This window comes from Myotis nattereri, assembly GCF_964212035.1.
Source record: "Myotis nattereri genome assembly, chromosome: 19".
NCBI classification, from domain to species: domain Eukaryota; kingdom Metazoa; phylum Chordata; class Mammalia; order Chiroptera; family Vespertilionidae; genus Myotis; species Myotis nattereri.
In genome coordinates, this window is record NC_138095.1 from 14,303,707 (window position 1) to 14,443,096 (window position 139,390).

General features: G+C 44.8%; 6 protein-coding genes across 8 annotated transcripts; 4 read left to right on the forward strand and 2 right to left on the reverse strand.

Annotated features, from left to right (window-relative positions):
• Nucleotides 1-2,948: 2,948 nt before the first annotated feature.
• Nucleotides 2,949-3,890, reverse strand: OR8B12 (olfactory receptor family 8 subfamily B member 12; the record flags this gene model as incomplete). The annotated part of the gene is made up of 1 exon (XM_081113607.1): nt 2,949-3,890. The coding sequence occupies exon 1, from the start codon at nt 3,882-3,884 to the stop codon at nt 2,949-2,951; it is 936 nt and encodes a 311-aa protein (XP_080969733.1). The 5' UTR covers nt 3,885-3,890.
• A 14,733-nt stretch (nt 3,891-18,623) lies between these two features.
• Nucleotides 18,624-19,556, forward strand: OR8A1 (olfactory receptor family 8 subfamily A member 1; the record flags this gene model as incomplete). The annotated part of the gene is made up of 1 exon (XM_081113474.1): nt 18,624-19,556. One exon carries the CDS (start codon nt 18,624-18,626, stop codon nt 19,554-19,556), a length of 933 nt encoding a protein of 310 aa, XP_080969600.1.
• Nucleotides 19,557-33,305: 13,749 nt separating this feature from the next.
• On the forward strand, nt 33,306-40,231 carry PANX3 (pannexin 3; the record flags this gene model as incomplete). Its single annotated transcript, XM_081113954.1, has 4 exons — nt 33,306-33,486; nt 35,357-35,502; nt 37,347-37,561; nt 39,592-40,231. 4 exons carry the CDS (start codon nt 33,306-33,308, stop codon nt 40,229-40,231), a joined length of 1,182 nt encoding a protein of 393 aa, XP_080970080.1.
• A 2,360-nt stretch (nt 40,232-42,591) lies between these two features.
• Nucleotides 42,592-53,081, forward strand: TBRG1 (transforming growth factor beta regulator 1). 3 transcript variants are annotated; one of them, XR_013997224.1, is made up of 10 exons: nt 42,592-42,935; nt 44,849-44,919; nt 45,505-45,737; nt 46,563-46,699; nt 46,977-47,123; nt 47,688-47,785; nt 48,027-48,137; nt 48,704-49,840; nt 51,954-52,099; nt 52,738-53,081. XR_013997224.1 is itself a non-coding variant. In XM_081113609.1 (9 exons), exons 1-9 carry the CDS (start codon nt 42,789-42,791, stop codon nt 52,878-52,880), a joined length of 1,233 nt encoding a protein of 410 aa, XP_080969735.1. In that variant the 5' UTR covers nt 42,592-42,788; the 3' UTR covers nt 52,881-53,081. The 3 variants fall into 3 exon arrangements, 1 of the variants encoding a protein (XP_080969735.1); XR_013997225.1 differs by having other exon boundaries at nt 48,704-48,872; XM_081113609.1 differs by lacking the exon at nt 48,704-49,840.
• A 4,663-nt stretch (nt 53,082-57,744) lies between these two features.
• SIAE (sialic acid acetylesterase) lies at nt 57,745-98,298 on the reverse strand. The gene is given in 11 exon segments (XM_081113608.1): nt 57,745-57,900; nt 57,902-58,105; nt 59,627-59,822; nt 61,377-61,534; nt 68,847-68,980; nt 69,527-69,636; nt 71,262-71,439; nt 75,524-75,662; nt 86,199-86,374; nt 93,608-93,769; nt 98,216-98,298. Coding segments are annotated over 11 exon segments (1,575 nt in total). The 5' UTR covers nt 98,283-98,298; the 3' UTR covers nt 57,745-57,849.
• Nucleotides 98,299-98,454: 156 nt separating this feature from the next.
• Nucleotides 98,455-112,823, forward strand: SPA17 (sperm autoantigenic protein 17). The gene is made up of 5 exons (XM_081113636.1): nt 98,455-98,575; nt 100,066-100,246; nt 107,488-107,558; nt 109,333-109,401; nt 112,518-112,823. The coding sequence occupies exons 2-5, from the start codon at nt 100,093-100,095 to the stop codon at nt 112,656-112,658; spliced, it is 435 nt and encodes a 144-aa protein (XP_080969762.1). The 5' UTR covers nt 98,455-98,575; nt 100,066-100,092; the 3' UTR covers nt 112,659-112,823.
• Nucleotides 112,824-139,390: the final 26,567 nt, after the last annotated feature.

A 139,390-nucleotide genomic window follows, 5' to 3' on the forward strand; every position in this document is an offset into this window, starting at 1 on the left:
TTGTAAGGTCACTTCTGGGCGGTCTGAGTCCTATTCATTCCTGGTGCTTGGCTGGATTTACATAATAAAACCCACTCCCAGGCACCTGGGCAAAGATGAAAGTCAAGCTGAGAACACTCTGCCTTTTTGGGTAAGATGTGTATCCAGGACGTGGCTCTGCCTGTTGCCCCAGATTCAGCTGACAATTATTAGAGAAATGTCCATGTGCCTTCCCAGGGGCCCTCTACATCCTCCAACATCATATTTCAAATGAATCAATATTTTTCCTAATAGCCTCCCTCACTGTCTATGCTCACATCCATACATAGTAATTGGGAATACGAGGGTGTGGATGATCTTAGCTTTGGTCTCTAATCTCTCTAATCCCATTTAACCCTTATTTCTAGTCTCTAATTCCCATCTCATACCATATGTTAAAAAACTAATTCCAAGTGACTGAAGAACATGATAAAGATAAAACAAAGATAATTTTGAGAACAGCTAAAATCATTTAGAGAACAGAAAAAATGTTAGGACATTGGAATAAGCAAAAGTTTCTTAAATAGGGTACATAAAGCAGTAGCCTTAAGAGAAAATACTAGCTACATTGACTACCTGAAAACGATGAATTTCTGGCCATTAAGAGAATGAAAAGTCAAACAATGGAATGAGAAAAATATAAATAAAACATATCTGATCGTGGTCTTATATGCAAAATATAAAAAGAATTCCTGCAAATCAATAATAAAGAGATAGACAACCTAGCAGAAAAACAGGAAAAAGTTGAACATACACTTCACAACAGAAGACACTGAAATAGTCAAGGTGGCCAACTGCATTCATCATTAGAGAAATGCAAGTTCAAGCCTCAACCCAATGCTACTACTCACCTTGCAAAGTGGCTAAATTGATTTTTAATTACAAAAACGTAATAGTAAAGATGTGGAGCAATTAAGACTCTCGCAAACTGCTGATGAAATGGAAATACAACCTCTTTGAAAACTAATAAAGATGAACATATGCAAAGTAATCCCAATATACCAATTCTCACAGGTATGTAACCAAAAGAAATGCATGTATATATTCCCCATAAGATACAAATTAGAATGTTCACAGTAGCCAGAAACTAGAAACCCAATTGGCCATCAGTTGATGAAGATAAGCAAACTGCTGTATTTCTACACAATAAAAGAAATCAAAATTTGATATGCACAACAACATGGATGAATCTCAAAAATATGTTGAGCAGCCTAGCTGACATGGCTCAGTGGTTGAGCGTCAACCTATGAACCAGGAGGTCACCATTTGATTCCAGGTCAGAGCATATGCCCAAGTTATGGGCTGGATCCCCAGGGTGGGGCATGCAGGAGGCAACTGATGAATGATGCTCTCTCATCATTGCTGTTTCTATCTCTCTCTGCCTCTCCCTTCCTCTCTGAAATCAATAAAAATATACTTAAAAATATGTTGAACAGAGAATCCAGACACAAAAAATGTATACATGTAATTCCATTTATATTAAGTACAAAACAGTTGCAAATGGATGGTTCTCATAAATATGATGCAGAGCAAAAGAAGCCCAATGCAAAAGAGCACTCACATATGATTCCATTTTTGTAGAGTATAAGGCAAAACTAAACGATGCTATTAGAAGTCATGATAATGATTACTGTTTGGGAAATGGCAGTTATTACAAAAGAGCACACAGGTGGCTTCTGGGTGCTAGTAGCATTCAGTTCCCTGATCAGATGAGAGCTGACTGAACTGTACACTTAAGATATGTGCTTATGAATGTATGTTTTTTTATACTTCAGTAAAGATGTAAACCAGTTTTTTTGCCCTGGCTGGTGTGGCTCAGTTGGTTGGGCATAGTCCTCTGCACCTGATGGTTGCGAGTTTGATTCCTGGTCAGGGAACATACCTGGGTTGTGGGCTCGATCCCCGGTGGGGAGTGTGCAGGAGGTAGTAATCTGTGTTTGGCTCTCACATTGATGTTTCTCTCTCCCTCCCCCCACTTCTCCCTCCCCCCACTTCTCCCTCTAAAAATCAATAAAAATATTTTTTTTAAAGTCAACTATTTTTAAAACTCAAAAGCAAATTCATGGATACAAACCAACAACACACATTTGGCAAAAACACTACAAAATTCATCAGACACTGATCTTGTCATTTTGCCAAGACGAACTCAACAAAAGTTTTCACTTCCTACTCTCTTGCAAAAGGTGCTATATTAAAATTATTTTGTGGCCGAAACCGGTTTGGCTCAGTGGATAGAGCGTCAGCCTGTAGACTGAAGGGTCCCAGATTCGATTCCGGTCAAGGGCATGTACCTGGGTTGCTGGCACATCCCCAGTAGATGTGCAGGAGGCAGCTGATTGATGTTTCTCTCTCATCGATGTTTCTAACTCTCTATCTCTCTCTCTTCCTCTCTGTAAAAAATCAATAAAATATGTTTTAAAGAAAAATTATTTTGTGAAAGTAGCATGAGATTACTGTTAATACATTTGAAATTTGCACGTGCTACGTCAAATAACATGTGAAATGAAATCTTCCAAGAAAGAGGTGGGGCAAGAAAACATGACAAAGGGAAAACAAATTGGATTGGGATTCAAGCTGAGATTTCAGTTCAAGCTCTGCCACCAGAAAGCTTTATTTTCCCGGACAACCTTCCAATACTTCTGCCTCTCCAAAGTGTGATGTATTATAGAAAATTCTAGACTAAGTGATTCTGAAGCCCCATTCAATACTGGGTACTCCGTAATCGCAGAAACTATTTCATAAAATAAAGAAGGAAGATTTAGGGGATGAGAATGAGAGAGAATAAACCCATTTGAGACAGTTAAAATTTCCTTTATAGATAGAATAGAAAAGCATGAAGCTTGAATTCCTTATCAAAAATAAAAATAGTAATACTAACGCTCTAATTAAAAATAATCTCATCCGTTTTCTCAGTTCCCAGTGTTCCTTTTCTAAAGGAAAGTTATTTTCTCCAAGGATTTCTTCAGGGCTAATTTGACATCCTTATTCCTCAGGCTGTAGATTAAGGGGTTCAACATGGGCACCACAATGGTGTAGAACAGAGAAGACACTTTCCCCTGGTCCAGGGGCAAAACAGAAGGCGGTTTGAGATACATGAAAGCTCCTGAACCAAAGAAAAGAGAAACTGCAATTATGTGGGAGCTGCAGGTACTGAAGGCTTTGGACCTGCCTTCAATGGAGCTAATGTGGAAAATGCTGGAAAGAATGAAGCCGTAAGAGATAAAAATGGTAGTAATGGGCACCCCAATGCCAACGGCCACAACAACAAAGACCACCAGCAAATTGATGTAAGAGCTGTTGCAGGCCAGCTCCAGGAAAGGAAGGATGTCGCACATATAATGATTGACAAGGTTGTCAGCACAAAAGGTCAGAAACATTATATTTCCTATATGAGTGACAGCCCCCCAAATCCCCATCCCATAGACACCCAGCAAAAGAGATAGACACACCTGTGGAGACATGGTGACCGTGTACAACAGTGGCTTGCAGATGGCAACATAGCGGTCATATGCCATGGCTGACAGGATGAAGGATTCGGAAAACACAAAGAAACAGAAGAAAAAGAACTGAGTCACGCATCCCGCGTAGGAGATGATGTTCTTCTTGGAGACAAAACTCGTCAGCATTTTGGGGGTGACGGTAGTCGAGAAACTCAAATCTATGAAGGACAAGTTGAAGAGGAAAAAATACATGGGAATGTGAAGGTGAGAGTTCAGCCCAATCAACGTGATCATGCCCAGGTTCCCCGCCACAGTGACCACGTAGAAACCTAGAAACAGGAAGAAGAGGGGCAGCTGGAGTCCTGGCTGGTCTGTCAAGCCCGAGAGGATAAACTCTGTCACCAAGGAGGCGTTATCTTTAGCCATTCTCCTCTGGGAGAGCCTGGGAGGGAAAAGGAAAAGAATTGCTTAGAGAAAGAGAGGGGAGGAACCCCATTCTTGAGAACAGCATTCGAACACAGGTTTTGAACTTGAAAGAAGATGGCATTTTCTTGTACCTGCATCTCTGTCTTTAGGGTCCCAAAGTGGCTTGAACCATTCTAGTAACTGTGGGTGAGATTTGCCTCCCAGGTAAGGGCGAATCCAACTGAGGAGAAAGTCCACAAAGCCGGGCTGGGGTGGCCCTGCAGCCCGCCCTCTCTGGCGCTTCCTTCCCTCTAAAGCCCCCGCTCAAGTTCTGTAAAGACCTTCTCTTGGGTGCTCTTGAGAGGCTGAAGCCAGTTGGCCCTGCCTAGACCGTCCACCTTCGGTCAGTGCTCACCAGAACAGGAAGATGAGGCCTTGTAGCCTGGTCTTTAGCTGGGATGGCTGTAGAATAATGTGTGAAAATAATCCTGGAATAGTATGGTAAAGTGACTAATTCAACCTAAGGATCGTTGACCCCAGCACTAACTATGCCAGTGGCACTGTTTTAATGCTCTCGGGCACTCTGATTAAACCCCTTTAACAGATGAGGACACTGGGCATACCAGTAAGTTCCCTGCACAAGTCCCAGTCCTTCTAAGTGGCAGCAGAGGGCAACGCAGGCAAGTCTGGCTCCCGGGGTTGGCGGTTAACCTCTCTGCTCCAGGACCTCCCAGGCCAGGCAGGCACTCCCTTCCTTCTGCCTGGAGTCACAGTGCTGCACTGCGCTGGCTCCCACCCATCTCTCTCCTGGAGACTCAGATGGCCCTGGTGGAAAGGAGGTGACAACTCCGAGCTCAGACCCCTCTGCTTCTGCTTCTCTCCTTCAGAAATGAAAACCTCCCGGTGGCTTTGGTTCTCCTGTGATCCCGGCCTGGCTTTGTCCTGAGCCTCCTGTCCGGCTTCTAGGGGTGAGACAGCACCGTGGGTAACGCCGATGAGTTTTATTGTGGAGCAGAGCCCGCAGTGACCTAGTTACAGAGGCTCCCGCAGGATCACTGCTCCCTAAGGAAGAAGTGTTTCTTAGGCCCTTGATAATGCTTGATGGGGCTTTTAATGGCCTAACCTGTCATTCAGATTACATCTTTCCAAGTACAATTAAGAACAAAGCTCTGCGGTAAAAATAAGTCTTGTGCTTGTATTGAGCACTTCTCTGGTACTGTATACTGTGTATCTGACCAGGCACCCTTATCCAAAGAACCCAAAGCAAAATTATTTTACTGTGTTTATTCCTCACAACAACCATATAGGTTAGACCTATCAATCTCCACGTTAAAAGTGAGGCGCACACATAGCGTGTAGGTTCCAGAACCTTGAGTCAAATTCTGGTCTGTCCAACTCTAAACTGTATGGGGGCCAAGGATCTTGCAGGGTTTCTTAAGCAAACACAGGCACTGATGTATGTTACTGACAGCACCCAATTTTGACTCCAGGCAACAGTTCTGGCTACTGTGACCCGCACACATTGTCAAACTGTCTAAGAAGGAATTTCACTTATATAGGGACTAACACAGTTTAGTGGGGCAACTTGCAGTCTACACCCCTTACCGGGTTTTTTTGTTTTCACATATTCAGAATGAAAGATTTTTAAAAAAACATACGTATTTATTGAATGTAGAGAGAGAGGGAGGGAGAGAGAGAGAGAGAAGAAAGGAGAGAGAGAGAGAGTTGAAACACTGATGATAGAAACATCAATCAACTGCCTCTTGCACACCCCCTGCTGGGGATTGAGCCTGTAATGGGGTAAGTGTCCTGATGTGAATAGAACTGGTGACCTCTTGGTGCATGGGTCAATGCTCTACCACAGAGCCACACTGGCCCGGCAAGGATGGAAGATTTTATAGCCAGTGGATTATATAGGTTTCATCCTATATTAATGGCAGAAGTCCTTTTGGAGAAGATAGGAAATCAAACCACAAAGGCAGAATCCATCTTCCTCCAGGCAAGTCCAACTAAAACCACTGCACACAGGCCTGTGTGTGTTTCTGAGGATGGTAGGTGTAGCAGCAAGGCCTTGCTCACCCCCAGATAAGACTCAGCAATCATGGTGCCTCATCTGTCTATTGACTCTGCTTTCACTGAGAATTGTCCACTACCCAGAATAACTCTGATGGATCCCAAACCCTGCTGTTGATTCCACTGAACAAAAAGGAGGAAAATAATTCATGAAAATTAAAATGAAATTAAAATAAGCTCTTCTTGAGATCCAAGTGCAAAGACAAAACTGGGGGTTCTCTGAAAGCTGTAGGGGGATTTTGCGACATTACAGACAGTTTCCATGGCAACCTCATTTCCAAATGCATCTTTAGCAGGGCTTCTCTATAACCACGTTACCTGATGACTTGTTATAATACAGAAGAAAAACAGCTATTTTGTCTTTTTGCTTGTGTAGTACTGTCGCCTTTCCAAAACTTGAATCCAGGGAAAATGGCTTCCTTCTTTATTTCTAACATAAACTATATATTATACAGGGCACATCACGGGGCATGTGGTGATTTACATACAATGAAAGACTGTATATATGTCTCATATCTGTGCAAGAGGTCTTAGCCTTCTGGTAGGTAATCAAATGTATGAATATGGTACTAAACCCATCCCTACATACAGGATTCCCAGCTTCAAGAAGAAACAGACACCTGGCCAGAGAGAAGACACAGCAGCTGAGAGACCTTCATGTGAAACAGCTTCGATGAGCTCCTGATTTTGTTCACGTCCATGTCTTCAGTTATCTCCTGTTGATGACTTCTAAATCTGCATTTAGATCCACATCTGAACCCCCAATAGTCAACTAAAATTCTACACATTAAAAAACTATATCACTACTATTCTTCAAAAACGTTCGCTTCCTATATTCCCTACCTTAATCAATGATACAATTTCCCACTGCTCAGTCACAGTAATAAAGTCAAATTGATTCTAACTAAAGGAGTGAGGCCATTTCCCTGAAAAAATCAGTTCATGAAAGCGAATTCACCAACAGGCGATTTTACACTGGTCAATTTACAAGTTGTTTATAGATATGTATGTATTGCCATTGTATTATTCATATATTTGATCTTTTTTTTCTTCTCCTTTTTAAGAAGACCCTTTAACATTTCTTGTAATACTAGTTTGGTGGTGATAAACTCCTTTAGCATTTTCTTGTCTGGGCAGCTCTTTATCTGTCTTTTGAATCTAAATGGTAGTTTTGCTGGGTAGAATAATCTTGGTTGTATTACTGGAGGAAATAGGTTCTTCCATGGTGTCACAGGAAATGAATTTCAGGGACACAGATATAAGAGGATTTTAATCACAAGTGGTAAGATTTATTAGAGTGAAACAAAGGAAAGGCTTAGGATAGAAGAGGCAAGATCACAGCAGTGGGAGTATGCCCAGACTGGGCTGCCTACACTCAGGGAAGGAAATTATAGAGGCAAAAAGGAGAGTCCTTAAAGCCCACTGCCTCCCTAATTGTAAGTTTCATGGGGACCCTTTGAGTTTAGGAGAAAAGAAAACACAAGTATGGTCCAAGAGAAGGAAGGGTGCACAGAGCACAGATGTCCCCGCAAAGGCTGCCACACTCCACAAGGCACTTCCTGGCACTCAGCTGGTAGGCTGCGTTCACTACCACCAGGTACACCATGTCCAGTGCCTCAATCACGACCAAGTAGTTCAGCTCAGTCTCACTGTGGAAGAAGTCCAGCTTCCAAGGTGCCCACCAGGACCAGAAGGGCCAGTGCCCAGAGTTGCTATGCCATTACTCTGGCACCCAAGGCTTTAGCAGTCCAGCTCAGTCTCTGCTGCCAGCTGTTCTCTGGCCTGTGTGGCTGCCAAAAAGAGACCGGAGCCTTTGTTAAGCTTCCTTCTATTTCCCTGGGCCTGGGAGAGGAGTGTTGGCTTTCTTTCAAGCCATTCAATCTTTTTCCCAGATTTTCCCAGGTTTTTCTCATCCCCTTTATGGTCGCCATTTTGGCTTCTACTGCACATGCACCAGTGAAAAGACTTCCAATGCACCATCTTCTCCTCCCCCCTATTAGTGGGGTAAACTCACCGGGGACATTGTAAAGCTCCTCCCTTTTGGTTAATATCCAACTAACTGCCTACTATAACATTCATAAGTTCTTGCTTTTATCACTTTGAATATCTTGTGCCAATCCCTGCTGGCCTGAAATGTTTCTGCTGAGAAATCAGCTGACAGTCTTATGGGAGCTCTCTTGTAGGTAACTAACTGCTTTTCTCTTATTGCTTTTAAGATTCTCTCTTTGTCTTTGAATAACAGAGTGACATTAATTGATTCACCCAACAAATATTAATTGAGAAACTCTGTTTGGCACTGTTTTAGGGACTGCACTACACAAAACAAAGTTCCCTGCCTTTGTTGAGCTTTTACTCTAGTAGGGGGAAGACAGACAATTAATAACGTAAATAACTTATGTAATATTTTAGAAAGTAATAGGAGTTATAAGAAACAAAGAAAGAGCTGTGGGTTGTGAGTTGTAGTTTAAATAGGATAGCAAATGAGGCAATTTAAGGAAAGTCTTGAGAGACTCTGGTCAGAGCTGTGCTGTTAACATCAACTACTCTAATGGACCCACAAGTGAACATATCACTCCTCCCAGGCAATGCATTACTGTCCTGGGCCTCAGTGAATGGCTTCACCATAAGCACTGGCTCTACTGGAAGGATTCTGGTAGTAGTGACAAGTTAGGGGAAGCAAAGGACCTGTCTGAGCTTTCTTAGAAACTCAGAAGTCACACAATGAAGGTCACTACCCACACAGATTTCTGGTCTTCAAATAGCCAGTCCCAGCTGTTCTAAATTCCCGTAATTTCCAAATGAGCTCTCAGGATGGGATCTGATAAACTCCTTTTAACAGGAACTAACTGAGCTGCTGTGTAGCTACCTTTAATCCAAATATATTCACACCGCATTTATGATGTTTTTAGCCAAAGGCAGGAGGGATCTCTATTTGGAGAAACTCAAGCTTTAGTAAACAAGTGATTAAGCTATGATTTTGATCAGGGCATCTCAAGAGAAGTTTATGAAATCATAACCAAATGCAGAACCCAGCTTCTTGTCAAGTCCAACTATAATCACTATACCTATCACTGTGCTTATGTGTGTGCCCACATCAATCAATGTCTGCTGGCTTATCCACCTCTGTGAGACATGTTTAGACAATACTCCATAATAATGGTGCTTTATTTGTAAGATTTACACTTAGAACTTTGCTATGTCCTCCAGTGGCTCTAATCAATCCCCAAACCTAATCTTAATCCCACTACACATAAGTTAGAAATGGAGAAAAACAATGAACTATCATAAATTCTCTTAGGAATGCAACTGCAAAGACCTCAGGGGTTCATTAAAAGTTTAGTTTTCTCTAGGAACCTTGGAGGATTCTTGTCTGTATGATGCAATACCAGGTAAACTTCCACTGAGTTGATATCACTTCAGAGATCATTGCCGTGAAAACTGTATTTCAAATGCACTTTGTCTATGGCTTTCCAAGACCAAGTTCGCTGATGGCTTGCTTTAACAAGCAGGAAGCAGTATAGAAAGAAATATTTTTGACCATATTCCTTTTGGTACAAACCCTGAATCTCTGCCTCATAGTTTCTTTGCTTTAGTTATTTCTAGCTCAGGTCTAATGTATATTTTATTTTATCATATACAATGTAAATCCGATACTTAAACATGTATACAATGTCTTACATATATGTCTCAGAGTCGTCCATCAAAAGCACTAGGATAGACTTCAGTAAGTTGTTCATCACTCTCCACCAGAGAAACACAAAAACACACATTATTCCAAAATGAGGCTCTATGGTACCTAACTTTTCGCCTTGAGACACCATTTTACCTCTAAATTTTAAGAAACCAAGTTTCTGGAGGAAATGGTTATTTCCTGGTCTGAAGAATGAAACATATGAGATGAGCTTGGAACATCTTGTCATATCAGATAGCAAGGAAGCGATTAGAGACTAATAGCATTTTCAAAAAGACAGGAGGAAAACTGAAGAGAATTCTGCAGGCCAAAGAAAAAAGTTTGGCAACAAAACAAGAACGTAGAGTGAAACCATAAAATAGGTTTAAATTAGTGAGAGTATAAATATACTCAAGAAAAATAACTGGTCACTGGTCACCTTTGGAGGATAATAAAAAACTAAAACATTATTTGAAATATTAGAAAATGAAAGCAGTGTGTTTTTATTGGAGCTGTAGTGGATGCATGAACCTATGCACGCAATCAAATTGCATCAACTACACACATATACAGATGAGTACTGGCAAAACTGGGGAGATCTGAGTAAGATCAGTGGATTGTGTGTGGCAATTTGCACTCTCCTGAGTGTGAGGTTGTAGTGAATTTTGCAAAATGTTACCACTGGGGAAACTGTACAAAGGGTGCAGAGGATCTCTCTGTTATATCTTACAACTGCATGTGAATCTATAATTATTTCAAAATCTATAATAATAAAAGCATAATATGCTAATTAGACTGGAGGTCCTTCTGGACTGCAAGGGAAGCCCGGGTCCTGGGTACCAGAGGGAAGCCGGTGCCAGCAGCCCAGGGGGGGAAGGAAGGCCTACTCTTGCACGAATTTCCTGCATCAGGCCTCTAGTAGTTTAATAAAAATCTTCATTAGCAATATTTTCATGAATAATATGGTAATGAATGTATTCTTTTTTTTCTCTGAATGTATTTTTTTTAAAATATATTTTATTGATTTTTTACAGAGAGGAAGGGAGAGAGATAGAGAGTTAGAAACATCGATGAGAGAGAAACATCGATCAGCTGCCTCCTGCACATCTCCCACTGGGGATGTGCCCGCAACCCAGGTACATGCCCTTGACCGGAACTGAACCTGGGACCCTTCAGTCCGCAAGCCGACACTCCATCCACTGAGCCAAACCGGCTTCGGCTGAATGTATTTTTGAAAAGTACATTTTCTTATGAACATATTTCACTTATGAATGAGGATATATGTATGAAGAGTTCTTATAAGTCTGTTTTCTTGTGTCTCTCAACCTCCTGCCATTCTATACTGTCAGTGTGTAGGTATCACGCCACGGTGACAATTTAATGTTCCTTATGCATTCACATTGCTTGGCTAAAATTGGTTGGTTTTAGTAAAATATTTGAATTTGCTTAAAACCCCTTTAAGCCTAGTTAATAATGTGTAATGATAAGTAATCATAATCATAGTAAGTGGTGATGATGTTGATGGTAATGACTGAGGTGGTTTTGGTGGTGGTGGTGGTAGTGGTGGTGATGGTGGTGGTGGTGGTAGTGGTGGTGATGGTGGTGGTGGTGGTAGTGGTGGTGATGGTGGTGATGGTGGTAGTAGTGGTGGTGGTGGTAATGATGGTGATGATGGTGATCATGGTTGATGACTGAGTTGTTCATAAAATGTTTGAATATTAGCATTATAGTCTAAGTTTCCCAAGCTGCACGATATCTCTATCAAAGGAAAATTACCACACCTGGGAGACAAAATATGATTCACAGCAGAGATGTAAACCAAGACTTAATTGTTCCTTCAGCAAGGACTCCAGTCTCTGAAGTGACTGCATCCCATGAGGGGCTCTGCCCACAGACATATAAACATACGCCCAGGTCTCCCAATCTCAGGGACCCATTTTTTGTTTTACTCCTGCAACAGCCTCTTTGAGTAAATTTAAGACTAGAAATAAATCTGTATGGTTTTCTCATTTTTTCTGACATTTATTTCCTGATTGTTGAAACCAAGGCATCCTCTAAAATTTCCAGGAGACTTCCATTTTTCCTCAGCACAGGTATTTACAAACTTAAAGCAATTTTATGAAAATAATGTCTCTCATGAACTCGTTTTTAATGTGTGATATTTCCAACCACATGTTTTCCTTCATCTCTAAGTGTTTTCTCTTTGTGTGTTCTCATCAACAGCAATCCTGAGCCTCTGATGGTCTAGTAAAACTAGAGGTAATAATTGTAATAGCTCATATCAAATATGTGGGTCATATTTTTCTATTTATACCATTAGATGACCATGGGAGTAAAAATGAAAACAATTCTGTCTAGGATTTTCCCATCTGCCTTGCTTTGTAAAGCACTTTGAATTCTGGTAATGGCATATTTAAGGTGGATTTTCTATCTTTTGGATTGTTTTAAGAGGTAGGCAGGGATACATAAGAATTTTTAACCTATTGTTATCTAGAGGAAATGTATTTTTGTCTTTTTAATAAATAGAAATAATATTCAAATAATCTTAGCTACCTCTGGTAGTCGTTATCATGAAGTTAAATGCTTCTTAAATACCTCACCACCAATAATGTAACAAATAAAGTTCAAAATGTAATGCAGATTTTATTCTCTTTAACCACATCCTAAGGATTTAAAGACTCCTACACCTAGGAAAAAGAAATACAGTTAGTGCTGGCGTTGTTATTATAGGACTCAAATGAGACCGTGTATTTTAAAGTGCTACATTAAAAACCAGGCTAAAATGTTTTTAAAAATACATATATACCTATACACATGTAAATGCATATATGCACTGAAAAAATCGAGAAGGGTAGTCATTACCAGTGTTAGCCTCCATGGAGCAGGAAAGTGGTATTTTATTTTTGCTTATTTGAACTTCTACTTTTCTACCACGAACATATACTACCTGGGTAATTTTCTTACCTGAAATTGGCAATAAAATCTTTCCTCTACCTCCAAAAACTCAATAAATTGCGAAATGATAATAAATTTCTAAACGAAGTTAAGTTACAGCAGCCCTAACCGGTTTGGTTCAGTGGATAGAGCGTCCGCCTGCAGATTCAAGGGTCCCAGGTTCGATTCTGGTCAAAGGCATGTACCTTGGTTGTGGGCACATACCCAGTAGGGAGTGTTCAGGAGGCAGCCGATTGATGTTTCCCTCCCATCGATGTTTCTAACTCTCTATCCCTCTCCCTTCTTCTCTGTAAAAAAAAAAAAAAAATCAATAAAATATATATTTAAAAAAACAACAACCAACATAGCTTAGTAGGATGAAACAGACTGGTGGTGAGCAGTTCTGCGTGTTAGGCCTAGTTTGCCCTTGCAGAGCTTTATTCTCCTGGCGAATGGAAAAAATAACATAGCATTCCTCTTTTTTCTATGCTATGCACAGCCCAAGGCATCAAGTGTAAAACACGTTCAACTACAATATTTCTTAGAGCTGCAGGTGTGCAGATATAGAAGCCTACACACTTGGGCCAAGAAAAGAAGCTAATGACCAAGAGAGAGCAGCCTGAGCCCCAAGTTCCAGTAATGGAGGCCGGCACTCGGTCTGCTCAATACGAAAATCCTACTCTAAACACATTTCTCCTCATACCCCAACGTTTTAGGAGCAGCTAATAAGATGGACCTTTGAAGAGCATTATAGAAAAGTTAATAATTATATAAGGAAGCATTAAAATAGTGAGAGTTTGTGGTTTTCTTTCTTTTTTTAAAAAAAATATATTTTTATTGATTTCAAAGAAGGGAGATGGAGAGAGAGATAGAAACATCAATGATGATAGAGAATCATTGATTGACTGCTTCCTGCACACCCCACTTTAGGGATCAAGCCCATCACTCTGGCATATGCCCTGACTGGGAATCGAACCGTGACCTCCTGGTTCATAGGTTGATGCTCAACCACTGAGGCATACTGGCTGGACAGTTTATGGTTTTTAGCTTAAGAAATACATCTCAGAGATTGTTAGGTATCATATCCAGCAATGATGATCCATGCTTCTTAGGTTCATGTCTATAATTTCAGTCCTTTGCCAGTAGATAGGTAATGGGCCATGGTTTAATACTATGATCTGGAAATAATAATGGTAATGATGATGGTAATAATAATAATGATGGCTGTTGCGCACTTATTCTGGACTATCCTGTGTGCCAAGGCCCAGGCTGCATCACAGATCAATTAAACAGAGCCTCTGTTGGTGGAACCCAGACATCATTCCTTCCTTGTTAAATGCTTCAGGTAGTTATAATATACAGTCAGTGTAGACAACCGCAGTCTTATGGGCTAAAGTTTAGTAAAGAACAAATTCTAGACGCCTAATGACAACTCACGTTTCTATAGCAACTGAATACTTGCAAAAAAAAAAAAAATTCTAGCCCTAGCTGGTTTGGCTCAGTGGATAGAGCATCGGCCTGTGGACTGAAGGGTCCTGGGTTTGATTCCAGTCAAGGGCACAGACCTCAGTTGCAGGCTCCTCCCTGGCCAGGCCCTGGTTGGGGCTCGTGCAGGAGGCAACCAATCAATGTGTTTCTCTCACATTGATATTTCTCTCTGTCTTTCCTTCTCTTTTCCACTCTCTCGAAAAATCAATGGAAAAATATCCTTGAGTGAAAATTAAAAATATAAATTTCTAAATGTGCATTATCCAATGTTAGTTTTACACCCACTTTCAAAAATGCTATTACTAACTTCTTTATCTTTCAGATGCAAATGGATTTGTACTCAATGATACAGTTGCCCTGTCAGTGCCTCAATTTGAGATAGGCATCCATACATGCATATTCAGTAAATATTTAGGAACTACATAGATGACAGTGAAATTTCATTTTTTATCAGAATTTATCACGAACTATAAAATATGAAATACACTGCTTGTTACCTACAGGGCAGAGGTTCTTGAACTTTATCATGCACTGGCATCGCCTGGAGAGAACGTTAAACCCAGATTGCTGGGCCCCATCCCCAAAGTTCCTGACTTGGCAGGTATGTGGTGAGGCCTGAGAGTTTGCCTCTCTAACGTGCAGGTGATGCTGAGGAGCCTGGTCCGAGAACCACACTTAAGAAGCAATGCTCTAGGGCAGTGGTCGGCAAACTCATTAGTCAACAGAGCCAAATATCAACAGTACAATGATTGAAATTTCTTTTGAGAGCCAAATTTTTTAAACTTAAACTATATAGGTAGGTACATTGTTATTAACTTAATTAGGGTACTCCTAAGCTGGCCTTTGCTAAAAAACGTCCTCAATCTGATTGAGGTACGTTCGCTGAGGTCGACCCCTTCCAACTCTCCCATCCACACTCGTCTTGTATACTTGTTTTGTCTATCTCCTTTCGTTCATCCTCTCTATATGTCCAAACCATCTCAACATACCTTTCTCAGTCCTCGACACTACATCTTTTTTTAATATATTTTTTATTGATTAAGATATTACATATGTATCCTTATCCTCACGTTATCCCCTACTCTCCCTGCCCCCTCATGCCCTCACCACCCCCCTTTGTCCATGTCCATTGGTTAGGCCTATATGCTTGCATATAAGTCCTTTGGTTGATCTCTCCCCCTTACCCCCACCCTTCCCTCCAAGGCCTGACAGTCCAATCAATGTATCAGTCCTTGTTCATCAGTTTATGTTGTTCATTATATCCCACAAATGAGTGAGATCATGTGGTATTTATCCCTTAAAGAATATCCTTCAGCATTTCATATAATCCTGGTTTGGTGGTGATGAACTCCTTTAGCTTTTTTTTGTCTGTGAAGCTCTTTATCTGACCTTCAATTCTACATGAAAGCTTTGCTGGGTAGAGTAATCTTGGTTGTAGGTTCTTGCTATTCATCACTTTGAGTATTTCTTGCCACTCTCTTCTGGCCTGCATGGTTTCTGTTGAGAAATCATCTGACAGTCGTATGGGTACTCCCTTGTAGGGAACTGTTTTCCTCTTGCTGCTTTTAAGATTCTCTCTTTGTCTTTTGCTCTTGGCATTTTAATTATGATGTGTCTTGGTGTGGTCCTCTCTGGATTCCTTTTATTTGGGGTTCTCTGAGCTTCCTGGACTTGTAAGTCTATTTCTTTCATCAGGTAGGGGAAGTTTTCTGTCATTTCTTCAAATAGGCTTTAAGTATCTTCCTCTCTCTCTTTTCTGGCACCCCGATAATTCGGATGTTGGTATGTTTGAAGTTGTCCCAGAGGCTCCTTACACTATCTTCATATTTTTGGATTCTTTTTTCGTTTTGCTTTTCCGAATAGGTGTTTTTTGCTTCTTCGTATTTTCGATCTTTGACTTGATTCTTGGGATCCTCTCGTCTGCTGTTGGATCTCTGTATATTATTCTTTATTTCAGTCAGTGTGTGCTTAATTTCTGACTGGTCCTTTTCCATTTTTTTGGCATTCTCATTAAGATCCTTGAAGGTCTCACTAAGTTCCTCGGAGGTTCATAGAAGATTCTTGAGTAATCTTATAACTGTGGTTCTGAACTCTATGTCTTCCATTAGCTTGCTTTCCTCCATTTCTTTCATTTGTGACATGTTTCTTTGTCTTCGCATTTTTGGCTGACTGCGAGGACCCACTGTGTCTATAAGAAGAACTGCTGTGCTGGAGACACCCTTATGTGGTAGGACTTGCTTCAGTGGGGCTTTGGTGCTCACTGAGTCTGCTTCTTGAGTGTGTCCCTTATAGATGTGAGGAGTTGAAATCTAGTATCTGACCCGGAGTACCCTGGATCCTGGATCTCCAAGTCAACCACTGTGTGGGTCCACCCAGCAGGGGCTACAGCAATATCAACAGATTTCTCCTCTTTGTTTGGAGTTTGGAAGTTTTGGAGCTCTCTGATCCAGCTGCAGTTTGTTAGGTCGCAAAAGCGCAGGTGCCACCGAGCACAGCTTGGGAGGGGATGTAAATTTAGAGGGGCGGGGTCTCAGAGGGTCCCCAGGGCGGAGCAAACAGCAATGGTGTCGTCAGCGACTCTGAGACTCCCCGAGTGCCATGCACGCCCCCACAGCAACAATGGTCCCTGCGAGCAGCTCTGTGAGAAAGTCACCCTTGCTTTCCGACCCGCTGCAAGACAGTCCCGTTTCTCCCTATAGGAGCCTGGGACCCCAGCATCTCGCTGTAAATTGAGTTCAGTGTGTTAGAGAGCTTGTCCCCTTCCGATTGAAAAAAACCACGCACCCAGGTGCAGCTGCCTCTCGTGCGCGCCTCCGTACCTTTGTTCTTGGAGCCTCTACCTCCTACTTGGTCTCAATGCCCTTTTTCTTTCCTTCTAGTTGTAGAACTTCCACTCGGTCAGCTTTCCCGTGGTTCTGGATGATAGCTGTTTGTCTTATAGTTGTGGTTTTAATGTTGTTGTCGGGGGCAGCACGTACAGGTTTGTACCTTATGCCGCCATCTTGGTTCCGACACTACATCTTCTTTCACTCCACAACGTTCCTTAAAATCAACTTAATAAACTTTAAAGTTTTAAGTCTTAGTTAAGCAATAGGTACATTGAATAAAACTTGATATCATACTTAATAATATTCCTTAAAATTTACCTTACAATATCCATAAAATTAAATCATGACAATGACTGACAAACACTAACGTGAACAATGGCCTTGCATCTCCTTGGAGAGTTTGGGCAAGTCAGATTTGTATATTGTTGTTTTTAATTTTAGGCACGATTCCAGGTTCTCATCAATAAGACGACTTCTCAATTTACTCTTGATAAGGTTCATGCTTGAAAATGATTGTTCACATAAATATGTAGACCCGAATAAGGAAAGAACAGCGCACGCTAGTTTTTTCAGTTGATTGTATGAGTCAGGAATACTATTCCAGGTGTTAAAAATCAACATATCTTCGGTCTCCAGGGTCTTTCAAAGCAGACCACTAGTGCTGTGAACTAAGTTCACATTTGTTTTTTTCTCCAATATTTCTATATCAGCACATAGATGTTCAAATTTCAAGCTCCACAGTTCTTTGTTTTTTAAATCCAGCAATTGCATTTCAAAGTTGCCAATGTCAATATTAAAGGGAGAAAATTTTAATTCTGTTACAGTAGCATTGAGGGGTTTTTTAACAAAGGCTAACATCACTTTGCTGTTTCTGAATTCCTGAAACCTGTTGAGAAAAGCTTCCCTCATATTTAAAATACCGCACATGCCCCTAGCCAGTTTGGCTCAGTGGGTAGAGCATCGGCCTGCGGACTCAAGGGTCCCAGGTTCGATTCTGGTCAAGGGCATGTACCTTGGTTGCGGGCACATCTCCAGTGGGGAGTGTGTGGGAGGCGGCTGATCGATGTTTCTCTCTCATCGATGTTTCTAACTCTCTATCCCTCTCCCTTCCCCTATGTAAAAAATCAATAAAATATATTTAAAATAAAATACCGCACGTGGTATTTTGTGGAAGAGCCACACTCAAGGGGCCAAAGAGCCGCATGTGGCTCACGGACCGTGGTTTGCTGACCACTGCTCTAGGGTATTTGAGAAACATAAAAGTGTTAAATGACCCAGCTCTTGGCCCCTTTTTCCTCTCATTTCCTTGATCTTTGAAACGCCCAGGATCTGGTCTTCCTCCCAGCAAACAGCAGGATGAGGGAAGGATGCACCAAGAAAGAGCCCACGCCCAGGTGGCGTGGTTCAGTGGTTGAGCATTGACCTGTGAACCAGGAGGTCAGGGTGCGATTCCTGGTCAGGGCACATGACTGGGTTGTGGGCTCGATCCCCAAGGTGGGGCATGTAGGTGGCCAATCAGAAACATCATCATTGATGTTTCCCCCTCTCCCTCTCCCTTCCTATATGAAATCAATAAAAGTGTATTTTCAAAGAGAGAGAGAGAGAGAGAGAAAGAAAGTTAGAGAGAGAGGAAGGAAAGAAGGAAGGAAGAAAGGGCCCAGGATCATCAGCTGCTCCAAATGTGCAGCACTAGCTTCACCAGGCAGTCCCAGACGCAGCCTCTCACGGGTTCTCTCTTCTCCCCACAGGGCGCCCAAACAAGGGAAAATGGCCACAGAAAATCACTCCACGGTGGTGACAGAGTTCATTCTCCGGGGATTGACAAATCGACCCGAGCTCCAGCTCCCCCTCTTCCTCCTCTTCCTGGGGATCTACTCGCTCACCACGATGGGGAACCTGGGCATGATAGCGCTGATTCGCCTGAATGCTCAGCTTCACACCCCCATGTACTACTTCCTCAGCAACCTGTCGCTCGTGGACCTCTGCTACTCCTCCGTCATTACCCCCAAAATGCTGGTGCACTTCGTGTCAGAGAGGAACGCCATCTCCTACGCGGGGTGCATGTCACAGCTCTACTTCTTCCTGGTGTTCGTCATCGCCGAGTGCTACATGCTGACGGTGATGGCCTACGACCGCTATGTCGCCATCTGCAGGCCTTTGCTTTACAACATCATCATGTCTCATCACGTCTGCTCCCTGCTGGTGGCGGTGGTCTACGTCATGGGGCTCATTGGCTCAACAATAGAGACTGGCCTCATGTTAAAGCTGTCCTACTGTGAGGTCCTCATCAGCCATTACTTCTGTGACATCCTCCCCCTCATGAAGCTCTCCTGCTCGAGCACCTACGTGGTTGAGGTGGCCGTCTTCTTCTTAGCGGGATTCAACATCATAGTGACCAGCTTCACGGTCCTTTGTTCCTACGCCTTCATCTTCTCCAGCATCCTCCGCATCAGCACCACAGAGGGACGGTCCAGGGCCTTCAGCACCTGCAGCTCCCACCTTGCGGCTGTGGGGATGTTCTATGGGACCACTGCATTCATGTACTTAAAACCCTCCACCGCCAGTTCCCTGGCCCAGGAGAACGTGGCTTCTGTGTTCTACACCACAGTGATCCCCATGCTGAACCCCCTCATCTACAGTTTGAGGAATAAGGAGGTAAAGGCTGCCATACAGAGAACACTGCACAGAAAAATGTTTTGATGCGAAAGTTATGCTTCCTCAACTTGAAAAGTAAGTAGCTACAAACACCAGCAAGAAGCCCTCGGAATGAATGCCCAACCACAATGGGGAACAATTACATTTCTCTACTTTTTTATTTTTTGATTTTTAAATCCTCTACAGAGGATATGTTTATTGATTTTAGCGAGAGGGAAAGGGAGAAAGAGAGAAACATCGATGCAAGAAAGAACATCAGTTGGTGGCCTTCAGAACACGCTCCAACCAGGGACCGAACCCACAACCTGGCTATGTGCCTTGACTGGGAATTGAACCCAGAACCTTTTGGGGTAAGGAATGAGGCTCCAACCAATTAAGCCACACAGGCCAGGTTTTGAGAGCTTACTCTGAGTCATGCGACTCTTCTAAACGCTTTACATGCATTATTTTAATTAACCCTTACAATAGGTAGGCACTATTGTTATCCCCATTTTACAGATTTGGAAACTTGGTTTCGTCACTTGTCCAAGGTCACAGAGCTGGTAAACAAAGACACAGGGATTTAAACTCAAGCCGAAGTGACTCCAGAGCCCACACTCCTGGCTCTCAATCGTTATCCCCTTTGCTTTAGGCCAGTGGTTCTCAACCTTCTGGCCCTTTAAATGCAGTTCCTCATGTTGTGACCCAACCATAAAATTATTTTCATTGCTACTTCATAACTGTAATGTTGCTACTGTTAGGAATCGTAATGCAAATATCTGATATGCAGGATGGTCTTAGGCGACCCCTGTGAAAGGGTCGTTCGACCGCCAAAGGGGTCGCGACCCACAGGTTGAGAACCAGTGCTTTAGGCTGACACTCCCTTTGAACAGCCTATGACGCTTGCCTAATTATGCTCCTCCAAAATTCCAAGGGTCTCCTGAAAATAATTTCCCAGCCTCCCACTTTTATCATCCGCTCTAGCCTCTTCCCATTTATAAAAACTTCTTCAGGATGACTAGGGAAAGACTACATGAGAGTCACCAACTCAGCCTGGTTTTAGAACTGCAAGTCCCATGTCCTGGGAGACCACGCGATCCCACACAAACCAGAACGCTTGTCCGTCCACGGTTACATGCTGCAGAAGCTCTTCCTGATTAAACAACCGACAGACCTACTGCCAACCTCACTCAGTGAACCCAGTGGCCACGGGACAAAGTTCCTCCCTGCCCCCCTTGTTTATAACGACATCAAGGATATGGGATTTGTGGACATCCTCTTGTTATTTCTAGCTATTTTGGGTATAATAGCCTACCAATCAGTGGTTTACTATGGGAAACAAAAATAACTCTAGTTTTCTCAAGCAGAAAGAGATTTCATACAGGGAATGACTTGCTTACAGTGTTTTTGAACGACTGAAAAAGGGATGAGGGAGCCCCCAAACGGACCCTGAAATAGATGTGACCCAGAGGTCAGGAAGCTCACGTCTGTCACCGGGAGCAGTGCCTCTCACACTCACAAAATGGGTAACTACACAACTGGACCCTTGTTTGAAACGCAGATTTGGGGGCCTGCTCCACACCCAGAGAATTCCTGGGTGGGGCCAGCAGTCTGTGTTTTCATAAGCCTTTGGATAATTCTGATACGTACTGAAGTGTGAGAGCCACCTCACTCCCACCTTCCAGATCTCACACCGATTCGCAACCAGGGTTCCAGCTACCAGCGAAACTGGGATACGTAATTTTTATTTATTTTATTATTTTATTTTTTAAAATGTATTTTTATTGATTTCAGAGAGGAAGGGGGAGAGAGAAAGAGATAGAAGCATCATGATGAGAGAGAATCATTGATTGGCTGCCTCCTGCGCAGCCCTGACTGGGGATTGAGTCTGCAACCCAGGCATGTGCCCTGACTGGGAATCAAACCGTGACCTCCTGGTTCATAGGTCGACGCTCAGCCACTGAGCCACCCTGGCCGGGCGGATATGTAATTTTTAGCTCTCAGGCCTGACCACCAGGAGGGTGGGAGGATTGTTGAAGAGCTGTTACTGCCAAGTGGCCACTCCACCCTTTTCTTCCTGACTTTCCTCCAGCAGGAACTGAGAGCCCTACCACCACAGATCCCCTCCAATTAGAAGAAAATGTAGGAAAATATCTTTGTTATCTAAAGATGAGACACCACAAAGCCAAATAAACGGGTGAATTTGATAATAGGAACTGGTTGATTTTTGTTTAGTAAAGGACCCTGGGGATAGACTTAATAGAAAGATAACAAAAAGAAAGAAGTTATCAAACTGGCATCATTCAACATCAACAAAAGAAAAATGGGCACAGTATATAGAACCAACAGCTTACAGAACAGAAAACCCGAAGTGCCCCTCAGCATACGAGGAGATGCTGGAGCCTATTGGTAATCAGAGGAAGTGCAAAATAAAACAAGATATGTCTTCACACCCACCACAGGGCAAATCAACAGGTAAACTGTAGTGGAGACTTTGCAGCAGTTACAAGCAAAGGATTAGCTACAGGCTACATCGCTCAGAGCCATAGTGCTCGGTGAGAAAAGCGAGGAAGATGATGAGGCGTAAAACACACTGTTACTGGCAGTGCCCTCAGCGGTCCCCAGATCTAGCCCTTGCTTCAGTGGTGTTTCGACGGAACAGACCCAGGGACACCCCTTCTTCCAGCCTCTGACCACCCTCCAACCTCTTTTCCAGTCACCACTTTCAGAACCACCTCAGCCGTCCTCACCTCTGAGACCAGCCAGCACTTTTTACCTTAACTCCTATTGCCGAACCACCATGAGCTCCCAAATTCGTCAGAATTATTCCACCAAGGCTGAGGCTGCCGTCAACCGCTGGCCAACCTGCCTCTGCGGGCCGCCCACACCTACCTCTCTCTGGGCTTCTATTTCCACCACCACGCTGCGGCTCTGGAGGGTGAGTTGGTGAAGACGGTGGCGGGTGCCGAGCATCTCTTAGACATGCAAAACCAGCCAGGTGGCCGGGTTCTCTTCCAGGACGTGCTGAAGCCTCCCAAGGAGAGTGGGGTGACACGCAGGATGACGCCGTGGCCTCGGAGAGGAACCTGAACCAGGCCCTTGGGGAGCTGCGGGCCCTGGATCTGTCCGCACAACCCTCAGCTCTGTGACTTCCGGGAGAACCACTTCCTGGGTGAGCAGGTGAAGCTCAGCAAGAAGATGGGCAACACCTGGCTCACCTCCGCAGGCGGCCCCCAGGCTGGGCTGGGCGAGTGTCTCTTCGAAAGGCTCACCCCCAAGCACCACCAGGAGCCTGTGGAGCCCAGAGGCCTTTGAGGGGCCCCTCTGCATCCCCTGGTGTCTGGCTTTTGCCTGAGCCTCACCCTGAAAACCCCTAGCCGTTCTTTTAACCGCCCTGAAGCCCACTCCCATGCATTGGACCACATGGAAACTATACAGCTTTTTGCGGCAAACACAAAACCAAAGCAAACCAACCATGACGTTATTTGTGATATTAAAGTTACATGCACACAAACCAGAAAAAAAATATTTAGAAAGATAAAAATAACTAATACCCATTAGGCAGGTTAGAACGGTTACCTAGAGAGCTAAGATGCATGGAAGTAGGGAGTGAGAAAAAGAAACAGAAGCAACACTTCTTTTCCTAGAGTCCTAGACCCACCGCCAGGTGCATGCCAGTCAACACACCCAGGAGGCTCTGGCTCAGCGTTAGCCACTCCCGTTGAGGAGGGAGACAGGCAGGCCCCTACCCTTAATACTGTGGGCCCCAGGGAAAGACTCTCTAAATGTTTATTTTTATTTAAACATATTTATTAAGTTGATTAGGGTGACATTGGTCAACATGAACATAAAGGTTTCAGGTGTGGGTTTCTATGTTACAAGATCTGTATATTGCACTGTATCCATCGCCCAAAGTCAAATCTCCTGTCACCTTATATTATGACCCCTTTGTCCCCCCTCCCCCCTCTCTCTGGCAACCACCACACTGCTGATTGTGTTCACGAGTTTCAGTTTCATATCACACATATTCTAAATATTTAGAAGTTGAAAATCAAGCTAACAAAAGGCTAATAACTATTTTCTCCTTCTTACCTTGACAACTATACCTTCATAACTAGAGAAGACCCTGTTTAAATTTAGAAATATGAGAATTCTGAGTTCCGTGCCCAGAATGAAATACCAAAGTGTGGACATAAGAATGTCCAAACCAGTAGAGGATTTTTATGAGTTTATTTGCACCCAAACTGACCCAAGGTGGCAGAGCGGGTGGAAGCTGCACTCACCTCCTCCAATGACCACATCAAAATTATAACTAAACGACAGAAGGATTAACTTGGAGAATCATCTGAAGACTAGCTGAACAGAAGTCTTTTAACAAAGGATATACAGAAGAAGCCACATCAGGAGTGGTAGGAGGGGCCCAGCCAGTGTGGCTCAGTGGTTGAGCATCAACCCATGAACCAAGAGGCTGCCGGTTTGATTCCCTATTAGGACACATGCCCAGGTTGCAGGCTTGATCCCCAGTGTGAGGCGTGCAGGAAGCAGCCAATTGATGATGTTTCTTTCTCATCAATGTTTCTATTTCTCTCCCTCTCCTTCCTCTTGAAATCAATAAACATTTATTTAAAATAAATAAAATTTCCAAAGCGATTTATGTGCCTGAAGAAAATATAAGTAGTTAAGAAAAAAATGAGATACTAAAAACACCGTATTTCCTCTAGCTAGTGATTACCATTCTTAATTACTTAGCATCTATCCTTCCATATATTTTAGTATGGACACATATGCCTTTTTCTCTGAACTGAGACATATAAACACACATATGTGTGTAACTTGCTCTGGTGTGTTGCATTTTTAAATACATGGTTTCATATGATCCCCTCCCTTCCAAAAATACCTGCCCTAACCACTTTTCTGGGCTTCACATTGGCTTCAGATTGCAGCAGGAAAGAGAGAAATCCACGCTGCACAATCATCTTTATACCTTAAATTACGGTGCCAGGCACGGCACCATTTATTCATGACTACAACTCTTTGAGTTGTGTTTCTTACCCCCATTTTACGATAAAGGCTTTGAAGTTCACAGAGAGGTTAAAAAAAAAGTACCACTGTCATCCAGCTAGGAAGTGGCAGAGCCAGGGTTTGTACCGAGATCAGACCCGATTTCAAAGTTTATTCTCTGAATACTTAGTGAAACCGTATAATTTACCACCTACTGGGATATTTCTGAGAATGACAGGGGATGTCAGAAAAAATGGCAGAGGAGGAAATTCCCCAGTCCTTCTATCCAGAGAAGCAATGAGTAAACTGGCAAAAACATTCAAAATAAACTTTCTTGGAACTCTGGATACTAATTAAAAGCTTGCAACAACCGGGGAACACAAGGGAGAAAGTTAAATCTCAGTAAGGGAGCTCTGTGGCATGTTAACTTGTTCTGAATGTGTCTCCTGCTCCCAGCTGAGTGCTGGCCTTGGGAACAACAGCCTGCATTCCTGGTAACAGCTTACTCTCCAGGAATTGTGGTTGTATGTTCTGTCCTGTCTGGTGGCTCTCTGGAAGACCCGCTCAAAGGGATTGCCTCTGTTTTGCCTAACCTGGAACTCTCCTAGGGCAGAGGCGGCTGGGGGGGCGGGGGGGGGGGCGGTGTAGGAGGCCATTTGTGGAAAATGTTTAGCAGCGGTTCTCAACCTGTGGGTTGTGACTCCTTTGGGGGTCGAACGACCCTTTCACAGGGGTCGCCTAAATACATCCTGCATATCAGATATTTACATGACGATTCATAACAGTAGCAACATTACAGTTATGAAGTAGCAACGCAAATAATTTTATGGTTGGGGGTCACCACAACATGAGGAACTGTATGAAAGGGTCGCGGCATTAGGAAGGTTGAGAACCACTGATTTAAAGGCTGATGCATTAGTCACTGCCTCCTGGGGCAAGGGGTAACAGTTGGGGCAGTAATAGATGAACCAAAAAGTTTGGGAGGAAAAAAAAAAAAGTTTGGGAGGAGAGACTAGGGAATGAGATGCTGAGAGAAATAAGCTCACACATATTCCTGAGAGCCTAGGGCCGTCCGTGGTCGGCAAACTGCAGCTCACAAGCCACATGTGGCTCTTTGGCCCCTTGAGTGTGGCTCTTCCTAAGCCTTAGGAGTCCCCTAATTAAGTTAATAACAATGTACCTACCTATACAGTTTAAGTTTAAAACATCTGGCTCTCAAAAGAAATTTCAATCGTTGTACTGTTGATATTTGGCTCTGTTGACTGAGGAGTTTGCCGACCACTGGCCTAGAGGACCACACACAGACTGTGTGCACACGCTCAGAAAAGACCTGAGAGTGCCATAGGTTATCACCTCTGATTGACCTTCAGGCAACATTGTTTGTAATAGCTCCTAAGTGGGAGCAACCCAAATGTCCATCAACTGATGCATGGATGAATAAAATGTAATGCATCCATACAATCGAATACTATTCAGCCCGAAAAAGCAATGAAGTAACTGCCACAACCTGCCACACAACACGCCACAACACGGACAAACCTGGAAAATATTATGCCGCGTGAAGGAAGCCAGACACAAAAGGCCACATATCATACGATTCTGTTGGTAGGAAATGACAGAATAGGTAAGACAATAGAGACAGAAAACAGATTAGTGGGTCCCTGGGGCTGGGGGCAGGAGGAGATAGGGAGTGACTGCTTCTGGCATGGGCTTCCTTTTGAGATGGTGGAATGTTCTGGGTTTAGATAGCGCTGTGGGTTGCACAGCACTGCGAATGTATTAAAAGCCATAGCATCTACGCTTCAACATGCCTTAAATGGTGAATTTTAAAAATGTCATGTGACTTTTACCTCAATAAAAAGTAATAATAAAACTGAAAAACGGAGGGAGGGGGAGTGCTCTAATAGCTTTGAAATGCAGCCTCCCTGGCAATTGACATCAACTCAGAGCAACTTTCCTTGGTGTTACATCATCCAGACAAGAGCCCTCAGAGGTTCTTAGAGAAAAGCCCACTTTTAATGAACCCCTGAGGTCTTATTTGCTCTTCAGTCCCAAGGAGAGTCTGTCTTATGGGGCTTATTTGAAGTTTGTGATAATGAATTGTTTTACTCTATTTGTAAAATTTCGTCAGTGGAATTGAGGACAGGGATTGGGGTTTAGTGATGAGAGTGAGGATGTAGTAAAATTCTAAGTGAAAATCTCTCAAGACACTATCACTGCCAAGTCTTGGTTGAATGTGGGCTATAGAGAAAGACCAGCAATTATTGATAAGTGTATACGTGCATACACTCATAAACAGGCCTTTAAAAATGGATTTCAGTCTCTGTTATGATTTCATAACTTCTCCACAGGAACTCCAGCGTATAACTCTGACCCAAAATATATCTAACTCACCTGCTCACCGAGTCTTGAATTTCTCCTAATTGAGATTTGTTTGTTTGTTTTGCTTTGGCTGAACAGTCTGTCCTCCTTAAAATAAAAGTGTCCCTAATAAGGAATGTGGAGTACAGGTGATCACATACCAGCTCTAGTCATCTTTGAAGGACTGAATTTATTGAATCCCTTCCTGAAGCCAATCACAAAATGAATGGAACTTAGAGCAGACAGAGCTGGATGAATGAAGAACAGAATTGGGAATATATAGGTACCTTCATGATATGGCCTTTGGTTTTTAAAAAATGCTCACAAAAGCCTCTTGCTCTTCTAAACTCTCCGTGTATCTAAAATTTCCTTCCTTCCAAGCAGTGCTCTGGGTGAAGGTATGGTTACTAAAGCGCATGATAAAAGGTACTGCCTGAAAGCAATGTTTCATTGAACCATGTTTACCCAATAGGACATGAGAGTAACTGATATTACTGAACAAAACTCTGGCCATGTCTTTTTCAAGTAGTATTTGCAACTCCAAACCACAGGTCATAAAAAGCACTGTGGCTTCCTGTTTGCCCTCTGCCTTGGATCACCTGCTGGGAAAACCACCCGCCACGTTGCCAAGAAAGAGGCCCTCCTGATGCAGAACTAAGACCGCCTGTCAACTCCTGTCAACACCCAACAAGGCACTGAGACCGCCCGCCAACAATCACTGGATGAGCTTGGAAGCTGACCTCCAGTCCCAGTCAAGCCCTGGGATGTCCGCTGCTCCAGTCAACATCCTGATTGAACTTCACAAGAGACCCTGAGCCTAACAACCCAACTAAGATGCTTCTAAATTTCTGATCTACAGAATTTTTGAGATGTTTGTTGTTTTAAGCCCTCGGTTTCAGCGCAATTTTTATGCAGCATTAGAAACTACTGCATTTCAGCTAATACAGCGGCTCTCAACCTGTGGGTCGCGACCCCTTTGGGGGTCAAACGACCCTTTCGCAGGGGTTGCCTAAGACCATCGGAAAACACATATATAATTACATATTGTTTTTGTGATTAATCACTATGCTTTAATTATGTTCAATTTGTAACAATGAAAATACATCCTGCATGTCAGATATTTACATCACCATTCATAACAGTAACAAAATGAAAGTTACGAAGTAGCAACGAAAATAATTTTATGGTTGGGGGTCACCACAACATGAGGAACTGTATTAAAGGTTCGGGGCATTAGGAAGGTTGAGAACTACTGAGCTAATAGAAGAGAAGCTAGAAAGCCTGAATAGTCAAATATTTATTCAAGAACTTGAATCCACTAAACTAGATGCCTTCACCTGTAAATTCTTCCAAAAATTTAATAACTGACACGAATCTTGCACAAACTTTTCCGAGAATAGATAAAAAGGAAATACTTCCTCACTCTCTTAGTGAGGCCAGTATAACCTGCCAAAGTCCTTACAAGAAAGGAAAATAATATCCAGCTTGTTCTTTTTCATAAATATAAAACATTTTAGCAAACTGAAACCACCAAAAATGAAGAGAATATATCAGAATCAAATAAAGTTCATTCCAGGAAAGCAAGAATAGTATAACATTCAAAAACCAATCAGTACATTTCATCACAGTAACAACAATAAGGAGAAAAAAAATAATAATGAACATCTCAAATTATACAGAAAAGTATTTTGAAAAATTGAACATCCATTCAAAATAATCACACTTAGTAAAGTAGGAATATAGGAGAACTTAATGTAAAAAATAATATCCAAAGACAGAGAGAGAGAGAGAGAAGAAATAAGATAAGGATACCTACTATTACTACCTATATTCAGTATTGTACTGAAGGTCCTAACCAGTGCAATAAGGCAAGAAAAATAAATTTTCAAAAAGAATAAAGGTTAGAAAATAAATAATCATTTTTCACAGATGACATGGTTGGGTAGACAGAAAATCCGAAAGAATCTACAAACTATTAGAATCAATAAATGAATTTAAAAGGTTTGCTGGATAGAAGATCAATATGCAAAAATCAGTTGTAGTTCCTTATATTAGCAACAAGTAGAAAATAAAACTTTTTTAAAGTACTCTTAACAATGTTAACAAGAAAGATCAAATACCTAGGAATAAGTCATAACAAAAGATGTGTAAGACATCCACACTGAAAACTAAAAATCACTAGGAATAGAAATTAAAGAAGACCTAAATTGAGGGATATATTGTGTTCATAAATTTGAAACCTCAATACTGGAAGGATATCGATTTTCCTCAAATTAAGCTAGGGATTTAGCAGTCTCAATAAAAAATTCTGAAACTGATAAGCTGATTATAAAATTCATATAGAAATGCAAAATGTCAAGAATAGCAGAACAATCTTGAGGAGCAATAAAACTGGGACATTTACACTATAGGGGAAAAGACCTTAACAGCAGTTAAGATAGTCTTACTTTTGTTACAAATATAGACAAATTGTCACTTGATTTATGAAAACATCAAACTGTATTACAATGAGAAATGGGTGCTCTTTTCAATAAATTGTACTGAGTTGACTGAATAGCCGCATGAAAAATCATGTATCTTGAGCCCTTATGACATGTGTGTGTTACGTGCCATGGAGTCAGTTCCAATTTCTGGCAAGCGTGTGAATGAGTGATGTCCACAATGCCCTGTCCTCAGCAGGCCTGCTCAGCTCCTGTGGACTCGAGCCTATGGCTTCCTTTATGAAGTCAGTCCCTCTCACGTTTGGTCTTCCTCTGTCCCCAGTGCCTTCTATTTTCCCAGCATTATTGTCTTTCCCAAAGAACCCTGCTTTCTTACGATGTGCTTGAAGTAGGACAGTTTTAGTTTTATCATTTTTGCCTCCAATGATATTTCAGGCTTGATTTCTCTAGGGTCCACTTATTCATCTTTCTGGCAGTCCAGGGTATCCATACAGTTCTCCTCCAACATCATATTTCAAAAGAATCAATAATTTCCCTAGAAGCCTTCTTCACTGTCCTATGCTCACATCCATACATAGTAATTGGGAATATGAGGGTGTGGATGATCTTAGCTTTGGTCTCTAATCTCTCTAATCCCATTTAACCCTTATTTCTAGTCTCTAATTCCCATCTCATACCATATGTTAAAAAACTAATTCCAAATGACTGAAGAACATGATAAAGATAAAACAAAAAGTAATTTAGAGAACAGCTAAAATCATTTAGAGAACAGAAAAAATGTTAGGACATTGGGATAAGCAAAAGTTTCTTAAATAGGTTACATAAAGCACTATCCTTAAGAGAAAATACTAGATACATTGACTACCTGAGAATGATGAATTTCTGGCCCTTAAAAGACTCCATTAAGAGAATGAAAAGTCAAACAATGGAGTGAGAAAAATATAACCAAAACATATCTGATAGTGGTCTCATATGCAAAATATAAAAAGAATTCCTGCAAATCAATAATAAAAAGATAGACAACCTAGCAGGAAAAAGACTTGTACATACACTTTGGAACAGAAGACATTGAAATAGTCAAGATGGCCAACTGCATTCATCACTAGAGAAATTCAAGTTCAAACCTCAACCCAATGCTACTACACACTTTGCAAAATGGCTACATTGTTTTTTAATTTCAAAAACATAATAGTAAAGATGTGGAGCAATTAAGACTCTCGCAAACTGCTGATGAAATGTAAATTAATACAACCTCTTTGAAAACTAATAAAGATGAACATATGCAAAGTAATCCCAATATACCAATTCTCAAAGGTATATAACCAAAAGAAATGCATGTATACTGTATATTCCCCCATAAGATACAAATTAGAATGTTCACAGTAGCCAGAAACCCAATTGTCCATCAATTGATGAAGATAAGCAAATTGTTGTACTTCTACACAATAAAAGGAATCAAAATTTGATATGCACAACAACATGGATGAATCTCAAAAATATGTTGAGCAGCCTAGCTGACATGGCTCAGTGGTTGAGCGTCAACCTATGAACCAGGAGGTCACCATTTGAATCCCAGTCAGAGCATATGCCCAGGTTATGGGCTGGATCCCCAGGGTGGGGCATGCAGGAGGCAACTGATGAATGATGCTCTCTCATCATTGCTGTTTCTATCTCTCTCTCCCTCTCCCTTCCTCTCTGAAATCAATAAAAAAATATTTTTAAAAAATGTTGAGCAGAGAATCCAGACACAAAAAAATGTATACATGTAATTCCATTTATATTAAGTACAAAACAGTTGCAAATGGATGGTTCTCATAAATATGATGCAGAGCAAAAGAAGCCCAACGCAAAAGAGCACACACATATGATTCCATTTTTGTAAAGTATAAGGCAAAACTAAACGATGCTATTAGAAGTCATGATAATGATTACCCTTTGGGAAATGGCAGTTATTACAAAAGAGCACACAGGTGGCTTCTGGGTGCTAGTAGCATTCAGTTCCCTGATCAGATGAGAGCTGACTGAACTGTACACTTAAGATATGTGCTTATGAATGTAAGTTTATATACTTCAGTAAAGATGTAAACCAGTTTTTTTGCCCTGGCTGGTGCAGCTCAGTTGGTTGGGCATAGTTCTGTGCCCCTGAGGGTTGCCAGTTCGATTCCTGGTCAGGGAACATACCTGGGATGTGGGCTCGATCCCCGGTGGGGAGTGTGCAGGAGGTACTAATCTGTGTTCCGCTCTCACATTGATGTTTCTCTCTCTCTCCCTTCCCCGACCTCTCCCTCTAAAAATCAATAAAAATATTTTTTTAAAGTCATCTATTTTTAAAAACCAAAAGAAAATACATGGATACAGACCCAACAACACACATTTGTCAAAAACACACATAATGAAAAGATTCAGAAATGAGAGTATGGAGAGGCTAACGGGAAATGAAATAAAGGATCCCTTTTCTTGCTCCCATGCCCGGTCCACTCCAGTTTGCACACACTGAGCACCTCTGAATCACAGCTGGCCTCTGGCCTGGGGGTGGGGAGAGAGACAGGCCCAACCCAAACATTTGTGGGCCCAGGAAAAACAGTTCAAATAGAGGCCCACATATCATATATCTAAAAAATTAAATGTTATAAATAAAGCTAGCCAACTGTTAAATAAAATACACTCTATCTGCCTACCTTGACATATTTAGACACACACACCAATTCATAATGATCTGAATGTCAGATTTAAATTTAGATTCCTCCCAGGCCCCTTCTTCCCAACACGGCTAAGTCCCCACATTGCAAGAAGCCTCATAATTGCATGTACGGGCATCCCGGGCTTCTAAATTCCACCCAACTCCCTCAAGGCACCTTTCCTTAGTCCTAGCGGTGCACACCAGCAGCACGACCTGTCCACGAGAGGATGCACCCAAGAAAAAGGCCTGCATGGGCCCTGGGAACAGACTGGGGCCATCTGGGCACGGAATTACAGCGTCCCTGGTGCCAGAAGAGTGGTCTAGAGGAGACTCTGAATGGGTGCATCCCCTTGGCCCCACGGACTCTTTGCCTCGTGAGAAGGCCACAGCCGAAGGGGACCAGGGTGAAGGCCAAAGTCGGGGCCTCTGAGGGCAGATGCCTCACTCACCCAACCCCACCAAGTGGAAATAAGAGTTGCTATTTACCCTACACTTTACAAAATGCCTTCACATATAATACTCTCAGTCAAGCCTCTCTATCTTGTAAGAGTACAACATCATGCCATTTGATAGCTGAGACTCCCGGCCAAAGTCACACAATAAAAATGAGTCCTGCTTGATCTCCCGTGGAAGCCTTTGAAATTTTCAAATTTCAAAGGTCACTTCTTTACACTATTTAACACTGCCACCCATCCCTCGGTTTTCTAAAGAACTGATGAAGGCTAAAAAAAAAATTGTAAATATGTGGAAGGAAATTTAACACCACATGCAGAGTCCTTTCTGAGAAAGAGCCGGAGATCAAAGCACATCTCATCACTGGGACACAGAATACCATGTAGTAGGAGTCGTAATCCCAGCTGAGTCTTGGGGTCCCTATCTCCACCCCAAACCACAAAATGAGCACCTTCAACACAATTAAGCCCTCTCCACCCAAATTCCACACCAATTACATGGGAGGCCTGGCCTCACAGCCCGCCTTCCCTCCACCACCCACTAAAAATACTTTATTAATAAGAGGGCAGCATAAAGCCACAGACCTCCATCGGCTCCAGGGCAAGCCAGAGAGCAGCCTGACACCAGCAGCCCCCGCTGACACCCGACCCTCCTCTAGCGAGGACCCACGATGCTAGGTCTCCCTCTAATTACCAGGTGTCTGGCTCAGGGGCCGGCCAGTTATTTAGAGAACCAGCGCCTGCTCCTGGCACAGATGTCCGAGAGGCTGGGGTTGCAGGCTCTGTCTGCTCAAAGCCAGCTGCCCGAAGCTGCCATCTCCTCACTCTACCATCCTGGGACCCCTCCTGCTGCCTCTGCACCCCAAAGCTCAGCAGCATCATGTCGCTTGCACACGCAGCTGCAGAGTACATGCTATCAGACGCCCTGCTGCCCGACCGCAGGGGCCCCCGCCTCAAAGGACTGCGCCTGGAACTCCCCCTGGATCGCATAGTCAAATTCGTAGCCGTGGGCTTCCCCTTGTTGCTAATGTCCCTGGCCTTTGCCCAGGAGTTCTCCTCCGGTAAGTGGCTTCCCAGACCCAGTACATAGGAGGTCTCTCTCTCTCTCCCTCTCTCTCTCTCCCTCTCTCTCTCTCTCTCTCTCTCTCTCATTATATGTGCATACTATTGATTTCAGAGGAGAGGGAGAGATACAAGCATCAATGAGAGAATCATTGATTGGCTGCCTCCTGCACGCCCCCTACTGGGGACTGAGCCGGAAACCTGGGCTTGTGCCCTGACCAGGAATCAAACCGTGACCTCCTGGTTCATAGGTCGATGCTCAACCACTGAGCCACACCGGCTGGGTAGTTCACTCTTTACATGGGTTCTGATGCAAGACAGCTCCCACATTGTCTGGGTGGTATGACTGGCCTGGGCATTACCCAGCCGGCTGGGTAGCATGCATTTAGGGCACCAGCAAAGCAGGGGCACCAACATTTTCTGAAAGTAATTTCCAAAATTTTACAAAAAAGATTTTGTTTAGCCCTAGCTGGTTTTGCTCAGTGGATAGAGCGACTGAAGGGTCATGGTTCGATTCCTGATCAGGGCACGTGCCCAGTTTGTGGGCTCGGTCCCCAGTAGGGGATCTCTGAAATCAATAAAAAAATATTAAAAAAATTTTTGTTTAAATTTCAATATTCGTGTATTTTTTAAAATATATATTTTATTGATTTTTTTTACAGAGAGGAAGGGAGAAGGATATAAAGTTAGAAACATCGATGAGAGAGAAACATCGATCAGCTGCCTCCTGCACACCCCCTACTGGGGATGTGCCTGCAACCAAGGTACATGCCCTTGACCGGAATCGAACCTGGGACCCTTCAGTCCACAGGCCGATGCTCTATCCACTGAGCCAAACCGGTTAGGGCAGTATTCATGTATTTTATGTCATTGCAATAATTAAACCTTTATTTTATATGGATGAGGGAGATTGGGAGCCTTATAATCTCTTCAGGGCCTAGGATTTCATATATATATTTCTGAGAGGAAGGGAGAGGGAGAGAGATAGAAACATCAATGATGAGAGAGAATCATTGATCGGCTGCCTCCAGCATAACCTCCTACTGGAGATCGAGCCCACATATTGGGCATGTGCCCTGATCAGGAATCAAACTGTGACCTGGCTCATAGGTCAGTCCTCAACCACTGAGCCACACCAGCTGGGCAGGACCTAGGACTTCTAAAGGTCTTTGCCATCCATGCTTTCGACAAGTCTCTTACCTCCTTGGAGCCTTCTTCTTACTCCCTACCTCCAGGGTTACTGACTTAAGAACTTACGTTCGGTGCCTGACAGAGCTTGGAGCATCACAGGTGAATAAACCCGCTCATTCCTCTCCACACACACATGAACAAACACATGTATGTAGGGTTTTACATACATGTAGGTGATGGATGACCTCAGCAAGTCTGCCACCTCTCCTGAAAGGAAGGCGGATTTCCCATGAACTGGGGTTTCTGGCTTTCTTTCCGGCTGTGTGATTACCTGACTACATTTCCCAAGCAAGTGTGCCGACTCCCACTGCCTCCTCATTTACCCGCAGATGGGGAGAAGTACTGGGTCCCATTTCTGCCTCTGTCTAGAGCAGTGGTTCTCAACCTTCCTAAGGCCGCGACCCTTTCATACAGTTCCTCATGTTGTGGTGACCCCCAACCATAAGATTATTTTTGTTGCTACTTCATAACTATAATGTTGCTACTGTTATGAATCATCATGTAAATATCTGATATGCAGGATGTATGTAGGCGACCCCTGTGAAAGGGTCGTTCGACCCCCAAAGGGCTCGCGACCCACAGGTTGAGAACCGCTGGTCTAGAGAATGATGGGAAAACCCATCATTCCCGTTCCTCACTCCAACTCAGGGCTTCCTCAAAGCCGTGTTCCTGTTCCAGGGTCTCCCATCAGCTGCTTCTCGCCCAGTAACTTCAGCGCTCGGCAGGCCGCCTATGTGGACAGTTCCTGTTGGGACTCGCTGGTTCACCACCAACAGGATGATGAGCCTGGTCGGTACCAGCTGAAATCCCTCTGGCCTCACAAGGTAACCTGGGTCCGGCTCCATCAGGCCGGCCTCACGGCTGAGTGGGGTGGGCTGGGCTGCATCACTATATTCTCTCGTCTCTTCGCCACCCCTCCACTTTCATATGTTGGTCACGGACTCACGTTTCAGGCATTCGCCAAACGTCTGGTGATCTTGGGTTTCCCACTGTTGTCTGACTGGGAGTTTTGTGCTGATGGATGAGGCTTGTTGGCCAGCAGCCCTGAGTTGAAGGAGATCCCTTGGGCCATTTCATTGCGAAAACCTCGAATGTCAGCGTCTGTAATCCTTTCTCTTGGGCTGGTCCGTTTTCCAAAGAAGAATGATTCGATCCTAATTTTTGTGGCGGGGGCAGGGTGGGGCTGACATCCAGCTCAGCTGCCAACCCTCTGGGAACCAGATGTGGGTCCCAGCGTTCAGTATTCATGTAGCTTCCCCCCGTTCTCCGTGTGGTCCCCTGCAGAAGGGACCACAAGTGCTGAATCTCCCTGGCTCAGTTTCTGGGACGTAAACCAGAGGCTCCCGCAGGGGAGGGACAGGGTCCTCACTGAGCGCATCATGTTGCAGAAAGAATCTGCAGGGCCGGCTTTTCAGCATCCCTGTGCTCGGCCCCATCGGCAGCCCCTTTCAGATGGACCCGCATCCCTAACTCCCGGGCCTTCCTGGTTCTGTGGTGAAGACAGCTTGCTCGCTCGCTCCTGCCTCAGCTCCCATCCACCCACAGGCTGGTCTCTTTTGTCACGCAACTGTTTCTCAGTTCAACATTTTGTTGCTCTTTCCTCCTCTCCTGTTTTCTTCTCCTTCTCCTTAAATATTTTTAATGATTTCAGAGAGGAAAGAAGAGGGAGAGTGAGATAGAAACATCAATGATGGGAGAGAATCATTGATCCGCTGCCTCCTGCATATGCCCCCTACTGGGGATTGAGCCTGCAACCCGGGCACATGCTCTTGACCAGAATGGAACCTGGGACCCTTTCGTCTGCAGGCTGATGCTCTATCCACTGAGCCAAGCCGGCTAGAGCTCCTCTCCTGTTTTCTTTGTTCTTACAGGATTATGTCTTTTTGATCCCTTCACTGCTGTTCCCGAGTGGTTTTGTGAGGGAGCAGACGTCACATAAATGTCCAGTTCACGTTTAACCAGAAGTCACCCGTGACGTTTTGTAGTTATGACAGTTTACAAGACCTCAAAATACCCTAGTTCCAGGACCCAGACAAACCAGACTTAATGCAGATTCACGAGACCTCTGTCCTGGGAAATGTCAAAGCCAGAGGTAGACGGCAACAAGTTCAAGACGGTTCAGAGGGAATTCTATGTCAGGAAAGAGTAAAATCTCTAGGAGTGAAGATTGTTTACAAGGAATGTTATTTTTTTAAAACAGGTGTGAAAAGGTTCTAGTTCTCTCTCGTCGTTGTCCAATATAGCTTTCAGAAACTTATACATTCCCTTTCTCTTTCACACACACACACCCCTGGGGTGCCAGGACCACAGTTGGCCACGATTTCTGGTTAGCTCATAACATTATGTTGTTATGACAATTTACAAGGCTAACATGCATGGGGAATGGGGGGCCCTCCCTACCCACCCCATCCCTGATCCCTCTCTTACCTCCTTCCTTCCTCTCTTTCTGCCTCTTGCCTCTCTCCTTCCTGGGACCCTACACAGACCCCAGATCAGCAAAGAGGAGCTGGGGAGCCTGGATACTCGCTCTCCCTTCTTTCCTGGACCTCACTGTACTCGGCCTTAGGTCCTGGGCCTGTGGTAGCTCCTTCCCCTTTGAGGCAGGGGCCCTTCCCTCAGAACTCTCTGCACCCTGGGCCTCCCTGCTCAGCTGGTTCTCGTCCTGCAGGCCCTCCCCTACTCCCTGCTGGCCCTGGCCGTGGCCATGTACCTGCCAGTTCTGCTGTGGCAGTACGCAGCCGCGCCGGCCCTCAGCTCGGACCTGCTGTTCATCATCAGCGAACTGGACAAATCCTATAACCGCTCCATCCGCCTGGTGCAGCACATGGTGAAGATCCGGCACAAGAGCTCGGACCCCCATGTTTTCTGGGACGAGCTGGACAAGTGAGTCGCCTCTCCCACTCCTTTCTGAAGGGCTCCTCCCGGCATTAAAGTGATATCTGTGAGGTCATGTTTAAACTCGTCTCTACACCAGGGGTGGGGAACCTTTCTCCTGCCAAGAGGCCATTTGAATATTTATAACATCATGTCACGGGCCATTCAAAATTATCAACTTAAAAATTCACCTGCTGTATTTGGTCAAACATTTAATTAACTCACCCCTAATGCCTTGGCAGGGCCAGACCAAATGATTTCCTGGGCCTCATATGGCCCGCGGGCCAGACGTTCCCCACCCCTGCTCTGTACCACCCTTCTCAAGAGTGCACAGTGGTGAACACCTCCTCTCATTAACTCCCTACCACCTGTGTACCAGGAGAGGAGAACGGACTCTGCCCCCAGTTTGCAGATGAACACGGTCAGAAAGGGATTGGTCACTCAAAATACGACTTCCTATACCACTCCCCTGCTCGGAAACCCCCAACAGCTCCCCTCATGCATACAGAAAAATATCCACATTCCCCCAAACATTCTTCAAAGCCCTCTACATACACTGCCACCAACTACTTTTTCTTTCTTTTTTTAAATACATTTTTATTGATTTCAGAGAGGGAGAGGGAGAGGGAGAGAGAGATAGAAACTTCAATGATGAGAGAGAATCATTGATTGGCTGCCTCCTGCACGCCCCTACTGGGGATTGAGCCCGCAACCCGGGCATGTGCCCTGACCAGGAATCAAACCGTGACCTCCTGGTTCATAGGTCAATGCTCAACCATTGAGCCACGCCGGCCCGGCTGTTCTGGGCCCTTTAGGTGTGTGTCCATGTGTGTGTGCTGGGGGGCAGAGGTGGGGAGGAGACAAAGCTACACCTCCCCATCTGGGCTTATATTCGATCAAGGGAAGACAAGACAGCGAATAATCATAACACATAATTATATGGTAGAAAATAAGTGGTGTGAAGAAAAACAGTGAGCAGGGTAAGGGTGGGGGTGGTCAGAAAAGCTGGGAGGCTGTGGAGTGGCACGGTTTTAAATAGAATGGCCAGGGTGGGCCCCACCAAGAGGATGGTTGAGCTAAGATTTGAAACCACATTCTGTCTCCGGATTATGCACACTCTTTTCTGAAACCTATCTACCTCTTGAAGGCCAAGTCTAAGACAATGTTCTCCATAAAGTTTTCTGAACACTCCAGCCCCTACAGTTATCCTCTGTCCTAATTTACAACTAGCATGGTTTGCAGTCATCATTTTAACAACAAATCAAGTGCTATTTTTATTTCATGTATGCGTAGCTTATCTGCCTCTTCCCCACAAGCCAGACTATAAGCTCCTTCAGAACAGAGACTGGCTTACATGTGCCTGAATATCACAGCTCTCAACAAGTACTTGCTAGCACATTTATTTTTAAGGAATTTAAAAATATATATTTTATTGATTTCAGAGAGGAAGGGAAAGGGAGAGCTAGAAACATCAATGATGAGAGAGGATCATTGATTGGCTGCTTCCTGCACGTCCCCTACTAGGGATCGAGCCCGAAACCTCAGCATGTGCCCTTGATGGGAATCAAACCCAGGACCCCTCAGTCCACAGGCCGACGCTCTATCCACTGAGCCAAACCAGCGAGAGCACACATTTATTTTTATAAACTAAATGAATTGGTATAAAAAAATCACAGAGTACTCAGACCACGAACCAGAATAGGCTTATTTAGACTCCCAGTCCAGTGCTAATTTAATAAGCCTTACTGCTTCCTAAGAATCCCACTTCTGCTTAGAGGTTTATTCTGCCTTGCTGGGCAGAAATCCACTGTGGCGATTTATTCCTCATTGATCATTCACCGGGTTTACTGCATTACACTCAATGCTTGGGGAGTGAAGATGTACTTACTTATTCCCTCCTTTTGGGAGGAGGGTGGTTATGCTCGGAGAAGGCAGGTTTTCATGGTTGAGAATGCCATGTTGGATACACAGAGACTGTTACTTTGGATACCGTTCTCAACGGGCCCTCCTCACCTTGTCTCCTCTCTTCCCCTGCCCAGGGCCCGCACAGAACGATACTTCGAGTTCCCCTTGCTGGAGCGGTACCTGGCGTGCAAGCAGCGCTCACACTCACTAGTGGCTACCTACCTCCTGAGGAACTCCCTCTTGCTCCTCTTCACCTCAGCCACCTACCTGTACCTGGGCCACTTCCACCTGGATGTCTTCTTCCAAAAGGAGTTCAGTTGTTCCGTTAAGACAGAGCTGCTAAGCAATGAGACCTACATACCCGACCTCATCACCTGCCGACTGACCTCCCTGTCTGTTTTCCAGATTGTTAGTCTCTCCACTATAGCAACATACACCCTCCTGGTGCCAGTGATCATCTACAACCTCACACGGCTCTGTCGGTGGGACAAACGACTCCTGTCCATCTACGAGATGCTCCCAGCATTTGACCTCCTCAGCAGGAAGATGCTGGGGTGCCCCATCAATGACCTCAACGTGATTCTTCTTTTCCTCCGAGCCAACATCTCTGAGCTCATCTCTTTTAGCTGGTTGAGTGTCTTATGTGTGTTGAAGGACACGACCACCCAGAAGCACAACATTGACACGGTGGTCGATTTCATGACTTTATTAGCTGGCTTAGAACCCTCAAAACCTAAACACCTCACTCGCCAGGTGAGTGATGAAAACCCATAGTGAAGAAACCACAGAGCAAGAAATTTTACGGGTAAAAGTCTTTCTCCTTCCTCACAAGCCTTACACACTATCATAAAAAGAAATATATCTACTCTAGAATTGCTAAGCTCCGATTCCGCTGAATTATATATCCTGTAGCATGTTACCCTAAAGGTGAGAAGGTATAATCAACACATGGAAACAAATCTGAAAATTAGAGCTAAAGAGTCAGAGATCTAAAAAATTAGATCTAGAGCATAATATAAGGGGGGGAAAGTTACAACTAAAATTAAAGTGTAGACATTCTACAAGGAAAGAAGGTTCTAAAGCAGTGGTTCTCAACCTTCTGGCCCTTTAAATAGTTCCTCATGTTGTGACCCAACCATAAAATTATTTTCGTTGCTACTTCATAACTGTAATGTTGCTATTGTTATGAATCGTCATGTAAATATCTGATATGCAGGATGGTCTTAGGCAACCCCTGTGAAGGGGTCGTTCGACCGCCAAAGGGGTCACAACCCACAGGTTGAGAACCGCTGTTCTAGAGGCTATTAATGGAGGCAGGTTCTTCTCTCTAAATGTACTCCATAGCCCTTCAGGGATATGTACTCAGCAGTGGGGTAAGCTGGTAGGAGAATAAAGATATGAAATCCAAAGAAGAAAACAAAACAAAACAAAAAGATATGAAATCCCTGGGAACACTTTGGTGTGGCCTGAAACCCTAGGAGTATGCCCAGCTTGCTTTGTGAGTCATCAAACTTGGCCAGGCCCCCTGTGGCCTGCAAAGTGGGCAGGAGAAAATGATGGCAGGAACTTGCAACATGCTCTTGGGGCTTCAGGACAAGGTCTGGGCCATGCACCAGCCATGGCTGGAGCCATGAGGTGTGCAGATACACCTTTTCATCATTTAAATCAGGGACTCACTTAACCAGGGGCTGGAACTTTAGGCTGTGGACTCCTTCACAACTCTTAATGGGTACAGGTGTGCTTTTCATAGCCCAGGGAGACTATACATCCACTTGGAGCCAACCGCTGGCCAGCAACCACTTAAGTAAAATGCTGGTGATCCCCTTCTCTCTCTCCTCTGACTCATCACCCCATCTTATCTGATCACTCCCATCCCTGTGCCTGTATTTAATGGAACCTTACCTGACTGTAAAAGCCATACTCAGCCCACAATACCAACGATCTCTCATTTGATATTTATTTTTAAAGGTGCACATTATTATGCCCTTTTTCATATGGGTATGTAAAAAAATACGTTGTTCCTGACAAAGTTGGGTAAGTTTACCTAAAACAAGCAAAGGGGCTGACACATACGCTTTCATTAATGGCTTCCTATTGTCATTGGTAAAAGCCTAACTCTTCCGATTGGTACACAAGACCCTTTGCGATCCAAACACTGCCTACCCCTTCAGTCCTCTCGCTCCTCTCCACGTACTGGTACGTCTTTCACTCTAATCAACTACTTGCATTTTCTATGCTTCTCACGATGCTAAGCCTTAGAATATGCTGTCCCCAGTGCCCAAGATGCCCTCCTGTTCCTCTCTCTTCAGAGTCAGCCTGGGCACATTCAAGAAGCCTTCCTGCCCAACTGGGTGGCTCAGTGGTTGGGCATCGACCTATGAACCAGGAGTTCTCGGTTCAATTCCCAGTCAGGGCATAAGCCCGGATTGCGGGCTCCATTCCCAGTGTGGGGTGTGCGGGAGGCAGCCGCTCAGTGACTCTCTCTCATCATTGATGTTTCTGTCTCTCTCTCTCCCTCTCCCTTCCTCTCTAAAATCAATAAAAATACTTTTTTTTTTTTTTTTAAAGAAGCCTTCCCTACCACCTCCGCCTTCCCTAACTGGGTGCTGCCATATCATCCACTACCTGCCTGAGATAAAACTGACTCCACTGTATGAATATTGCCCCTTTATCTGGCTCTCCCCCTTAAATAAGTTCCCTAAACATTCTGCCCTAATAGGAACTACATATTCTTCTGAATAAATAAGTGCCCGATGAGTTGCTTGGTAACATTACAATGGTGGGAGCACACAGACCCAGCCTCTAACAATCCTGTATGGAAAAAGTTTGTGCACCAAGATGCTCTCTGCAGCCATTGATGACCCAAAAGTCAAACAACGCGGAAATAAATATGTAACATTCCTCTGCCATCACTGAAATATTGCGGGCACCAAGTGTAAAAGCTGGTGTTAACAGCCGTGGGCGGTGGGAGCCCGAGGTCCGCGCCGGGAGGGTTTCCGCCGGTTCCTGCCTCAGCCCAACCTTCACGGTCCATTGCTACGCACGCTGTCGCGAGCGACTGAGGTTTACGTCAGCCGGCGCCGTGCTTTACGTTAGTCGGCGCCGTGACGTAACTTCCGGGCAGGGTTACTTCCGAGGCAACTGCGGAGACAGGAGGCACCGCCTGCCTTTGCGGGTTCAGGCCTAGCGCGCGCCGAGGAGCGTTCTGGAGAAATCGGTTCCTCAGGGCCCGCTTCCGCCAGCGCAGACCCGCCGAGGCGGGCGCCCCGCCGCCCCTCGGCCGAACGCCGATGCCCGCCGAGCCCGGGAGGCCCCGCGGCGGGGCCGGGCCATGAGCCTGCTGGGCGGCCTCGCCCCCTCGCCGCGGGCCGCGCCGCCGTTCAAGGCCAGGATGAAAAAGCTCCCGAAGCGGAGCCAGAACGAGAAGTACCGGCTCAAGTACCTGCGGCTGCGCAAAGCCGCCAAAGCCACGGTGTTTGTGAGTCTCACGCCGCTCGGCCCGTCGCCCCGACGCCCGCATCCGCGAAAGCTTTCCCCCAACCGTCCCCTTCCCGGGGGAGGGCGGCGGTCACCTAGTGTTAGCCTTGGCAGTGCACGTCGCTTCTCGGTAGCCCCGTGTCCTGGGACAGGTCACGTCCTTCTGTAATCCTGGTTCTTGTCTGTGAGGTTGAATAACTACCCTGCGAGTTGCGAAGATTAAATGAGGCAAGGAAAGGCCTTGGCGTCTCGCTGTGCCCGCAAGTTCTAGCCAGTACCCTTATAACCGCAACACTCTGGGGAATGCGTCTGGTTTGCAAGAGAACCCCGAGGACGAGGCACCGTCTTTAACAACATCGAGGCCCAGAGAGGTGATGGGCGGAAGGGCGCTGTGTCCGAGCCCTGCCCGACTGGACACCGCGATTCTCGTTTCTTCATTACATTTCCCCCCCCCCCTTTCCCCAGCCTATTTCCTCTGCACCGCGGACCCCTTCCCGGAACAGATACATGCACGAAGCTTTCAGCAACGTAACCCTTCCGCCCTCCTTTGAGCCTCCCGTGTTCCTGTCCCGCTTTTGCCGTAGAGGCGCCGGGGGCACTGGGTGCAGCAAGGAGCTGTTTGCCGATGTCTGGCTCCGCCCAGGCTTGCTCGGGGTCGGGCAATGGGAGTGGAGTCCTCAAAGGTCCTCCCAGGTCGGGATCACCCACCACCTGACCTCTTCTTTCTACCCAAAACTTGGGAAATCCTCCAAGCTGTTTTTGGACGCGTAAGGGCAGGTTTGGAAATGAGCACATTCATTCCCCAAACATTTACTTAGCACTTGCTGTGTGCACTGGAGAGAAGTCAGAAAAGTCAGATTAAGAGGATCGGATACCTTATTCCCCCCCACCCCCGCCCCCCAAACTCCTTGTCAAAGGCACATAAAGCTTGGAGCCGCTGTTATTAGAAGGACTTTGGTTCCATTAAGTGTTACGTAAAGGTTTTGTGGAGAAAAGGGCTGTTGTTTTGAACATTCAGAGTTTGAGGTCCCACCCTGTGGAATGTCCGGACAGCTTGGAGCATCCCCTTCAGAATTGAACGAATGAGTGAATGAATGAATGATGCTTGGGAAATAGATTGAGTCGTCAGTACAGGCAGACAGTACTTGGATAAGGAAGTTTAAGCATTTTACATACTGGAGTTGATTTTGTTCATCCCATTTTTCTCTTTAGGATTCATATTGCACGGGATGCTTTTGGGTGAGGTTGGTTTTCTAAGCCGCTCGAAGTGGAAGTACTTGGGAATGGATATTCATATTTTTGTGGGTTGGATTTAAGCATCTGTGGATTTAAGCCATATTCCCTTTTCTCTGCCAAAGGCTGCCCTACTTAGGATGACTGTACATCTTGGTTTGCCTAGAACAGCCATAGTTTACCATATTGTTCTAGTGTTATCATTAATAGTGCCCCCTTTTTACTCAGATACCCCAGTTTTGATAAATTCTATAATTACCCTGACTCTACCAGGTTCTTTTATAGTTTGCACAGTAGACTAGTTCTTCTTATCTAGCAACAAAGACTTCTTTGGTTTGAAATAGAATTCTTCTTCCCAGCATAATACTTTGATCTTTTACTCATTTTATGTGATTACTAGAGGCCCACTGTATGAAATTCTTGCTCTTGGGGGGTGGCCCTCAGCCCAGCCTGAGCCCTCTCGCACTCCGGGCTCTCACCACCACTGTGCTCACCAGCTGTGAGCCCGGCTCGCCCTGAGCCGTGCTCCCCCTGTGGGAGTGCACTGACCACCAGGGGCATCTCCTGCATGAGCATCTGCCCCCTGGTGGTCTGTATGTCATAGTGACCCGTCATTCTGCCGTTTGGTCCATTTACGTATTAGCCTTTTATTATATAGGATATTTCTTTTTTTTTTTTAAGGAAAATGCTGCTATTTGTGATGAAATTGCTCGTCTTGAGGAAAAATTTCTTAAAGCAAAAGAAGAAAGACGGTGAGCAGACTTCATTTTGTGTTCAGAACCTCAGTTTTGGTGGTTGTTATGGTGTTATCGCTCTGGGGATTTTTCTCCAGTGGGAGTTCTGTGCATTGCACAGCCCGCTGGCCACTGATCAAGTAGAGAAACCTACAACCTGTGGTATTGGTTCCTGTTTACTCAGGTCGTGTTAGACCAATAGTGATGAGACAGCTCCTCTGTTCATCTCTCTGATAAAGCCCTCTTGCTCCAAGTAATAAGCAATCTAATTATGACTCCACAATTATAAAAGAAACTCTCTTATTCTGCAAATATTTACTCTGTGCAAAGCACAGTGAGTATATATACATCTGCAATTCATGGTATATGCCCTTCAGAACCCTAATACCTTCCAGATGCAGAGATACACACTGCAATTCTTTATCCTTGGCCCCTTGAGTATTCCCCTCTGGAACTTTATTATTCTCAGGGTCCAATAAGAATGTTATCTTTATGAGTACATTAATCCTTATATATAGTTCTGGCTTTCCCAGAACGTAAGTAAAGTACTGACCAGAGATGAGAGGAAGTTCATCCGTCTGCTTCCTCGCCCTCCCGCCTCAGGTACCTGCTGAAGAAGCTCCTGCAGCTGCAGGCTCTGACTGAAGGGGAGGTGCCGCCTGCCGCTCCTGCTCACAGCTCCGGTTTGCCCCTGGCTTACGGTGTGGCCAGCTCTGTGGGAGCTCTGCAGGGAGCTGGGGCCAGTTCCGGGCCCAGCACGGGGGCTGAGGAATCATTTGGGAAGAAATCCAAGAAGGAGAAAAAAGAAAAAGGCAAAGAGAATAACAAATTGGAAGGTACCTCAGAGGACATATCAGTTGTGCCAGTGGCTCAGCAATTATTGACAACGACCTGATACTAACTGGTAGACACACACAGCCACAGATATCCTTAAACTCTCATCTGGTCCTTAAGCAGCCCTCACAGCCTGTGAAAAGCAAGTGGATCAGAGCTACTTTGAGTGGAAGAGTTCCAGTTAGACCTGGTCAGATGTGAAGGGAGCAGCTAAGGCTTCCACCTTCTTCCCTATCCCCAACTCTCTGGGTTGCCTTCAGTCCTGTCTTTCCTAGATGCAGGGAAACAACCGATGTGGCCTTTAGAGCACACTGCTGGCTTGGGAAATTTCTGATCTTTAAAAGTGAAGTAAGAGGCCTTAAAATGTTCAAGGCTTGCCTGGCTGGTGTGGCTCAGAGGTTGAGCATCGACCTATGAACCAGGAGTTCACATTTAGATTCCCAGTCAGGGTACATGCTGGGGTTGTGGGCTTGATCCCCATTGCGGGCTTGATCCCCAGTAGGGAACGTGCAGGAGGCAGCCGATCAATGATTCTTTCTCCTCATTGATGTTTCTATATCTCCCTTCCTCTCTGAAATCAATAACAATATATGTATTTTTAAAAGTACAAGGCTTTTAGGTCCTAAGCAGTAATACTAAAAGTAGTTACTGCTAGGTGGGTGGGTTAGAAAGATACTCAGGGCTTTCGAGAAAAGTCCCATGTGCCCATTCATTGAGCATGTAGAACCAGGATTGGCTTATTACTCTTAGCACTTACATGTAAAGTTTTCCTTTCCCCTTAGCATTGGGAGGGGCCTAAAGTGGGTGACCCCAGATTTGCGTTTCAGTTCTGAAGAAAACATCCAAGAGAAAGAAAATGGAGGGAGGTGCTCGCAAGCTGGTTCAGCCCATTGCCCTGGATCCCTCAGGACGGCCTGTGTTCCCCATCGGACTGGGGGGTCTAACAGTATATAGCCTGGGGGAGGTGAGTGAGACCAGCGATGTATAGAGAGAATCAGAAATACGGGAATGGGGTTGAGCCTTCCCTCCCTCTTCCCACTAGTAGCAGCCCCTTGCTCTTCCAGACCAACCCCAGAAAATCTCCAGTCCCGAGGACCAGGTTGGTTTTGTCTGCGGCATAGCCTGCACTCTTTCTGTGTGATTTGAGTCACTCTTTGCAGCCCCAGAGTGGTTCCAAAGGCTACCTGTAGACCTCTGAATTCTCTGGTGACCTCACCTGCAGGTTTGGGAATCTTTTATAGATCATCACCGACCGACCTGGCTTCCATGATGAGAGTGCCATCTACCCTGTGGGCTACTGCAGTACTCGAATATATGCCAGCATGAAGTGCCCAGACGAAAAGTGTCTGTATACCTGTCAGATCAAGGATGGCGGTGCACAGCCGCAGGTATTTCTCTTCGTAAAAATTTATCGAACTTTCTAGAAAACTGGTCAAGGAATTAAGTTGAATAGCCCTGTTACAAAAATACTTCCTTGGCAAAAATTCATATTAATGTAATTTTGATCTAACAGTTTTTTAATAAATAGTCAAGGTATTTTGCAATTCAAAAAATACAGAAATTGAAATGGGGATTTGCAGTCAGATGGCCTATACTCCTCTTAGATGTTGTAAAATGATATGGAGAATGATTTCACTTGTTTTTAAGATACCAGTTGCATTTGTCCTTATAGGTGTAAGTAGATAGAAAGGGGTCTGGAAAGGCATGTAACCAATTAAGTGTTGACCTCTGGAGAGCAGTCAGGCCAGGAATGTAGAATTGAGACAGTCGAAGGACTTTCTGTTTTCTTTGTGTGAATTTTAAATGGCACTGTAAGAAATTGTACCCACCTCCTAGTATGGTATACATCAGCTTCAAGTTCCAGAGTAAAGAACAGTTACAGGAGTAGCATGACTTTCTCTCTACTACTTTTTCCTTGAAAAGTACTCTCATGGCTTCTTTATCTTTTTCAGTTTGAAATCGTTCCTGAAGATGACCCTCAGAATGCCATTGTCAGCTCTTCTGCAAACGCCTGTCATGCAGAACTGCTCAAGGCCATAAGGACTACTATGTAAGTTGACCAGCAGCTTGAAGACAAAAAAAGATCACTTTGGTACAGGGAGACTTTTTCTCTTGCTTTTAAAGCATTTTATCCGATGCTTCCTGTCATCCTTCAGATGTCTTCGCAGCTAGTCTCCAGAGTGTCCACGTCAAGAAAGCTTATTCTGGGTGTTCATGCCCACATTCCATCCCTAAACCCATTCTCATCTCCCTCTGAGCGCTCGGATTAAAGTTCTCCCTCTCCTATTTAGGGGGAAATTAATGCCTGACCTGCTTCCATCTGGAGCTGACTTCTTTGGGTTTTCTCATCCAACCATCCACAACCTGATCCAGAGTTGTCCAGGAGCTCGAAAATGTGTCAAGTAAGTGTGGTCAAATCCATTGCCTTGAGAGACGTTCCATGATCAGTGGCCAGGGACCTGAACTGTGTGGTTCATTTGTACATTTACTGAGCCTCTGCTGTGCACAGCATGCTTGTTCCTTGACTACCATGCCTCAGTATTGTCTTAGCCTCTGGACAGGGAAGCAGAAGCCAGTACCCCATGTATGTAATTGTCATTTTTTGTGTGTACCATGACAGCAAAGGAAATCTGCAGAATAATGTGTCACTAAAGAAGCCTTTCTATCTTTTTTTCTTTTTTAATGTAAGTATAAAATGAAATAACAAGTACTTTGATATGTCATCGTTTTTTATGGTACTACATTTATTGAAAGTGTGAAGATACAGAACCTTTATAAATATCTAGAATTAAAAATTACCTATGAAGATAAAAACAGATTGGTTTTAAAAAGTCAATTTAGTAAATATTCTGTGTGCTATGTTTCTATGACAATATTTGGTATAAACACTACAAAATAAGGCAAACTTCTGGAAAAAGTCATTAATAAAATTTTATGAAAAAGTGTTCAGTCCTAATTTAATTTGTAGAATCACTGGCAAAGTACACCAGGCGAGTCGAGCAGTTTCAGAAGTCCAGTTTCGGACAGAAGGAGCCTTCTCTATTTTGGTTCCAGAGGTGGTCGGATGCCCCGCAGCTTCATTTCGTCGAGTCCTTTCCAGTATTTAAAATTGTTGTCCAGATGCTGCAGTAACTCCGGTAGGTCTACAAAGTCGTCCCAAGCACGGTACATGTCTGTGATGAAGTAGTCGATGAAGGAGATCTGGGACTTGGGGATGCTGCAGGTGTTTCGGTCAAAAGCTGGCATCGTCACAGGTAAGTCCAGCTTCTTTTCTTCTTCGGTCTGAGAAAAATACTCCTCCGAGATGCGTGCAGCCCACTCAATGCACTGCTCCAAGGGCCGGCAGGGGTTGGACACGTCGGCGCACTTGATCATCATCCGCTTGATCAGAGTCCGGTTCTCTGGAGACCGGAGCATCGTGTCTACGTCACGAGGGTTTGGCTCACTCCCCTCGCTTTCCTCCAGCTCTGCCAAGGGCTTGACGACACTGTTGACAAACTTATTGATGTGCTCGAAGTGCCTGGTCATCTCTGTGGCCAAGACCATGTCGATGATGGCCTGACGCAGCATCCGGTAGTCATTCCTCTCCACATTCTTGAAGATGTTGCTCTTGTCCTCCTTGGCGGTCAGCTGGAAGGCCAGGGCCGCGTGGTGGCTCTCCAACACGTGTCGGTCGTTGTACAGCACGGCCAGTGGGCTGCCCGCGTTGCACAGGAAGAGGTTGGTCCTCCCCGGGTGGTCCAGGTCGTGGATGGCGGCTGCGATGAGGGCGGCAGCCTCGTCCACTGAGTCTAACGCTTGCTTGATCCTCTCCTGGCTGAGGAAGTAGGCGGTGGCGTGCAGCACGTCGGCAGCGTGGGTGGAGCTGTGGTAGGGGTTGGAGGAGTGGTAGTTGGCTTCCATAGTCTGCAGCCACAGCCGCAGCGTCGTCTCTGAGCACTTCAAGAATTCACAGACCGCAAAGCGAGCGAAGATTTTGAGACCAAGAAAAGTCAAAGGCCTTTTCTGAGTGGCAGTCTCCAGTTCAAAAACATTAAAGTCCCAGTCGTCATCGTTTTCCATGGCCTCAGTTATCAGCGGTGGGATATTGTGAAGGGATTCGGAGGTGAGTAAGCTGCCTGAAATTTGATGCAGGTTTTTTGTGGAGAGAGTACACTCATTCCCAGATAGTCTTCGATAACCGTCAGACATCAGGCCCCCAATGAGGTCCTTGGTGTGAGGATCCTCTTCGTTCCCCCCGAACGGTGGTGAATACAGCTCCGAGGTTCTCAGAATTTCCAGGGCGCGGTCTAAGGCTTCCGTCACAGGCACGGAACTGTTCTCCTGGGCAGCACTGATGATATTGATCACCTTGGTGATGGGCGGCTCGATGGTCATGGATTGGATCCGGGCCATGGAGGAGTGTCGCCTCTGGCTGACCACTTCGCTTGCTCGTGAGGCAACACTCCTGACGTCCAGGGAGCTTTTCCTCTTGTCTTTATGTTTACCTGATGGAGTATCTGAGGGAGTGTCAGAATGAACAGATTCCGTGATCTTCGCAGCCTTACTGTTGGCGTTGCTCACTCGGATGATGGACACATAGTGTCTAATTTTTCCTCCCTGTCCAATGACGGGTATTATCTTCACATTTTGTACATTATCTCCGTTTTCGGAGTGGTAAACGCCTTGCCACTCCTTGCCCATCTTCGTGCATGAATTTATAGCACTGAACAAGTCAGCCTTTTTCTCATTTAGAGGCATTTTTGCTAACTCCTTTCCTAATAATTCACCCGATGCATAGCCCACTGTTGTTTCAAATGCTGGATTTACATACTGTATGTAGCTGTCCTCACTCGTGATTTTAATGGCGTCTTGGCTGTTCTCTAGTGCCGTGAATACTGAATTACAAGCCCTGAGTTTCAGCTGTGACCGCACCTCTCCAAACTCCAGCTGCCGCAGCTCCGAGTAACAGGCCAGGAGGCTGGGGTTCTCCACGTACCTCCTTGTAAAGCCGGCACTAATGAGGGGCATCACAGACTCCTCTACATCCTGCCTGCGTACTACACCAACGATAACTGTGTTTTCTGAAACCTGTGTGGCTCGAATAGACTTGCACAGCGCCGGGGCGTCCAGCTGCTGGGGGTTTCTGTGGTCGATGATGATGATGTCATGCTTTGCAGCCAGGAAACAGGTCAGGACAGCCTGGACCTCCAGGGCCACCGTGCACTTGAACCCTGCTTTTTCACATGCCTTACGGAATCCTTTACACTGGCTATCGTCATTGATAAACACTAAAAGTACCTGGAGTTGATCTGCATGAAACCTCATGGGGCCAAAATGGACGTGAGATGTTGGTCTCTCCGAGTCGGGGTCCGCGGGGAGGGCGCCGCTGGTGGTGGCCAAGGCTCCGGGCTCCGGACGGGCGGGCAGCAGCGCCGCGGGGTCCTGCACGTCCTCGGCCTCCCGGGCGCCCAGGTACACGGTCTGGGTCTCAGTAATGTGGATGCTAGGGGCGCAGCCCATGCTGGCGGGGCGCCGCGGACACGCTGGGCGGCCGCTCTCCGGTCAGCAAACGGTCAGCAAACGGCCCGCCGGCGCCTCGTGGCCACCGTCAGCGCCGTGGCAGGCGGGCGCGCGGGTCTCACGTCAGGAAGCGCAGCCGCCGCTTTTATCACGGGGCGGCGGAGGGGGCGCTGGGGCAGGGGCGCTGCGGACGCCCCGCCGAACATGCCCTCCCTGGGCGCCCGGCCGCCCTCACATCGCCCACTCGGGCCGCGCTTCCCGGAAACGCCTGGGAGGAGATTCGCGCTCTCCCCAGCCGGAGCCCCGCGGCGTCCCACACCTCGCGGCTCCGACCCGACCCCCGAAAGAAGCACCCCGGCGGCCTCGCCACGCACGCCCTGAGGTCCCGGGCTGAGGAGAGCTGGTCGGGCGGCCGCCCGGCTGAGAGGCAGTGAGCGCGTAACCAGGCGGCCCGCCCGTGCCATCGAGAACGCAGACACCGCACGCCACCGGGACCTGCGGGCTCCGCGGGTTTGGAGGCAGCGCCACGCCCCGCGCCGAGCGGCAGCCTCTGGGGCAGGCCCCTTTCTATCTTTTGAAAGTTTATTTTTTTAGTTAATATGTTATTAGAAACATATTGGAGAGAGCTACAGGAAAAAGTGCCTGATCCCATTGGAGGAAAGAATGGGCTGTGGCTAACAGACAGCTCTTGCTAATGATCCCCTTTGATCCTGCAGTTACCAGTGGGTGAAATATGATGTGTGCAAACCTGGAGATGGGCCGCTGCCCCAAGGACCGCTGGAGAATGATGCAGCTATAAGCTTTGAAGCCTTTCAGAGACAGATCTTTGATGAAGAGCATAGTGATGATCCCATTCTGCAAGGTATCTTTAATATTATCTTTCTGGTTTGGAGGTTTTCCATATTTAGGCCCTCTTCATTCATAGCTGAGTTCCCCAAATGTCTGGGCAGTAAGTGATTCAGGCTTTCACTGCTCCAGTCTTGGAGAGTCCTGAGCCAGGAGGACCCACTGAAGCTCTCCAGCAGTCCCCACTGAAGTCACAGGGCACGGCTGTGATCACAGTAAGGCAGGGCCCACTGGGAAAGTAGGGTTTCTCATTTTCTACTGAGGTTACGGTTTACGATGCAGGACTAAGATTCCAAGTGGGATAAAGGGGATCAGGTCAAGGCCTTGGTCCTGCCTCTATACCATGGATTCCCTGTCATAAATGGAAGGAGCAATTGGGATTGGCACTGGGATCATAGGGAGAGCTTGAAGTGGAAATAAGAAAACAATTAAAATTCTCACTCTTTGCCTAATATACTACATAACCTTAGGCAAGTCACTTAAATCTGTTTCAGCCACAATAAAAGTAAATGTCCTATCTTACCCAACAAGGATGAAATTGGGCTGACAGATGCAAGGATGTTAACGATTTAAAGGAACATATATGTATCTGATCAGCCTCCTGAGATTTCTAGGCAACACTGAAACTTAAGGAATTTCCCCCCCCCCCCCTAGGATCCTTGGACCTCCCGGAGCTTCAGCCTACAGCCTTTGTGTCTTACCAGCCCATGTTCCTGACAGATGAACACTTGGTAGATGATCACCTACAGCACTTGAAGTCTCCACCGCCATGCAGCCCAACGCAGTCTTCAGATTGAACGAGAAGGGATCAGATACCACATCATTTTCATCATGATGATTTTAACTTCAACTAAAACTTAAAATATATGGAAAGAGGCAGCAATTTAAAAGTGAAGATTAAATTAACACATTTTGTCATGGAGGTTCCCATGGTGACAGTTTTCTCTGAGAAAAACTTCACCTGCTTTATTTTTAGTAATAAATTTCTCTTGACAATACTGCTTATTTTCATCTTGTCATTAGGGTATGATGTTTTGCTTAGCTCTGCCTCAGGTAGAGTAAAACTGAAGCCCTTTATTGACCAGAGTGAGTGATGGCTGCTGACTCATACAGGAGTAAGACCCTGACAGATTCTGATCCTAGTTCAAGGCATGTTAAGTCCCAGCCCCTGCACTGGAAATGGCTGTTTTATTTTTGTGTTGGTGTCATCAAAATCAAGTCCTGCTCATCCCCAAGCTGGAGAGACCAGCCCAAGGCACACTCCATCCCTTTCTTCACATGTACATACCCTTGGAGGGGACCAAAAGGTTATCTTTAACACTGTCTACATCCTCTTTGTGATTTCTTATTGGAGAATGTGCTTTTAACTAAGTACATTGAAACGGCATGATAACACAGATATAGAAAGGATTGGGGATTGGCTCCCAGCCTCCGTAACAGACTCACCCTGTCATTTCATTAGCCATGTAGTAACTCTGCACTCGGTGCGAATGAATTGTCTGGACGCTGCTTATGGCATTAAGGTGGAGGCTCACCACCTCACCTCATCCTGACCACAGCAGCTGGTTGGATGGGCAGCGAGGATCCCAGTGAGGATCCATCTTAGTACCAGGGCTGGCTGGAATGGAGGAACAAAAGGACCCCAGGAGTAGAAGATTGGGGAAGGAGTGGTGAGAACTGGATTGTCACTGCGCTACAATTCATAACTGCTAACCAGGGACGACGCAAATGGGATTCAAATTTTATAGGAATGCATCTGGCCAGCAGAGGGAAGGGCCCAGCAGCGTTGAGAGCACACCACACGTCACTATAAAGCATCAGAAGTAACATTAATTTTGTAACTCTTAATGATAGTCTTTATATTTTGTATAGCTTTTACAGTCCAAAAATTAAGTAGTATAATTGGGATTATGGAAAATCAAGGGTAGAGTTTTACTCAAAGCTGTTAATGTTTTAATATTTTTCTTCTGTAAGATGCCTGAACATATCTGTACTTACACAGAAATGACATAGGCTGCTTTTAACATATAGAAATTACCTTTCATTCCATTATAGCTTGAGTAAAACATATTAAAAGAAAGGCTCATTTTAAGAAAGACTTTTTTTAAAAAATATATTTTTATTGATTTCAGAGAGGAAGGAAGAGGGAGAGAGAGAGAGAAACATCCACGATGAGAGAGAATCATGGATCGGCTGCCTCCTGCACGTCCCCCACTGGGTATTGAGCCCACAACCCGGGCATGTGCCCTTGACCGGAATCAAACCTGGGACCTTTCGGTCCCCAGGCCGACGCTCTATCCACTGAGGCAAACCGGCTAGGGCGGAAAGACATTTTTGTAATAAGTGTGCAGTTTATGCTTATTAAAGAGTGTTCACTTTGTAGCTTTCCAAGAACAGAAAGAACCCATTTGCTGTTCTTAAACTTAGGGAGTCAAGCTGTGCATCTTTTAAAATAAAATAATTAGAATATATTGGAGTGCATTGCATGTCAAAAGATTGAAACTTTGGTATCAACTATGATGTGTATATATGTATTTATATATCTCACATGCATTCACATGTATGGGAATACATGGAATGTCAAATGTTTTTCCTATGGATCATTTTTAAAAACTTGAAAAATACTGCCTTATACTTAAAATATCTTTTCATCTACTGAATTATTAAGGATGTTTTGTATTTGACAACATGCAGTATCAATGAGAATGAGATAAAAAAAATGGGACTGTACCTTGTTGGGAATGTAAACTGTTGATCTCCTGGGAAGATAAAGCTGTTGGTATCAAAATTTTAAATATATTTATCCTAAACCTGTTATTCCACATTAAGGGCCCTAAGGAAATTAGTTTGCAAGTAACAATTATCACAGTATTAGTGATACTGTGGAAAATTACAAAAAAATTGGTTGTCCACTAATGGGGAATTAAAGAATGGGGCTCCCATCCCTGGCCACTGTGGCTCAGATGGTTGAGAGTCATCCTAGGCACCGAAAGGTCGCAGGTTTGATTCCCAGTCAGGGCACATACCCAGGTTGTGGGTTCAGTCCCCAGTTGGGGTGCATGCAGGAGGCAACCAATAGATGTTTCTTTCTCTCAAAAAAAATCAATAAAAAACAGTTTTTTAAATGGGGTTTCCACAAAATGTCACACTAAATCTATATTCAATTTACATAGGAAAATTATTTTGTTAGAACAAGTAAAAAACAGATTAAAAATAATATCCAATTAGTGTGTAAAATATGACCCAAACAAATCAAGTGACTGTTCACCAAAATATTAGTGTTTCTCTCCAAATGATGAATTTTGGGATAATTTTTACTTGCTTATACTTTTTATTAGCGTCCAAATCATCTACAGTGATTATAAATTTCATTTTTCAAACAGTAAAATGTTATTTCATTTGAGAAATAACCTGAGTTCCCACGGAATTTTTTCAATTTTCAACAATTAAAAATAAATTTTAGATGATTTCATTAACATATCCACTTCCTAATCCTCATTTTTCAAACTGTGTGCTGTAGGTTTTTAGGGATGAAAGTAACCTGAGCTTAACTATCTAGTTTATAAAGTAAAAAAGTTACAGTAAGCTAAGGTTCATTTTTTTTAATTTTATTTTTTAAAATATATTTTACTGATTTTTTAGAGAGAGGAAGGGAGAGGGATAGACAGAAACATTGATGAGAGAGAAACATCGATCAGCTGCCTCCTGCACACCGCCTATTGGGGATGTGCCTGCAGCCAAGGTACATGCCCTTGACTAGAATTGAACCTGGGACCCTTCAGTCCACAGGCCGATGCTCTATCCGCTGAGCCAAACCCATCAGGGCAAAGGTTAATTTATTATTGAAGAAGAATATTTTATGTTAATTTAGAGCAGCCTACGTGTGCAGTGTTCATAAAGTCTGCAGTAGTGGACATAATGTCCTAGGCCTTCACATTCACTCACCCCTTCCTTCACTGACGCCCGGAGCAGCTCCGGTCCTGCCAGCTCCTTTCATGGGAAATGCCCTGGACAGATGTACTATTTTTTATCCTTTATACCATTTTGTCACTGTGCCTCTCGTATGTTTAGATACACAAATACCACTGTGTTAAAACTGCCTACAGTGGTACAGTGACACGCTGTATGGGCTTGGAGCCCAGGAGCAGTAGGTTCACCATCTAGGTTTGTGTAAGTACACTCTCATGTTCACATGACAAAACTGCCTGATGAGGCATTTCTCACCCGGTATCCCTTCAAACAATGTGTGACTTACACTTTCATTTCTAACTTCTAATAGACAACACACAATCGTCAAGAGCCGTGAGCTGGTTTTAATCAACCAATAAACAGCACTGATTCTTAACAGTACACACAAGAGCCCTCCTTCACATTTGTCCCATGGGATTATTTTTCTAAATACTTATCAAGTAGCTTCACTTCCAGCCTCACTTTTTCTTCCATCTGGATTATCGTTTTTATAGTTAAAACTCGTACCTTTAAAGAGCTGACATGTATTTTTTTTTTTTTTTGTTACTCCTCACTGGAGGATATTTTTTCCATTGATTTTAGAGCGAGTGAAAGGGAGTGGGAGGGAGAGAGAGGAGAGAAACATCCGTGTGAGAGAGCCACATCAATTTGGCTGCCTCCCGCACAAGCCCCAATTGGGGCGGGGAACCTGTAACCCAGGTATGTGCCCTTGACCAGAATCGAACCCATGACCCTTGGGTTCGTGGGCAGACGCTCTGATCATTGAGCAATGCTGGCCAGGGCCTGAGATTTATAATGATCTCTAACAACCTGCTTGCTCCTCAGTGACCTCCAATGTCACATCTTTCTCAGCTGGTGATCCCCAGGACCTGTTACTGGCAGCCTGAGCACCTCCTTTACCATACTTCATTCACCTTTCTCTTCATTCGTAAGGCTGGCCTCAGTACCTCCCCAAGTGCCTACACATGGTTCTGCTTTGTTAGCTTTCACCAGCCACATTATCATCATTGGAACTGAAAGAGCAGAACTGTATTTGGCTTAGAGGGAAACATCTAACACGTCCTCTTACACCCAGAACTGAGGAAACGAGGGTTGGAAGAAACTTCAAGGCCATGTGGGCCAGCTAGATCAGGGGTGGGCAAACTTTTTGACTCGAGGGCCACAATGGGTTCTGAAACTGGACCGGAGGGCCGGAACAAAAGCATGGATGGAGTGTTTGTGTGAACTAATATAAATTCAAAGTAAACATCATTACATAAAAGGGTACGGTCTTTTTTTTTTTAGTTTTATTCATTTCAAACGGGCCGGATCCAGGCCGCGGGCCGTAGTTTGCCCACGGCTGAGCTAGATGTTCCACTCCCAGTTATGAGAAGTGAATGACATTGAGGTTCAATTTGCTTGTAGGTTGGCATGAGTCCAATACAGGCGCCAGCCCAACTAGAGGACAAAAGGCAGGCATTTCATTGTTCACCAGCCCTGGCTCCTCTCAGAATACAGAAACAGTCCCAGGCTGGCTGGGAACTCTCCAATGAAGTTTTTCTGCTAATTTCCTTTAAAAGCAACAGTTGTCATCATTTAAACTCCTAAATGCCCAAATCTAATTTTTAAAACATGCAATACCTGACTATTTAGTCATGGCACTGACCTCTTTTCCCTTAGATTGTCAAATTTAAAAAAAAAAACAAAAAAAAAAACACCCAACAGCCAACACAATAATAGCTATTGGTGTGAATGAATCAAAATTAAATCTAGTTTTTTGTTGTCATTTACTTATGTCTAAGATCTGATCCTACTGCACTAAATCATCGCAGCCTTGCTGTGACGTCCAGGCATCTGGTTTGCAATAAAAAGCAATGAAGGGCGGGGCTGGCAGGGAACTCTTGGGGTGGTATAGGGGACACCGTTTGTATTCGCAAGGCCAAGTGGCCCAGGCATAGCGGAGAGCAGCCACGGCGCCGGGACAAGAACTGATACTCAGGGCCAGGGTCTGGGTGGAGGAAGTGTTCATGGGAGCTGGAAGCCACTTGCACTGATGGTCACCACAACACGAGATCTAATGAGAGAGGCATAAATAGGAAGGGTCAGGTCAGGCAGAAGGATGCTCCTCGAGGCTGGGAACTGCTCTTTGAGACAGACCGTAGGGAGAGAAAGCCACTTTGGGCCAAGAACCCACTTTCTACAGCAACCAGAGCAAATCTGAGTCAGTCTGGTCACTACAGCCACCGGTTGACAACCAATATTCATGTGATGAAATAAATAACTCAACCAACAAAGCATAAACTACGGAGGGAGATGGGGAAGCACCATCACATCCAGCATTGGGGGAAGGTTCCCCGAACATCCTTGCGGTCACCCTCCTGACAAACGCTAAAGCTGCTGCTCCCTGTGGCCCTGCCACGGAGGTGAGGAACGAGGGAAGGGCACAAAGGAACTTTGCATAATGAGGCCTTAAGTCAGACAGCAATCCCGGGAAGGGAACATAAATGATCCAGTGCCCAAGCTTATATTCTGACCGCAACTGTGATTCTGGGTCCAGATGACGGACGGACTGCCAGATGCTGATGAAAGTGGAGACAGAATGCAGAAGCCCCCTGGGAGCTAGAATTCCCCTAACACCCAGGGCCCAGAAGCTAAGTGGCATGAGCACTGACCAAGCACCGGGTTCCAGAGGAGAAGCTGCCCTGGATAAACGCCTGTGGGACTAAAGTTGGTTTAAATACCCTTTCATCTCCTCCAGTGCCCTCTTCCCGGATGCCCCAGCCCCAGCAATAGCCTCTTGGTTCCCAGACACTCATGTAAATGTTCCATCTACAGAAGAACCTCTTCAATCAACAGCCCCAGTGTCACTGCGGGATGATCTTTAGAAGAAAGTACTTTCATTATGCAAATCACACCAAGCTCCACATCACCAGGCTTAAGCCTCTTATAGGAGACACTAAACTCAAAAGGATGTCAGAATTTAGGATGAAAGAGACATCTAAGGACGAGGGGAATATTCTGGAGGAAGGATCCTTTCAACAGGCAACCTGCCAATAAAGCTGCAGGCCCTGCCCAGGACAGAGACGGCTGCTTTGGAGGGAAGACACAAAAGGAGTATCATTTAAATATGGACTCGTTTCCCTTCCTTGATTGTCCTATCAAAACTGCCTGTAAGCCAGCGACTGTCTACCGGCGTGCCGCATGAATTCTTAAAGCATAAAATACCTGAATGTTAGTCAGGGGCACTGACCGCTTTTCGCTTAGACTGTCAAATGCAGAAATGACAACGGCCAACACAATAGCCATGTGATGTGAATGAATCAAAATCAGGCCTATTTTTGGGTCAGATTGGGAAGAAAATAAGGATTTTAGTAATTAGTTGAGGTGTGCCATCAGACGAAAGCGGCTGAAAATCGCCGCTCAAGGCAAATAATTAAGGGCTGTTTATTTGCCCCTCTTAGATAAGCTCAGCCCCCCACCAACCAAGCCCTGCCTCGCAGTTATGTTAAATTGAAGAGGTGGGCCTCACTGTGGAGGAAATCCTGATACTGAATCCCCATTCAGGAGGAACCCCCATTGTTTCTGCTATTCTCACCTCAAATATCTCGTGGTCCTGCCTCTGCACCTCAATTTGCTGGGAGTACGTGAGGCTGAGCAGCCCCTTGTCGGCCAAGAGCTCTATCTTCTCAGGCAGTGGTCCCTGGAAGGTCAGCGTCTTCTCCCCATAAGCCACAGCTCGGGCCCCCAGGTGCAGCCGGTAGGCCACGGTCTGCTTATCTCGAGGGTGGATGCTGCAGGACAAAACACAAGTACTGAACTTTGGGTTTGAGCTCAATAATAACCAGATTTTTTAAAAATGTACTTTTATTAATTTCAGAGAGGAAGGGAGAGGGAGAGAGAGAGAGAAACATCAATGATGAGAGAGAATCATCGATTGGCTGCCTCCTGCATGCCCCCTACTGGGGATCAAGCCCACAACCCAGGCATGTGCCCTTGACCGGGATTGAACCCGGGGCCCTGAAGGCTGACGCTCCATCCACTGAGCCAAACCAGCTAGGGCAATAACCAGATTTTTAAAAAAGGAAATAATATACAAACACCCCCAGAAGGTGAGAATAAAGTTGACTGAGTCTAATAGACAATGGCTGGTCAGCTTAAGAGAAATGGTGAGTGGTAATCACAGCTGGAGCTCTGGGCTGTCTATGGGCTGGAAACCTTGAATAACAGATGACTTGGAAGGAAGAAATAAAAGGAGGGAGAGAAAGAGGAAGGGAGGGAGGGAGAGAAGGTACTAGAACTAACCAAGGACAGCTAACTCATAGGACTATTCCAAACAACAGAACCTGTGTTTCATCTGAACCATCTATTCATTACTTGGTCCCCTCCAGGGTTGTCTGTTCATTCAATAACCATTCATTCATTAAAAAATAAACAAACACTAGTTCAAGCTCCTACGATAATCCAGACACTACGTTGGGCTGCACTGAAACCCCCTTGTACCCTGTGCTAGCTAGCATGTGGTGGTCGTCGGGGCCACTCCCAAACATCCACTGCTCCTCCTCTGAGGCCGTGGCAGAATCACGCTTCCCTCTCCCTGAAGCTGGGCATGGCCACACGACTGCGGGTGGACAATGCGACGTGGGCAGCAGGGTCTTGTGCTACTTCCAGGAAGAGCCTTAGTTGCCAGTGTGGGACTTTCAGGCGACCGTGGAGGGACAGATCGACGCGGGGCCTCGTTTCTCTGGATCTGTGGGCGGCCACGATGGCAAAGCCTCTCTGCTGGCCTTTGGACATGGAGCGTGAACAAGACATACATTGTTGTTGCATCACAGCACTGGGATGTTGAGGGTTCTTATTTTTTTTTTTTTATTACTACAGCACATCCCAGTGTAAATGACTCTAGAGCAGTGGTTCTCAACCTTCCTAATGCCGCGGCCCTTTAATACAGTTCCTCATATTGTGTTGACCCCCAACCATAAAATTATTTTCGTTGCTACTTCATAACTGTAATGTTGCTACTGTTATGAGTCGTCATGTAAATATCTGACATGCAGGATGTATTTTCATTGTTACAAATTGAATATAATGAAAGCATAGTGATTAATCACAAAAACAATATGTAATTATATATGTTTTCCGATGGTCTTAGGCGACCCCTGTGAAAGGGTCGTTCGACCCCCAAAGGGGTCGCAACCCACAGGTTGAGAACCGCTGCTCTAAAGAATGCTTCTAGGGTCCAATCCTTAGGCCATCTACTCTCTCTCCTCTCACAAGTGAACATCACAGTGAAGGCCACAGATAAGGAACATATGATTATTCAAACAAAGCCCAAGAGGCACCCATACCTGCCGAAAGGCGAGGTCCTGTCACCGAGGTCCATAGCTACAGCCATGAAAGTGTTGGGCATCCTTCGGTTGGGGACATAGCCAACGTCTGCTGTTTGATGCCAACGGATCTGGGGAAATCGATCATCTGAGTCTTCATCAGACAAAACTGCAGACAACTAGGAAGCAGAGAGATGGCGGCGTCAGAATTTTATTGCAGCAGAATCCTACACCGGAGTCTTTTCGCAAGCAAACCCTGGTTCTGCTTCATTCATTTGTTTAGAAGTTCACTCAACAAGTATCTCCTGAGCTTCTCACTGTTGTGGCAGAATCCCTCATCCCACCTGCCCCAGTGTAACTCTGCCACTGCCCTCACCACGATGTGGAGTCGATGTCTCCTCCCGTGGAATCTAGGCTACGTGTGTGATGTTCTCTGACCACAGAGATGATGTTGCTCAGAAATGATGTTGGGCAGCTTTCAAGTTTTTGCCTCAGGAGCCCCTGCCTTCTGATCTCATTCTCCTCGGACCCTGAGATGGCCGGTAAAAAAAAGTCTAGCTGCCCTGCTGGAGGAATGATGTAGAGAGAGGGGCAATGGACACTGGAAGATCATGAAGGAGATAGGCATTTTGCCCCAGCAATCCCAGCAGAGGGGCCAGTGATGCGGATTCTAGATCCTTACGTTCAAACTGCAGTCCCAGAGCTAGCCCACGATGTCACAGGGAGCAGAGGGGCGCCGTCCCACTGAGCCCGCCTGGCCAGCCCACGGAGGCATGAGCGAAACCAGTGGCTGATGTTTTCAGACACCGTGTTTTGGGGTCATTTGTTGCAAAGCAGTAGGTGATGGACACATCTGCGTACAACACAGGGCTAGGCAGTGTTTGTCAGAAAGCAAAGAGGACTCTGTCTTTGAGCATGTGGACAAATTGCATCAAAGGTCCCAATTATTTTTAAAAAATATCTTTTTAATTTTTTTAGAGAGAGTGAAAGGGAGGAGGAGAGACAGAGAGAAACATCAATGTGCGAGAGGTACACTGATTGGTGGCACAGCCCTGGCCCTTGTCAGGGTGTGCCTGCAACACTGGTACGTGCCCTTGACAGGAATCGAACCGCGGACCCTTCGGTCTGCAGGCTGATACTCTATCCACTGAGCCAAACCAGCTAGGGCTAAGGTCCCAATTCTTTACACCTTCCTATATCCACACCCTCTTGTCATATGGCTCTATGGCTTCTCCTATTAAGAGGAAAAGTGTATTTCCCCACCACCTGATTGTGAGCTCAGCCACGTCGTTTGCTCTGGCCAATCGATGAAACAGAAGTTACGGTGGGTCAAGTCCTAGCCTCGCCTCAAGAGACCTAGCATGGTTCCACTCACTCTTTTGCATCTCTGCCATCGCCATGAGAATGGCATACCCGGGCTAGCCCACTGCTCGCGAAAGGAGGCTGACGGCTGTGGGACAGAGCTGCCTCATCTCAGCCAACCAGCCAAGCCTGGCCTGCAGCAGAGCCCCCAGCGGACCCACGGAGACAGGAAAGTGCCCAGTGGGGCTCAGCCAACGTCAATCAACCCCCAGCCTCTCCAATACGTGAGCCATAATAATCAATGCTATTTTAAGTCATGGATTCTGTATGCATAGCTGAGTACACAGCATCTGCTTTCATCTAGAGTAAAAGTGGATAGATTCCTATTCTTGCAAAGGGCAGAAGCTCCAGAAAAGTTACTACAATGCACGTGGTCCCACTATTCCTTCCTTCTCTGATGTTTGTATCACCCTGTCCTTTGCTTTAGATAGCGCCTTATTCTTAGCCGTAGTTCCAGCCAACTCGAGGCATCAACCTCTTATCTCTCTTTATAAGCCATGACCTAACAGTAGGCCAAGCCGGACATTGGGAAACGGCCTGGGTGAGCAACCACATGGCCGTTGTAAAATGTCTGTCCCCATCAGAGGAGCTGCATTAGGAACAGACTGTTTCTCCCAGGTTCGTGACTCACATGGCCCAGGAAACAAACACCTGAGATCATCCCTATAAATGTGGCCGCACTTTGAATAGAGGGCATTTCCTGCCCCTGGAGTTGTTCCAGAAAGAGTAGAAAGTCACCAGGAAAACACTGGAGAGGCTGCAACCGTAGCAGAAGGGATATGGGATGAAGGGCAGGGGGACGAAAAGGGGCCACATACTAACCCCGGCCAGCTCAGGGAGGCCTGCAGGGCGGCCTTACAAACTCAGAGGCTTAGGGTAACCACACAGATGGTCTGACCAGAAAACTTCCTAACTAAAAGCACGTCATGGCGGGTAGTCCCGTCCCAGGCCTGTAGCTCCCTGGACAAAGGTCAGTCTTTACCTGAGGTCAGCCTGTCCATTGTCTTTTTGCATCTAAGATAACAGACCTTTGAAATGTCAGCGTCATCTCCTTGTCCAGACCTCTTACGGCACACTTACCGCACCAGACAGGACACCACGGACCCCTCACTGTCATCTTGTTCTCCGCATGCCACCTCTATGTACACGTTAGTTAACCATCCTGCACCCACCCATGTAAAAGAAGTGTCTGTCTGTTCTACCTTTTATCCAGTCCTAGAGCTTTCCCCGCTTTGCTTTCTCCCACCGCCTTATCCTGCCACTAATGCATTTCATGTAACTGCCTTCCATCTGCTTTGATTCCAATACAGTGGGGCCTTGACTTACGAGTTTAATTCGTTCCGTGATGGAGCTCGTAACTCAAATGACTCGTATGTCAAATCAAAAAGTGAACGAGTGAAACACGTGATGCTGGGCTGATGTTGTGGCGTTCACTGTGACGTTCGCTGGGCCAACTAGCGGTGGGGTATCTGAAGCTGGCTCGTCACCCGAATTTTAGCTCGCAACGCAAAGCAAAGAACTGGCTGAGAGACGGCTCGTATCTCGAAAAACTCGTTAGTCGGGACACTCGTAAGTCAAGGCCCCACTGTATATAAAACAACCTGCACAACTGCCATTCTCTGGAGGAAATCTCCATCCGTTGGGATTTTGCTTACTAGCAATTGTCTTCCATTTGGCTCAATAAACTCATAAAGCCCTGGCCAGTGTGCTCAATGGTTAGAGCATCGGCCCGTACACCAAAGGTCTCAGGTTTGATGCCTGGTCAAGGGCACACACCTGGGTTGCAGGTTTGTCCCCATTCATGGCATGTGCATGGGAGGCAACCAATTGAAGTGTCTCTCTCACATGGATGTTTCTTTCTCTCTCTTTCCCCCTCCTTCCCTGTTTCCCTTCCACTCTCTCTAAAAATCAATGGGGAAGAGATCCTCTGGTGAGGATTAACAAAAATAAAAAAATAAAAATAAAATAAAAAATTCCCTACAGGTTTGGACATTTTCTTTTTGTTTTTCTTAATCCTCACCCTAGGATATGTTTATTGACTTTAGAGAGAGAGGAAGGGAGAGAGAAAAAAACAACACCCAACACATCAATGTGAGAGAGAAACATTGACTGGTTGCCTCCTGTATGTACTCTGACCAGGGATTGAACCTGCAACCTTTTGGTATAGGGCAGTGGTCGGCAAACCGCAGCTTGTGAGCCACATGCGGCTCTTTGGCCCCTTGAATGTGGCTCTTCCACAAAATACCACGTGCAGGCGCGCACGTACAGTGCGATTGAAACTTCGGGCCCATGCGCAGAAGTCGGTTTTCGGCCTGGGCGAGTCTATTTTGAAGAAGTGGCGTTAGAAGTGGGGGGTCAGTCGCGCAGGCGGGCCGTGGGATACGCAGCACGGGGGAGGCGCTCGCGATTTATGCAGGAGTTGAGTGAGCCAGTCAGTCAGGAGTGCCCTAATTAAGTTAATAACAATGTACCTACCTATATAGTTTAAGTTTAAAAAATGTGGCTCTCAAAAGAAATTTCAATCGTTGTGCTGTTGATATTTGGCTCTGTTGACTGATGAGTCTGCCGACCCCTGGTCTAGGGGAACGATGACGCTCCAACCAACGGAGCCACCCGGCCATGGCTGAACATTTCTTATATGGACAGTATGATGTGGGATGTAGGCGATATTTCCGATTCTCTTATTAAAATCTCTTATGCAAATTGGCTTTAATTGATGAAATGATAAAAGGTAGTGAAGCTTCATAATGGGATGTCATGAAAACTAGAAAATTGGATTAAAAGATCCATGAGTCACCCCACTTCTTCCCACAAGACACCCAGAAGACTGAAGGTGGAACCATATTCACCCGTCAGTGCCGGGATGGGAATCGCGGTAACAAAGCTACCAGAAAGGTCTAAGGCAGCGGTTCTCAAGCTGTGGGTCGCGACCCCTTTGGCGGTTGAACGACCCTTTCACAGGGGTCGCCTAAGACCATCCTGCATATCAGATATTTACATGACGATTCATAACAGTAGCAACATTACAGTTATGGAGTAGGAACGAAAATAATTTTATGGTTGGGTCACAACATGAGGAACTGTATTTAAAGGGCCAGAAGGCTGAGCACCGCTGCTCTAGGGTAAGTACCTGCCTGCCGCACAACAGGGAGAAATGCCAACAACAGTCACTCTTGCCAAGGAAGTTTCTCAAAATGGCAGTTTTGCCGAGAATTCCTGCAATTCTCCACTCCCATTTCATTGATTGCACTAGCACACACTGGCCACATGGGGGCACCAGCACACTCCACAACCAAATTGTTTTTCCTAAGGCTACAGCCGGGGTGCTGTTCAGCCTCCCATGGTGATTAGTAGAATTGCTGCTGTTTCTGAAGGCATATAACAGCCAAAGAATAGGAAGGTGGCCACATCCGGAGGGCTTTACAAATAACATACTGCACTTTGCAGTTTGTTCCACTCCAAGCTCCTTTCAAGAAAGCGTCACAGGGACTCCTGCCCCCACCATGCTTCAGGTCACCTCTCCATGAATAATCTCTGACACATGCGTCTGGCCCTGGTCTATCTACTGAGCCTGAGTCCTGCATCGCTAACGGTGCTCCAGTTCCTGCAAGCATCACTTCAAACCCAACATTCATCTTTCCTTACAGACCACTGTCCCTCCAGATTTTCTGGCCTCTCTCATAAATAAAAACAAACACTGCCCAGCTGGCGTGGCTCAGTGGTCGAGGCATTGACCTATGAACCAGGAGGTCACGGTTCGATTCCTGGTCAGGGTATATGCCCCAGTTGCGGTCTCAATCCTCAGTGTGGGGTGTGCAGGAGGAAGCCAATCAATGATTCTCTCTCATCACTGATGTTTCTCTCTCTCTCTCTCTCCCTCTTCCTTCCCCTCTGAAATCAATAAAAATAATAAATAAACAAAAGCAAACACTAACTTTATCTGACATGTGCCAAGCTTTACATGGATTAACTAACACTTAAAATAACAAAGGCGTTTGATATCTTGTTCAAAATCGCATAGCTGAAGAAGTGCCGGGGCTGGGATCGGGATCCAGGCAGGCTGGCTTCGATCTGACGGCAGCTGTGATCCGCTATCTCCCTTTGAAGGTAGATGTTTATAGTCTCGGTATTCCACATGTGACCAACATATTTTTGTTGATGACATCAAGTTAAGCCCAGAGGCTAAGGGGAGTCTACTAAACTGGGAGGCCTCGGTGCCAGGACAAGGTCTCTGGTTCGTGCTGTTTCCAGCACCTCGCACAGTTCGGAGCACATTGCAAGCATTCAGCACATACTTCTGGGTTGAGCTGGCTGAAGTCACATTTAAATCAGCAAGTACACAGGCTAAGAGACAAAAAAGTACCTCAAAACCCAAATGTAGTTCCACCAACAGTAACTCAGAACTGTGACAGGAGTTGCTATTTTGATAATAATGAGCAGAATAATCTTGTTTCAAAGTCAAAATAAATGTAAGAAAGAAAATGATTGTAAAGTAGTTATAAGTGCAAAGAGTGTCTATAAAAATCTTTATCCAAAAAAAGTATGGTAAAGTAGGACGAGGTAGAGGAGATGGGTGGCGGGTGGGAAGGGAAACTGTGGACATCCAGAGGCAGCTGTCTGGGAGTGTTCTGTCCAACTCAGATGTTAAAGCCCGTTCCCTCACTACGTCGTGGGTTGGGTCTTGGTTTTATAACATTTTACTTGTTTAATTTCCTGTGTTCCAGCAGAGTCAGAACTACCGCCTTACTCAAACTTCGGTAAGTCACAGAGGGCTTCCTAAGTGATACCCAGGGCGAGAGCTGCAGGAGAAGTAAAAGTTAGCTGGGCAAGTGTGGGAGAGAGAGATTATTTCAGGCAAAGAGCATGTGCCCATGGGCTGGGAGTGAGAGAACGAGGTCCCTTCTAAGGAGTGGCAGGGATAACACCAAGTTAGGGAGGGTGTGGGGAAGGGAACATGCTCACACACTGTTGCTAAAGGCATACATTTATACCCACTCATAAACTTCTACAGGGAAATTCGGGAACAAGTTTAGAGCCTGAAAAAGTATTCAATTTAACCTAGCAATTTCATTCCTGGGCATTTATCTTTCGGAAAAAATTAAGCATGCATGTAAGGATTTAGCTGCAAGGAACAGAAACAAGCTGCTGCCTATAAAAGCAAAACATTTAAAGCAACCTCCGTGCCCATTTATCAAGGCCTAGTTAAATAAATTATAATATAACCATATTTCAGAGTACTCTGTAATCATTATAAATTGTGCCCAAGTCCTGACCGGTTTGGCTCAGTGGATAGAGCGTCGGCTTATGGACCGAAGGGGCCCAGGTTCGATTCCGGTCAAGGGCATGTACCTTGGTTGCGGGCACATCCCCACGGGGGGTGTGCAGGAGGCAGCTGATTGATGTCTTTCTCTCATCGATGTTTCAAACTCTCTATCCCTCTCCCTTCCTCTCTGTAACAAATCAATAAAATATATATTTTTTTAAAAATGTGTTCAAGATTAGTATTTATTGGCTCAGTTGTTGAGCATTGGCCTATGAACCAGGAGGTCATGGTTGGGACATATGCCCAGGTTGCGGGCTTGATCCCCAGGGTGGGGTATGCGGGAGGCAGCCGATCGATGATTCTCTCTCATCAATGTCTCTCTCTCTCTCTCTCTCTCTTTCCCTCTCCCTTCCTCTCTGAAATCAATAAAAATATTTTTAAAATAAATAAATAAGTATAATAAATAAAATCTATTTATTAGCATGAAAAATGTTCACAATATAACATTATGAGAAAGAAAAAGCAAGATATGGTACACTATTGTAGTATGGATCCTATTTCACAAATAATGAGCAGAAAAGTCTGCTTATTTCTGGATGGTGGAATTATAAATGTTTTTTAGCTTATCTTTTTCATATTTCTCTAACAAATATGCAGTACTTTTTTACTAGGAAGACATATTAGTTACTTCTTAACTTTTTAAAAGACTCACTTGTCCCCGCAGTGAACAGAGATGAATTAAGCCATACATTCAGCCCCTGACCAGCGGCTATGAGGGTGAAAGAAGAATATGGGTTCCAGGAAGAAGATCTCAGTGGCACATCCCCATGGCAAGGTCCGTAGACCCTCCTCCCCTCCACACGTACCTGCACAAACCCAAACGGGAAGAGGCGCTCCGTCTGCCCCTGAGAGCCGAGGTGGAAGGTCTGGCGCCAGTCCTCAATGAGCGCGGGGAATGTGCAGTTGTACAGGTCCCTGTTAAAGTCGATGTTGGCCTCCCCTGGAAACGGTCCAAGTGGTGAAAGAAGTTTGGGGTAGAAGCAAAAATGGCCACACAATACTCCCCAACCTCTAGCCCTGCCTTAGGAAGTGGGCCTCCCTGCAGTCTCTCTGGACTGGCCTTGCTCGGGCCGACAGGGGCATCGGCAAACATGATACAAGCAGGTTGAAAAGTGCTTCAGTTTAGGGGTCTGCTCTCTCGATACTCCTGGAACCCTGAAACTGCTATGTAAACAGTAAATAAGTCTGAGCTAGCTTGCTGAAGGGTGGGGGGGCACATGAGAACCCTGGGACCCCAGCCAACACACATGGTAGAGAGGCCATTCTAAGTCACCCGGCCATCAGACAACCTGCCAGATGGCCAAAGACACATAAAGATCCCAGCAGAAATTAGCCAAAGCAGCCCAGACAGAAAAACGACCCTGCTAGACCACAGAATAGGGAGCTAAATAAAATTGCTTTTGTTGTAAGTAGCTAAATTCTAGGATGGTTTGTTATGCAGCCAAGCTAACTGACACGGTGGAGAAATAGCAAATCGAACACTCACCCTGGTACCATATCACGCCTTTCAGAGTCATATTATGTAGTGGATGGATCATGGCATTCCAGAGAACAGAGTGTTTACTGGGGCCACTTATAGAAGCCAGTGAAGTGAACCTGAAATCGATAAGGCACACAAGTGTCAGGAGAGAGCTAGTGACCGATCACATTATGATCCCTCACCTGGGCGCCTCTCCAGCTTTTACTTGGGGCAAATTTCTGATGACAGCAACACAGGATTACATTGAACCGCTCTGCCTCACATGGACACGTGTGAACAGTCTCTGAATTTCACCTCCAGGTTCTTCCCAGGATAAGGGTATCAGTCAGTTTTCCACGAGTTCAGCGTGGGCCACCCCAGTTCCCAGATCAGGTCATTAAAGCCACGAAGAGGAGAAGTGTTTTATTACGAGTCCCACACACAAGGCAATAGCTTTGTTTGACTAGTCCTCCATGAATAGACACTTAGATCGTTTCAAGCTTTTTGCTTTTCTAAGCAACGCCATGATTCTCTTTCCTATAGCTTCATCATTGCGTGCAGACTTAAGTATTTCCTTAAGATCAACTCCCAGATCGGAAACGGCTGGGTGAAAGGACACATTTTTTTTAAAAGGCTTTCAACGTGTTCCTAAGTTTCTCTGTAGAATGCCTGTAGGAATTTACACCCCTTCCCGACGCCCTTGGAATTGTCCCTTCCATGTCCTCAGAGATCTGGGAGGCCTGGCTTCAGATGCCTCCTGCTTTACCGCAGGCAATTCCTTCTGCTCCAAAATGGAATGTCTTCACACAGGCACACCTTTACCCAAGCGAAACCAAAAGCTCAAGTCCACCCTCTCCCCAGAGGCCTTCCCAGGACTGACGAGACAATGTCTGTGAAGGCCGTCCACATATCATTCATCTCTACGCTAGCAGAACGATGGAGATTTTATTAAGGAGCCCGTCCTCCGACCCAAACCCCGCACCACGTGTCCTTCCTCATCTAGCTTTCCCTCAGTGTGCTTTCATAATCACGACACTATATATTTCTTTGATTACATGTCTACTTGTTCTTCCTGTTACAGTGTTTATTCTGCTAAGCATACAACACGGTGGTTAAGAGCAGACACTGAGGCCAGCCTTTGCCACTTACTCGTGTGTCCATAAGCAAGTTACTAAAGCTCTCTCCGACTTAGTATCTTTTTTAAAAAATATTTTTTTTTACTGATTTCAGAGAGGAAGGGAGAGGGAGAGAGAGATAGAAACATCAATGATGAGAATCATGGATTGGCTGCCTCCTGCACGCCCCACACTGGGGACGGAGCCCGCAACCCAGGCATATGCCCTGACCGGGAATCAAATGGTGACCTCCTGGTTCATAGCTCGACGCTCAACCACTGAGCCACGCTGGCTGGGCTCAGACTTGGTATCTTTTTCCAGGCTATGTTAACAATATCTACATTTCAAGAGATTATTGTATTAAATGAGTTACTATATATAAACTACTTACAACATTTTTCAGCATAAAGCTTTCAGTAAGTATTAGCTATAATTATTATTAAGAAAAAGACTCATAATTGCTTGTGCTGTTCTCAGATGGCTGTGGTGGTGGTGACAGTGAAAGTAATACCTTGCCTGTGCACGGAACAAGTTAATACATATTTGGACACTCAGCACGTACTTCACTCCCCGAAGGAGGCCACGATTCTCCTCTTTTATCTAATTTCCTGGCAGGCTTTCTCCCGGACTGCGGGGTGCTTTCTTACCCTTCCTTAGAGACCCCGCAGGCTTTCAGCGACCTTCCAGATGACCAGGCTTCAATGGGGGTGCCGCCCCACGAAGAGGAGACCAGCCCAACGGGATACCGCAGCGTGTCGTACAGGTTGCGCCCGAAGAGCCAGCACACGGCCGACATGTACTCGAAACTCCCATGGCCTAAGTTTTCTGTTCAGAAGAAGAGGGTCAGGTAAAGAGTAGAGGGATACAGATGGGTCTAGGTGAGAAGAAGGGTGTGGTCCATCCCTTGTGTTCCTTGCTAAGAATTTCCAAAAGTAGGAGAAGATTGAGAGGCCATGCTCTCATTTGCAGAGAACCAAAGCTCCCTGGCCAGGCGAGTGGACCCCCGCATCAACCCATGCTCCCCTCTCACCTACAGGTTCCTGAGAACCTTGGAATACGATTAGTCCTCCTCAACAGGTGAAGGCAGAAAGGCCATCGGGCCCCTCGACCACCTTCACCTCACCTCTACCTTTCCCTCGCCATTCGTCCCCACTTAGCTCCGTGGGAAGAAATGAGCAAGCAGGGAGCATGTTGGGAAGAAATCTGTCTTTTTTCTACCCCATTTTATAGCTAATGGTCATGAAGACATGGGCAGCAGGTAAGGGATGCAACGTCTGGCTAAAAGAGAAAGCAACAAAAACCAAAACTGGTGTTTAAATGTTCAGCATAGAAAGCTCACGTGTCCATACAGCCCAGTCACTAACGCACACGGGAGCGGGCGATCCCATGTGGGAAGAAAGTTGATGAAGAGGGGAACGGGCACACACACACTCACCTGACAGGATCATTCAACCCAGTATTTCCCCAGGAACTGCTATGTCTAAGGCACTGGCTTGGCACCACTCAAGATCCCAATTCAATCCAGTTCTGGCACTCAAACAGCCGCGAGTGTCATAGTGGGGATTCAAGTCAATTAAAATTGATGAAGCTCCTACTAGGTGCCAGGCATGTCTAGATGGTGGGAGTACAGTAAGTAACAAGAAAAGGAGAACCATGGGATCTCTCCTCATAGGTCTTATATTCTACAAAATAAGACATCTATTCAGCTGAGTAAAATATAGGGCAAAATATGGTTAAGTGCCTCCAGAGGTACTGACGTGTATTAAGGGGTTTTAAAAAGAATGAAAGACAGATCATAAAAATCTTAATAAAGACTGGCCTCCTCCGGCGCTTCCACAATATTCTACCAGTGGTTCTCAACCTTCCTAATGCCGCGACCCTTTCATACAGCTCCTCCTGTTGTGGTGACCCCCAACCATAACATTATTTTCGTTGCTACTTCATAACTGTTCATTTTGCTACTGTTATGGGTCGTCATGTAAATATCTGATATGCAGAATGTATTTTCATTGTTCGCGACCCACAGGTTGAGAACCGCTGCACACATAGTGTTTCCCTGACCCTACTGAACTATTCGCTTCGTTCACCCTATTCAGTGTCTGGACCTACCAGAGAGTCAGTAGATGTTTGTGGGCTGGTGTTGGGTGGTTGTGGGTGGCTGGTATGAAGCTGGTTTCACTGATGAGCAGGTAGAGAGAAAAGGTAATGAAGAGGAGCAGGGAGAGCCCTGGCCAGGGTGGTTCAGTTGGTTGAGTGGTATCCCATGAACCAAAAGGTCACTGGTTTGATTCCTGGTCAGGGCACATGCCCGGATTGCAGGTTCCACCTCCGATTAGGGTGTGTATGGAGGCGATCAATCGATATTTCTATCTCACAGATTATTCTCTCTCTCCCTTTCCCTTCCTTTCTCTCTAAAATCAATAAAAACATATTTTTTTAAAAAAGAGGGAGAGAGGTGGGAAGTCTTGAAGGATAGACAGAAGTTGAATAAGCAGAGCTGGCATTCTAGGCAGAAAAGACAATATACTAAAAGGCACAGGAAAATGTTGAAAGTGTTGGACTGGAGCATAGGTTACAAAAGGAAGCTAAGACTGGGGGGAGGGGAGTAAAGATGGAAAGCCCCTTGAGAATGAGATTGTGTGTAGGCAGAGCAGCCCCCCAAAAATGTCCACACCCTAATGGTTATAACCTGTGGCTATACCTTTCGTGGCTAAAGGGCTTTTGTGAATGTGATTCCATCCTGGAGATGGAAGAGCGTCCTGGATTATCCAAGTGGGTCCAAGCTAATTACGTGAGTCCTCAGCGTCAGGAAGCCTTCCCAGCGGCAAGCAGAGAGATGTGACCACAGCAGAGGCAGGAGAGACACGAAGTGTGAGAAGGACTTGGCCTACTGTGCTCCTCCCCAGATATCTCACTGCCTCACCTCCTTCAGGGTATCACTGAAATGCTGCTTTTCTCCCTAGGAATTCCACGGCTGCTCTAAACTGGAAACCGCTACCTATCACAGACCCCAAGAGTCTGTACTGACTGCCTTCCCTGATGTATTTATTTAGTGTCATTAGCACGCATCACCCTCTAACGGTTAGAGTCTAACCCCGTGGTCGGCAAACTGCGGCTCGCGAGCCACATGCGGCTCTTTGGCCCCTTGAGTGTGGCTCTTCCACAAAATACCATGTGCGGGCGCATGTACAGTGAGATTGAAACTTCGTGGCCCATGCGCAGAAGTCGGTTTTCGGCCTGGGCGAGTCTATTTTGAAGAAGTACTGTTGATATTTGGCTCTGTTGACTAGTGAGTTTGCCGACCACTGGTCTAACCTTTCCCTCGATATCCCAAATTTATCTGGTGTCTGAGTTCAGAGAGTGAAAGGGGGGTGATAGCAAGGTATGCACCCCTTATCCAAATCTAAGCGATTCCTGAGTTTTGGATAACATGTGGTGAGAGTTCACAGACCAAAACATTCCTCCCAAACTGACCAAAATCAATTTAGTTCCTAAGTTCTTACAGGGAGAGCTCAGATAGTGTGATACGGAATAACTTTCCTAGAAAGTTTACCGATTTTATTATTCATTTTCTACATCCCCCTGCTCTAGAATACAAGCTCCATGAGACCAGCTGTTTTTGCCTGTTTTATTCACTGCTATACCCCCAGCACCGAGGCCAGCGCCTAGCACATAGTGGGCACTCAAATAGTTGGTGAGTTAATTAATACTTGAAGATGTAGGAGCCATCGAGGTTACCGAGGTAAAGCATGGACAGACAAAACAGAACAGGGACTAGAGAGATCACCAGGGGCCACACTGGAGGAAGCAACTGGAGAAAGCAGAGACCTCGGGCGGGAAGACGAGGGAAAGGATGTACGACGCCAGCTAACGGGAATGTGCGGCTCCCAAAGGGGGCGGTCGGCAGGGTCGAAGGCTTAGAGGTATCCAGAAGGTATCATGAGAAGGACAGGAGTCACTTGAGGTGAATAAGTTGCTGAGATGGAAGCAGAAGACAGACAATAAAGGGCTAAAGGAAAGGCAGTGAGAAGAATGAGAAAAAGAAGATGTTCTAGAAAGTTTTAACAAAGCAGAGGGGGAGAGCGGAGACACTGTGTGAAGGGTGTCTGTTATGTTCCGTTTTCCTGTTTCGTTATAAAGGAAAGCTAACCTCTGAGAGTAGGGACTGCGTCTGCCTTGTTCACTGCTCTTCCCTTGGGGCTGCACAGAGAGCCACTGGGAGTGGGCAGGGAATGAAGATTTCCTGCTGGATGCACAAACCAGAGCCGGATGGGCGGGAGAAGGCCCCAGAGGAAGTGAGAGCCCGCTTCAGGGGCAGCCATGAGAGGACCCCAGTCAGCTGTGTTCTGACACGGAAACACAGGAAGAAAGAGGAGGACAGAGCATTGAGGCACGGAGGAGGGGTGCTCGAGGGGTCACGCTGAGCGGCCTTGGGGTGCTCAGTGAGGCTGAAGGTGGAGGCACTGCTCACAGCAAGGAAGACGACTCGGCAGTGGAGTCTTGGGAATAAACGTATGGAATGGCTACCATCAGGAAGAGGGTGAAGAGCCGATAAGGAATGAAAAAAGGCCTGGCTGGAGCGGCTCAGTGGTTGAGTGTCGGCCCATGAACCAGGAGGTCGCGGTTCAATTCCTGGTCAGGGCACATGCCTGGGTTGTGGGCTCCATCCCCAGTAGGGGGCCATGCAAGAGGCGACCAATCAATGATTCTTTCTCATCAGTGATGTTCCTCTCTCTCCCTCTCTCTCTCCCTTCCTCTCCGAAATCAATAAAAACATATTTTTTTAAAAAAAAATGAAAAAAGGATGGTTGCAACCTAATAAATAAAGAACCATTTTTCAGGGTCTCAGAGCCCACCCGGGGCGCTGACACTCCGTGTAGAGATGGCACCTGCTCCGGCAATCGCTCACCTGCGGTGGGCTTAGACCACTCCAAGTCAACCTCAGCGAGATCCTCAAGCTCCTGCTCTGCCTGATTGAGAGACACGGAGAGGATGCGGACAGACGTGTAGGCCGTGGTGTTGGCCAGCTCGCTTACAGCATTAAATATCTAGAAAAGAAACAGGCATGTCATTTCTTACACCAACCTATTTGGTGGGTGGTCAACTATCCAACTGCCTCTTAAACACCACGAACTGTGGACCAAAAAAAGGGGCCCATCCTAAACCTGACAAGCTCAGGGGAGGCCAGCCTGGTGGACCCTAAAACTCAGAACTGCAAGTAACCACACAGATGGTCTGAACATAAAACTTCCTAAGTAAAAGCGAGTCACGGCAGGTAGTCCAGTCCCAGGCTTGTAGCTCCCTGGACAAAGGTCAGTCTTTACCTGAAGTGAGCCTGTCCATTGTCTTTTTGCATCTAAGATAACAGACCTTTGAAATGTCAGCGTAATCTCCTTGTCCAGACCTCTTACGGCACACCTACCGCACCAGACAGGACACCACGGACCCCTCACTGTCATCTTGTTCTCCGCATGCCACCTCTATGTACACGTTAGTTAACTATCCTGCACCCACCCATGTAAAAGAAGTGTGTGTCTGTTCATTTTACTTTTGATCTGATTCCAGGTATTTCCTCGCGTTGCTTTCTCCCGCACCCTTCATTGACCACCAATGGATTTCATATAACCCTCCTTGCATCCCCTCCTTTGCCATTCTCTGGAGCATTTTCTCAATCCATTGAGATTTTGCTTCCTGACAATTGTTGCGAGTTTGGCTCAAATAAACCCATAAGAATTCTCTACCGGTTTGGATATTTCTTATGTCTGAGCTCCTTCTGAGCCTTCAATACACCAATATGAAACGAATAATTGAAACCGATGAAGGGGTTGTGTGAGTCACCTTGATCTACCTTGTCCAAAAGAGATCATGAAGAATCATGTCCCCAGAGAAGGTTGGAATGCAATTAACACCTGCGATCGCAGGGAGCAAGTCGGTGTTGGATGGGAGGAACAATGGCGTCATTTATGCTAAAGAAGAGCAACTGACCATTGGACCACTGTGATATCTTGAAATGAAAATACTTCTATTCAGAAAAAGTATCTGAGAGCATAAAATTCTTTTAAAAATGGAGCCCAAAAGGCCTGGGGGAGGCAGATTGGTGTCATCCATACCACATAAGAGAAGCATATTAAACACACACACACACACACATACGCGCCTGAGAAACGATTGTTGAACTGCTGAAACATACTGAAATCAGTCTCAACGTGCTTATGTTCTCATCTGGGTCTCAGCAAATCACCAAAGAAAAAATTGGGAGAAAATAGCAATTTGAAGAGTAGAGTCCAGGGCGCCTGCTGAGAACAGTCCCCAGAAACGAGACAAAGAAAAGTGTCCATCCCAAATCGCTCTGTGAACCCCCTGCTGAGAGTATCACAGGAAGGACGTGGAGTTTTTCCGGACAAGAACGTGTGTGGTCCTTCTGGGCATCATTCCTCTAGGAGCTCATGCATAAGGGCTATTTCCTTTAATATGATTTTTTAAAAGAAGATATTGTAAGGACATTATTTTGCTTTAGCTTTTGCTTTGTTCTTTCTTGTCTTCTCTCCATCCCCCTGGACTGGTCTGGTTTTCCCAAACAAAGGGCTAACGGAGCGTCAGGAAGCCCAGTCATCACTGGCCTCGGGCAACGCGCGCTCCAGCTGAGGCAGGCCTGCCCAGCGAGAGGCACAGGAGGCTGGATGCCTTCCATTGGCCGCTCGCCGCAGGAGCGCAGCTGGCTCGCCTTCCCTCCCGCCCACCACCGAGAATACAGCTGGCCCTCCAGCCCACATTGTAAGATAAATGATGGAGCTGCCAGATTGCCCCACAGAGCATTTCACTGAAATACGCTGCCCCCCGGCCCCCACCCCCGCATCGCCTCTGGACTTGCCGCTGAGCCTGCTGCAGCCACTGAGATGGCCAGACACAAATGGCTCTTTCGGTCACGATGGAAGCCACAGCCAGAATTGCTCCCTGGGAGCCGCAGCTCTCGCCTGTCAGGGTTACGGGTCTTCCCACAGCCGGGACACACGGTACATACAGTCTCGGGAAAATTCCACAGGAAACCCAGACACCTGTGTTCAGGACCCTGCCTGGCAAGCTGAACGTAAAATAAACATCAAGGCGTGAGGACAGGCCAATGCACTCACAGTGTATTCTGGCAGGGAAATTATTTCTCAGCAGCCAGTACCTGTAAAGAATCATCTCCCTTGAAATTCAGTTCCTCGCTAAGTGCGAAGGCTCGTCTGTTGCTTCCATGGAAACCGTGGATGGAGCTGCTTCCATTCTCTCCACCCACACCAGCTTCCGCAGCCACGGGCAACTCAAGTGCCTCATCGCCTGAGCCACCAGCCCGGGAGGCAGCGTGGTGAACATGCTACTTGTCTTTTACACCCGCCGCTAACACTTGAGATACTGCAAGGCCAACGAAGTCGGGGTGGCTGGCGTTCTCCTATATTGCTACCGGCACACAGAACTGGATCTAAAACACTGGCTGGAAAACTTCTATTTTCAAACTCACATTTGTGTATTGTTTCAAGTCAAAACTTGAAAGCCAACAGGAAGTGGTAACAAAAATGGGGGTGGGGACCCTAGCCGGATTGGCTTGGTGGGTACAGCACTGGCCTGCAGACCGAAGGGTCTCAGGTTCGATTCTGGTCAAGGTCAAGGGCACGCACCTGAGTGGCAGGCTCCATCCCTGGCCCTGGTGAGGGTGTGGTGCAGGAGGCAACCAATCGATGTGTGTCTCTCACATCGATATTTCTCTCTGTCTCTGTAAAAATCAATGGAAAAATATCCTCAGGTGAGGATTAGCAAAAAAAAAAAAAAAAGAGGGGGTGGGGGGAGAGGGGAGGAAATTCTTGCTGCACCCGATGACAATTCCTTCTGAACCTGGCATCCTCCCCCTGTATCAGCAAGCCTTTTTGATGGCTGCATCTCCTCAGGGATATTGGCAACAAACTTAGGAATAAAGAGATTTCAGGAAGATTTTCATTTAAATGACACTTGGCTTCCCTGCTGATGAAAGGGGAAGCCTTACTCCATCTGCTGAGATCAAATTTCATCTCATCAAACACCTCAGTGTAATTATTTTTCCACCAAGTATTTAAATGAGGATGGAAATGAATACCAAGGTATTTGAAGTCATTAGGGCTGCTGGGCTGAGAGGGAGCAACGCGGCCTCTCCAGGGACGCGGCCTCTCCAGGGACCCGCAGTCCAGCATCAAAGCAGCTGCTCACCAGTGTTCCATTTGTAACCTTTACACCACAGTCTTGAATTAATGAAGAAGCGTCAAGACTCTATTTCCTCGGAGATTCTTGGCATGGGGTCCGCACGAGGAGCAAGGCCTGTGGTGTGTGTGTGTGAGAGAGAGAGAGAGAGAGAGAGAGAGAGAGAGAGAGCGAGAGAGAGAGAGAAAGAGAGAGAGAGAGAACGCGTGTGCGTTCTATATTGCACCTTCTATAGTTATTGGGGAAACTGGGGTCTCCTCTTGCCCACTGGGTGGAGGGGGTGGGGTCCTTACATTATCTCCAGAAAAAGAATTTTCTGAGACTCACACGGGAGGATGTGGTTTTCATTTGTGTGGAGTTATATCCCTGGTTTTCCAAAGTCCCATTCCGGTCATGGAAGTAGCAGCTGGGGTTTCAGTAAAGCTGGAAGCAAAGCCAGTGTCCAGTTTTGTGTGTGTTTTTTCCATGTTGGAACCAGCTCCAGTTCAGCATCAGGCGAGCAGCAGTCCATTAGTCCACGGTGCTGGCGTCCCCATGGCTGTGGGCCATGTGGCTGAACACAGGAGAGCCAAGCCTGAGCCATGAGCCAAGTGTGCCAAGAGGAGCCAAGAGAGGGAATTTCTTTGTTTAGGGATTAAATATCCCACGTTTCTCATCCTTGCAGTGGCCATGCCCATTCTGGTCAATGACCTGTTCCCAAGTGTGACTGACAGACCAGTACCTTACAGACGTCACCCCAACGTTACTGGACGTGCATCTAGCCTCCTCCCTGGGGTGTGTGTAAAGCGTTTGCTTCCTGGTGAAGTTGCCCAAATGACATGCCTATAATATTTGGCCTTCCCTTTGCTCCTGTCCTATTATTAATAACTAATTAACGGCAATGGTATCACTACTACAGTATCATACGGCAGTTTTAAAGTTGAGGAAATGACTATAAATAAGCCATCCATCATTACTTCTGTGGATCTTTCATTGTAATGTGCTAATAACCCTTCTCTTCTGGATTGTAATTTCTCTACTTGGAGAGTAGGAATATGGGGATTGCCAAGGTATGGAAAACGGGTTTCCTGTCTAACATTGGCCATCTTCTTCGGAGCCTGCCTAGAAATACCCAAGTCTTAAGACCTACCCTGTCTTAGGAGGCGACAGATGAACATTTAGACTTTTCTCCATTTATAAACATCTCACTCGGTGTTATAAATAACACGCGATTTAAAAATTCCATTTCACCCTAACAACAAGATAGGCATGCAATCTGCCATGTCCTTCATTTGAATGTGAAGAGTGGTATGTTATAGTGGGAACTTTACCTCCTCAGAAGAGTCACATGGAGGGAGAAAAGGGGAAAAAAAGAGACAGACACCCCCTGTGTTGCAGTGCCAAGGGGGGGAGGGGGGGGGAGGGCGGGGGGGGGCGGGGGGAGTCTTTGGGAGAAAAGGAGCAAAAGGAATATGGAGGAGTCACATACGGTATCCTTTTGATAAAAAAAAGTAAGTTCTACAGAATGTTAAGAGGCTAGAAACCCTGGCTTTTGGTACTGTCAGCACCTAAAATGCTGTCATGCAAACTAAGTGCATGATTTAAAACCAAAAAAATAAAGAATTAACACTTGGCTGTGTCAGGTGGACTCTTTGTACCCCCCACCCTCCCTCCCCTATATCTCAGAGCTGTAGCCTTCCTTTAATACAGAAGATGAAAAAGAGTAAATGCTAGGCAGAAAGAATGTGTTCACTCTTATCAAAATCTTGTTACCAGGGTGGGCTGGGAACCGGGTGGAGGAGGGCAATGGGGAAAGATAGGGGGGACATCTGCACTGTTCTCAACAATAAAGATAAAATTTGTAAAACATATTTTTATTGATTTCAGAGAGGAAAGGAGAGGGAGAGGGAGAGAGAGATGGAAACATCAATGATGAGAGAGAATCATTGATCGGCTGCCTCCTGCACCAGCCCATACTGGGGATCGAGCCCACAACTCAGGCATGCGCCCTAACCGGGAATCGAACCGTGACCTCCTGATTCATGGGTTAACAATCACTGAGCAACACCGACTGGGCAAGATAAATTTTTTAAAAATCTTGTTACCATAGGCAACTAGATATTAAGGAAGGAAGCAAAGGGAATGGGGCATGAGCCTATTTGCTTCACCAGAAAGGTACAGCATCACACCCCCCACCACCCAGGGGATCTCAGCATTGCTCTGCCAAGGTAACATCCCTCCCTTTCCCCTCTGGTACCAGATAGGGGGGTTGGGGGGGGGGAGGCGGGGGCAGTAAACACATGAGCAAAAGAAGTCAAAACGGTGCAGGGGTATATGCTTGACCATAGAGGCCTGTCAGTCTAACCCAGGGGTGGGCAAACTTTTTGACTCGAGGGCCACAATGGGTTCTTAAACTGGACCGGAGGGCCGGAACAAAAGCATGGATGGAGTGTTTGTGTGAACTAATATAAATTCAAAGTAAACATCATTACAGAAAAGGGTACGGTCTTTTTTTTTTTTTAGTTTTATTCATTTCAAAAGGGCCGAATCCGGCCCGCGGGCCGTAGTTTGCCCATGGCTGGACCTGTGAGAGGCATCACTGGTCAGGGGGTGGACCCATCAGAAGCCCAGAAAGCTTGGTAAGTTGATTGGTTATTTTGAAAAAGCTCCTGATCATAATAAGTCCAGGGAACAAAAAGGAGCTCTCTTGCTTGGTGACCTATGCTAGCTCCATTCGTTTGCATTCTCTCTCTCTCTCTCTCTCTCTCTCTCTCTCTCTCTCTCCCCCGCCCCCCCCCCCCCGGCACCCACAGACAAACATGACCACGCAGGTCTAACAGCCAGGCCATGGCAGACTGTGTGGGCTCCGAAGGACTAAGCTTTCCTATGAAACAGAAAGTGTCGACACTGGCCTTGGTTTTGGACTTTCCCATGGCGGATGGAGGGCGATGGGGCGCTGGGAACCCAGGGGCAGCTTTCTGGAAGAAATTTTGCCACACCACAGTCTCCCGTGCATGGGTCCCTGTAATGCTTTCCTCACGATCCCGTGGAAGAACCCGATTTCCACCGGCAACGACCTGATTTAGCTCAACAAAAAGTGAGATGAGATCCCCTGGCATCGAGTGCTACTGAGAACCTGACTGTACAAATAAAAATAGATCTGGCCCGTGCCTTTCTTTGCAAACAGAGAACTGCAATTAAAGCATTAGGAAAGCACTGTTTTCCTTAACGCGTTCACAGCAACTCTACTTCTATCCAAAACCATGCTTTCTATCAAGAGCTAAAATTTCACTTTTGCTGCCATTCACTTAAGTTAAAAAAAAATCCAGTTAAAGTTCATTTTAAATATATTTTTATTGATTTCAGAGAGGAAGGGAGAGGGAGAGAGAGAAGCATCAATGACGAGAGAGAATCATTGATAGGCTACCCCGTGGACGCCCCCACTGGGGGATCGAGCCCAGAACCCAGGCATGTGCCCTGATTGGAAATCGAACCTGGGACCTTCAGTCCGCAGGCCGACGCTCTATCCACTGAGGCAAACCAGCTAGGGCTAAAATTCATTTTAATAAACATTTACATTCAATAGGTTCCCATATATTTAAGTAGGGCAGGAAGCAAGAGCAAATAAAATATTGGTTAGGAAGACATAAATGCAAGAATTTAGATTTTGAATTAGAAAACTAATAATGAAATGAAGTATATAGGCCCAGAGTAGAATCTTTTTACTAGCATTATTTAGTAATTAGTTAAAAAAAAGAAACTATAAGTGATAGAAGCAAAATAAGAAATCCTAAAGTATGTTAAGGGATTTAATTTTATAATAAAAAAAGAAATTCATTGAGATTATGGTCTAGGTGTAGATTTTAAAATCTCAAATTAGCCGAAACCGGTTTGGCTCAGTGGATAGAGTGTCGGCCTGCGGACTGAGGGGTCCCAGGTTCGATTCCGGTCAAGGGCATGTACCTTGGTTGCGGGCACATCCCCAGTGGGGAGTGTGCAGGAGGCAGCTGGTCGATGTTTCTCTCTCATCGATGTTTCTAACTCTCTATCTCTCTCCTTTCCTCTCTGTAAAAACTCAATAAAATATATTTAAAAAAATAAATAAATAAATAAAAATAAAAAATAAAATCTCAAATTAAATATTCTCAAAGAAAGAGAAATAGATAACAAAAGAAAGGTAGGAAAATAAAAGTAAACTTGAGAAGAAACTGAGTTTTAGAGAAAGAACTAAGGAAAATAATAATCTTTCCAAATTCTTAATCTATTATAGTGATACCATTGTAATTAGCTAATTAGTAATAATAAATCTAGTCAAGAAGGTAGAAGATACCAAAAACTATAAAACATTGCTGGAAAAAGTAAAGACATTAATGGAAAGACATCCCATGTTCACAATAGAAGTTAAAATGCCAATGCTACCCAAAGAAATCTACAGATTCAAACACAATACCTATCAAAAATCCCAGTAGCCTTTTTTCCCCCCAGAAATGGAAAAGCATATTCTCATATTCATATGGAATTGCAAGAACCCTGACTAACCAGAATAATTTTGAAAAAGAAGGACACAGTTGGAGGAATCACACTTCTCAACTTTGAAACTTACTACAAAGCTACCGTAATTAAAACAGTGTGGTCCTGGTATAAGGAGAGACCTGTAGATCAATGGAATAGATAGCCAAGAAATAAACCTTTATATATATAGTTAATTATTGACAAGAGTACCAAGATGACTCAGTGGGGGAAAGGACAGTCTTTTCAACAAATGGCAGTGGGAGAACTGGCTATCCAACTTCAAAAGAATGAAGTTAGACCCTCGTCTTACACCATATACCAAAATTGACTCATAAAGAATCGAAGACCTAAACTTAAGAGCTAAAACTATAAAACTCTTAGAAGACAACATTGGGGAAAATGTCCATGACATTGGATTTGGCAACATTTCATGAATATGACACCAAAAGGATAGACAACAAAAGAAATAAAAATATAAACTGAACTTTATCAAAAGAAAAAACTTTTGTGTATCAGAGAACACCCTCAGGAAAATGAAATAACAATCTAAAGAATGACATAAAACATTTTCAAATCATATACCTGACAAGTGATTATTATCTAGAATATTTAAAGAATTCCTACAATGCAACAACAAATAACCCAGTTCAAAAATGGGCAAAGGACTCGAATAGACATCTATCCAAAGAAGTCTTACAAACGGTACTCAATATCAGTAGTCATTAGGGAAATGCAAATCAAAACCACAATGAGATACCTCTTCACACCTATTAACATGGCTATAATAAAAAAAAAAAAAAAAAAGGAAAGTAGCACATGTTACTGAGGACATACAGAAACTGGAACATTTGCATACTGCTGATAGGAATGTAAGATGGTACAGCCAGTGTGGAAAATGGTTTGGTGGTTTCTCAAAAGTTAGACACAGAACTAACAGGTGACCCAGCAATTCCATTCACAGGTATTTTTCTAAAAGAATGGAAAGCAGGGACTGGACCAGATATCTGCACACCAATGCTCATAGCAGCATTATTCACAATAGCCAAGAGGGGGAAGCAGCCTCGGTGTCCATCAACAGGTAATTGGATCAACAAAATGGGGCATATAAAATAGAATACAATTCAGCCATAAAAAGGGATAAAATTTTGACATATGTTACAACACGATGGACCTTGAAAACGTTATGCCTGATAATCCGGACACAAAGTCAAATATGATTCCACTTATATGAGGTAACTAGAATAGGCAAATTCATAGAAGGAAAGCAGACTAGAGGCTACTAGGGGCTGGAGGAAGAAGAAAAGGAGAATTATTGCTTAGCAGGTACAGAGTTTATGCTGAGGATGAAGACATAGTTTTAGTAGAGATAAGGTATGGGTACACACAGGATGGTGAATAAAAGGTGGGGCAAAAGTAGGTTTACAGTTTGAGTATGTAAAACACAATATTTTATTTTTCTTGTATTATTATTTATTGATTGTATTATTTTCCATATGAACAACTATAAACCTACGTTTGCCCCACTCTGTATATTTAATGGTTACAAGGACAAGTATATTTATTTAAATTTAAGCACATTTTTATAAAGTATACTTTAAAAACAAAGTCTCAAAAATGCCAAGTGAGAACACAGCTGCACCAGCGGGGGATGGGGAAGAGCTGAGTAGGCAGAAGCACCTGGGGATGAAGGTTGGATGTTTCAGTTAATAGCCATGGAAAATGAGGATTCCAAAAGAGCAAGCGTGAACCTGGGCTGCATTAGTAGAAATACAGTCCTCAAAACAAGGGAGGTGACCATCGTATTGGCCAGACCAGTGGCGGAGACCCGAGCTCTGTTTGGGGCCTCACCCCGGGGAGGACAGGGTAGCCTGGGTTGTATTTGAGGAAGACTGGCTGGCATGGTGAAGGATACAGAAACCCAGGACACCTAAGGATCAGCAGAGAGAACCAAGAATGCCTTTTCCCATTTAGCAGGACCTCGTAGCTACTCAAAGAACCAATCCTGACAAAAAAGGAAAAAGAAAAAAAAGAACTTGAGGAAAGCAGGTTTTTTGCTCAGCTTAAGGAAGAACTTCCATTTCTCCTTTTTCCTTTCTTTTGTTTTTTCCAACTCCCCCTTTCCCCCAGCATCTAACATGCCTCCTCACAGCAGCTACAGACATTTTTAGTTAGAATATAATACACTTACATGGTTCAAAACCTAACCAACCAAGTAAATAAATAAGCAAACAACCAACCAAACTAACAACAACAAAAAACAAGAAGAGAGAAAAAATACCAAGTGATTTGCTCTAAGCCATACCCTAGTAAAAGGCTAAGCCAACATTCAATCTTATGTTTTCAATCTCCATGACAACAGAAGACAAGTAGTGCATTAGTTGCTCAGCATTAAAACAACATCTAATTGTTTTGGTTCCCTAGGCTCTCCCCAGAAGCTCATCTGCTAAGATCAATCAAAAAGAAGAGTAATCTCCTTTGTCTTCAATTTGTTATGAAACTTCTGATACCATCAGATACACTCTAGCTTCTGCCTTTAGCTCAGGAAGGTGAGGCCAGAATGCCTGGTGCACTGACCGTACACTCACCGTGACTGAGAAAGCAGCTTTGGGGCTGCATCACCAGTTCCTATCCTGGCTCCCCTATTAACTGCGACCTTAGGCGGGTAATTTAATCTCAGTGATCCAGTTTCCTAGCCTGTGAGATATGAATAAAGTACTTACCTCATAAAGTTGTCAACTCAAACAGGCAAAGCACTTAGAACAGATCTTGGCACCTGGTAAAAAGGTTTCTATCTCTTTTTCCTCCTTGCTTTTTCCTCCTCTTTCTTTTCCTTTTCCCACAACATCAACATTATTTATTATCACTGAGACTCTGCAAGTTACCTGTGAAACCGTCATCTGCATGTTGCTTTGCCCACTGCAAAGCCAGACATCTCCGAATAAGACATCATGAACTCCCACAGTTAAGTTCATTTTTTCAAAAGTCTGCTGTGCCGTCACTTCATAAGGTCCACCGGGCTTCATAGGGTCCAGTACCACCATCCATTTATTAGAGTGTGCTGAAATAATAACAAAAGGCTCCGAGGAATTAATCAATCAATTAATGAAAATTAAAGCCCACTCCTGTCACGCAGCATACTCATTTGTGGCCATTCCCAGCTTCAGTGATCAACTGAATTCGAAGCTATGAAAATTGGCCACATTTCAGACAAGCAAATAGAAATAACAGCAGCAGCATGTCTATCCTTAATCTGTGCCAATCCCTTCTTACTTTTTTTTTTTTAATATATTTTATTGATTTTTTACAGAGAGGAAGGGAGAGGGGTAGAGAGCCAAAAACATCGATGAGAGAGAAACATCGATCAGCTGCCTCCTGCACACTCCCTACTGGGTATGTGCCCACAACCCAGGTACATGCCCTTGACAGGAATCGAACCCGGGATCCTTGAATCCGCAGGCCGACGCTGTACCCACTGAGCCAAACTAGTTAGGGCCCCTTCTTACTTTTAACTGAAGCATTTACAAGGGAAATAAATTAGCCAGTTGTAATCCTAAATGAGGACAAGTAAAAATACAAAAGAAATTAAAATTCAAGGGAGTTTCATAAAAACAACATAGAAATTCTTACTGGACTATCCAGCTGTCAATATTAACATAATCATAATCTAACGCATTTGCACAGTGCCCCAATTAGAGAAAATCATTTGTAACCTGAAAGTTCCCCTTGCCTGGTGGTATCATCTTTGTCCTCAATACCCCCACCTCCTCCCCACATTGCTACCAGGGATTAATACTAGCAGCAGTTCTGGGTTCTCCTGTCAACATTTAAACAGGTGAGTGGAGAAGGTGTCACATAAAGAAGTACTGAAAGGCATATATACATCAGTCTCTCTGGCCCAGCCAGGGTGGCTCAATGGTTGAGCATCAACTCATGAACCAAGAGGTCACTGGTTTGATTCCTGGTCACAGCACATGCCCGGGTTGTGAGCTCGATCCCCAGTGGGGGTCGTGCAGGAGTCAGCCGATCCATGTTTCTCTCTCATCAATGCTTCTATCTCCCTCTCCCTCTCCCTTCCCCTCTCTCTAAATTCAATAAAAACATATATTTTTTAAAAATTAGTCTCTCTGTGAAGAAGACATTTAGACTTGCCCAATTAATTATTTTCAGAATTATTTCCCAGACTTAAGGTTTTCAGGCTCAATTAAAGCGATGAAAAGTTACCCAAGACCCTATTTCAGAGATTCCTAGCATATTCCTTAGGAACCACCTCCCTACCACCTTCCTACCTCTCACCCACTCACGCCACCACCTCTGCAAACATCATACTCAGAAACTTAAGAAAAATATCTTCCAAGTGGCAAAATTATGCCTAGGAGAACCAAGCAACATGAACAAAGTTGAAAAAATGAGAGTGAGAAAATAGAGAAGTAACCTTTTAAAAATAAATCTTCTTGGCATAATGCAGAAGAATAGGAACTGACTTATAATTTAATGTAATTTCAAAGGAAGAGAATGGTAAGAACTGGAAATGAAGCATCCCGAAGTTACTGTACCAGCCTGTAAAAAACAATAATTATAAAAATACTACCCAAGTGACTACTAGGAGCCAGACAGGGTGCTGAGTTCTTTCTAATCAGCAAGAGCTAAGCAGAAGCAGCAGTCCAGATGCAGGCCAGGAGATCAGTAAAAGCTCAAACCATAAAGGACCGCTCATTACTGGGGGGATGTCCAAGACCCCCAAGGCATCAGAGACAGGGTGCATGATTGCTCCTCCGGTCAGCATAACTGACTCATTTGCCCCGCCCAGCCCTGAGAAGTCAGTTAAGCCCAGGACCAAATGCCTGCTACTGTTTTTATACCTCTGAGAGCCAGACATCATCCTGCTATACGTATAACTCACCAAAAGCAGGAAAAGCACTGCTCTGGAGGCAGTGGGCAGCGGGTACAGACTGTGTCACACAGGTGCCTGCGCTCCGTATGGCTCGCACTTCCGAGCAGGCAGACATGCCAATCTGTCCCAACTGCAGTCTTGCCAAGGTCTTTCCAGGCTCCCTGCACTGACATCTCTCACTGGAGCTCTGTCCTGCTGCCACCAGCTTTGCTCATTTAGAATGATAACGTCAACCCCCAGGAAACCGAGGACAGCTATCTTTTAGCTTTTTACGACTACACAATCCATTCCTCGTCACTGCTGTTAACTTGATATTCACCCCACCTCCATTCAGGCAGTATGGCTGGTGAGGAGGACAGCCGTCACCAGAGTTTCTGCAAGTTTTGCTGCCCAGCAATAAGATGAATAAGGGAAGGGGGGACATTTGGGCAAAACATCATGCCAGTACCATTCCACTGCAGAGGGGGGAAGAGCTCCCCCTGCAGGAGGGAAGAGAACTACAACTAAGGCCCGAGCCTTATTCCTAAGCCCTGGTCTGAGGAGACCTCGGAGAACTTCCTCTGTTCTAGTCCTCAAGTTCTTTTAGTTTCTAGCTTTTACCCGCTCCCCTCTACAGAAAAATAAACTCTGATACAGTAACGAGTGTTAAGGAAGTTAACTGCCAGGCACGGCAGGGGAAATCGGATCTACTACAGGGAGGTTACTAATGGTCGAAGTAACTCAGAAACCATCCATTTAAAACAACGAGGACTGCCCAGCTGGCTCAGTGGTTGAGCAGTGACCTATGAACCAGGAGGTCACGGTTCAATTCTCGGTCAGGGCACCTGCTCGGGCTGCGGGCTCCATCCCTAGTGGGGGGTGTGCAGGAGGCAGCCGATCAATGATACTTTCATCATTGATGTTTCTAGCTCTCTCCCCCCTCCCTTCCTCTCTGAAATAAATAAAAGTGTATTTAAAAAATAAATAAAACAATGAGGATTTCCTCCCATGTAAGTATATACACAGGAGAGCAGTCACTGTGTCGACCAGCGGTTCTCAACCTGTGGGTCGCGACCCCTTTGGCGGTCGAATGACCCTTTTACAGGGGTTGCCTAAGACCATCCTGCATATCAGATATTTACATTGCGATTCATAACAGTAGCAACATGACAGTTATGAAGTAGCAACGAAAATAATTTTATATGGTTGGGTCACAACATGAGGAACTGTATTTAAAGGGCCAGAAGGTTGAGAACCACTAGTGTACACTGTTTCTTAGATCAAAGGCAAGGGTGGGCTTATAAAGGCAGAAGCCACCTTGTTTCACAGGTGAAGTGATTATCCTTGGCCTGCGAGGCGAGGGCTAGTTCAAGTGGAGCTCATCACAGGATGATGAAGTCCGGCTGTAGTTTTTAGAATCTGTGTGCATCCACCAGGTCCAATAGGTTGAGTCCAAATAATAAAACTGAGTCACCACCACAAAGAGTTAAAGTTCACTGTCCAGCTGGCTTCCTACTAATCCTGGGGGGCTTGCTGAGCAACAGTTGCTCTGGCTCCTTCTTCTGGGCCCTAATCACTTGCTATCCTGCCACCTCTTTTCCCAATCCAGATGCCGGTTTCTGTAGATTTTCGTCACATCCGAACCTCTGCTTCCTCAGATCTTTCTTCTCCCATCTAGGAGGTTTCATCTCCTTCCTTCATAACACAGTTACTTAGAGTGTGCCAGGCACTCCATCCTGTAAATGACAACCTCCCCCCGCCCCCTCCCACTCCCCCACCCCGCCCTCCCGTGACACCACAAGAAAGCCTTGCAAACTGACTGGGGCTTTGTGTTTTCATGTCTGACAGCATATCTGGTGGCCTATTTACTGTTCTATTTTCTCTCCACATTCCAGCACAAGACACAGGTAAAGAACACTCTACCTCCATTTCCTCTACACCTCCCTGACCAGCCCCCGTCTAAAAATGGGAAGAATAAACAATCAAAGGGGAAAAAAACGAAAACAGTTTGTCTAGAGACATGATTAGTCATGAAGTGCTTTCTTTTTCTTCCTCTTGCTATTCACATCAGATGTTAATTACTTTTCAGGTTGTTGTGCCAAATCTCAGAAGCCAAGAACAGAAAAAGGAAAATTATCCACAACCTTTCCCTTCCCACAAGGAAACACCTAGAGCTGGAAGAAACCACCCTCTCATGTCCCACACAGAATCCTGGCACTTCTCCAGCTGCAAATCACTTTCACGATTTGTGGGAGTGACTTGGAGGTAAAGGAAGCTTTACAGGCCCCTTTCCTACCTGCATTTATTCTGTATAAAGTCCTCCACCACCACCAAATATAAATGTTTTTAAAAAAACAAAAAATACTTAAGTACTTGTTTATCAATAAAACTGTTTATTCAAGTTACTTAAACCGTAGCATGCTATGACAGACACGCCCTGAGATGACCCCCAATAAGGCACACCCTTGTATAACCTTCTCCCCCTAAGTGCAGGCAGAATGTGTGATTTGCTTCCAACCAACAGAAAATGGCAAAGGGGATGAGATGTCATTCTCATGATTAGGTTACATTACATGGGAAACATAAAGGGTTTTTATAGATGTGATTAAGGTCCTCAACCAGTTGACTTTAATAAAAAGGGTGATTATCCTGGGTGGACCTGACCTAATAAGGTGAGCCCTTTAAGAGTATCTAGAGACCTGGGTAGTGTTGTTCAGTGATTAGAGCATTGGCCCATGAGCCAAAGGGTCACAGGGTTAAGTCCCAGTCAAGGGCATGTACCTGGGTTGCAGGTTCAAGCCCTGGCCCTCATTGGGGCCCAGCAGGAGGCAACCAATTAATGTGTCTCTTTCACATCAATGTTTCTCTCTCTCTCTTCCTCCCTCCCTCCTTTCCACTCTCTCTAAAGAAAAAAAAAAGTCAATGGGAAAATCATCCTTGGGTGAGGATTAAAAAAAAACACAAAAAACGAGTATCTGGAGGTCAGAGGTGAAAGGAACCAAGATGCAGCCATGAATCCTACAGGCACAAGGAAATGAATCTGCCAGCAGCCTGGGGAGCTTGGAAGTGGGTCATTCCCCAGTCGAGCCTCTGGATGAGAACACAGCCCTCTGATGCCTGGATTTCCGCTTGTGAGACCCTGAGAAGAGCGCCCAGCTCAATAACAGCCAGGCTTCAGAGCTACAGAAAGTGTGAGCTAGCAAAGGTATGTTGTTTTAAGCATCTAGGTTTGTGATAATTTATTATGTAGCATAGAAAACCAGTATGCATGCTAACACTGCAACCAGGAACTTTTTCTTTCCTAAGTTAGAGACAACATATCTGTTTGGAGACACACCCTCATTTTATCATCCACATATGCATTCCCATGTGTGCAAGAGTGAGAGGATATATGCTAATATCCCTAATTTTATTCCTGTGTCTGAATTACCAAGCATCATTTGACAATCTGAATAGGCCCCGTACCTGACTATATTCCCAGCCATCCATCAGGTTTTAATTTTCCCAATGCTGTAGTGCCGGTCTGCCAGACAAAAACCTTTATGTTATTAAATTCCATTTTGCTGTGGGTGCCTAGGGAATACAGGTAATACGTTATATATTAACAGAGATAGACAGTGGCAAACTGAGGTAGTCTGGCTGAAAAACCCCAGAGTCCTCATTGATATTTAAATAGACGTCAGCCCTTCAATAAATCCTGTAGAATTTCCTACATAGCTACCTTCTTTATTCCAAATAACATTTTACTCATTTTACCTCATGGGCAGGACAGAGCAAGATGCTGCTGAAATAGGCTTGTGGCTCTACACAAACTAAAACACCCTCGCTCTCTACCAAGCAGATGTGGAAAGCCTAACAAACAGATCTACGCCCACCACCACCATCTTTCTCTCTTCTAGACAGAGGCTCCTCTGTAAGGCTGCTAATTCTCAACTTCTTGACCATCCTCACAGCAACTGCCTTGGGTCAAGGCTTCCCTGTCTATTCCCTGAACATCATAATAGCCGGCTAACAGGTCCCACCACTTCTGTTCTGCTCGATCTCCAATCAGTCTTCCACAGCGCTGCCAGAGTCCTCTTTCTAATATACAAAGCTGATTGTGTTATTTTGTGCTTAAAATCCATCCATCCAATACTCCTTAACAATAACAAGCTTCCTTATGTATCCAAACTTGTCTCCTGTCAACCAACGCCAGTCACGTGCTCCAGTGTTCCAGACAAACCTACCCATGAGCCATTTCTCCAATGGCCCAAGCTCACTAGTGCCTCTGTGCCTTTGCCAGGCGAGTCCCTCTGCCTGGTTTACCCCACTCATCTTTCAAGATAAACCTTAGCCTCCCAGCGGTTCTCAACCTGTGGGTCGCGATCCCTGAAAATACATCCTGCATATCAGATATTTACATTACGATTCATAACAGTAGCAAAATTTACGTTGTGAAGTAGCAACGAAAATAATTTTATGGTTGGGGGTCACCACATGAGGAACTGTATTAAAGGGTCACGGCATTCGGAAGGTTGAGAACCGCTGCTTAGACTAAGTTAATTATCCCTACTAAGCACTCCCCAGCACTCCATTGTGGCACTTACACACTTCACAGTAATTGCTATTATTTTTCTGTCTCTTTGCCTAACCTATTAGCTTCATTAGGGGAGAGACCACATATGTTTCACTCATCACTATATCACCAGTACCTAACACAGTATCTGCCACATAGTAGTCACTCAGTAAATATTTGAGTGATTGACTAAAATAACAGTAATAACTATAACCACGGCTCACATTTTTTTCAGTATTTACTGTGTGCCAGGCACTGTTCTAAGTATTTTATATGTGCTAATTCATTCAAAACCCACATGGTCTCAAATACTATTATCTCACTTCACATATAAATTGTGACACAGAGATATTAAATGACATGTCCAAGGTTATATAGCCATGAAGAGATAGAGCCAGGACCTGAATCTAGAGAGTGATTTTCAGAGCCTGGGTTCTAACCACTCCTCCACACTGCCTCTCCTTTATATGTGATTCAGTTCAAATGCCACCTTCTATGTAAACCTTCCCTTACCATCCAATCTGAGGTAGATGCTTCTCTTCTGTATCCCATGACACCCCATATACAACTTCATCGCAGCAGTCATCACACTGCACTATGTAACTCAGTGTCTGTTCCCGTTATTCCATGAGCTCCTTGAGGACAGGCACTTTGACTTAGTCTTAATTTATATCCTCAGTGCCTCGCACACGGTAAATACGCAAATAGCTATCAAATAGCTATGATGGATGGATGGATGGATGGATGAATGGATAGATGGATGGATGGATGAGTAACGGGATATAGAGAGCAAGCTTGCATTCTCAGATAATCCAGCAGGTGGCAGAAGAAGATAAAAGCTCCACAGAGAATGGGGGCTGCCGTACCTTCCACATGAGTCACTTTCTTCATGACGGTTTCCTGCTCTCGCCACAGAGTCACTGTCACTGTGGCTTCAGGTATGCCATAGCCCCAAATCACTGCCCCGGCAGGCTCCTTCTGTAGCACCATGTAATCACCGATGTAGGACGCAAACCGAAAACCGGCACCTAGAGAATTCAGCAAACAGAAGAGCATCACTGGGAAGACTCGTCAGTGCTCGAATCTGGTTAAAGAGCAAGGAACATACGGTCTTTATACAAGAGCATTTGAATATACCCGGTACTTTTAATCTTCCAAAACCAGATCTTATTCCTCCCAATGAGGTAAGCAACATAACAAGAACAGTTTCCAACAAGACACATCACAGTACAAGACCAATAAGGAAAACTCCAAGAGCCCAGGGCAACCCATGTCCTACACACATCGTCCCCTTCAGAGCTGCTGACCTGCCTTTGCTCTCAGGCCCGGCCCTCCTGCTGGACTCTCTCCTCCCAAAGCATTAAGATGCTCCTTTTAGGCACCCTACAGATGGTGTTTATGAGAAAAAGAAACCTCTTCCTTCCTCTACTTTCCATTCCCACTCCTACTCCCGAGTAGCAGGGAATTAAGAAGCTTGCCTCTCTCCAACAGCCCTCTCTAATCTCCCCCCGCCCCTTTCCACCCTACCAGGGTGAATGTCCCTCGAATAATTCCCCTTATTATGGCTTTTTAACAACCCACTGAAAATGCTAAATAAGCATTTATGAATATCTGCGACAAATGCGCTTCCTTCGAAGGTAAATTCAGGTAAACGAAGGTGCAAAAAATAAAGTCAGTGAGAGTTAGAAGGTCGCAGTGTCCTTACAAAGGTCTTCTGTCACCACTTTACCCATTTCACAAGCTAAATTATGCACAAGGAACAAGAGAAAGAGCACTCGAAACTGTGGATTTTATTCTACAGTCACTAACAAGGCTGAACAAGAACTCACTTTAACAAGATCATTCCTATTTTTAACATCCAGCCTATATAGAAGTATTTCATTAGTAACAAGCATCTACCCAAATGATCTCAGCGAGCTCCTCATCAACACTTAAAAGGGGGGAAAAAAAACATAAGTTACAGCTTTGTCTCAATAAAACAAAAACAAAAATCCCCCTAGAAGAAAATAATTAACACTATTAAAAATTTTTTTTTTAAGATTTTCAACAAAAATGATAGGCAGGAAAGAGAATCAGACCTAACAAGGTTGACATTTCCCTCCCTAGAAGCTCCCTGTGATGATGGCCCCTTAGGCGATACGCTAAGGAGCAGCACAGCTAATGGGGCCTCCTACACAGGCTCGGTGGCCTATTTGTCCTGCACTTCGAATAAGAACCCGTCCCTCAACACCCTCAGCTCTCTCTTCTGAGTTAGTTCCATCATGAGACCGACATGACCATCAAAGTTCATGCAGAAGGCCCACTGGGCTGGAGATGCGTGGCTGCCTGGAGAAAGTGCTCGAAGAGACTACTGCGCCGAGGGGAGTTGCATAAGCACAGTGCTGGCAGCCTGCGGGAGGGAAGGGGAGCAGCACGTCTGTGGGAGGGCCTTGTCTTGGGTAGGTGCCTCTTATGAAACAAAGCTGAAGGTCTCAAAGCTAAGCCGAGCGAGGGTGGAGGTGAAGGGATGGAGTGAAGAAATCTGGCTGCCACTGGCAGAGGAGGCGGTGCACATGGAGGGCCCCAGACGTGTGCAGCCTCTATCTGAGGCTGAAGGAAACACCTTTCCAAATCAGTCCGTCTTCTCCAACACACACGTAAGGAGCCTCTTTGTGCAGGGCTCTATTCTGAGTTAAAGAACGTTAGAGGTAGCCCAGCTGGCGTGGCTCAGTGGTTGAGCAACGACCTATGAACCAAGAGGTCACAGTTCGATTCCCAGCCAGGGCACATGCCCGGATAGCGATTGATTTCCATCCCCAGTCGGGGGGCGTGCAGATGACAGCCGATCGATGATTCTTTCTCATTATTGATGTTTCTCTCTCTCTCTCCCTCTCCCTTCCTCTCTGAAATCAATAAAAATAAAAAGAATTTTCAAGGTAGAAAGATCGTTCACACCCAGAGTTTATAATCATGGTATTTACTGACCAACAGGCTGAGACCCAAGTAGATTAGGTAATTTAAAAACATAGCTTGCATATTAATTAACTCAACAAATATTTATTGATGCCTACTATGTGCTAGGCACCATTTAAGCATGGAGAATATAACGGGGGGCGGGGGGAGACACAAAATCCTTGCCAGCAGGGAGCTTACATTCTATGAATTCGCTTACTTGTGGCAGGCACTGTGCTAAACACACTGCAAACATTAAGTTTCTTTGGCCCCGAATCACATAGGTGGTTTATGACAGGACTAGAAACCAAGCCACTTGATTCCAATGTTACTGCAACTTCCACTCAGACACAGTTCGAAACTGGCGGTAAATCAAAGGTCATGTTCGCTGTCCTTATAAAGCTTACATTCCAAACTGAGTGGCCAGTGGAACACTTCAAAGGGATGGAGCAAGGAGCAAAACAGCAGGCCACGAAAGGAGGCAGGACTGGGAAGTTTTTGTCAAACAAGAAACTTAGGCTTAAGGTTTTCAATTTTTTTTTTTTTTTTTTAGGTTTTCAATTTTTCCTTCATTTGGATATTAGATTAAAAAACAAACAGGAATTATGCCCTAGCTGGTTTGGCTCAGTGGAGAAAGCCTTGGCCTGCAGACTAAAGGGTCTCAGGTTCGATTCCGGACAAAGGCACATGCCTGGGTTGCAGGCTCCATCCCCAGTGAGGGGTGTACAGGAGGCAGCCAATCAATGATTCTCTCTCATCATTGATGTTTCTATCTCTCTCTCCCTCTCCCTTCCTCGCTGAAATCAATGAAAACAAAACAGGAATTAGTATTCTGGGGGAGAGACCAGCATTAAAAGCAGACTGAGTCCTGGCCAGTTTTCCTTAGTAATTAGAGCATCGGCCCACATATTAAAGGGTCTCGGGTTCGATTCCCAGAGCCAATCCATTTGTCTCTCTCACATAGATTTTTTTCTCTCTCTCTCTCTCCACTCCTCCTCCCTCCCTTCCACTCTGTCTGAAAATCAATGGAAAAAATATCCTCGGGTGAGGATTGTAAAAAAATAGTACGTAGACTGAAGAAATTAGGACAGTGGTTACCTCTGATGAGGAACACCCAGGGAATCTCAATAAAACTGGCAGCATCCTAGCTCATATTGTTTCACAGTTACATATATTTTTGTACATCTCAAATATTACATGGTAAATATGAACACAGGGAAATGATATAAGGAAAGAGTTCAGGATGTGCAACCAAATGAAGAAGGAAAATTCAGAGTATCCATCAACAAAAAAGAGCCAGTGGCAATGAAGGTGATGTAAGGATATGACCTAAAGGCAAAGATAAAATACAGATATCCAAGCTAACAGCCTTTAACCGAGAAAGCGAATAGAATAATGGCCCTACTCTCCTCTTCACCTTCCTTCCACATCATATGCTAGATTCAGAGGTCACTGTGGGAGGCTGAGAGAGATAAAGGTTAGTTTACACGCCGGTTAAACCCCAGGAAAAAGCACCTGTGGGCTGCAGCTTGTCTGAACAGGGTACTTATTGGGCTCTGCAGGAGAGCAGCTGTCACTTTTCTGCACTCCAACCATTCTCCCACCTCAACTTTCATTTCTTTTTATATATATATATATTTTTTTTATTGATTTTTTACAGAGAGGAAGGGAGAGAGATAGAGAGTTCGAAACATTGAGGAGAGAGAAACATCGATCAGCTGCCTCCTGCACTCCCCCTGGGGGCTGTGCCCGCAACCAAGGTACATGCCCTTGACCAGAATCGAACCTGGGACCCTTGAGTCCGCAGGCCGATGCTCTATCCACTGAGCCAAACCGGTTAGGGCTCAACTTTCAATTCTTAACAGGGATCTCTGTGGTCCACTATTTGAGTGTTTGAAGGGGAAAAAACAGGCCCAGCATTATCACTTCCACTTTGCACTAGCAGACAGTTGTGACCCAGTGTCCAGCCTTGTGTCTTCAAATGACAGGGTCTGCCTGGGGACAACAGTCAGGGGGTCGCCCTCCTCCCCAGTGCCACGCACATTATCCCCGCACCGACATCTGTCGGCTGCACCGGCAACCAAAGCTGAGCCTTAAACATTCTGAGCTAGCGAGGGAGTTGTACTTCACAGCCCTGTCACCACTGCAACTAGTAACATCTAATTCCTTGCCTTAAAGCAAACCCTCCCTCGGGTTCCACTGAGAGGGCTGCACGGAAATGGTTTGCATGACTCTGAGCAACCTGTTTCCAAATATATAACTTGCTTCCTCTCCCCGCACCCCGCACCCCGCACCCCCCTTCGAGCTCCCCGGCAGTTATTCAAAGACCCCGAGGGCCACCCAACTCAGATTAACCCAACTCTCCATCTGCCCTGCGCGCTGGACGGGGTGGAGGAAGCGGAAGGGCAGAGGCTATAGCCCAGCGGAACCAGCGGTCCAGGCCCTTGAGAGGGGTCGTGGGTGGGGGTCCTGCCTGCGAGCACGCGGGAGGTCGGAGCCCGCTAGGCTGACGGGCGGGGGCGGGCCCAGCCAGGCCACCTCACCTGCATGCGTGTGGGCCCACAGGACTAAGGGCAGCAACAGCCCCAACGCGACCCCCAGCGCCACCATGATTGCTAAGTTCCGTCTCCCCGCGCGGGTCACGCAGCCCCGGGTCAGGCGGGGGCGGGGGCGGGGTCTGGGTCTGTGACGGGCGGGGCCTGGAGTGGGCGGGCCCGTGGGCGGGGCCACATGACCCCACCCTTCCAGGCCGTGCCGTCCGCGAAGCCGTCTGCTGCCGTCCGCGAGGGCGCCCCTTGTCCCTTCTCGGCCGCCGTAGTGGAGTGAAAAAAACAAAAAACGGTTCCTCAGCAACGAGAACAAACAACTGGAACCATCGGCACCAGCTCTGGGAGAAGCCAGAGGTGAGGCGGTTTACCCCACTTCTTCTCCAAAACCGAGACCTCGCCCTTTCCCTTCGCCTCCCGAATTCTCTCCGGATCCCCGACACATTCCGGGAGCCGGGGCCGGTGGGAGGCCGGCCGCCGTGGTGAAGTCCCAGGTCCTCGACGTGCGGCCTCCGCTCCCCTGATCGGCTCAGGGGCACTCAGATCGGGGCAGGGCCTCCCGGTCCGTGTCACAACCTCAGAGGATTCCGTACCGCACCTCCTGGTCCTTCGGGAAGGGGATTAAAGAAACCTCCACCGGTCGGGCCTCGTGAAACCGCCCCACGGAGACCCCGGCCCCGGCCCCGGCCCCACTCGGCGTTAACCGTCACAACAGGCCGGGCCCGAGCGGCTGTGCAGGCTCCGTCGCCCAGGCCGCGGCCGGACAGCTGCCCTCCATCCAGCCCTTGGGTTCCTAGACGGGAAGACAAGACCTGGTCGAGAGAAAACGAGAAAATAGAGGAATCCCAGAGCTTGGGCGGCTGGGATTGCAGAATCCTGCCCGCTCGCCCCTTCCAGGGAAGGACACAGTGTGAAACGTGCTCGTTTAACAAATTAGAATAATTTCTAGGACCACGACCAGGGCTGACTTTTAAAAAAAAAAAATTTTTTTTAAATTTTAGACCCTAAACAGGGTCTTTTAGGCAATTTAAAGTGAAGTTTTAGCAACCATTCTCCGTAAATTCCTGTGAGATGGCAAACATTACCCTCACCTTTTAAAGAGGAAGAAAAGGTACTTAGTGTCGTAGTGGAAAATCTGTGATTTTTTTGTAATAAAAAGAATGAGCTGCCGAAACCGGTTTGGCTCAGTGGATAGAGCGTCGGCCTGCGGACTGAAGGGTCCCGGGTTCGATTCCGGTCAAGGGCATGTACCTGGGTTGCGGGCACATCCCCGGTAGGAGATGTGCAGGAGGCAGCTGATCGATGTTTCTCTCTCATCGATGTTTCTAGCTCTCTATCCCTCTCCCTTCCTCTCTGTAAAAAATCAATAAAATATATTTTAAAATAAAAAAAATAAAAAGAATGAGCTATTAAATCTGCATTTGTGATATTCTAATGAATAATGATGCATTGTTTTTTTAAAAAATATATTTTATTGATTTTTTACAGAGAGGAAGGGAGAGAGATAGTCAGAAACATCGATAAGAGAGAAACATCGATCAGCCGCCTCCTGCACATCCCCCACTGGGGAAGTGCCCGCAACCCAGGTACATGCCCTTGACCGGAATCGAACCCGGGTCCTTTCAGTCCGCAGGCCGACACTCCATCCACTGAGCCAAACCGGTTTCGGCTGATGCATTGCTAATGAATTCAAAACTCTTCAGAACAAATGGATGGACTTGGTTTGTGTTGGGGGAAATGCTGAAGGCCAGGAAGTTTGGTAGTCAGACATAATTTGTTGCCATAGTTGTGATTACATAAGTCTAATCAGATTTAAAGACAGTAAGTACTCTTTGGTGAATCTCTAGGTACAATAGGCAGCTCCTTCCAAGAAGATGGCGATTCCATTCTCCAACACCCACTACCGAATTCCACAAGGATTTGGGAATCTTCTTGAAGGGCTGACACGTGAGATTCTGAGGCAGCAACCGGAAAATATACCATCTTTTGCAGCAGCATATTTTGAGGATCTTCTAGAGAAGAGAGAGAGTAAGCTTTAAAAAAATATATATAGGCATTTAAAAAAAAAAGAAGAGAGAGAGAGAGAGAGAGAGAGAGACTTAAGTACTTGTTTATGGTGAAACTTGCATAAGACCATCCCTGTTCCCCAGAAAGCCTGTATGAGGCAGGTGGCTTCAGTTGTTGGTGTTTGAAACAACACCCCTGCCTTTTTGGCAGGTTCTCTCGAATCACATTACTTCACGTTATTGAAGATGACCGGTTGGTTACCCAGACCTTCCTGGTTGTATTTCTCGTGCACACACTGGGTGGACGGTGACCCCACAGGGTCATCTAGGATAGTTCTCCGTTTCCCAGCAGGCCGTTCCCGTACACCCAAGGCAGTTGGGTGGAGAGTTTGTGGTTTTCTTTACATTTTTTCTCTTTTTACTTGAAGGTATTATAAGTATGGTAAAAAAAATAATAATAATAATCCTACACGCCTTATATTACATAAATTGGTATTTGCTGAGGGATATGAAACTGCCCTACAATAAAGGCACAGAGAAAAAGTGCTTTGAAAAGTGAACTTCCATCTTGGGAAGATAATTTATATGCTTTTTCTAGTCTCGCAAGGTTCCATCCCGCTCAGAGACTAAGATCCAGGCTAACCCTGACTCTTTAGTTGAGAGCCAAAGCAATTTCTTCACTTTCATAAATAAAATTTCCAGATTCCTCGCCTTGAAGGTTCATGACTATCAAGACCCTACCGAATGGTCAAAATGGGGGTTATTACAGCTATGAATGTCTATTTAAAACATGTAACTAGAGCCACCGTTTTTAATATAAGCAGTTATCATTACTTCTGATTACAGTATTCCAGCAGAGCGGTAAAGGTGCCTAGAGAAACAGCAAATAAACAAACATTCAATTTTAAGTCTTTTTAGAAGGAGGAAACACAAGGCTTGCATTGAAACAACTCCCATACACACTGCATAGCTCTCCACCCGCTGTCTTCCTTGCTGTACCCTGGCAGAGCTCAACATCTCTGCCAGTTTCCTGAATGTTGCTCATCTTTCCCATATCCAGTCACTGAATATTTGTTGCACAATCTGAAACTTAAGTGCCACTTAAAAGCTATTGAGAGAAATCCTTTAGGGTAACAAACATTAATTTTGTTGTTATAACTTTATTTTATAAATTAATGTGTAAAATGTCTTTAGTCATTTATTTAAATTTAGACCTTAAAAACATGCTATTACAAAACATTTGAGTCATTGTTACTGGATCGTAATTAAAGCAATTGGTGATTCAGAGTAATGGTCTCAGAATACTAACTTGAATAAAAATGGGTGAGACTATTTGAAAAATTTGAAAAAGTTTTAAGCATCATACCCATTTTCACTCATGTAACCAAAGCTGAGTTTTCTACCTGATACAAGTATTAGGATTTAGTCTCTCCAAGTGGGCAGAATGAAGTCCTCTAGGCCAGTCTCTCACACAATGCAAGAATTTCCTTACCAGCATTCCTCATAGGTAATTACTAGTCTTAATTTTTATTTTTGTGACAGGAAGCATGTTAGTAAATTAAATAAGTGGCATCTTAAAATCACTAGACAAAAGGGGGGCTTTTATTAAATGATATAATAAAGATGGAAAAAGATAAAGTTTGATCTATTCCTTACATGATACACCAGGATAAGTTCCAAATTGATCAAACATTTAAATATTTTAAAAAATGAAACCTATAAATACTAGAAAAAATGGATAACTTTTCTCTATAACATAAAATGGGGGGTGGGGCGGGGGGGACTGCAAGCCAAGTTGCTATAATTACTTTAAAAATCCAAGAGCAATTAGGGAAAAGATGGAGATAAAATTGACAATATTACATGACAAAAATTGCCATAAGGAAAATAAAACTACAATGACAAACTGAGAAAAAAATGTTTGCAATTTATATCTCAACTGGTTAATCACCCTAATAAATAAACAGCTTGTAAAAACAGTGAGAAAAAAAGCCCAACAAGGTTATATAACAAAATGGGCAAGTGATATGAGTTTACACAAAAATAAATGCAAATGGCCCTGGCCAGTTTGGTTCTGTTGAGTATCATCCCATGGCACCAAGAGGCCGCTGGTTCGATTCCCATTCCAGTCACATGCTAGTAGGGGGCATGCAGAAGACAGCCAATGGATGTTACTCTCTGCATCTACCCCCCTCTCTCAAATCTATTTAAAAAATATTTTAAAAAATAAGTGCAAATGGCCCTTAACATATTAAAATCTACTTAAATTAACCCATAATAATAGAGGCCCATATCAAAACTACACTGAGGTACCACCACCCCACCACCACTACCAACCCTACTCATCAGATTGGCAAAAAGCCAAAAGTTTGCCAATTCTAGTTTGATACAATCCCAAGGAGGGGAAATGGCAATGACCCAGAAATTCCACTACTTCACTTTTCATTCCATTGTTATTTGAGGAAGCAACCTAAATACCCATAATAGGCATTTATTGAGTAAACTAGAGTACATCTACATAATAGAATAATATACAGCTTAAAAAAACAATGAGGAAGATCTCTATATGATGCTATGGAGTGATCTTCAAGATATATTAAGTGAAAAAAGTAAGGTGGAAAAAGCATGTGTAGTATGCCATTTTCTAATAATGTTGATATGAATACATAGCTGTTATTTATATTTTAAATCTTTTTAAATGACATTTACCTCTAGAGAGAGAAGGAACAGAATAGAGGGAACAAGATAGAAGCTAGATTTCTCTGAATATATCTTGAGTTTGAAATCATAAATGTTAACATAGTTATAAAATAGAATAAAATTTTAAAATTGTTAATTTCTAAAATTTAGAAGTAAAGTGCAACAGACAAACCTAGCTCGAATTGAATGGGTAGCATAACCACACAGAAACAGATTATTTCAAGTGACTTTATGACACAATAATTTGTACATCCCTGATGGTTATAGCCTTAAAACAAAATGAATTTTAACATAGCTTAAATTATTTTTAGTAATTCTTGTTAATATTATAACACAGTTATCCTATAATTATTCTTTACAATTGTAGGACATAGCAAATTAGTAACTATCCTACTGTAATTAGGAATAAGATTTTTAACATAAGAAAAATGATTTACAAATATAAAGTTGATAAGATCCTGTAATCTTAAATTTGAACTGAAAATTTAAAATATAAAAATAAAGTTATCTATAATAATAAAAGCATAATATCCTAATTAGACCAGACATCTTTCCAGGTGACCTTCCGGACAAAGCCGGGGCTGCAAGGGCCAAGGCAGCCACCTCCTTTGCCTCAGGCTGAGCCCCTTGCACAAATTTCGTGCATCAGACCTCTAGTATAAATATAAAAATATTATGTATATAAATAAAGTAAATAAAATCCTGTAATCCTAAGTTTGAATTAAAAAATATGTCACCTCATAATATACTATATAATTTTTTTAATAAAAGAAGTGCCCTGGCCAGTGTGGTCCAGTAGCATGTTGGCCTATGAACCAGGAGGTCAGGGTTCAATATCCAATCAGGGCATATGCCTGGGTTGCAGGCTCAATCCCCTGTGGAGGGCATGCTGGAGACAGCTGATCGATAATTCTCTCTCATTATTAATGTTACTATTTCTCTCTCCCTCTCCCTTCCTCTCTCTGAAATCAATAAAAACATAAAAAATAGCCCTGACCTGTTTGGCTCAGTGGATAGAGCGTCAGCCTGAGGACCAAAGGGTCCCGGGTTCGATTCCGGTCAAGGGCTTGTACCTTGGTTGCGGGCACATCCCCAGTAGGGAGTGTGCAGGAGGCAGCTGATCAATGTTTCTCACTCATCAATGTTTCTCACTCTCTATCCCTCCCCCTTCCTCTCTGTAAAAAATCAATAAAATATATTTTAAAAAATTTTGGGGGGAAAACATAAAAAATAAAATTAGTGTTTTTTAGTTCTATACATTTTCATGAAAGGCCTCAAAACAAAGACCAACCTAGTACCAGTGAATACTTGGCCTACACTAGAGGCTCTAACTGCCATTTCCCCAGGAAACAGGATTCTTGGAGAACTAGGTAATTTCTTGAACTGGGCAGGAAATACAAAGAAGAGCCTGAACATCTTGCCATCCCAGAAAATAAGGAAACTGTCAAAGATTACTAGAGTTGTTTCCAAAGGACTCAAGAGTAGCTAAGAATCCAAATAAGCCCCTACTGGCCAGTTTTGGAAAACTAGAGCATCAATAAGAATAATGTGTATCCTGCTACGTTGCTGAATTCATTTATTAAGTCTAATAGTTTTTTGATGGAGTCTTTAGGGTTTGTTATGTACAATATGTCATCTGCGAATAAGGACAGTTTTACTTCTTCTTTTCCAATTTGGATGCCTTTTATTTCTTCTTGTCTAATTGCAATGGCTAATACTCCCAGTACTATGTCGAACAGGAGTGGTGAGAGTGGGCATCCCTGTCTTGTTCCTGTTCTTAGAGGAAATGGTTTTAGTTTTTGCCCATTGAGTATGAACTCAATACAACGTATATAGGGAACTCATACAACGTAACAAAAGGAAGATAAACAATCCAATCAAAAAATGGGCAAAGGACCTGAATAGACACTTTTCAAAAGAGGACATTCAGAAAGCCAAGAGACATATGAAAACATGCTCAAAGTCACTAATCATCTGAGAGATGCAAATCAAAACAACAATCAGGTATCATCTCACACCTGTCAGACTGGCTATCATCAACAAATCAACAAACGACAAGTGCTGGAGAGGATGCGGAGAAAAGGGAACACTCATGCACTGCTGGTGGGAATGCAGACTGGTGCAGCCACTATGGAAGACAGTATGGAGCTTCCTCAAAAAGTTAAAAATGGGACTCCCATTTGACCCAGTGATCCCACTTCTAGAAATATATTCCAAGAAAACAGAAACACCGGTCAGAAAGGATATATGCATCCCTATGTTCATAGCAGCACAATTTACCATAGCTAAGATCTGGAAACAGCCTAAGTGCCCATCAGCAGATGAATGGATTAGAAAACTGTGGTACATCTACACAATGGAATACTGTGCTACTGTAAAAAAGAAGGAATTCTTACCATTTGCAACAGCATGGATGGAACTGGAGAGCATTATGTTAAGTGAAATAAGCCAGTCAATGAAAGAAAAATACCACATGATCTCACTCATTTATGGATAATTAAGACCATTATAAACTGATGAACAAAAATAGATACAGAGGCAGAGCAGCATCGAACAGACTGTCAAACTACAGCGGGAAGGCCAGAGAGGGGTGGGGGTTGGGGGTAAGAGATCAACCGAAGGACTTGTATGCATGCATATAAGCATAACCAATGGACACAAGACACTGGGGGGTAGGGAAGGCCGAGGGAAGGTCAAAGGAAGAAAAAAAAAAAGGAGACATATGTAATACTCTTTGTAATACTTTAAGCAATAAAACAAAATTTAAAAAAAATAATAATAAATGTGCTTTAGCTGGTTTGGCTCAGTGGATAGAGTCTTGGCCTGTGGACCGAAGGGTCCTGGGTTCAATTCCGGTCAAGGGCACGTACCTCGGTTGCAGGCTCCTCCCCAACCTGGGCCTGGTAGGGGCTTGTGCAGGAGGCAACCAATCAATGTGAGAGAAACATATTTCTCTCTGTCTTTCCCTCTCTCTTCCACTCTCTCTAAAAATCAATGGAAAAATATCCTTGGATGAGAATTAAAAAGAATAATAAATGCAATGAATTGAAATTCATCCAATTTGTTAAATATTCATGAGTTCATCATGGTAAAAAAAATACATAAATAAAGAAGCTCCTTAAGAGAATCCTAAGGAACCCACTGTTTATTCTGAAAATTCGTAAATAAAGGAAAAGAATCAAACCTTTAACCTACCTTTTCTGTAAGAACTGTATTTCAGGGTAACCAAATAGTTGATGAGGAAAAGTTTTTTGTTGTTTTTTGAGCACTCCAAAATGAAGTAATAATAAAATTAGAGCCCTGCCATTATGCAACACCTAAAGAAATTATCTAAGGAATCATCATCAATGGGTCCATAAAAATTATAAAGAGAGACAATCAGGTACTATGTATCTCCTGACAGCATTATACTGCACTACCTATATTCTTGCCCAAAACAATCAGGCCTGAATCAAATTGAACTGCAGATCAGTCTGTAGCAGTGATGGCGAATCTTTTGAGCTCGGCGTGTCAGCATTTTGAAAAACCCTAACTTAACATATAGAAATTTTTTGACATTTGCAACCATAGTAAAACAAAGACTTATATTTTTGATATTTATTTTATATATTTAAGTGCCATCCAACAAAGAAAAATCAACCAAAAAAATGAGTTTGCATGTCATCTCTGACACGTGTGTCATAGGTTTGCCATCACTGGTCTATAGAAAGTTCAAAGGCAGAGGAACTTGTTAAAAAGCATCATGGGAATAGAATAAAAACTATCTAAACTATGGAAAACTCCAAAGGAAAATGACCCAATTTCATCAACAAATAAATTGCAAGGAAAAAATATGGGGTGGGAGGTAGGGAGCTTTCAATGAGCAGAGATGTAAAAGTCATAATAAAAGGCTGTGTGTGCCCATTGTTTGGGTTCTGATTCAAACAAACCAACAGTAAAAATTAAATAAAAATATTAGACAATGGGAGGAATTGGGGTAGTTAATATTAAGAAATTATTGTTGGTATTTTCAGGTATGATAATGATATTGTGTCTATATCTTAGTGATGCATACTGAAATAAATATTTGTAGATAAAGTAATACCAGCCATGACCTCCTGGTTCATAGGTCGACACTCAACCACTGAGCCACGCTGGCCAAGCTAATATGCCTCAATTTTTTCAAAAATGTTCTCATCCTTCGCTTTTCCAAACTTCCTTACTATTTAGCATTTATTTGTATACATTTTCCTGTGTTTACTAGTTCATGCTTATAACTTTCTATACTTATATTTAAGTATTGGCATTTGTTTTCTCTCTCTTTCCCATTTTGTTATAAATTTTGTAAAGGCAGTTTTTTACTGCCTTTCTAAATATACCCAATGGCTCATCTAATGTTTAATTCATCAGCATATATTTAATGATCACTGGTTATATCTGCAGTGCTAAGCTATGTATAACAGCAATAAAATTTTCAACTGGCAACAATGAACCTGTGATTTGAAAAAGCTTATTTTGTGTTACTTTAGATTTACTTTAATGAACTCAAAATAAATCCAAAATCATTATATTTTTATTATTTAGAAACCAACTTCGATCCAGCAGAATGGGGAAGTAAGGTGGACGACCGCTTCTATAACAACCATGCATTCAAGGTATGGTCCTGTGAAACTAATGGATTTGGTTATTTCTTTTCCTTGTCTCCAAAACAGAGATTATTGGGATCTTCCCGGACTCATATAAATTGTGAGAGGCACCCAGAATATCTTATTAAAGCTTCTTAATTGTAATGTTCTTTCTGATGAGACATTCTTTTCTAAAGTATCTGAATCATACCAGATACAGAGTGTAAATTTAAAGATGATCAACAGGAAGAATGTAATCGAAGTTATAGAATAATTATTCTCATTTATTCAAATTTTATTGGGCATCAGTGCTTAGCAGTAGCAGATGATAAGTATTTGTTGGATTAATGAATATTTCATAAAATAAAACACTATTCGTCCAATTATTCCATTGTCATTGCACTTACAAAAGACTGAATAGAATTAAAGATGGAAATGGTAGATAGAATTTTCTGTATAAAGCTAATCTGTTCCAAGACTAAACCTATCTTCTCTGTACTGGTTCTTAGAACCAGTCTTTCTCCACCAAGTTTCCTTAACATAATTAAGCCCTAAGTGGAAGGCACGCATTTCATGTAAGCAATCAATTTCTCTCCTTTGTATCAAGAATGTTTCATCATTTCACCATAGTTAATGCATCATTTTGAAGAGAATTGAGACAATAATTACTCAAAATATTCTGTGTTCTGTGGGCCAGATAAGAAATACTGGTTGAGAAAGGCTGTGTGGAATGCAGCATTATTGGCATCAACTAAGAACTTGGTAGAAATTCAGTCTAGGGCCCTACCCCAGGTCTACAAATCAGAAGTTGAATTTTAACAAGATCCCCAAAGGTAAAATGTAGGTACATTAAAGTCTGAGAATGCACTACTCTAGACAGCAGTGATAAACCATTAGCCACAAAGCACCCACACATATTTGAATTAAAAGGAATTAACACAGCTCAAGTTTTGATGGTGTTCCACAGTAGATTTGGGGAATTTCCTGGGGAAATATCTGTCACCTATTCCATGAGTTCAGTAGTGAGTTTCCATCCATTTGTGCCTGCCAGATAAGATAAATGTTCTGTTTATTTCCATTTAACTAGATTCTCTGTGTTCATGCTTTATTGGAATCAAAGGAAAATGTTGAAAATTTTAAAATATTGGTGCCTATCAGCTCTTTCTTCTCTTTTGAATTCTAAAGACTTCATTTGATTAGCCTATTTGTCCTTTTTATTTTATGGATTAAGGAAGCTGTTCCCATAAGTTGGGAATTAGCAATGTCTCTATTTTGGAAAAAGATTCCATAACCATGTAAAAGCAGGCAGAGCTGGCTTCCGTTTTTCTATTTAAATCATCCCCCACAACAAAACTTACTCTTTTGACTTAGATTTAAAATCTACAAACTTCATTAAAAAGTCAACTGGATTCCACACTATGCAACACAGTGACATTTATTTTGTTTCTATTTTAGAAACTATTGGCACCACTTTTTTATACTTTGCTCAGGATTCATTACAGCATCCCATCTACTTTTAGTATAAAACAATGGTTTGTTTTGAATATAAAACAATGTCATATACTTTTCAAAAGCAAACATTTTTTACCAGTTCCTTCATCTTTAATACTTATGCATATTCCCTTGAGAGTTTTCATTTATTTATTCTTTTGCCACCCATCTTCCTTGTTAAAAATCAGTATGTATTTAATTACCACTTCTTCTCAATAACTTAACGTAATATTTAATTACCTTTAAGCAGCTTGATCCAAGACTGCTATTTTTTGAAACATTGCCTATTTGGTCCTCTTCCCTCTCTCTCCAGGAGCAAGAACCAGCCGAGAAAGAAAAGTCTCAGGCATCTGAGAAAGTGGAGACACCAGTCACAGCCTTAGTAAGTTCAATTTTTCATGCGCTATAGGAGAGAATATCACTCAATTTATAATCATACTCTAAATATGAATCTAGTCTATTATCCATGTTAAAATTGTGGTTTTGCTTTCTAGATAACTAACATCAGTAATAAACTAACTGGCAGGTCATTTTTAGGCATGCCTCTTATAAAGAAAAATTCATTCTTCCCTTTAAAAAGAAAATCTTATTTCCCAAGATTATCAACAGATGGAAAAATCTCCTCAAGGGGAAGAGCAGGCAGAACTCGCCAGCCTCATGCTTGACCCTTCAGATTCACTTTCCAGTTTGGGAGCTTTTCGCTCAGTGATGATGTTACCACCACACAGTGGCAAAGGTTTCGAGATGACAAAGGAAACTCACTGGGAATTACGCAACCAAATGAAATGGCTTTACGCAAGCAATGTGTCTTACCTTCCATGCATTGCCCTCTACAAAAACACTTCCTGCCTGACACCCACATCTGAGGAGGAGACCTGGGTAGATACCATATGAGTCCTGTATTCCCTGGTGCGCTAGCGCCAGTTCTCAGCTTTCAGGAGGGGAGTGTGTACATCTCTCCACAACCCTGTGCTTGGTAATGTCACTTTGGTAGCTTGAAATCAGCCATAGAAGGAATATTAAGACCATGACAAGTGGAATGAATCAGGACTTTTTTTCCTGGAGATCCAGTGTTTTAGCATTTACCAGCATATCACTCTCTATAATTTTCATAGTCCAGACGCAAGAGGACCAAGCCTAGTGAGAAAGAAGAGCTCATTCTCCCCAATGTTGGAGGCCAGGCTTTTGAGTTCCTTTTCATGTCCCAGTTGGTTACCCAGTAATTGACACCTAAAATGGACACTCCCCCCCATCAAGGAATGCCTTACTTCCTGTCCAGTGGGACATGACTTTTCCCTATAACCTTTACAAATTATTCCAGAATTATATCAGGACAACTTAGCCTGACATTGGCTCAGGATGCAGCGGGAGGGCGGGAAAGAAGGAAGGGAGTTTAGTTTTGTTTACATCTTCACTGGGTGCCCTTTCACAGCTTTTCATGAGTTTGAGCTGAGATCCCATTGATTTCCAACTTCAGGATAATTTACTTGTCCATATTGAGCCATCATCTCAGAGGACTTTATACCATTTTGTTTGCATTTAAAACTTTAAGAGCCCTAGCTGGTGTGGTTCAGTGGTTGGAGCGTCCACCTGTGCACTGAAGGTCACAGGTTCAATTCCTGGTGAGGGGCACATAACCTGGGTTGCAGGTTTAATCCCCAGCCCCTGGTGGGGGGCACGTGTGGGAGGCAACCAATCAATGTGTCTCTCTTACATTAATGTCTCTCTCTCTCTCTCTCCTCCCCTTCCTTTCCCGTCCCTCCTTCCCCCGTCCTTCTTTCCCCCTTCTCACTCTCTCTAAAAGTCTAAAAGTCAATGGAAAAAATATTCTGGAGTGAGGATTACCAACAAAAATGAGAGCTAGCTTTGCCTCATTATTGTCTAGAGGGAGAGGAGAGGTAAACAACCCAGAGCTCTGTCAATAGGAGGCTGAGTAAATAAGTCAGCGCCCACCAATATAATGTAATACAGTGGTGTTATGCGAAAAAAAGAATGAGCAGAATTATATCCTGAATAGTAACATAGATGAAGGGAACCAAGCTATGTTGTTAGATGAAAAAGTAGTAACAGAACATTGTGAATAGCATAAGCTCATCTTTAAAACAAAAAGGCACACATGTACCCATATGAATACTTTGTCTATCGGTAAACTTTGGAAGAATATATACACGCAACCACAATAATAGTCACCTCTTAGGGGTAGGATTTGGGAAAGGGGAGAAAACTTTCACTACCAGTGGTAAGTTTTAAATGTGTGTATCACTTTTATAATTTAAAATATCAAAACCTATTGAATTATACACTTAAGATCTATGCATTTCACTGTCTGTAAATTACACCTAAATTTAATAAACAAACAAACCAAAAGCTAGATACAAAAGTTAAATCAGCCCTAGCCAGTTTGGCTCAGTGGATAGAGCTTGTGGTCCAAAGGGTCCCGGGTTCAATTCCAGTCAAGGACAAGTACCTTGGTTGCGGGCTCTTCCCCTGGTCGGGGTACGTGCAGGAGGCAACCAATCAATGTGTTTTCTCTTACATAAATGTTTCTCTCTGTCTTTCCCTCTCTCTTCCACTCACCCTAAAAATCAATGAAGAAATATCCTCCGTTGAGGATTAACAAAAAACAACAACAAAAACACACCCACAAAAGTTAAACCAATCATACTGAAACTGACATTATTGGACTAAGTAGGTTTCTCTCGGGAACTCAAAATGCGTGCTTTTGGTTAGCTAGTTATTGAGAAATTAAGAAATTAACACTAATTCATCTTATATAATCATGATTATTTTGAAACTGCACATTTGCTATTCTTCTTGACATTTTTACCATGCTTCAAGGATTCTTACCTACCCCACCCCCCCCCAAAAAAAAATGTTATTGCTCAGGAAACTGTTAAATAGGAGCTATTTTGGAGGGAAAACGTTGGCAACCATGATTTAATGTAGAGACATATTAAAGAATGACAAAACACAATGCCTTCTATTTTGGCATTTATCATTTGGTACATAGACAACGTGACTATATATATATATATATATATATATATATATACATATATATATATATATATATATATATATATAAAATTCCCTCAGGAAACAACATATCTCGATGGTTACATCCCTAAATTGGTTAAATGTATGCACTATTTTTTGTATGCATTCTTTTTTATGGCATCAAAATACTGTATGGGGCCCTGGATGGTATTGCTCGGTTGGTTGGGAGTTGTCCTGTGCACCAAAAGTTTGCTGGTTTGATTCCCAGTCAGGGCATGTGCCTGGGTAGAAGCTTCAATCCCTGGTAGGGGACATACAGGAGGCAGCCAATCCACGTTCCACTCTCATATCAATATTTCTCTCTCTCTCTCTCTCCCTCTCCCTTCCCCCTTCTCTGAAAATAAAAAAATATATTTTTTTAAATAAAATTTAAAAGTGAAAAATCTTTAAAAAATACTGTATGGGATGTTTATAAAGTCTCTTTTTCTCCTTTCCCTGAAGGACTCTTCAGATGAAGATAAGGAAAAAGAGGAGCTGGCTGCTGTCAAAATCCAAGCACTGTTCCGGGGACACTTAGCCAGAGAGGAGGTGAAGAAAATGAAACAAGAGGGGCTTGAAGAGAAAACACAGGAAGACAACTGAGGAGACCGCTTTTGCCCCCCCAGAAAACATGAAAAGAATTCAGATCCATCACCCATGTTGTGATTGTCGTTTTTTTCTTAGCAAGGGAGGTTCGATGTGGTGGAGTAACACTGGCTGCTGTTGTGAAAGTCTGTCATCGGCATTGTTAATAAACATGCCATTGAACACATGCCTCTTGAAGATTTCCCTGAGATCATAAGTCCTATTTCTACTTCTCCGAGTCTATGTATAGAGACCCTTGGATTTAGATCTCAGAGGTTATGTGGGCTAACCATTATCTAATGAACAAGTCCTCTCCACCACATCCCTGACCACGGTCTTTTCGCTCCTGTTTCACACACAGTGATAGAGAATCTCACTGCCTTTCAAGGGTAGTCCAGTTAATTTTAGAATAACTTGAATTATTAGAAGATAGGCTGAGTCAAAAATCTGCGTCCTCGTAAGTTTTCATCTGGCATGCCTGCATCCAGTCATTCATTAAAAGCTGTATGGAGCAGAATTCATGTGCTGGGGTTTGGTAGTGAATATCTGTTCTTACATTTATGCAGCTGACAGTTTTTTATTATCTTGCTCTCCAGAACAACACAATAAAAGTAATGCATCATATTTGAAAAAAATGAAAGTTATCATAACTTCATAAAAATATTGATTTCAGAGAGGAAGGGAGAGGGAGAGAGAAACATCAAAGATGAGAGAGAATTATTGAGCGGCTGCTTCCTGCCATGCCCCCCTACTAGGGATCAAGCCCACAACCCGGGCATGTGCCCTGACTGCGAATCGAACCCTGACCTCCTGGTGCATAGGTTGACACTCAACCACTGAGCCATGCCAGCCGGGCCTCCCACATTTCTCTAATGTAGAAATGGTAATACCTTCATCACAAAATCACAAACTTCGGCAAACGAAGCCTGGTGCCTTATTTTTAGAAAGTTCAATGTCTCCTTTTTGAGGCCTCCCCACTCCTGAATATTCAAGAAACTGCAAGGCTCGTGTCTTACACCAAAAGATACAGTTCCTTTCCCAAAAGAAAATGGAAAGGAGACGCTTCCCATACAATGCTGTTGCCGTCTACCACAAAGATACAGCCTCATCAGGCAGACCGACGTGGTGTCCTGCTGGTTTGGATTCCTGTCTGCACTACATCGGACGTCCCAGGCTTGGATCTAGCATTATACCTCCCTCAGTTCACAGTCACACCGCCATTGGTCCCCAAAGCTCACTAACATGCCGGAGGCTCGTCCTTGAGGAGTTTCTAAAACCAGCCATACGGTGTGCATAACGAGTGGTCTCCCCCAAACTCCCAGGCTCCACAACAGACGTTTACCCACACGACTGCCACTGAAACACAGGTGGCATATACCACTGCTCTCGGGATTGTGGCATCCACTCTCTACTCTGCACTCACCTCCGGACAGCCTCCCCGCTTCCAGGGTCTTCCTAGCACTTACGTGCTAGCTAAACACAAGTCTCTAATATCCACTGGACCCCTTCCTTCCATCCTTAACGCCCCTCTCCCAGACTTGGAGGAAAAAAACCCAGCTGCTCATTCCTATGGCATCAACGAACCACCCTCCAACCCCGTTTCTTCGCAAAGCCATCCTGCTTGGGGGATTATCAACGGGACCCAGAATTTCTGTAATGCAAAGACAGCTTCCTAGTCCTGAAAAGCAGACCAGAAGAAAAAGGACTTTTTCCCCTAGTGAGTATATAATCAGCGGGAGGGGGAGGGGGGAACACCGGTTAACTTACGCAATCATTCTGTTATACCTGTAAAGTGATTAACACTGTGCTTTCCAGCGCGCACGCGCACACACACACACACACACACACACACACCTACGTAGTGACCTAATGGTAGTGATGTTTTTGGTGAAGGAGGAATAGGAAGAGGAGAAGGTAGAGAGCCATGAATGTGGTTTTTTAACAACACATAGGAATAACACTCTTGGGGAGTTGGTTTTTTTAAAATATGTTTTTTATTTACTTTAGAGAGAGGAAGGGAGAGGGGGGAGAGAGAGAAACGTTGATGAGGGAATAACATCAACATAGAGCCTGCACACCCCCCACTGGGAATCGAGCCTACAATCCGGAAAATGACCATTCTATTCTTCAATTTGCTCAAGCCAAAAAGGTAGAATTCATCCTCGGCTCCTCTCTTTCTCTCACACCCCATTTACAATTTATCGGCAAGACCTGCAGGCTCTATCTATATAACACACCCAGAATCTGACCTCTTCTATTGTTACTACCCTGGTGGTAGTTCCACCATCTCCTTCGAGAATTATTGCAATTACCTCTGTTTTGGTCGTTCAGTCATTGCCACATGAATGCTGCACAGTGATGTATTTTTCTCAGGCGTTTGTGGATCAGAAGCACTTTAGCTGGAGCTAGGCTGAACTCCAGACCTAAGATTAGGTTCAGGTTTAAGGTGCTCTAAGCTGAGGCTCTGTGGGTTGGCTGGGGAAGGTCTGTTTCAGGCTGCGAGCCCAAGGATAAATTATAGTATCTCTATGGCATGTGTCCTATTTGAGCCCATGCTGAAAGGGCTACCCAAGGCATGCTGTTCTCATGGTGGTCACAGAAGCACAAGCAGGAAAAGCCAAAATGGAAGAATATTTCAAGCTTTTACTCATAATACTTCCATTGACAGTTCATTCACCAACGAAAGTCATTTGACCAAGCCCAAAGTCAAGAGGGGAGGAACACACTGCTCACCCTGCAATCATAGCGACGACCCCATGGGCCCATAACGCTACTAGAGGGTAGTGAAAATTTGTGAAGAACCAGTAATTCAACTGAGCGCCATTTGCTCTTCCTTCTCACGTGCAAAATACATTCACTCCTTTCCCAAGACCCCTGAAAGGTCCACCAACTCCTTGAAATGCAGGATATACATTAGGTCCAGATATGGCTGTTCTTGAGGTCCTGCTGTCCTTCTGCCTTTAAACACATCATTCCCCTTTGCTGTTGTTCTCAAACCAACTGAACAGTGACTTTCCTAATTTCTCTATAAAATTCGCCCAGTAGTTTCTCTTGATTCCTCATATCAACTTGAGTTTTCTAACATTTGGAAGCTTTTCACCAGGAACCACATTTTCTTAAAACTGTGGGCTTGCCGAAACCGGTTTGGCTCAGTGGATAGAGCGTCAGCCTGCGGACTGAAAGGTCCCAGGTTCGATTCCGGTCAAGGGCATGTACCTGAGTTGCGGGCACATCCCCAGTAGGAGATGTGCAGGAGGCAGCTGATCGATGTTTCTCTCTCATCGATGTTTCTAACTCTCTATCTCTCTCCCTTCCTCTCTGTAAAAAATCAATAAAATATATTTTTTAAAAAAAACAAAAAACTGTGGGCTTTCTTCCTGTAAAATCATTCCCATGTTCTTGCTTACTGGGAAGGAGAGGAGGCCATACAGGAGCCAGGTACTGATTTCCTACATGCAGCTCTCTTGGCCTGAGGATATGTCTAAAGAGCACGTTACACACATAGACTAGGGTTTTCATTTTTAGTCCTATTTTCCTCCCCTGAGCAAATATTAAAATGAGAGAGATCATGATCACTTAGCTACCACTTTGGGCCCAACATCAGATTGTTCTGGGGTGGCCGTATGTATCTGTAATAAACATATAACGATGACCCATTTTGTACCAATTTGTGATGTGGATAAACTCATTTGCAAGCTGAAGTGCTTTTGACAAATATAGCCACTGAGAGTGACATTTATGCCTGGGGGGCTCTCAGAAGAGACCAAACAGGCAAAACACAATACTTCAGAATGTGACCTTATTTTTGTGAATGAGATTTTCTTGGGAATAAGCAGTGTTTTTTGTGTAGAGCCAAAAATAAAAGCCTGCTGGGTGGTGACGTTATTGTAACTAACATCTTATGTGTCATCACACGCATTACTAGTCGCCCTAGCAAAGAATTATCAACATTCCAAGACCAAGAGGTCACCATGGGAAGTGTATAAACATACTACCCTTAAAGGTCAGATACAATATGAAGTCTGCCGTTACTCTAGCCCCAAAGACACCTGTCTCAGAGGTTTCTGACCAGCATTTAATATTTTATTACTAAAACGTCGGGCTCAGTTTGATAAACCAGATATTAAACCAATTTTTAAAGGTATCAGGAAAACTTGTTTATTTGAAATCCTGAAACAATAGAAAATATGCTTGCAGTGTTATCCCAATAATGAATTTAGAATCCCTTGCTTTTATTTATTTATTTTTATAAAAAATATATTTTTAGTGATTTTAGAGAGGAAGATAGAAACATCAATGATGAGAGAGAATCATTGATTGGCTGCCTCCTGCGTGGCCCTTACTGGGGATCGAGCCTGCAACCTGGACATGTGTCCTGACCAGGAATCAAACCATGACCTCCTGGTTCATAGGACGCTCAACCACTGAGCCATACTGGCCACAAGCTAGAGTCCTTTGCTTTTAGATTGCTTGGGTAGTGTCATGAAGGCTGTGGTGTGCTGCCCAGATCTGCCCTCTTTTTCAGGACTAAAGGCTACACCCTTTCTAGGAATTGCCTTCAGCATTAGGGAGTGGGTCATCTTGAGTTTTACCCTCCCTGGGGACAGCTTGTATCTAAGGACAAGTCACTGCTGTGGTAAAAGGGTTTGGCCCCTTGCCTCAAATTGAGACAGCTCTACTCTCAGCTATAGGATTTATTACAGTTCAACTTCACCCTCTATCCAGTCCTGCTTCCCTACTATCCTTACATGTATTGTTCCTGAATGCACTCTCCAAAAAACCACCTCTACTCAAACTCTTCAAACCATTGGTCTCAAAAACCATTCCCAGCAACCTGACCTATGACAGGTAAATTGAAAATATCTGACATACCTGCACATTTAAAAACTCTTTGCTTCCTCTAATATCATCTATCCAAAAACTCAGTGATGGGCATACCAGCTGGTCAGGGGCTAATTTATAATAAAAATATATATATATTTATATTTCTTCTCTAATTGAATTATAATTACCAAAATTCCAAATAGTAATACTATGTACTGAACTGTGTCTCCAAAATTCATATATTGAAGCCCTAACAGTTAATGTGATGGCATTTGGATATGAGATCTTTGGGAGATGATTAGGTTTAGAGGAGGTAATGAGGGTGGGGTCTTCATGATAGAATTAGTGGCCTTTTAAAAAGAGACACCAGAAATTCCCTCTCCCCGCCATCTCTCCTTTCCCCCATTCTACTAGAATGAAGAGCTAATGGTAAGGATTAAGGGTTAATTGATGATCAGATATTAAAATGAGAGAAATAATGATCACTTAGCTGCCACTTTGGTCTAATATCAGATTTTTCTGGGGTAGCCATTTCCTGACTATTCAGTATCACTTCCGCCTTCTCCCTTTCTACTAGTACCTAGCTTTTATTTTTGGCTTCTACCCTTTGTAAACATAGACCAAGAGTTGACACAGCTCTAGAGATAAGTACAAATTAGATTAACCCAATCAGCACTTTCCAACCCTCAGCAGGCCCTCATTGTTTCAGAACCAGATGGATGATGTAGGCTCATCTAATTAAGAGAAAAACTCTCAACCAGTGGTGATGTCACACCCGTCCCCCAAAAGACATTTGGAAATGGCTGGAGGCACTTTGGGTTGTTACAACTCAGGGTGGGAAGGGGGGGTGTTATTGATATCTAATGAATAGAGGCCAGGGATGCTTCTTAACATCCTGCGATGCTCAGGACAGACCGTCTCCCTCAAGAAAGAATTATTCAGTCCAAATGTCACCAGTGTCAGGTTGAGAAACCCCGAATTAGGCATCAAAAAGTCATGTGGCTGCAAGGGAGGACAAGCTTTACAATAAAGCTGACCCAGCAGGAAGTAAGGCAAAAAGACAGATACCGTATCTGTTCCTTTAGTGATTATGTCAGTGATCTGCTGAATCAAAACTGAAGCCCAAGGATTTTCCACTTGTGTGAGCCAATTAGTCACTTTAATTTTTTTAAATCCTCGCCTGAGGATAGGTTTATTGGTGTGTATTTTTGAGAGAGAGAGAGAGATAGAGAGATAGAGAGAGAGAGATAGAGAGAGAGAGAGAGAGAGAGAGAGAGAGAGAGAGAAAGGGGGGGAGAGAAAGAAGAGAGAGAGAGAGAGAATGGTTGCCTCCCAATCACACCCCAACCAAGAATCAAACCCAAAACCTTTGGTGTACTGATAATGCTCCAACCAAGCCACATGGCTAGGACTCCCTTTAATTTTTAATAGTTCTCAGCTGTAACTGATATTCTTCTAAACTTGTGAGTGCTGTGTTAAAGAATAGTAAGAGGGACCACAGATATGAAGAAGAAGGAGAAAAGAGGACACAGATAGTGACTAGAATGAGCAGCAGCTAGAGCTGGAGATGCGGAGAAAGAAGAGGAGTTGGAAGTTACTGGAATTAACATTGTAGAAAATGAGAGAAGTATGTAAATCATGACCCTTTCTTCCAGGGAGCGTAGACTTTCATCAAGAAGATAAGATATACATTTGCAACAAGAGTGCAGGAAAGATGAGAAAGGATTTTAAAAATATCACACACACACACACACACACACACACACACACACACAAAACACAGACCATAAAAGAAACATCTGATACATATGATCACATTAAAATTTAAAACTTTCATATATCAAAAACACCATAAGCAAAGTGAAAAACAGAGCACAGAGTGAGAGAAGGTATTTGCAATTCAAAATGCATAAAATTAACAAAGGATTAGTATTCAGAATATAACTCCTACTCAGTACAAAAACTTTGCATGGGAATGATAAACACTAAATTTATGATAGTGATTATTGTGGGAGGAATGGAGAAGAAAGAGAAATGGAGAGGGGGCCAAAAGGGTATCAAATATGTGTATGTGTTTTATTTCTTTTTTTAAAGAAATTTCTTTTTTAAGAATCGAGGCGATGAATGAAGACAAGACAATGTTATGGGACTGGGTGGCAGGAACATGAAGATTTTTTAACATTGTCCTCTGTCCTTATCTATATGGTTCATAAAAATTTTTAATGAATTCCAGCAAACCATTAAGAAGACAAAAATAGAAAAATAGGCAAAAAATATGAACAGAAGAGGAAACCTGAGTTCAAGAAGCATATATAAAAAAAGAAATTCAGCCTCTTCCATAAGAAAAATGTAAATTAAACAATAGTGAGACCCAAGTTCTCATTTAAAGGTTTGACAATGCTAAGTGGATGATATGCAACAACTGGAACTCACTGATACTCTTTTTGGGGATGGATGTAGTAAATTGGCACAAGAGCTAATAAACTTGCTGACCATAAGCATACCTGTTAGTGTTTAACAAGGTCATTATATAAGACCCCTCTCTTCCCAACTCAAATTTTGAACCAGTTGAGGCAAACCAAGGAGAAAAATTAGGGTCAAAAGAGAGTATTTAGAAACAGAACATTCAGGCTACTACTGAATTTGGTCAGTAATTAATATCGCTCAGAAATAGTGAGACTATCTCCCACATATAAATACAAGTGCTCTTGGACCTTGTGTCTTCTCCTTGGAGAATGAAAATGATTTTGTAAGAAGATAGAAACATAGAGTTGGTTTTTGTTGTGTGGAAGTTCAACTCTGTCTAGTAGGGGGCACATGAATTTGAGTAGCCGAAAGGGTAGACTATACCATTAAGCTATTGTCCCTCAGCCTCAAGCCCACCTTCCAGTTGGCGTGGTGATGCTGGGATTGGGCTCTGAACGCCACATTTTTCCTTGGCCAGCTGGGTCTCTTTGGGGCTCTGACAACGGGGGCCAGAGGGAGGGACCTAAAGCCTGGAGCAGGAGGATGGCACATGCTCCTTTCTGTTAAACCTCCTCTTGGTTTCCTACGCCTGTTGATTCTACTTAACATTGCTTCTTCCTCACTCCAGAGCCGTTCAGTCCAGAAGCAGTTTTCCAGTCCAGCTTTTCCACACTCGCAGCCAGCCTCGCCTCCCCACCTTCCCTCATAGACACCAGCCGAGCCTCAGCTTTCCTGGCCCTTTCACCACATTTCTAAGTTTTAGTAACTCCAACTCCTGTTTGTTCCTCCAGGCACAGGAGTGGTCTCTGCGTCCCGCAGTGTCTATCTCTGAAATAGCTGAGTTTTCTTTTAGCTTTTTCAGTCACCATGTCAACAATTCTTTTTTGTGTTATTAGTCCTCACTTTATTTTTAGAGAGGGGAAGAATCAGAGAGAGAGAGAGAGAGAGAGAGAGAGAGAGAGAGAGAGACATCGATATGAGAGAGACACATCGATCAGTTGCCTCCTGCAACCAGGCCCTGACCAGGGCTGGGGATCAAGCCTACCACCAAGGTACATGCTCTTGACTGGAATCAAACCTGAGACCCTTCCATCCGGGGGCAGAGGGCCTATCCATTGAACCAAACTGGCTAGAGCAACAATTCTTTATATTAAATCCTACCTATTAAAATAAATTTTCTGTCCCCTGATTAGATGGTGACAAATTCAGATGGGAATCAAAATAGATTTCTTTCTGTTCTTTCTTTTTTTTCCTTAGAAGGGTGGATTGGAGACTTCTGGATTAAGATGAAAGACGGAACATATGCTTCTAATTCTGTATCTTCCAGCAACTCCATTAAAACAACAAAAAATGATTTTAAAAAATTAAGTGCATCAGGAATTGAAACAAAATCAACAAGTTTGGAAAGCTGTTAACCAGATTCAGCAGAACTCAGAGAACCAAATCCCAAACCCAAAGTGAGGAAGGCTGAGAACCAACGCAATTTGCACCACAAAAGTCACACAGGCACAGGAACAGGCAGTGTCAGTATCCTTAGCACTGGGACTACAGATATTAAGGGGGGAGGCTAAATAAAAGAAAACTGGGTAAAAGCTGAGAGGCACTGACATCCTTAGATTCATTTTTCATCTCTTGCCATTGGGAACCCTGCCCCACATCCTCATCCTAGCAGAATCCGGGAGGTTGAAGTCTAGAACAAACAGAACAGCCTGTAGACTAGAAGTTAATAGGTCCATTGGAGGCCAGAGGCACCATCCCAAAAGAGAGTAAGAGTGACCATGAGTCAGAAACTTCCAGGCCCCTTTACCTGTCATTCCCTGAGCTTGGGCAGAAGATCCTAACCTTCCCAATGAGAGATTACAAAGTTCTTCTCTGAAGAATCTGACCTACAGCACTGACATGAGGGCTCCTCAACAAACAGCCCATCAAGTTGTTGGCAGCAGGCACAGCACCAGGTGTGAGGCTGGTGGGGTTAGACTGGACCTGGGTTCAGCAACCTCAGTACTTGAGTTCTGGCTAGAAAAGAATGCAGAGCCCAGACTCAAACTATAAGAGAGCATATTTATAAAATCACAGAGGTGAAAAAAGTAACCCATAGAAGAAATGGGCTTAGGAAACAAGTTATAGAGGTAAAGGAAGGGCCTTTGGAGCTTAGAAGTGAGGAAGGTCAAGGTGACAGGCCTGGGGGGAGGAGGAGGGAAGGAGCAGGGGAAATGCTCCTGAAGGGAGACTGCACTGGGTCCTCCATCCTAAGGGTTTTAAGGGTGAGATTTGAGGGGCAGTCCCAGGGGAAGATCTCAATAGAATATTCAGCAGCTTTCCAGGTGTGGCTTTTCAGGGCCAGAGTCTCCACTGATTGGTTAGTTGGGGCATATGCCTTGACGGGGAATTGAACCATGACCTCCTGGTTCCTAGGTGGATGCTCAACCACCGAGCCACTCCGGCCAGCCAGGCTGGGGCAACGTTTTTAACAGCCTGCCTCAAGGTTCTCCCTTGCCTTCTAGATTTGCTAATAAGAGAGCAAGCGGAGTTGTTTATTCCCCTTGCTTCCCTCCTTGGATTCTATGGGTTGTCTATCCCTCTACCAAAGGCCATAGCTTTTGTCAAACATCCTCCCTTATAAGCGACTCTCCTAATTCTAGTAACTTCTTCCTCCCCTTGATCCTGTAAGCTTACCATCAACATCTTCAAGGTTCTTCCCCATCTCTCACTGGCTTGTATTTATGCTAGTGTATAGCTAGTTATTGATACACTAATACTGCATATCCACCACTCCAAGGTCTAATATCTTTTTAAAAAACATATTTTATTGATTTTTTACCGAGAGGAAGGGAAAGGGATAGAGAGTTAGAAACATCCATGACAGAGAATCATTGATTGGCTGCCTCCTGCACACCCCCTACTGGGGATGCGCCTGCAACCAAGGTACATGCCCTTGACCGGAATCGAACCTGGGATCCTTCAGTCTGCAGGCTGACGCTCTATCCACTGAGCCAAACGGGTTAGAGTTAAGGTCTAATGTCTTAAAGCAACCACTTGTTTTCCTAGATCTGCAGGTCAGCTAGAACTTGGCTGATTTAGACTGGACTCAGTTGGGCATCTTTACTTCATGCTTTGGTAGCTAGAACAGCTATACTTCTCACTGTACGTCTATGGAGTAGTTGGAGCAACTCTGTTCTACGTGTCTCTCATCCTCCTTGGACCAGTAGGTAGGTATGTTTCTCTCATGGCAGTGGCAGAGGCTCACGAGAGCAAACAAAAACATGTGATTCTTCTTTAGGCCTAAGCTTGGAACTGGCATTCTCTCACTTCTAACCACATGACATTGGTCAAAAGTCATGTGACCAAGCCCAAAGATGAGAGGCAAGGAAGTACACTTCATCCAAAATGAGGATGTGAAAAGGTATGGATAAAGATAGGTATAAAGAATTGAACCCAATTTTTCAACCTACCAGCTCTGCCTTCGTCTTTATAAATAGTTTCTTTATTAAAGCCACCTCAATTACATTATTTGAGTGTATTAGGTGTTGCCTTCCAGGCTCTAGACTGATGTAATAATAGATACCAGAAAGGGCTCTAGTAAACAGCCCCCCAAAATAGGATTCTGATATTCTATTGCTCTCATATTTAAGAATGCACAACTGGCCTCCTTACCAGGAGGATATGGGATACTGGTCATCCATGGCATTCACTGGCATCACAGTGACTCAGCTTATTATTGGTGGCAAGGAATAAAGTGACTGTTGTACTTAGTCATCATGGTGACAATAGTGATTATAAAGATTGTGGAGCTACCTGGCTGCTTCTGATGGCTCCAAAGTAAGTAAACAGAGAAAAGAACACATAAGTAACCAACTCAGAACCAGGTGGAAAATCAGAAAGTCTTCACGGTAACTCTGAAGGACTCCTTCTCCTATAATCTCTGGATTGATATGGATGTAGAGCAAGTACAGAAAATGATTTTAATGGTTGCCGAGTTGAAAACCTAATTAAATACTCAAATTCTTCAACTTCAGTCTCTTGCAATAAGCTGAGGGGACTGATGGGGGGAAATGGGACACCGAGATCTGGGATGGAAACATTTGTGCAGACACAAATGAAGCCACGAACTTGAATGCTCAAATTCTCTTAAATTGCTCTGAATATCCAGCAACCCAATTTCCACACAATGAAAAACCTTTCAATGACTACGCCAAGGAAATGCTACTCTACTGTGGACCCACCTCCACTACCCTCATTGCTTCCAGATCCTCAAGGAGAGTTAGTTAAATGGCAGCATAGTTCAGATTGTAAAACACAAGGCCTGGGCCTAGAGGAGATCGGCAATAAGTCAAAAGAGTTGTAGGACTTTAGTAACTTGTATCAACAGGAGACTGGGGAGTATTTAAGTGGATTCTAAGGTTGTTAAACCAAGAAGAACATAACTTAAGACTTGATTAGCTAATTTTTTTATATGGGTGTACAACTGGGAATTGGGTTTTAATGTCATGGTTTGAGCACTTGGGAAGTGGTATTAATAGTCGATTATGCTGGCCAATCTCAAGAGTAAGCTACAGCCAGTAGGAGCAAAATGCCAACACTTCCCTGGCATACTACAGACAGAGAAGTTTAAATGTTGCAGAATGGGAGTGCCAAAATGGGTCTGTTACACAACATCTGCTTGACGGCTGCCCAGGAGGTCCCAGAAGATGCTGTATTCTTTAGGGCATTAAGAAATGAATTGAGCCGAAACCGGTTTGGCTCAGTGGATAGAGCGTCGGCCTGCAGACTGAAAGGTCCCAGGTTTGATTCTGGTCAAGGGCATGTACCTGGGTTGCAGGCATATCCCCAGTGGGAGATGTGCAGGAGGCAGCTGATCGATGTTTCTCTCTCATCGATGTTTCTAACTCCCTCTGTAAAAAATCAATAAAATATATTTAAAAAAAAAAAGAAATGAATTGAGATTCTGGATGCAGAAAGGCAACAAACAAGCAGCAGAAAGGGAATAACCCCCCAAATAAAGTTTACTTTGGGGGGAAAAACGAGTTGAACTCTAATCCTAAAACCTAAAATGCCACCTTGGTTCACTGTTCAGAGTTGAAAGTCCAGTAAAAAGATGTAGTTTTTATCCAAGTCCAGTGGGACCATGGATCTACTTCGCATATTTGGAATAGATATACTTAGTCACTGGAAGAGTCTTCATGTTAGTTCCCTTACCCACAGGGTGAGGTCTATTTTGGCCAAGAACTGCTTTAGCCCAATACTCTCCCCCACTGCCAAGCTAGTAATCCAATAGCAAACCCACTATCCTGGAGGAATGGCAGAGTTAGTACCCCCATTAAAGACTTGAAAGAGGCAGAGGTGTGAGTCCAACTACATCCCCATTTAACTTCCTGGCTCTTGCAAAAGCCATATGGCCTTGGAGAATGGATGTAGCTTATCACACACTTGCTCAGTGGGGCCATTTGCAGCTGATGATGCATGTGGTAACTTTGCAAAACAACGGGGAGCCCTTAGAAGCCGGTATACAGATATTTGCCTAACAAATTCTCTCCCATTCCCCACATCTATCACCAAAGGTAGCCAGGAGCTTTTTGTCTTCCTGAGGCAGAGACAATAGTATCCCTTCACTGTTAATGCTCCTACTCTTTGTCATAACCTTGGAGAAAACTTGATTGTCTTGATATCCGATCGAACAGTGGTCGGCAAACTGCGGCTCGCAAGCCACATGCGGCTCTTTGGCCCCTTGAGTGTGGCTCTTCCACAAAATACCGACTTCTGCGCATGGGCCACGAAGTTTCAATCGCACTGTACATGCGCGCCCGCACGTGGTATTTTGTGGAAGAGCCACACTCAAGGGGCCAAAGAGCCGCATGTGGCTCGCGAGCCGCAGTTTGCTGACCACAGCTATAGAACATCATAGTAGTCCATGACATTGGTCCAGTGATAGAAAGCTCAAGGGCATGCATGCCACATCAGTGAAGTTCCTAAGGATCTAATGTCTAGAATATACTCTCTATAGTAAAAGGCAATTGTTTGCATCTACCCACAAAAATAGAGGCACAATGATTGGCAGGACTCTGGATTTAAAGGCAACATTCCACATACAAGTGTGTTGCTTCTACCCATTTATCAGGAAACTCATAATAAGGCTGTCAGTTTGGAGTGAGGGCTAAACAAGAAAAGGCTTTGTGCCCTAGCTGGTTTGGCTAAGTGGATAGAGCCTCGGCCTGCGGAATGAAGGGTCTTGGGTTCAATTCCAGTCAAGGGCACATGCCTGGGTTGCGGGCTCAATCCCCAGTGGAGGGCGTGCAGGAGGCAGCCAATCAATGATTCTCATCATTGATGTTTCTATCGCTCTCTTTTCCTCTCATTTCCTCTCTAAAATTAATAAAAATTAAAATTAAAATTAAAAAAAAGGAAAGACTTTGCAATAGGCTGCCGAGTGAGCCATCCTGCCACTTTTAATTGTATAGCACAAGGCTGATCGGTGGTAAGTGGATGAGACAGGTGGTGCCTTCTCCAGGAAGATTATTTTGCACAGCTATGGTCCAGGAAAGCTTCTTTGGGGTGGTGGTGGGGGGAGGTATGGGGTCATATGTTGGAAAGGAAGAGTGAGTTCCTTCTAGTCCGGGAAATAGCTCATGAGTTTGCATTTAGCTTTGTTTCAAAAATCCCAGTCTCAGGAAGAAGTGCCATTCTTAAATTAGAGCGGTCACATGAAGCTCAAAGGTTCCTGTTCTCCGGTGACACAACTGGGATTGGGAACCATCATGGGCTTCTGCTACCCAAGGTCTTCCAAACCCCAGTGTAATCACCTATGTTTTAAAGTAAATCTTTGCCAGCAGCGCCCCCTCCGACCAAAATGGGCATCAGGCGGTGAGACAACATGGGGAAAGAACGTGAGGTCCCGGGTCCATCTGCACAGAGCCCCGGCTATGGCCACTCCTACCTGATGTATCCAAGGCTGATTACGAATTGTGTTTTATTCTATCGCAACACTCTCCTTCCTAGGAGCAGAGCATGGCTCTCTTAGAGGTGGATTCTCTCCGGACTCGTCCCTAAGGTCGGCACTCAGGAGCCAGAGGGCGGAGAACGTGGGAAGGGCGCCCCGTCTAGCCTCGCCTTCCCTCGGCCTGCGGGCTGGCACGCGGCCCCATCGCCTGGACCACGGGGAGCGCCCAGCGAACAGTTAGTGTATCTCCGGTCTCGTTTGGGGACCAGCAGAAAGGAATCGGGACACAAGCTGCAGCCACCCCCACGCCGCCCCTGCCCTCGCCGGGATCTCTCCGGAGAGAAATGGATCAGAACCCCGTCTGCCAGTCGGCGCTGCGATGGCCAGGAGGCGGGAGCGCAGTGAATCCCGCAGAGCCGCCTTCCTGGCGGAGGTGGGGGCGGGGGTGGGGATGGGGTGCGGGGCTGGAGAGCAGCCGGGCTGGGCGGCTGAGCACCGTTCCAGCTCCAGCTCCTGGAAAAAGAGCAGGGTCTCCCGCAGCCCCTTCCCCGAGGGCGCCCAGTCCCTGGCCGCGGGCCCGCCCTGGAGGGAGAGACGGCCTGGGCACAGCGGGGACAGCGGGGTACGGAGGGGGCAGCGGCGTTGTTTTTCTCGTCTTGGTTAGCACGTGGCCCGCGGAGACCTGGGCCCCTAGCAAGCGTTCGCTCTGTCCCCCCTTCCCCTGCGCATCCCAGCGACCGCGTTGCTGGGGAAGGCTGGCGCTGCGACGGTACTAATTGTGTTAATGAAAATGGCAAACACAGCCTTTCCATCTGGCAGCGCGAAAGGAGAGGCTGTTGGGGGTGCAATTACCCACTGCGGGAAAGAGTGAGAGATCTGTCAGGTTTAGCAGTAACACTAATATCCCCGATTACTAGAACGTCACTAAGGAGATGAATACACATTGTCTTTCCTGGTTGCAGGAAGGAAGAACCTGTCACACCAAAACCACAGCGCCCTGTTTCCCAGGAAGCTCTGCCAGGAGACAGGCGTCTGCCATGTCTGCGCGTTCAGGGTGGCAAAGCTGAGGCCGCTGGTCCAAGGGTGGGCACGGGCACCTTGACACTACAAACCCCAGTTGTGTGTGTGTGTGTGTGTGTGTGTGTGAATGTCCATTTAGAGCCTGACCTCCCAGGACCCCAGAGGGCTCTGGACAGTCCCCAGGCCTTCGGGCGGGGATGTCCAAGGATCCCACACACCTGTGGCCACCGCGACACGTTCCCCACACCATCTGCGCAGCCTTCCAGGTCTCCTGTAGCAAATGGCTGCAGCCCACTTGCGGCCAGATATTTCTGTAATTTCCGACATTATTTTCCTTCGTGAAATTTGTATATAGCAAAGCCGCTTTGCTTTAGGCAGAGCATATGCTTCGTATTTATTGGAATAGGTTATTTAGTTCCTTAGCATTCTGTTCACTGATATTCCTTATGTTAAAAATATCTCAGCTCCACCCTCCCCCCACCCCCCCCATACTCAGTAGTAGGCAGCTGCAGTTTTCCTCTGGAGGTTTTTTGGGGGGTAGAAACCTGAACCTGCTCCCCACACAGCCCAGGGGAGTCCTCCGTGCCTGTGAGGGGGATGACCTGACTTCCCACCCAGGGAGACAAATACATGTTTCTTACTTGCCACCAGTTTCACGGAGATTAATATCAGGCAGCCCAACCCCAGGGAGGGAGGACTTCTGCTTTAGAAATGAAAAAGCCAATTCTCTCACTTAAGGATTCTGAATTCTTGATTGATTGATTTCAGAGAGGAAGGAAGAGGGAGAGAGAGAGGGAAACATCAATGATGAGAGAGAGTCATTGATCGGCTGCCTCCAGCATGTCCCACATTGGCGATCGAGCCGCAACGGGGCATGTGTCCTGACCAGGAATCGAACTGTGACCTCCTGCTTCATTGGTCGACGTTCAACCACTGAGCCACGCTGGTGGGGCGGGATTCTGAATTCTGCTTCCTCTTGCAGGTCCACAGTGTGTTCAGTGTAGGAAGCAAAGGAGGATCTGAAGGCTGCAGTGAGCCTGGGACTCAGGGAGCTTGCACATCAGCTCAGTGGGTGCCCTCTTCCCAGGAGGAGTGGGTGGTGATCCCCTGAGGATCTCGCAGACCAAGCCCACAGCATTAACAGCCTCAGTGATTTCCCAGAGGCCCAATGGGGAGGCCATCCTCCCCGCCAAGCCCCCAAGAGACGCGGGCAGCTCCTGTCTCAGCAATGGGGAATTGACTTTTATGACAACTCCGGCAGCAAGAGAACAAGAAAGAAGCCAAAGCTGTCCACATTTTAAAAACAGAATTTGGATTTAAAATGGTTGAATTAATATCCAAACTCATATGTACATGTGTGCTTATCTGTGTGTGGGTGTTGAGAGAGAAGGAGAGAGAGAGAGAGAGAGAGAGAGAGAGAGAGAGAGAGAGAGAGAGAGAGAAAAGCACAGAGAGAGAGAGACTGTGATTGTGGGTTGGGTGATGTATACAACTACGAGGGGTGAACAAACCACTCTTTGGAGGAGACCTCAGTTGAATATGCCCTCATCTGCTGGAAGAGTGGCATAGAGATGAAGTTGCCAAGGTCAAAGCTGACTGTCTATTTCACTGGCCCCCATCGTCCTCAGAGATCTCTTTGGAAGACCTTCCCCCTCAAGCCCACTTCTGTGAATGCCCACAGCTTGTTGTTTGTCTTCTCTGAGTCAGGAAGCTATCTAGACCTGGGCTACTGGGCATGCCTGGTTGGGTAGACCCTCTAGCACATCGCGTATCCATCCTGGATCCCGACCTGTCTTCTCCTGGCCTGGCCTCAAACAGATTCTGTAAGACGAGCAAACAGGAACTCCTTATGTTTCAAATATTCTTTTGTAAGCTGGTTATCTTTCCTTTAAAATGCCGCTCCTCACATAAACAACATGAGTTCGTTCATTCACTCGGCCATTATTCATTGAGTGCCTACTACCTCAGGTGCTGGGGACGTCATGGCAAAAATAATACACCTAGAGGTCACATCCCCAAATCAGTTCATTAAAAAAACAAAACTGTTTAACCAATCGCAAAGGCAAGCTGACTTTTGTGTGTGGGAGTATTACATTCTGAGCTCCATCTCGGGCTACCTGGAAAATAGCATTCCCCATCTTGGCAATAGCAGTTGAAATTCCCACCTGGTCCCTGAGCAACAGCAACCCCAAGTCAGAAGCACAGAAAGTACGATGCGTTCAATGCCTGCTGTGTGTCTGGCTGTGCTCGCACCTTGCATACAACTAAGATATGGCTGCACGAGACAGACACAGTTGCTCTCGGTTTGTAGATAAAAACATCCAATTCCCAGGACCTACGTTGCTGAAGATGCCCAGGCTCCTGACACCAAAGCCATGTTCTTTCTTCTAGTCATCCGCTGACTGCCTTAGCTGGGGCTTTGGCCCGGAAGGGCAGAGCAGCTTGGGAAGGTGGGGACGGAGGGCACCTTTCCAGGGCTTTGGCCACGGGGTGCCCCATGGCCACAGAGAAGGGAAGCATGCAGACGTATAGGTCCTTTGTAGACAATGCTTCTGAAAGGAAGCCCGGAGGACAGCAGCCCTTTCCCTGACACGGCTTGTGGCTGCAATCCACCCTGTCCCCTGTGCTGGAATCCTTGCGATTGGCCATGGACTCAAGTTGCCAAGACTCGGCTGGAACTCAGAACCCTCTTCTTCCACTGTGTTTTCCGGGTGAGATGCTGTAGGAGGAAGCGGAGTGCGAGCAATGAAAGAATTGCTTCTGTAACAGGAGATCACACTGTCTGGGGCATGACTGCTCTGGGAGCCAGCGAGCCAGGATTCCAGGGCGCCGTACCAAGTTCTACACTTGGATCTGCCCCCTCGAGCAAGTCACCAGCCCTTGTCCAGTCTCCTCCCAGGGAACCTAGACAGGTGGTGCTCTTCCTCCCCTTTCCCACAGAGAGACTCCACGGAACGGCTGCATAGCGGCCACCAGGAGCTGTGTGCATCCTGAGTGACAGACATCCTTCTGCTCCTCCCCGCTGCGGTACCTCTCACATCTTCAGATGCTCATTTCCCGTGGCGCTCCATGGGGGAAGGAGGGGTCCTCTTGTCTCTCAAATGTCTTGAGACTCATTTGATGTAGCGAAGATGAGTGGTCTTCTCCCAGGGGCCCAGCAAGGTGATCATGGCCTCTAATCGTCTGGCTGTGTGCAGAACAGGGCCAACAGCAGCTTCACCTTGAGATGGGTTGAGTCTTGGCCTGATTCCTGTTTTCTAGTTTCACCTCTGGTTTCACTAATCGATCTGTGTCCTGGGGAAGTCACTTGCCTCCCTGGGCCTGTTTCTTCATTTGTACCAGAAGGGATTAAACCAGGTGTATCTGAGAGTCTTTGCAGGTTCCCTATGTTGATCCCCTTACCTAGAAATCTGAGCAGTTTTTAAACTTCCTTTTTATGTCATAACCTCCAGAATGACAAGGCTCCATGGGTTGCTTCAAATGGGCATATAGAGACATGCGTATAAACCCAGGCCCTTCCCAATCATGTAAATTGGTTAGACCCCCTTGTGTCAGGTTCTGGGGGCACCATTCCAACCACGGCTGTCAGGGGATGTCTCAAACCAGGGTGGCTGCGGTCTCCCCTGGCCTTTACCCCCTCCCAGGGCAAAATCCTTTGCCCCGGTCAAGTTCACGGAGGCTTTCTTCGGCACAGCAGGTGGCTGCCCACCAGACAGTCCCTCTCGGAAGTTAGAGGGACGAAGCTATGACAGGAGACTTCCTCGCCCAAGGCACCAGCATCTCAGCCCCAGGACAGTTTTGCTATGCTCCGCACGCCCTGCGTGGGCTGGCTCCTGTTGCTAGGAGAACCTGACCATTTGCATTTCCGCTGCTTTTATTTAGAGCAGCAGCCACTGCTGCAGGAACACAGGGTATTTTAAGAAAGATGGAAAAGGGAAGGGTGAGGGGAGCCCCTAGCCTGGGTCCTCCTCCCCAAAGACTCCAAAACACTCACATAAAAGCAGCACCCGCCCCAGGGCCCCACCCCACTCAGACCTCTTGCCTCCTCTTCCCTGAACAGCTCCATCTCCCAGTCCTGACACCTTCACAAGCACCTTCAAGTACAGGAACAAAACAACACAATCACCTTCTAGACAACTGGCCAGGCCTTGTGCTCAACCTAACAAACACAGAGCCTCGGTTTCCCCGTGTGAAAACAGATAGAAAAACTTTTAGATTCCATTGCAATTCTCCAACCATGCCAAACACAGACAGCCCATGTTTTCTCCTTCCTTCTTGCCCCTTCTCTCCCAGTCACTGCCCCATGATGGGGTTTGACTTTTCCTGCAAGGCCTCCCACAAATCAGTTACCTTCCCAGATCCCCCTCGTCTATTAATCTCTCTCTCCCTGTTCTAAAACTACCCCTAGGCTATGAACTCCTAGAAGCCAGTGTCTACATAATTTTTATTTTTTTAATTCCCTTCTTAGTTCTAGGATATTTTGCTGACAGTAGCTGCTCATTAACACTTTTTAAAATTTGTTCATTCACGTCCAACTTGTATTGAGCCTACCGAGAGTTGTCTGTGGCAGGTAATCACGGAACCGTCTCTATCATTAAGGAGCTCTTAGCCCAGTGGAGGAAGACAAGTAAAAAGTTTTAAACAATGTGATGAGTGTTGTAATGAAAAGAGATTCAGAATTGCAAGAAGTTTCTTGAGGCAGAGGTGGGGGTGGGATGGAGTATGAGCAAGAGAAATCAGGAATGGTTTCATGGAGCTAACTCATAAAGGGGATTAAGAGTCCATCATGGGTTGACCACTCCAATGAGTTGACCTCTCTTGCTTTCTACCTGGAAGATAGATATTTAGCTAAGATTCTAGCCAGTCCTGAACCATGAGGTGACCTCAAAGATGGGTACCTCATGCTGAAGATGACACTGTTGGCATCATACCAGCTCTGACGGAAATTCACAACTCTCTGCATGTGCAGTTTTATAAACAATTTCCAGGGTTTCATGAGCACTGCAACCAATGTGTGCACCTTAAGTTAAGAATCTTGCTTTAGCCTAGCCAGTGTGGCCCAGTGGTTGAGCATCAGCCCATGAACCAGGGAGGTCACGATTTGATTCCTGGTCAGGGCACATGCCTGGGTTGTGGGCTCGATCCTCATTGAGGGGAGGGGGACAAAAGGCAGCCAATCAATGTTTCTCTCTCATAAATGTTTCTGTCTCTCTCTCCCTCTCCCTTCCTCTCTCTAAAGTCAATAAAAATATATTTTGTTTATGAAAGAATCCTGTCTTAGAGATGTGGGGCAAGTCAGCTCTACCCCAACTTCTGAGATCATGCTTGTTCAAGTGGGAGAGACTAGGATTGCACTGTGAGCATCCTCTGTAACTGACAAGACCCTTTTCTTCCCTCTTGATTTCCAGCATCAATACCTCCCTTGCCTCATTCCTCAGACTGGTTCTGAAGCAGGGCTGCCCATCTCCCCTCTGCTCTTCTCCCACTGCCTCCCCAGCTATTCTTCCTGGGCTGCCAATCCCACTCCAAAGTCACTTTATACAGGAAGGAAATTAGCATTTGTGTTGGGACAGAAAGTGACAACGTTCAGCTCTCACTGTCATTCTGCTCTTAATTAATATTTAACCTCAGCTAGATTGCGTAGTAGAAGGAACCGGCTGATGGGAGAACAAAGCCTGGGCTGGCTTTCCTTTTAACACTGTCTCCCCCACTTCCGGCTCTTCTCCCGGTACCTTGGGACTCCAAAGGACCCAGCCAGCCCTCTGGGATGTGAGGAGGAGTGGCAGGGGCCAGCCCTGAGGACCCTCGATTGCACTTGATGAATTTGCTCCCTTGGATCTCTTGTCTTGTTTTTTGTTAATCCTCACCCGAGGATATTTTTTTCCATTGATTTTTTTTTTTTTTTTTTTAGGGAGAGAGAAAGAGAGAGAGAAACATCAATTGGTTGCCTCCCGAACATACCCCGACCCTGCAAACACCTGGGATCAAGCCTGCAACCCAGATATGTTCCCTTGACCCGGGACCCTTCAGTCTGCAGGCCGATGCTCCAACCATTGAGTCAAACGGGCGAGAGCTGAGAAAATGAGAGCCCAGGCCTGGCTTCCGGTGCCCAGAGCTAGACCCAGCCCTGGCCTGACTCTAAGGTTGAAGAGACAGGCGAGAGGGGGGAAAGCAATGCAAATGTGCCCCTCAACAGATTATGTATAAGGCACTATTTTTAGTTGCCTTCAATCCCTTGGGGCTGTCAGGGCGGTTGCAGCCCCACTCCCCCGGGAGAGGAAATGACAGGCATTATTACCCAGCCCAGAACTCTGGAGCAGTGCGTGGTGGGTGGGGGAGGTGCTGTCTTGCCAGCTCCAAAATTTGGGAACTGAACTTCCACGGGGGAAATTGAGGACAACGAGAAAGATCAGGTTCCATGCACAGGGCCCCCAGGACGCCCTCCTCCAGGCTCAGCTGGCCTGCCAGACCATCCCCAAGTACACATGCACTGGGCCCAGACCAGGAGTGTGGGAGTCGCCTCAGTCCCCAAGCGACTCGAAAAGTAGGTTATACAACACCCCTCGCTGCCAAGTTCTTCCTTCTCTCTAATCTTAGTTCTGCCTTCGGTCTAAGCCCATTTCCCCTCGCAGGCAGAGGCACAGGACAGCTGGTCGCCAGCCCCCAGCAAGGGAGCCCTGCCTTTCCTATTCTCCAACCTGAGTCATTCCAGTTCCTTTAACCTTTCCACACATGTCATGCTTTTAGCTCATCTCCTTGTCACTCCTCTAACCCGGCTCTAAATATATCCCCCAGTACCTCCTTGGAAGCTGAACAGACACTGGTCCTTCTCCAGGGAACACCTGAGCATCCTTTTGAACGGAAGAACTGATCACATCCTGTCTTTGCTAGGCTTCCCAGTTGTCTTCGTTATCCTGCCTCGCCACAAGACCAAGCTCTCCTATCATTATGTCCTCCCCTTCTGTGACCTGCTCTACACTCAGCTGAGTGCAAGGCTTGTAAGAAGTGGTGCATACATTGTCATTGTGTTTAGGTTTAAATGAGACGCACTTATAAAAAAAAAAAAAAGGTCAGCAAAGTAGTTATCATTTACTTTGTAAATTATACAGTGGCATCTAAGTGGTGACTTCTATTGTTTTCAGACCTCTGGGTAATGCTTGTTTTCTAAGCCATGGCATTCTATTCTATTCATTCATTTGATAAATATACATTGAGTTCCTTCTGTGTCAGGCACTATGCTAGATGCTGAGATGTCAAACTAAAAGACCAGGTCCTGGTAATCCAGGTGTTCATAGCCTAGTGAGAAGGATGAGGTGCAAACAATTATTGGACGGTGTGGTAACTGCTAGGAAAGTGCACACAACGTGCCCAGAGATATGAACAAGAAAGGGATCAACCGCAACTCTTTACAATCATGATCCCACTCATTAGACATTGATGCAGACATTTTTATGGCTGCCGGCATCTCGTCTTAGGGTTGGCCAGCCTGTTGTCCTGGAGCGCTTGTCAGTTATGTGGGCACATGCCCAGGAAGGGCAGTGCAGATCCCTTCTTCACAAGGTTTGCTATATGGACACATAGAGGCAGATAGTCCCTTTTGCTTTAGTTGTTTTTGTCCTGTCTGCAAGCTTCCCACCAATCTGAGAGTTCACATAACGCAGAGAGAGACTAGGGGGAAGCGCTTCTGAAAGATGGGAAGGGAAGCAGAGATCTGGCAGCACCGATCTAAGCCTCTGGGTCCAGCTGTGCCAACCCCAAGAGGCCCAAGAAATCCCTGTTTTTGTTTAAGGTAGTAACTCTGGAAGAAAACAGAAGCCAAAATAGTCCTCTATACCAAGATGGCCTTTCCTGGAGGGGAGGAGAGGGGGAGAAGATGGTTGCTTAATGGTTTCTTGACACTTTTATACACAGAGTGAGAGAAATTCTTCTAGGCAGGAGAAGTAGCCAGATAATGGAGTAGCTGTGGAGTTAAACAGACTCACATGGAATCCCAGCATTGCTGCCTACCAGCTGCATGACCTTGTTCCAATTCCTTCACCTCTCTGTTTCCCCATTCGCTCCCTGCCTGTAAAACGTGGATAATAGGGTTTGCTGCATTGGACTGCTGTGAGCATGGCGTGGCATGAAGGACTGAGGTGGACAGACACGTTACTCAGTCATCCTGGTCTGCAACAAGCCCGTTTCTTCTGTGGAATTGTCTCCACTCTAACCAAATGGTTCTGGAGGGCACTACCAAGCATATAACCCAGCTGGCCGCACGGTTGTGCCACAGGCTGGGACAGTTATAATACCTCGTCCTCATAGCCACAGGGATTGCTGCAGGGATGGGCATGCAACCCACGTCGGGGTCATCAGTGATCTCACCTGCGAATTGTGAAATTATAATTAATGAAGTTGGGATTGAAGAATGACATTTCCTCTGTGGTTTATGATGATTTTAAGTTCAGAGCTGCCTGCAGTCATAGTTCCTGTAGCATGGGGATGGCAACCTTAAGCAGAAGGAAGCAGAGATGAGCTAAGAAGGAAAGGAGAGAGTCCTGGTAAGAGTTTGCATTGCTGGATCTGGTTGTTCCTGAAGCTCCACCTCTGCCCCTGGAGTGAATTGTGCCTACGCTAATGCAAGCTGGGTTTCTGTTCCTCACAACCGAGTCTTGATCAATACGGCATATCGTGTGAAGCAGATAGCACACAATAATGCTAACAGTAAATATTCAGCACAGAAAGTGCTCCCAGGAAAATGGTTTTGGGCTTTCCAGACTTATGAAATCTCTAATTTAAGGTAAATTCAGAAGTCCTTGTATATAGGTACTGATTTACAATCATGACAGTGTTTAATATTAAGTGGCCTCCCAGTGTCTCAGAGGTTTCTGCTTAAAGGTACAAGCCATTCCCAAGCAGGGGTTGGAAGTAATGCCCGTTTTAAAGGAGACCAGCCTACTTTAGCCAAAGAACTGGCAGGAGATCTTTGTCCTGAGAATTTCTAATTAACCCTCCAGAGTTTCAGCACAACTAGATGGCTAAGTGCATGTGGACCAATGTGCTGAGGCGTGATGGAGGAAAAGAACCATACACTGAAACAATGCTAACGGCTGGATAAATGAGAGCGTTTGGATGAAAATCAGCTCTGCCTTGAATACAACCGTGGAGGGTTTTATTTCTATTAAGAGAGGTGGGAAGTATCTGCATTGGGTAGTCTAATATGTTAAATCCCAGTTGCCTTGAATAAGTTTATGTGTTAATGAATTCTGCCTACGAAGCTAACCCAATAATAGCATGTTGGGTAGACAAAGACCAGCCTGTCACTGTCATTTTCAAGGAATCGGAGGTCTACCACCTGTCACTTTTTAAAAACCAACAAGATCAGCCATCTGGCCAGAGATAAAATGCCCAAACCTACCTAGTCCTCATCTATCTCTGACTACTCATCTCAGTCTTAAAGGAATTTTCCTTAATCTTCAGTAAGTCTAATTATAGCAAGCCCTCACACCATGGGACAAGTGGGAGAGGCTGATGTGATAGAAATGCTGAGAGAGACCAGGGGACAAAGGCTTTGAGCATGGATACCGGAACTGTAAATGGTCGCTTAGAACCCTACAATGAATGGTTCCTTCAATTAAGCAGAGCCAACCTAGGACAACCAATTAGGAAGGCAGGCTGTACGGGATCACATAAACTAGTCTGAATTATCAGCTGTCCCACCTTAGAATTCTCAGGGTCTGTCATCAAATGATCCAGGAAAGTAACTTGCAGTCCCCATCTTGTCAAAATGATAAGTACATTGATCCGATGCACTCGAACATCTCTGGTATCATTATGGCATATTAGGACTTCATTTGTGTAATTCTTGTAGGAAGTCTGAATGAGAATGGCTTAAATATGTAAAAGTGTTTTTCCCCATGATTTTAGCATTTGACTTGTTGCTTTATGTATCTCTAGACTTTGGTCTATGTTCAAGGCAAAAAGAAGGGGACTGGTAGTGCCAGCCATGTCTGCCCCCTTCTGTCGGGAAAGCAAAAGCTTTCCCAGAAGAGTTCTCGGCAGAAATCTGCTTATAGCTCATTGGCCACATCTGGGTCTTGTGACCAGCCCTTGCCGTCATACAGCTGAGAAAGTGGAAACAGGTACGGACTCATGACTGCCCAACAAAACTACAGTTCTGTTAGCAAGCAAGAAGGGGAATGCATGGATATTGGCTAGGTAACCAACTGTCTGTCTTGATAGTTTTAACGTCTACACATCTCTTTAAAAATATATTTTTATTGATTTCAGACAGAAAGGGAGAGGGAGAGATAGAAACATCAATGATGAAACAGAATCATTGATCAGCTGCCTCCTGCATGCCCCACACTGGGGATCGAGCCTGCAATCCAGGCATGTGCCCTGACCAGGAATTGAACCGTGACCTCCTGGTTCATAGGTCAACACTCAACCACTGAGCCACACTGGTCGGGCAAGGTCTACACCTCTTCACATAGCAGCCCAAATATCTACACCTCTTCACATCGTAGCCCAAATATGGAACTTTCCTGTTATTGAACTGCATGTGTTTAGCAAGTCATAAAGCAGCATCGCTCAACCATCCTGCTCCCAACAGAACAGAAAGCACTCTCTTCTTTAAAGACCAAGTGTTATGTTCTTTCACTGTGAACAGCATCTACTACGTAGGACTGTGTCTACTGTATAGATCTTTGACTCTGTCTCCTAGGAATATGGGATCCCTGATCACCCGTAGAGACTATTCAAATACCTTAAGGCTTCAGGGTCACAAGGACAAAGTGGTTTTACCCAGTATGACTTCTCTCTAAGCAGCAGGAACATTTTTACTAACAACCCAATCCAAAAACAGCTCATGTTCCTGCACTCCCCACCCTCACCCCACTCCAACACACAATCCCACGGCAGGCAAAGCAAAAATAACAAAAGTATGTCAACCTAAATAACTAGCAGTACTTACCTCCTTAAACCGCTCCACCCCAATGACAGAAGAACAAAAGTTAGTAGTTATTAATCCTTGGCTTTCCAGTGCTCAGTCTGACCAAAAAGGAAAAAAAACAAAAAAAAAAAAAAACAGTCAAACAAAACAAATATTGCTTCCCAAGATTAGAGCCAGGGTTAATCTGGGTAGAACTACTCAAAGACTAAATCACCAAATTCCTGTGTCATAATCTAGTCCTACGGGTGCATGATGTGTTTTTCATGTTGAATGGTGCCATTACAGGAGCTTTCTCTTACAGGTGGCCTGCCACCAGGCCCTACCATGGCTGAGTTCTAATATTTGTTCACCTATATTTTGGCCATACAGGATGACAGACTGCTAAGACAATTTGCCAATGTCTCCTTCCTTCTGAAGGCCAAAAGCAAAAGACCTTTTCATGTCAACACTTACTGTCCTCACAGGAGCTCATAGGAAAATTCAGTAGAAGACAATGGTTGGTAACACCATCTCCAGCCAGGTGGCCGATCTGTATTGGTTTAAAGAAAGTAATAGGCTCTCAATTCCTTATAA

Bases quoted from the DNA above. Each gene is read 5' to 3' on its own strand.
- TBRG1 (XM_081113609.1), top strand. From the start codon at position 42,789: ATGAGCCTGCTGGGCGGCCTCGCCCCCTCGCCGCGGGCCGCGCCGCCG. The intron at 42,936-44,848 runs GTGAGTCTCACG...TTTTTTTTTAAG, and splicing joins CCGCCAAAGCCACGGTGTTT to GAAAATGCTGCTATTTGTGA. The intron at 44,920-45,504 runs GTGAGCAGACTT...CTCCCGCCTCAG, and splicing joins AAAGCAAAAGAAGAAAGACG to GTACCTGCTGAAGAAGCTCC.
- SPA17 (XM_081113636.1), top strand. From the start codon at position 100,093: ATGGCGATTCCATTCTCCAACACCCACTACCGAATTCCACAAGGATTT. The intron at 107,559-109,332 runs GTATGGTCCTGT...CTCTCTCTCCAG, and splicing joins ATAACAACCATGCATTCAAG to GAGCAAGAACCAGCCGAGAA. The intron at 109,402-112,517 runs GTAAGTTCAATT...CTTTCCCTGAAG, and splicing joins AGACACCAGTCACAGCCTTA to GACTCTTCAGATGAAGATAA.